Below are 124,541 nucleotides of genomic sequence, written 5' to 3'. Positions count from 1 at the left end.
TGTGGGTCCCTCTACTTGTGGTATGTGGGATGCTGCCTCAGCATGGCCTGATGAGCGGTGCCATGTCTGCGCCCAGGATCCGAACCAGTGGAACCCTGGGCCACTGAAGCAGAGCATGCGAATTTAACCATTTGGCCACGGGGCCGGCCCTGAATGGCATCTTTTTATTCCTGTGGATCCAACAGTCAGTAATCTCTCTCTGTCTCCTTCCCATCTCTTTTCCTCCCATTTTTTAGTTGCATTTGTTCTGCTTTTTCAGAACATGTAATGGTTATTATGATTTTTTGCCCAGGATCCCACCCTTGATTTAGTCTTTGCTGTACTAGTAGTTGATATGTATGACATGCTCGCTGACGGTCCTTTTGCAAACGGTCGTCTCTTGCTGGCTGAAGCTCACTCTGTAGCGGATTCCTCAGGGAGGGCACACGAGTACTGTGTTCCCTGAGCTCTTGCACATTCCAAACCGCGTTCTGTAGTTTTGCTATTTGAAGGACAGTTCGGTTCAATATAACATCCTTGGATTGCTTCTGTACTTTCTTCAGAATGCTGCTCCATTCTTCTCTTGCTTTGTGTATTTTTATTGTGTCAAAATATACAGAATATTTATCATTTTAATTATTCATGAGTGCAATTCAGTGGCCTTAAATACATTCACAATGTTGTGTAACCACCACCACCCAAAATATTTCCTATATGCAAAACATTTTCATCATCCCCAACAAAAACCCTGTATCTATCGAACAACCCCTTCTCCCCCTCCCCCAGCTCCTGGTGATCTCTATTCTATTTTCTGTCTCTATGAATTTGCCTATTCTAGGTGCCTCATATAATGTACGTTATCTTTTAAAAAGTCTGATGTCTGTCTAATTCTGTTGCCTTTATAAGTTATTCGGTATTTTTGCTTGGGGGCCCTGAGGATTTTCTATCTTTAAAGTCCAAGAGCTTTACTAGCATCTATCTTGGAGTTGATCACTCAGTGTTAATTTACATAGTACCCAGTGAGCCATTTGATGTGGAGATCCAAGTCTTCTTTTATTTCTAGAAAGTCTTCCTGGATTCCAGTTTTTTTATTATTATTATTATTTTTTTTTTGGTGCAGAAGATTGGCCCTGAGCTAACTAACACCCATTGCCAAGCTTCCTCTTTTTGCTTGAGGAAGATTGGCCCTGAGCTAACATCTGTGCCAATCCGCCTCTATTTTGTATGTGGGATGCTGCGACAGCATGGCTTGATGAGTGGTGTGTAGGTCCATACCTGGGATCCGAACCAGCGAACCCTGGGCCTCTGAAGGAGAGCAAGCAAACTTAATCACTATGCCACCAGCCCCAGACCGACATGTTGGATTTCAGTTTTAAATGTTAACTCTTTGTGTATCTTCTATTTCAGTCACTTTCTCTCTGACCATTTTTACTTCTTCATCTAATTTTCATTTTTTTTTTTATTTTGTGCTTTTCTTCAATGTCCTTTATTAAGTTTTCACTGGAATCTATTCTTCCTTAGGTGTCTTTCAGTTTAATCTCTATTTATGATACTATTTTGTTAGTTCTTATCTGCGATCAATTCTCACTTCATTTCTTTCTTTTTTCCAGTCTCTTTCTGTTATTTGTTTTTGTATTTCTGATGTGAGGTATTTGTCCACATCTCCAAGTGCTTATTTGAGGATATTTAATTAAGTTTGGAGTGTTGTGTTATAGTTTTCTTCAGCTCTATGCTTGGTTTTGGGGGAGAATTCTGATCAGTCAAAATGCTCTGATTTGCATTTCTCTTCTTTTTTCCCTGTAACGGTAGTTTTGAGTGTGTGTGTTCTGCCTTCTTCCACCCCATTCACTCAATGACAGCATTCTTCATTCGAGCACACCCGACGCTGTCCCTGATCAGCATCCTTTATGAATGGTATGTGTGTTGGAGGGGGAAGTTGGCTTTTCTTATTTCTCCTTCGTTGTTTTTTTTTTTAAAGATTTTATTTATTTTTTTCTCCCAAAGCCCCCTGGTACATAGTTGTATATTTTAGTGTGGGTCTTTCTAGTTGTGGCATGTGGGATGCCGCCTCAGCATGGCCTGATGAGCGGTGTCATGTCCGCGCCCAGGATCCGAACTGGCGAAACCCTGGGCGGCTGAAGCGGAGCGCGAACTTAACCACCTGGCCACGGGGCCGGCCCTTCTCCTTCGTTTCTTAAGATTCTTAATCCCCTTTCCTTCACTACCACATCTACAAGGAGGCCCACCCCTGCTCTGTGTGCCTGCTTCTCCCCAAGAAGCAATGCTGCCCCTTCCACTCTTTCCAGACTCTTCCCTGTTGGTGGTGCTGTTCTGCCCAAACTGTTTTCGTATTTCAGCACTTGGTGTTGGACATTGAGAAAGTGATTTTGTCTGTGGCTCATCTGAGATCACCGCGCTCTGCTCCTGTTTTTCGTGCTCTCTCTCAAACCTCCTCTCCGTCACTCTCTGCTCCCACAGGCTTGCAGCTGCAGGCAGTGGGAGCTCTGTTGGAATTTGGATTATGTCTCTACTTCAGGTAATTCGAGGTTCACAGGTGGTTTTATTTCCTCTTTTTGTTGATTTACATTCTTTTGGGGGGAAGGTGAGCAGGGAGATTAGAAATTAGGGAGCCACCATTGTCCTCCAAGCCTGGAAGTCCTGGTAAATGCATTTTAAATTCAGTAACACTGAAACTGGTCCTCACAGTGGGTGACAGTGCCCAGTTCCCTTCATCCTCACCAACGCTGAGAGTTTAGAATCTTCTCTAACCCCTCCCTCTGCAGTTCCTCAACGCCAGAGAGCCTCTGCTGAACCCTTTTGCTTTCACAAGTATTATTATTATAGGTTGCATACATTTTCCAGTCGTTCTCAAGTTGCGTCTTGCGTGCGTTTCCGTCTCAGCTGTAGGGTAAATTCCTGGAGGGCCAGGCTGGGGTTTTAATTCCCGCCTGGGGAGGGGGCATGCTTCGGGTGGGGAGGATTTATTACTAACAAGGCGGGGGAGGAGAGAGGGGCCCCAGGGCTCAGCGCAGGGAAGAGGAAGGCGCCCGCTCACTCGGTCATTGGGAAAGGGGGAGTGTCGGGAAGACAGGCCTCTGCGGGGGGCGAAAATGATGCCTCCCGTCTGCACCTTCAGCCTGTGCGCGTGCGCGCCTGTGGTCCCCGGCGCTGTCGCTGTCCTGAGCAGCCTCTCATGTCTTCCCAAGGAGCTCCTTGCTGGCAGCCTGGGCTCAGAACCCAGCTCTGCCACTGCCCCCTGTGCCCTGGGTGATAGCATACCCTCTCAGAAAATGGCTGTGAGCATTCAGAGAGCATGTGCGTAAAGCACACAGCAATAATAAAAATCTTTAAAAAAGGGCTGGCCCCGGTGGCCGAGTGGTTAAGTTCGCGTGCTCTGCTGCAGGCAGCCCAGTGTTTCGTTGGTTCGAATCCTGGGTGCGGACATGACACTGCTCATCAAACCACACTGAGGCGGCGTCCCACATGCCACAACTAGAAGGACCCACAATGAAGAATATGCAACTATGTACCGGGGGACTTTGCGGAGAAAAAGGAAAAAAAATAATAAAAGTCTTTAAAAAAAGATAAAGCACACAGCACACAGCCCAACTCACAGTAGGCATGCATATGTGGAAGCTTTTAAAAAAAAAATCCTTGTATTCATTCATTGGTAAGGGTGTGTGGAGAACATTCCAATCTGAAGGACAGGCAGCAAAAGGCTTGGGCTGTTCAAGGTGCAGAAAGGAGGCTCCAAGTGGGGAGGGGAGCTCTGGTGGGGGGCAGGCTGAGCAGGGTCCAGTGCGTGCAGTGGGGAGCTGGTGACGGGGCGTGACACAGTCTTTAAAGAGCTTGCTCTTCGGAGGACAGCAGTTGGAGGGGAAGGGGCTGAGCTGTGCAGGTGAGAGATGCTGGGGGCCATGGGCTCACGCACACCTGGGGGCAGGAAGACACCTAGTGTGAACATTCTGAGGAGCTCAAAGTGCGTCATTGTCTCAAGCACCCTCACAATCTCCCCAATATTTGTGGGTCACAACAAAGAGAAGAGAGAGCCCACTGTCCATTTTATAGCTAGAGAAACTGAGTCTAAGAGGAATGACTTACTCCTTTAAAGCAAGGCAAGAGCTCCTTGAGTGGGTGCTTACCTAGGCCACCACTCCCCCGTTAGTTAAGGCTCAGCTGGACATCTTGTCTGGTCACCCCAGCCCACAGGGCTCTTTCTCTCTGTCATTGGTGTATGTGGGGATGGTCCCCTCGATCATATATTACTCGTGGCTATCTGTCCCTCCAGCTGTCCTTCCACCCATCCATCCACTTACCCAGCCGTCACTGAGCCCACAATGTGCCTGGTCCTGTGCCAGGCACTGGGCTGCTGGGACGGTGCAGGCACCTCCATAGCCTAGAGAGCTGGAACTTCTGTGTTATGGGTTGAATTGTGTCCCCTCAAAATTCATATGTTGCAGTAGTAACCCCATTATCTCAGAATGTGACCGTATAGGGTCACTGCAGATGTGGGCCCTAATCTAATAGGACTGGTGTTCTTACACAAAGGGTGAGAATGTGGACACAGAGACAGACACGACACGGGGAGAACACCAAGTGAAGACGAAGGCAGAGCGCGGGAGTGCTTCTACAAGCCAAATAGCGCCGAAGATGGCCAGCAAGCCACCAGAAGCTAGGCAAGGGGCCTGGAACAGATTCTTCCTCACATCCCTCAGAAGGAACCAACTCTGCTGACACCTTGATCTCAGACTTCCAGCCCCCAGAACTGTGACACAATAAACTTCTGTTGTGTAAGCAAGCCCAGACTGTGGTACTTTGTTCCACAGCCCTGGCACTAACACACTCGCGTAGGAGAGGGATGCCTGTGTGAGCCCCCTAATCTGGACTGGAAGTCAGTAAGAGCTTCCTAGAGGAGGTAATGCTGAGCTGGGCATTCAAGGATGGGTAGGAGTTTTTCAGGCAGAGAAGTCAGGAAAGAGCACTCTAGGCAGAGAAAAGAACATATGCAAAACCCAGGAGGAGGCGTGAGTCTATGTCAGGGACTCTTCCTAGAACCTCTTTGAATTTCCATACTCCTGCCTGACCCCCAAACCCCTGAGCCCTGGAAACCCTCTGCCCACACCCTTTGCTCCAAGATAAGGGAAAAATTACTTTTACCGAGAGGCCGCTTGGTGACGTGCACTGCTCTCACCAGCAGGGGGTGCGCACACGAGCACATGGATGAGGGAAGATGGGCACAGGCAGAGGAACCTCCTGGCATTTGTCAGGATCCAAGGCCTCTGCTCTGGGGAGGAGGTGCAGCCAGCCCTGACAACGCTAGGGTGGGCAGCTCTGTGCTGGCCGAGGGCCCTCCCAGATCCCCACAGACACGCCACCCTTGGAGGCCACACACTCAGTCACACGGCCCTTGGTACAAGTACTTTATTACAGTTACAATAGTGCCACACCAAAACTACAGTAGCACAGAACATAATAATACAAAAAATAGATTCCCAGCTCCAAACCCACATTCATGGACCCACAGAGAAGCCAGACCTATGCCTCTGGCTCTAAGGGGAGGGGTCTCTCGGAAGGCAGCGGCCCATCCCTCAGCCTTTTCAAAGCTCTGGAAGGGTAGGGGTAGGAGTAGCGGGGGACGCTTCCTTTGCTTCCATCCCTGCTGGGCCTGCGCCTTCCTCTCCCCGCCCCCCCTCCCCCTCCCCCTCCCCCTCCTGAAGCAGCGAGTGCAGCCTCTGTGCCCTCTGGCTGGACCCTCAGCCCTAGGACGCTTGCTTCTGGCTGGGAGGTCCCAGTATGGTGCAGACCGACACTCTGGAGGCTGTGACCCTCCACGGGGAAGGAGGGTCGGGGGAGAGCAGGCCGGGCAGGGTCCAGGACTGGGAAAGCTACCTCTATGTGGCAAGGTGCGTGTGGCGGGCTCCTGCCCCTAGCTCCTTCTCCGGCTCTGGTCCTACCTTTCCTCTGAAGAGCCACTAGGCCTGCTGCTTGGGGGACCACGGCCTTATCTGGAGCCCACCTCCACTGCCCCTGCCCCAGCTCTGGGGCTGATGTGAAGGTGGGTGAGGCAGTGGCTGAGCTGTCTGCTCCTCTCTGGCAAGGAGGAGTCTGGCTTCCTGGGTGATGCAAGTGCACTGTGGCAGTGGGGGCTGGCCGGGGGTCTGGCCTGCTGAGATGGGAGCACCATGGCGGGCATGGGCTGCTCCTGCCTCAGTCACAGGTGCCTGCTTCCCCCAGAGGACCAGAGTAGGGCTACAATTAGCTCCACCTGGGGGAGCCCCTGAACTGTGACCTCAGGGAGGGGACAACATTGCTGGTCCCCTGACAGCACAGATCAGACTGACCAGGTTGGGGGAACCTTCCCCCCACAGCCTCCCAGGGCTGAAAACATCCCCCAAGAAGAAGAGCCCATCTAGCTACAAGTATTGTCTTAATGTAACCCAAGGGGCTGAGAGTGGGACGGAGGCCAGAGAAAGCTCAGGGGCTCCTCAGACTCCTGACCTGGGTGCCGCTGACCTGCAGGCCACAGCTCCTGGGCTGCTGTGAGAGGCAGCTCTGTGGGCACTGGGAGCAGGGGGTATGGCCTTTGTTACAGTCAGGACCCTTGGAGGATTCACCGAGGAGGCCAGGGAGCCCCGGGGGTGGGGGAGTGCCTCCTTGGGGTTGAGCCCAGGGCCACAGCTTCACATAAGGCACTAGAAAACGGAGGGTGAGCTGTCGCGGTCCCGGGAGCCAGGCCCAGGCCGGGGGGCGGAGGATGGAGCCCACAGGGAGGATTTGAGCTGCGTAGGGGAGCACAGCTCTTTTCTCTTTTCTCTTTCCTCTGGCGAGAGGGTCAGCAAGGGAGACCCTGACGTGGCTGGGATGGGGGGACTGCTGCAGAGGGAGCAGGCCCCCAGGATAGACATGGGGTAGCCAAAAGAAGAGGGACGGAAAGAGGACACCCCCGGCACAGCGGAGTATATCTTCGGGGGGGGTCTCAGCCTCGCAGGGCTCCCATGGTCCGGATCCAGGGTGCTCGAGAGCCCCAGACTAGGTTTGAGGACCCTGGCCTGGCCTCTCTGCCTCAGCTATCAGTCCCCAGCAGAGACTCTGGGGATCGACCTTCCTTGCTGAGGTTCCCACTTTGGACTCTGGGGACAGACGCAGGCATGCTGAGAGGGGGTTGCCAATGAGTTTGGCATCCTCGAGCTGGCCCCTTCCCCTGCCCGGCCTCCACGCCTCTCCTCTCTGCTCCAGGTGGCGGCAGAACCAGGTGACCGGGCTGAAACTGCATATCCCAAGGACTGAGGCAGCTCTCGGGGGACCCACTCAGCGGCTGGGGACCCTGCCTCAGCCCCACCTTGCAGCAAGTGAGGACGAGAGGGGCTAAGTCAGTGGGGCTTCCCTTGTCCACAGGTCATTTAGAAAAACAGAACATAATAAATATACCAATCCTTTCCTTAAAAAAAAAAAAGTGTTTTAAATGCATTATTTCCCTGAAGATTTCCAGTGTATTCCACATGTTTAAAAAATAGTTTCCCCAAAAATATATCTTTAAAGCATTTGACACAGTGGTATTTGTGGTGTATCTGGCGCTGGATGTGGGCAGGGGGCTGTGTCCCACTGCCCTTGTCAGCGGGGGGCCCAGGCCTGGCGAACAACCAGCCTGAAACCCAAATGCCCGTTAGAGGTGACGCACGTGTGCCTGGGATGACAGGGTCTTCACAGGGGATCAAACCTCGGATTATGTTGAGAACCCACATCGCAGGCTCAGTTCCAGCTGAAAACCCTCCAGTGCCGGGAAGGGGGCCCCAGGTGGCCAAGGGGGCTAGGCGATGCCCTGGACACCGGATGGAGGCGCAGCCTTGTTGGGCGCCCCCTGGGGCTTGTCCTCGGCCCCTCCCCCTCCTCCATCCTGGCTCTTGGTGCTTCGCTCCTCACCAGACTTCACACTTGTGATGGGGGTTCATAGGGGAGCCGGGCGGGCACTGAAAGTGTTCCGAGAACTCCCTGGAGTTGGAGATGGAGCCGATGACCCGGAAGCGGGAGGGGCTGTGGGGATCGGTGATGAGGCCTTCATGGGAGCTCTCGGGCGTGCGGACGGAGCACCAGACCTTTGTGAGGGCAACAAGGGAGAGGCAAGGGTCACTGTGGGGTCCTGAGGCCGCCACATAGGCCTCATCCACAGTAGCAGGGGAATGAGGCCCCACCTGGTTCTGAGACCCTAGGGTATCAGGAGGGCCTGCTAAGTGGGTAAGGAAGAAAAGGGGGCTGGTGTGTCCCCATCCTAGCATCCACTACCAGTGTTTCTAACTGCGTTCCCGCAGCCAGAGCAGTGTCCCTGTCTGTCCCAGGCATCTGGGTTAGACTTCATCTGACCGAGGGATTCAGCCCCCAAACCAGTTTGGAAACCTCAGATTGAGTCCAGATCACTCACATCCTGGGCAGAACAAACTGCCCAATGGCCTGGTAGCTCTGGGTGCCAACAGAAGGCTATAAGCTGAATGCAGCTCAAAGGACAACCTGGGGCATCTAAAAATCTTTTCTTTTCTTTTTTTGAGGAAGACTGGCCCTGAGCTAACATCCATACCCATCTTCCTCTACTTTATATGTGGGACACCTGCTACAACATGGCTTGCCAAGCAGTGTACAGGTCTGCACCCCGGATCTGAACCGGGGAACCCTGGGCCACTGAAGCGGAATATGCGCACTTAACCGCTGCACGCCCCAACCTGGAACATGCGCAATTAACCAGGCTGGCCCCAACCTGGAGCATCTTGAATCTGAGAAATTTCCAGAACTCCAGAACCAGAAGGCCATTAGCGATCACCTTGTCCTCTCATCTACCTGATGCAGGAATCCTTTTAATAGCATTCTTCACCCTTCCTTGACTCTCTCAAGTGACAGGAAGTTCACTTTCTTACAGGGTAAATGCCCTGTGGATGGTCCAATGAGCTAGGAGGCTCCTAATTTGAGGGGAACTTGCCTTTTGGCTCTCGGGGCTCCTGGAACATCAAGATGGCAGAATTTGCCTGAGTTTGGCTTTGTCCTCATGAACTCACCTGCGCAAAGCCCAGGAAGAAGAGCTGGTTATTGGTGAGACCCAGGGTGGGCAAGGTCTGCTCAGCCCCGTTCTTCTTCACCCAGTTCTGGTAGGCCTGGGAGGGGAGAAAGCAAAGCTCAGGGGTCCCATGACACAAGAGCAGGCAGGGTGGCGACGGGGGCTAGTGTGGGAGATCTCAGAATTTCCACTCTGTCGGGGCAGGGACTGGCTTCTGGGTGTATCACCCACCCCACCTAGGTACTCAGGCCCGAACCCTAAAATTTTCTTTGATTCTTCTCTTTCAGTCAAAGCAAACAACCCCAAATCTGACCATTTCTCTCATACTTCCCATTGCTCCATCCCATCTCTTGCCTGGACAACCTCACAGTAGTTTTCTAACTAGTCTCCTTGACTCAAACTCAGAGTTGACATAGCAGCTTCACTCATCGTTAGAAAGCAGGGGCTGGCGAACTTCTCTGCCAAGGGCCCGAGGGTAAGTCTTTCAGAGGTTACACGGGCTCTGCTGCAACTACTCAGCCTGACGCTGTGGTGTGAAAGCAGCCACAATCTGGAAACAAATGGCTGCGTCCCCCCCAGACCAGTATTTGAACCCACAACTGGCTCCATGACCAGTGACCCCTCCCTTGCATCTCGGGCCCCTGCTGCCTGAATGGGTGTGGCTTCCCCTGCAAAGGTAAGAACAGGCAGGTCTTTAGGTGCGGCCAGCCCGAGGTCTCCCCTGTGGCTCTCAGTCGGGCCGGACTTGAGGGTCGAATGCCTTCTCTCCACCGAGCTGTGCGAGGTGCCTTCACAGCCACCCCCTCACCCGGTCCTCACTCCACCCATCTCACGGATGAGGAAACCAGAGCTCACGGAGCGGCCGCAGCTGGCTGCCGCGTGTCTGAGGAGCCAGACGTGGGCCCGGGGCGTGTGGGGAGGGGGCCTCTCACCCGATAGGCCGCCTTGAGGCCCCCGTTGTCGGCGATGTTCTCCCCGAGCGTGTGCCGGCCGTTCACCGGCTCCCCGTTCACGCTGTAGTTGCCGTACTGCCCCACCATGCACTCGGTCTGCTGCTTGAAGGCCTCCACGGACGAGTTCTTCCACCAGGGCCGGAGGTTCCCATCCTTGTCATACTCCCTCCCTGCAGGGTCCGAGGGAAGCGTTGGGTCAAGGGGAAGAAGAGGCAGGGCCAGGGCCAGCCGCTGCTGACTCCTCCCGGGGAGACTGGATTCAGGTGGCCGTCCACCCGTCTCCCGACCGGCACTGGGGAGCTGATGCTGGTCTGAGCGTGAAGGAGCTGGATGAATGAGCCAATCCAGGTGGCGGCAGAGGAGATGGAGGAATGCGATGCACGCTGGCCAAGGGCCTCTGCCTGGAGTCCCGCAAGGGGTATACAGAGCTGGCAGCGCCAGGGTCAGGGGACGGGCCCCGGCCTCCAAGGTCTCACCTCCTCCTTCTCAGCCTTGGGGTTTCCAAGGCAGGAGGCACTGAGGATTCTGGACATTAGCTGGTGAGGGGACTAACTTCAACTCCTCTGACTGAGGTCAGACAAGAGAAGTCTCTGGAGTAGTGGAGAAATGTACACTCCCCACTGACTACAAAAAATATCCACCCCTAAGTACTGGACACCTTCCAGGAGCAGGGTGCTCTACTGTGCCCATTGTACAGACAACAAAACAGAGGCGTGGAGAAATGATGGGACTTGCTAAAGTTCACACAATCGGCAGGTGGCTGGGCCAGGATTTGAACCCAGATCCTTCTGTCTCTAAGGCTAAGACCCTTGGACGTGAAAGGAGCAAAAGCCGAAGCAGCGGGGCCAGGAAGCTGATGGGCTCTGTCTGAAGGGGATCCCGAGGATGCTGTACCTTGATCATCAAAAGCATGAGTCAGCTCATGGCCCACGACGACACCGATGCCACCAAAGTTTAAGGCCCTGGAGGGGAAGACACAGAGGGGAAGGTGATGCCTCAAGGGGAGAGACCATCACTTCCTGGGCCTAGAGACACAGCAGAGTCCCTCAGGGCTCTGTGGGGACATAGCCGCAGCCTGAGCCTCCAGACAGGCCCCTGAAGCCAGTCAGAGTCTGGGTGAGTTGGCTGGGGTCAGCCTGGGCCCCCTGCACTGTGCTAGATGCCCCACAGACCTGCGCTGTCCTCTTCGGTCATCTCAGAAGAGTGCGGCGTTATTAACCGACTCTGTAAGTGAGCCACCCAAGGCTTGGACCGGTTCAATCACTCTGCCCAGGGGCCACACAGTCAGCAAAGAGCAGACCTGGGATTCGAATCCAGGCTCGTGTGGATTTCATTTCCCGGACAGTGTGCCACCCCCCACCACCCCAGCTGTGACTGTTCTCAAACATTGTTAGAGGGGCCTCCCCCCATAGACGGCTCTTGACTCCACAACACGCCCCAAGTTCCCAGTGTGCAGAGGAAGCACAGCGAGTGAGGACGTGGTTCCCCCTGCAGCTTCTCTGCAAGTCTCAAGCCGCCTGGGCCGGTGGGGCAGAGAGCAGTCAGTGAGACTGGCTTGATCACATGTTCAGCTGTAGGCCATAGGGCTGGGCCAGGCTGGGGGGCCGCAGAGGGTGGGGAAAGGCGATGGGGCGGCAGCTCCAGGAGCATCCTACTTGGGTGAAGAGCGGGTGTAGAACGGGGCCTGCAGGATCCCGGCCGGAAACACAATCTCGTTCTTGGTGGGCGAGTAGTAAGCGTTCACCATGGGTGGGGTCATGCTCCACCTGCAAGCAACACACACGTGAAAGGTCAGGCATGGCTTGGGGAGGCGCGTGGGGCAGCGCAGCTGGAGGCTATCAAGAGCCTTAAAAATGTGACTCCCCTTGACTCTAGGCCCAAGTGCACCCACACGCAAGAAAATCCACAGCAGCACTGTCTTTGAGAGGGGAAAACTAGAAAACACTCAAATGTCTATAAAGAAGGGATCGGTGAAATCTGATGTCACACCGCACAATGGAATCCAGAGGCTCTTACAAAGAGCAAGATGGACCACATATATTGAAAAGTCTCCACCGTCTAGGCTCAAAATGTATCAATCAGCAGTTCTTAAAGTGGGTCTGTGGACACCTGGGGAGGGGGGTCCTCAATTCCCTATCAGGGGGTCTGCACGGTCTATTTTCATAATAATGTTAACATGTTATTTGTCTTTCCCACCATGTTGATGTCTGCACTGATGGTGTAAAAGCCACAGTGGGTAAAAATGGCAGAGCCTCAGCTGAATCAGCAGTGGCACCAATTATTCTTGTGGTCACCGTGTTCTTCACCAGAAAAAAAGGTGAAGTGTCCATTGTCACTTAAGGACGTCCTTGATGACGTAGCATCATTATTAATTTCATTAAATCCAGGCCCTCAAGTATGAGTCTTTTAATATTCAGTGCGACCAAATGGGAAGGACACATAAGCACTTCGGCCTTTTTCAGGGAACATCCTTTGCCCCTGAGGGGGTGACTGACAAACTATGGCATTTCGGACTGGGGTCTCTGGCAGGCATTTTCTTGAAAATGAATAAATTGAGCTCATCACCTCAAGGGAAACAACTGACACCATTGGTTGCCAATGATAAAAATTCGAGGTTTCAAGAAAATTTGAAGTTTCAAGCAAAAAGTAAAATTCTGAAAAACTGGTATCGATCACCACAAACTGAACTATACTTTCCAACACTTAAAGACTCTTCTCAGGAGGTCAGCGGTGATATTAACAAATGTGGATTTTTTTTTTTGGATATGGTCTAATGACAGGGTCATTATTTGGAAGACACGGAAAACTCAGTGAGCCACTGTTTTCCAAATGACCAAGGCATGGTGTTACAAAATCACGCACAGGTACAAGACCCATTCAAAGGGCAAGACAGATGGAGGGATTTTAAGAGAGTAGGAAAAGTTCACGGATATGGTTTCAGATTCCACAGTGCAATGAATCTTTAAGAAATTATGCCTTGTTGAGTTTTGGTGTAGTATCAGTGAAAAATGCACAAGTATCAGAAAAGACTATTAAACTATTCCTCCATGTTACAACTGCATATCTGTATAAAGATAGTTTTGCTAAGTATTTCAAAATAACACACTGCAACAGATGGAATGCAGAAGCAGGCCTGACAATCCAGCTGTCTTCTGTTAAGTCAGACATTAAAGAGATTTGCAAAAAGTAAAACAATACCTCTCTTCTCACGAAACTTTTTTTTCTTTAAAGATTGGAGCCTGAGCTAACAACTGTTGCCTCTTTTTTTTTTTTTCCTGCTTTTTCTCCCCAAAGTCCCCCAGTACATTGTTGTATATATTGTTTTTAGTTGTGGGTCCTTCTAGTTGTGGCATGTGGGATGCCGCCTCAGCGTGGCCTGGCGAGTGGTGCCATGTCCATGCCCAGGATCCGAATCAGCAAAATCCTGGGTCACTGAAGCGGAACACGTGAACTTAACCACTCAGCCATGGGGCCAGCCCCTAAACTTTTTAAAAAAATAGTTCTTTTTCATAGAATTTGCATAAAAATTGATATAACCTCCATAAACAAAAAGCTCTTTGGGGTCCAATAATTTTTTAAGAGTGTAGAAGGGACCCTGATGGTATATAGTAAGGAAACATTTGGCCTCTCAATTATTTTTCTGGTGTGGAGGGGAAGGCCAGTGAGGAGTGGACCGAGACAGAAGGGACATTTTCTCCAAGAGCCTGGACAGTCACTCTGTCTCCTCCAGGTGTGCCCCACAGAGATGTGTTAAAAGGTGCCTGAAGCCATGGGAAGATATTGAGGAATTTAAAACATCATATTTATATTCAAATAATCATGGATATATTAATAGGAGACAAAATTTAAATGAAAAACTAAAAGACTTCAGAGAAATTCAGAAGCTGTGGCAGTACCTGTGCCCTATTTTGGAGATAAAATACTGCCTTCGTGTGCGTTTAGGGGGTACTCTGGTTGAAGACAAGAAACTTAGAAGAAACAGAGATGGTCAAACCCATGTTTTCCACGAGGGGGCGCCAGAGGCAAAGAGAAGTTGCCCTCACCTTTTGGTGAGATTTATTCCCAAACCGTTCTAAGCAGAAGGGAGCTTAGTCTGAGAACTAGTACTGGGTTGACCATTCCGGAGTTTTCTGAGGAGACTGTTGAAAAAATAGGTATCAGGTCTCACTCCAGATTATTTTGATTTAAGAGGGTCTGGGCACAGGCCAGGAAGCTGCATTTAAAACAAAAATTCCGCAGAGTTCTACTGTGCAGGGAGGTTCGGGAACCACGGCTGTCAGAAGCCCACCCAGAATCTCGCCTCTGTGGGGGAACTGTGTCTGAGAACCCGCCACTCCTGTCAGTGCGGAATTACGGGAAACCAGCCGGGGGCCCCCTCCGTGCCAGACACTTCCCAGAAGTTCTCGCACTGGACTGTCACAGCCACCCACGAACCGGCTCCTCCCATCCCATCCGCAGATAAGGACGCAAAGGCTTCGGAGGTTGAATCGGCAGAGCTGGATTGATGCCAGGTCTGCTCGACTCTAGAGGCCAGACCACTCTGCCCGAGGGCTGGGTGCCGGGGCAAACAGACTCGAGCTGATCCCAGCTCCTGGCTGGGCAACACTTTCTTGGTCTTTGGTTTCCTCATCTGAAAAGTGGGATAACAACAGGACCCACTCCTCAGGGGCCCTTCTGACAGTTACATCCGGCACGTGGTCAGCGGTGCGGCGCCGGCGAGCTCAGCCCTGAGCGTCCCCACGTGCCTTCCTCGCGAGGCCCGGGACTCACTGATCTCTGTTGGGAGCTTTCCGGAGCTGGTCGGCAGTGACTCTCCAGGAGAAGTTGAAAAACCGCATGGCGTTCTCGAAGTAGAGGTCCGGAACCGCGGTGTACTGGACAAGAAAGAGCAAAGTCCAGGATCAGGGCCCGTGCAGGCGGGAGGCACCTTGGATCCTCGAGTGCAAACCCCTTCTTCTAAAACTGAGCGAACCAAGACCCCGCAGGTTAAAGGTCTGGTCCGCGGGTCAGAGGCTGGAATGGAGGGCTCGGGGCTGCAGGTTTGGCTCCTCCCTAGGTCCTCACCCTGCGGGGGCCTGGCACCCTCTCCCCTTCAAAGACATGCTAAGAGCCTCCGCCGCCCAACACCCACAGTGTCACAGGGCTGCACGGACCTCAGGCAGGAACTATCTCCAGCAGAACCTTCTGTGATGACGGACATGCTATGCCTGTGTTGTCCACTATGGTAGACACCAGCCCCATGGGGCTACTGAGTATTTCAAATGTGGATAGTGTGACTCTCAGTTTAAAGTAATTTTAATTTAGAAATTAATTAGTTAAATAGCCATCTAAGGCTTGTAGCTACCACACGGGACAGCACAGATCTCATAAATCAAGGCGGGACCTATCTCTGAAACATCCGGGGACAGGCCTCATTGCACATCACCACCCACTCCGCCCAGCCCTTTGGTTCTTCTCAGGTGCAAGGTTCTCCCTTAGATCCACTCAAGACCTTTCTGGCTTCTCGTCAGGGCTCTGGGAGAACGCTGGGCCCTCGGGGACAGGACTCTGATCCTGTGGGCTCTGCTGGGCTTCCTCCAGGAGCCCCTGGTCTACATCATGACACCCTGGGGCATCTTAAATGATTCTCAAGGAAAAAGGCTGCAGTATGTGTCCCATATTCTCAAGTAATTTTAATATTCTTAGGTTTTAAATATAACCATAATGAGAGGTTATTATAAAATGCCTGAATTCACAAATTTCTATCACAAGAAGATGTGAAACTTTACCTTTGGGGGCAGAAGCACAATCCATTTAAAACTGATTTGCCAAGAGCCCTACCCCCAGGGATGTACCAAGCACCCCTGCTGCCTAATGAAGCTGAAACTCGCATCTAGGATTCACGCCTCCTCCTCTTTTCCATCAGCATTTCGAGGTGCAAATGCGAAGGTTTCTCCGGGACGGTGAGGGAGGCGTCTGGGGGTAGGAGGCGACTCTGGGGGCTGGGAAGGAGGCGGTGGCATGAGGGGCTCTACTCTTTACTGCACCCCTGATGTTTTAGGGGCGCCAGTTCTCTCCGCACCTGCTAGGATTGGTTACCTCCATCATCTCCCACTCATAACGGAGCTGACCACTTCCAACGGGGCATGTTGCTGGTACCGACTGCCGGTGGCTCCAGGGAGGCAGAGGCCTCCAGCTGGCCCGGGAGAGGAAGGAGCAGCAAACAGCTTCCTCGTGCCTGATCCACCCCCAAACCCCACACCACAGCATCTCAAGATGTCTCGACAGTTATGGTGCCTCTGGCATCCCATCTGGTCCCAATCTGCCTTTGTCCTTTCCCAGGTGGGGACCCCCATGGGCATTGGGGAATGCAAGGGGGCAGGGTGGGAGCCACTCACGTCGTTGAACACTTTGTCAAGCTCCTTGGGGTCCATGATAAAGTTGGGATAGCCTATCATGTTGTAGATTGCATCCGCCTGGACAAAAGAGACACAGAGGACGGTGAGCACCCAGCAAGGGTGGCAGGGCTGGCCCCAGCTCTGTGCGTGCCGGGCTCAGGCTCTGCGCCAAAGGGAAACATGGCCAGGCTCCTCCCACCTCACGGCTTTCACATCTTTCTGGAAAGATTCCTCTCTTGCACTGCTTATCCTTTGGCTCCCTGCTTAAATGTCACTTCCCAAGGGAAGCCTTCTCTGGCCACCACCCCACTGGGCTGCACCAGATCCTTCGTCACGTCTCCCTGCACCTGCCCTCACACACTTAGCACGGTTTGCTTTCACACAGTCATTAACACGATCCTGTGTTCAAGGCCGTTCCTCCATCCTGCCGGACTGTCCGCCCCCTGAAGGCAGGACAGCATCCTTGCTGTGCTCACCACATATAACTAGCCTCTCCCTCATCCACCCTCCTCCATCTGTGGCTGCTGCCTCTGTGCTCAGCCACCCCCTTCAGTCCCTGGCGAGCCTCACCTTCTCCTTGGCTGACTTCCGAGTGTCTTCATCCATCCACTTCAGGGTGCTCAGGCTCTCCTCAAACGCCTTCTTGATCTCCAGGATGATCTCGCTAGCCTGAGGGGACAGAGGCTGACAGTCAGGTCGGGGCACTGGACCTGCCTAAATGCACTGGGCGCCCCGTGCAGAAAGATAACGCCAGGCCAGCGGCTGAGCTCAGGTCCTGGCTCAAAGCCTCAGGCCCCCAGGTGCAGACTAAGAAGGGGAGTCCCAGCCAGGCTCTCCCAGCCTGGTCCTCAGACCACTCACGCCCTGCAGGCCAAGCCTGGACTTCCGTAAACAGGGCTCATGGGCAAATACACTTAGGACAAGCTTTGGGAACGTCGGAAAAACCTATTCCCTGCGGCCTTTTCAGAGCCTTTATGTGTAACACGTGCTACAATTTTTTCCCAAAAGAACTAGAATACATAGCCTTTCCCAGACTTAGCGAGCCACAGAATTCCTTTTTGATGGAATGGCTTTAAAATCCAGAGAACTGGAGTTCTGAGGAGCAGTCTCCGAAATGCTCTGCTCAGGCTGGACATGAACAGCTGCTCTCAAGGGCAGTAATATCACGGCAGACCTGGAGGCCGAAGATTCGAGAGCCAGGGACGGTGGAATCACGCAGCAGAAAGAGCACAGGGGCTGGCGGCCGGCAGAACTCAACTCAGATTCTGCATCAGCCGCTAACAGGCAAGTCTCACGACAGATGTGAGTCTTGGTTTGCTAACTTCCACTGCAGATACTACGTATAGAATATTAGTAATAAACACTGTAACAATATAACAGCTACCATTTATCGGGCCCTTGTTTTGTGCCAGGCGCTCTTTATGTGTAGTATCTCATTTAATCTCCTGCTGCGGGATGGAGCTTCCACCTCTACGTTATGGGGGAGGTGAGAATATTGTCCCAAGTCACCAAACCGGGAAGTGGTTGAAGCCTGGCTGTCTCCACGGGCTTAGCATGATGTTCCTCTGCCCGTCCAGAATAAACCTGTCATCCACGGGGTAGGAAAAAATGTCACCCTCTAGGCCAGAGCTGCTCTGCCAACATGGTCTTGCCGGGTCCTTCACCTCCTTGAGGCGGAGATGGCTGAAATAACCTTGCCGGGCTGTGGTGAGGATTAAACGGGAACAGACAGAGTGCCTGGCACTCAACAGTAGCTGTTCCGAGTAACTCACGTTATCCAAGGCTTTAGAAAAACGGACCTCTGAGTTGAGGCTGGAGCCTGGCCCGGAGGAGGGAAAGTCCAGCGCAGACCAGAGTGTGGGCTGTCAAGTTCACAAGGGGCCATCGTGGGCACAAGGTCACAGCCTATGTCCACAGGGGAGGCACTTACTATGTTTTTGCTGTCCTCAGCGAAGGTGGCTTTGACAAACATGGGGCCCAGGGCAAAGCCCAGGTTGTTTTCTGTGTCACTCACGCAAAACTTCCAGCGAGGAAGACAGGTCTGGAAACAAGCGAGAGGGTTACTCAGCCCTGTCCTTCCCGACCCCTGTCAGTCTGGGAGGTGGCACCAGCTGGCGCCCGGGCTCCCTTCCAGAACTTCAGGGAGACCTTTCCTGACCCAGTGGAAGTTATTTTAGGCAGTGGACCAAGAGGCCATGGAATATCGCTCATCACCGCCATCAACTATTTCCTGAATGCCAGGCTCTGTGCACAGCACTTCACAAACAGTATCCTATGGAGCCATCACAATGAGCCTGTGAGGCCGGGATGACGGGCCCTGACAGATGAGGAAACGGGGACAGCCCGGGGAAGTCACTGGTGCAGGGGCCCAGAGTGACCAGAGCTCAGCCATGCCTGACCCCACACCCTCTGCTCCCACCCCAACCTTGTCAGGCCTCCTAGAGGAGGCTAAGAAGCCTGGTGGCAAAGAACCTTGGGAAGTTGCCTTGTCTACCCCCGAGCAACAGGAAAACCTTCAGAGGGCCAGGACCCCAACCCCATTTAAAGTCTCCTGGAAAAAGAACTACCACGGCGACACTGCGGGACTTTGCCGCCTTTGTCCGTCCCTGGTCTCACCCTCCAGCCCCTTAGCCCCTAGGACGCCTCTGTGCGAGCTGGAGACAGGCGCCCCGTGGGGCTGCAGCCTCCCAGAGGCAAGCACCCCAGCTAGTTTCAGCCCCAGACAGCTCGCCGTGGACAGTACGTGTGACCACCAGTGCAGGCCCTGCTCACGGAAATGCCTCGTGCTGCAGAGGAAGCCCAGCCCTTAACCCTGCGGAACAGGTGGTAAACCCCCTGCGGCAGAGGGCAGCCCGCTTCGCAACAGCCCTCCATGGAAACACCCAAATGCCCGTCAATGGGCAGACGGATACACAACGGGGGTTTTTTTGAGGAAGATTAGCCCTGACCTAACATCTGCTGCCAATCCTCCTCTTTTTGCTGAGGAAGACTGGCCCTGAGCTAACATCCCTGCCCATCTTCCTCTACTTTATATGTGGGATGCCTACCACAGCATGACTTGCCAAGCGGTGCCATGTCTGCACCTGGGATCCGAATCGGCGAACCCCGGGCCGCTTAAGCAGAACATGCAAACTTAACTGCTGCGCCACCGGGCCGGCCCCAAAATGGGGTATTTTTATACAACAGCACACCACTTGACAACAAAAAGGAAAGAAAGCCTGACATCCGCAACATGGATGGATTTCGCAGACATTATGTTGAGCAAGAGAAGCCTGACACAAACGAGCACATGGCGTATGATCTGTCTACTCCCATCCACACCCACCTCGGGGGGCAGGGTAGGGGCCCGGTGGGAGAGCAGCACGAGGAACCTCCCGCTCAGAGGATGCTGGGTAAATAGGGGATGGAAATGTTCTCTGTCTTGATGGGGTCGTGGTTATACGGCGATTTCATTTGTCAAATCTCACTGAACTGTGTACTTAACGTACACGTTTATCGTATGTAAACTGCACCTTAAAAACATTTCTTCCAGGCAAGAAGGCAGAAAGGGAGAAGGAAAGGCACTCAGCCTTCTCTAGCTAGTTGCTCACGTTCTTTTAAGCTTCCCACCATGTGTCCACTTGAATACCCTCCCCTTCCCCCGACCCCACCCGCCCTTCCTCAGCTGTGAAGCCTGCGGCTGGACACAGGCTGCACCGGGATCTGGAGAGGCCGACCCGGCAGAAGGTCAGGACCGGGGGATTCTAACCCCTGGGCCCCATGGCGGCTCCAGCCTGTGAGGCCGGATCATGGACCGATCCTTCTTCATTGTCTTCCCAGGAGATTCTCTGGACAAACCCATTCGTTCACACATGCGTTCATTAATTCATGAATCCAGTGCTCTGAGCAGCTCCTCTGCACCCTGACTGTGCGAGGGCTTCAGAATCTAGAGACGAATGGTACGCGGGCCTCACTCTCAAACGGCTCCGTAGGGGAAGCCCAGAACGCACAGCGGGAGAGGTGGACACGTAACAGCAATGGCAGCCATAGTGGCACATGTTTATTGAGCGTGTGATGGGCCCTCTCCCATGGAATCCTCCTGATAACCCTACGAGGCAGGGACTCTCATGCTTCTTTTTGCAGATAAAGAAACTGAGGCACTGAGCAGTTAAAGCACTTGCCCAAAGGGATCACCCAGAGAGTAAGTGGCTGAGGTGGGATCTGAACCCAGGAAGTTGGAATCCACTGTCTTCCCTCCAAAAGGCCACCCTCGCTGCCTCCAAGTCATGAAGTCCCTGCAGGGGCTACAGGACGACGAGAAAGTCCGAGCAAGAAGCAAGCATCAGGGAGCACTCCTCTCAGGGCTGAGCTATGAGCCAAGGCGGGGACAAGGAGTAGGTGGCCGGCCAGCCTCGTCCACCCTGCACTGGCCGTATTTTTCCCTCTTCTTCACTGTCACACAAGGAGCTCTAAGATCAGAGTGGGGGAGAGGGGTTTCCCAGCGGAGGCGCCGTCCTCCCCTGGGAACTCTCAAATCGTAAATGGATGGTAACTGACGACCAGTGGCTGGCGTGGCGCGCTGCAGCCCTTAGAACAGACTTTGCGGGGTCCCCTCGTGTAATCCAAGATGACCCTCCGGTAAGCAGGGCAGGGATTAGTTACCCCTTTTTACAGACGGGAAGACTGAGTCCCCTGCTCCCATTAAGTGACTTGCCCAAGGCTGGGTGCTTAGAAGAAGCATTTCAAACTCAGATCTTCTGACCCAAAATTCCATGCTGTTTCCGTAAGTTACGTTCCCTCCCTACAAGGATGGGCAACTGGATGCCCTGCTCAGCTTGACAAACTAAAAGTCTTTTCCCGAATGGAGGCCATTCCCAAAGGTCCTCTGAGATGAGGTCAGGGATGATCCTACACAACAGATGAGGACACTGAGGCTCAGAGAGGTACAAGGACTACCTACGGTCACACGGCGGGGACGAGGCTTTGAGGTGTGCTGGACACAACTGGACGGGCCTGGCCTGGGCCCAGAGGCAGCCGTGGTGGGGGTTGGGGAGGGCTGGAGAATAAGGAACGGATGAGCAGCAGCATCTGCCTCTCAGCCCTGGGGCACCCAGCGACCCCTGGCTCAGAGCGTCCTGCCTCGGGGGTCTCCCAGCTGCCCTGCCCTGTGCCCCACCAGCCCTCAGCATCTCATTAGTCAGAGCAGCACCCCACACTTGGAGCCTGGCCCCAGGGAGGAGCTCCATCGATCCATCTGCCTATTTATAATCGTGGTAAAATGTATGTAAGATTTACCATCCTAACCACTTTCAGTGTTGAGTTCAGTGGCGTTAAGTGTATTTACACTGTTGTGCAACCAATCTCCAGAACTTTCCATCTTACAAATCTGAAACTCTATATCCATTAAACAACTCCCCATTGCCCTCCGCCCCCACCGCCCCCAGGCCCTGGCGACCCCCAGGAGGCTCAGTTTTGACTTCTGGTTCCTCAGAGCAGAGGCTGAGTGGTGCAGACTTGGGGGTCTGGGCTGTGGAATCTGAGGTGCTGGGTTTGAGAGCCCACTCGCCACTGACGAGCTGTGCAACTTCGGACAAGTCCCCTCCCCTCACTGAGCCTCGGTTTCCTCATCTGTAAAATGGGACGACGAGAATAATTCCTAGCATACAGAGCTATTGTAGGAACTTGGTGAGATAATGCCTATAAAAGGCAAACATCTGATAACAATATCTTCTATTATTATCATTGTCATTAGTGAGTAGCTGAAAGGGCTGAAGAGTCCTCATCATCCAGACCTAGCTCTGAACTTGAGCTTGGCTGTTTCCTTGCCGGGTGACTTGGGAAATCCCTTTACCGCCCTGAGCCTCAGTTTGCTTATCTGGACCCCGGTGGGTGAGCAACACTGCAGGTGCACACTCCACACAGCCATCTCTCTGTGTCTGAAGAAGCAGTACTGGGGGCACCCTATGTAAAAGGGAATGATGATGGTACCCACCTCACAGTATGTGAAGATCACACGAGTTGTACAAGGAAGCATTTATCATCATCGCCACCAAGGAGGAGTCAGAAAGGAGAGAACAGAAGCTTCCTTTTGCTATAAATCAGCTAAGTCGCTAAAACTCCTCTTTAATCTCTAAGACTTGGTGTAATCACCTCTTCCTGGAAGCTTCTGTCCACCCCCCGCTGGCTGTGAGCCCAGGGACAGCTGGGCAAACCCTTTCGGCACCCTCTTCATTCTCTGCCTTTTTCTACCTCCCTCACGAGTTCCACGGCCCTGGAGGGTACGGTGGTCGCACCAGCCCCCAGCCCAGGACCTGGCACACAGTAGGTGGTCAGCACTTGAATGGGAATGCACATCACAGGCTCACCTTCTTGGTCCCGTACATGACTTCCATGAACTTCTCGTCGGCGTCCTGAAAGCGCTGATCGAGGAAGGAGCTTGTCTTCCGCACCAGGTTCCAGATCATGTAGTTGTTCAGCAAGCTGGGGGAAGAGGAGACCAGGCAGGCTCAGAGGCGCCCTGGGGCTGGAGCGTCGTAGGACATCCCCAAAAGGCCTCTAGGGGGTGCTCAGACCGGGCCTTCTGCCCCCAGACTCCCTCCCCACCTGCCCCAGTTTGGCTGGTTACTGCTCTCTAAGCACATGGGACCTTAGCTCTTCAAGGGTGGGGCTTGGGCCTTCTGTTGAAAACCCCTCAGTGGCTAGTGCAGTGACACGTACACCACAAGTGCTCAATAAATGCTGGTTGCCTTGCTGCTTTTGTCTAGAAACTGCGAAGCAGCAGCATGGAGACACACCCTGGATGGTGTGTGCTACTGAGCAAGGAGGGGGCTGGAGATGCCCAGCCAGATGGCCAGAGATTGGAGAGGGGCCCTAAGAATCAGAGGGGCAGGAAAGGAAGCCCTGGCAGCCAGGCCAAGGTCTCCAGGAAGGAGAGCCTCACTGCCCTCGCCCCCAGGGCACAGAGAACTATCTGTGGCTGTTGTCACCTTTGCACAGAAGTCATCTTAGCACAAAGAGCTGTTCACTGAAGTGAACATCTAGCCTCAAACTGGAACCAACCTAAACATCCGACAACAGGGGAAGGAGTGAGTGAACAATCATGTTTATATTCAGTAGAATACTATGTAGCCATGAAAAAGGAGCTATGCAGAGGATTTGGATGACATGGGGAAAATGCCTATGATGAAGGTCAAGGGGAGAGCAGAAAATACATGCAGTCACAATAATGGGGAAAAAAGGAACCATGTATTAGAAAATTCATCTTTTTCATATACACGCTGTCTTTCTACATATGCACACTCACCAACACACACACACGTCCCATAAGATCAACAGTAGTGTTTTGGGTAATTTTAATTTTTTTATATAGTTCTCAAAAATTTCTAGAACAAATCTTTGAAATTTGAAAAAAACCCTTAAGTATTAACTAAAAATATTAGCTAACATTTACTGAGTCCCATTCCGTGTAGGCATTATGTTAAAACACCTCACAGGGATTATTTCACTCGATTCTCACAGCAGCCCTACCCAGCAGGCGCTGTCTGATGGATCCCCATTGTACCGTGAGGAAAAGGAGTCTGAGACACGTAAGAAACTTGCCCGAGGCGACAGGCTGGCAGGTGGAGGGGCCCTGCCGCCTGTTGTAAAAGCCAGCTGCAGGGCCCACGTCCTGAGTCCGTCTGCCATCCCTCCACCAGACCCTACCCTGCCTGAGAAGAGGGCAGCAATGTGCGACCCCAAAGGCTGCCTGGGGCCCCTTACCACTTGTCGGTGGTGTTGATGAGGGTGGAGACCTGCCCAAGGTACTCCTTGTCGTAGACGACGATAGGCTCGGATTCATTGATCTCCACGGGGTGGAAGATGGAGTTGAGGAAGGGCAGCCAGTTGATGGCGGGCGCCAAGGCCTGGAAGGGAAGAGGACGGTGTGACTTGGGCGGGGATTCTCCTCAGAGCCCAGGTCTCCAGGGCCTTCCACCACTGGCCAGAGCAAAGAGCTGGGAGCTGTCCGGCGTGCACTGGCAGATGTCAAACTGAGCCGGCTGGCTTTTGTCGGAGATGCTGTAGATAGAACTCTAAGGAGCCATACACCGAACCTGAACTTGAAATAGAACTGGACGGAATAGGAGGAATGAGAGCTGGAGGAGCTATTGTTCATCAAGGCCCTCCTGGGCCAGGTGCCACCGCACGCAAGCAGACTTCACGACGAGCCTCGGCAGTAGGTACTAGTATCCCCAGTTTCCTGATGAGAAACTGAGCCTCAGATGGGCCTGTGATGAATAAGCCTCTAGAATCCGGAGCCAGACTGCCTGGGTTCACGTTCCAGCTCTCTTACTTCCCAGCTGCAGAACTTGAGTAAGCTGATAAAGCCCTCCGTGCCTCAGGATCTCATCTGAAAAGTGGGGATCATCATGACAAGAGAACCCACTTCACAGGGTTAGTGTGAGGATTAACGAGCTCATCCTGTCTGTTCTACTCAACACGTGTTTCTGTAACACGAGTTGCTTCTATATGACTGGTCTTCTATACGATTGGTAAATTCGAGAACGAGAGCCGTACGGTGTGTAAACTGCTTTGGTCCACAGGGGATTTTCTCGGGATGGAGCTGGGAAAGCAAGAGTAGGATGAGAAGCTTCAGCCAGAAAGGAAAAGCCCTCGGCTCAGCTGACGCACACACAGGAAGTGGTCAGTTCTATTTTAAGATAATTTCAAATGAGCCCCTCACTGGGGCTCCCTCCCCAAAGAGGCACATGCCAGCTTTGCATAACTCTCAGCTTCTGGCAGCTTGCCCTTGCTGTGGGACTGCCCGTAGGGTGGGCTGCCCAGAGCTCCCGTCTGTCTGTAGGGTCTCAGGTCTCCACTTCCCACGAGGCAGCCTTCAGCCATGCTGGGCAACGAAGTTGCACAACTTTTTAAAAATTATGGTAAAATACACATGAAATTTACCATCCTCACCATTTTTAAGTGCACAGTTCATTGGCGTTAAGCACATTCACATCGTTGTGCAACCATCACCCCATCCATCCACAGATTTCATCTTGTAAAACTGAAACTTTGTACCTATTAAGCAATTACTCCCCCTCAGCCTCCACCCCCGCCTCAGCCCTAGGTAACCACCCTTCTTTCTGTTTCTATGCATTCAACTGTTCTAGGAACCTTATGTAAGTGGAACATACAGTATTTGTCTTTTTGTGACTGGCTTATTTCACTTAGCATAACGGCCTCAAGCAAAGCTGAACAAATTTTGCATGGCCTGCTTTGGTCCTCGATTTCCCATATGTTCTGTTATTTTTAGTTCTGTAATTTTACAGAATGGAAGGTTTTTCGAGACTACATACACTGTGTTACAGCAAAAATGCCTGTACCTGTCAATCACTTAGAATGGCCTCTGGCATTTACCAAGCACTCAATCAACGTGAGTTGTTATAATCGCTGATTAGCTAGTATAATCATTGCTCAAGCTCTCCTAAGAGAGGTCCTGGGCCTGTCTGATTCCAAATTCTATCCTCTGTTCCCTTGAAAAAGGGCAAAATGCAAGAGAAATAAAGGAAGTGAGAGATGCATTATAAATGGCCTTCATACGGGAAGATTAATCAATAACTTAAAATCAATCTATAACCTCAGAGGAATCTATAACCTGCTGGCAAATACCTATGATGCCCTCAGGGAGAGAGGCAGCCACAGAAACCTCCCACTTGACAGATGCTGAATTTGCAGATGCGCTAAGATGACTTTCCTGATGTCACACAATTAACTGGTGACGTGCGGGTCTAAAACACGGGCGCATTAGTCTCTCTGGTTTTAACGGACAACCCAGCTGCTGGGAAAGAAGGACCTCAAAGGACAGAGGAAGGCAGGGCCTGCAGCCAGCGGTGTATTGGTAAACTTTAACAACCAGCTCGCAAGGGCAGGGGCTGATCTGTATTCCTACCATGGCCTGTTGCAAACTACCCACAGCGGTGGGAAGAGCCGGGCCCAGCAGGCTCCAGCATATCCCTGCCTGCCCAGCAGCGAGATAAGCTGGGAAGAGCCCCGTCTTGCAGTCAGAAGACCTGGATCGGAGTTCCCACCATGAATCACTTCTGGGATCTCAGGCCATTTCGTAGTCTTTCTCTAAAACGGGGACAACGATCCCCCCTCCCAGGGGTGGCTGCTCCATGCTTCGAGGGGATGGCTTGTTAATAAAGTTGGGTTTCTTTTCTCCCCAGTCTATCTGCTCTCCCTCTCTTCCTGGCGGGAGCCCCTTGGGCAGGTAACTCTGGGGCTCCCCTTAACATTTCTGTGGCTCAGAAGGTGGGGGTGTGCAGGTGAGATGGTCAAATAGGGCTCAACACTTAGAGCCAGCTGCCTGCATGACCTGCTGGCAAAGACCCCAGGGAAATTCGCCAAGTTTACAAAATGTCATTGCTGATAAGATTAACGAGAGCATCATAAACTGCAGGCGACTGGAACTCTGATCAGGGCACAGATATCAGGCGGTGATAAATCCTTGTACTTAACGCGCAGGCCTGTTCCTTTAGGGAGAGCCGGTGTTCTGTGCAGCTAAATTCCCACAACTGTGAGATAAGGTACGTGTTGAATACCAGAATTTTCATATTTTCAATCTTTATTGCTTCAGCGAATGCCTAACTTAAACACATGTGCCTAGGTCCGTCTCCATGGAGACGGCTGTTTTAACCAACAAGGACATTCCACTTGTGACTCAAATCCTTTGGGGCACAGCGATGAGCTCTATTTTCCACACCCGCAGCCAGAGTACTGCTGGTCGTGAACCAGCCAGCTCAATAGGCTTGCAAAGTGGGAGAGAAAAGAAAGATGCTATCAGGCTTTATCCCAGCTGGAGAATTGAGAGCAGAGGCTGGGGCTCACTCTCAAACAGCTTTTGGTGTGGAAGGTTCTAGAGAGGAATGGAAAGGTCCTCAGGCCCTCAGAGAAGCAATGGAACAACGTCTGATTGATGGCTCTGAATTCAGACTCTGCCGGGGTCTAGCCGGGAACCACTCTGTATTCTGGCGGGGCTAGCCTAGAACCACACTGTGAAGGCTACAGCATCTTCCCCCGAGTCACCTGGAATATGGGAATAAAATCAAATTTCCAGATACCAGGAAACAACAAGGCATTCTCTGTGCAAAGGTGGAATGGATCAAATTGGTTTAGTGCTGGAGACATGGGCTAGCATCACAATAACAATGGAACAACCCTGATAATGATCACTATACTATATTTGAATTGTGCATGTCAGTTGACAAAATGGAATCTCATCCTGTGCCTCATCTCACCCTGTCGCAACCCCATGGGCAGGGCAGCCAGGACTCCTATCTAGGACACCGGGCTTCAGGGGGCCAGGACCTCTTTAAATGTTAGACATATTTCTTTTTATATGTACCTATGCCCATTTCTTTTGGGGGACACTCCATAGTTTTCAACTTGTTCTCAAAAGACGGAAAGTTCAGACCACTGTGCCGTATGAGAGGCTGCCTCTCACGTGTCTTGTGTTCTGGAACAGAGCTGGTGTGAATGAGCAAACAGCCCCATTTACAAGGAAGGGAGCCAAGGGCTCCAGGAGAGGGCTTATGTGACTTGTCCAAGGTCACACGGCTCGGGCGGGGCTGGGCTGGAGCAGTCTTCTGACTCCAAGCCCAGAGCTCACACGCTCCCGGCGGCTGGCAGCTCTGCAGCCGGGAGGGAGGAAGTCCTTTCTTCTCTTGGAAGAACAGGGCAAAGCAATGGTGTTCAGACACCCGGGGTAGAGTCTGGAAGCCATGCTGGGGCCAGTATGCCCAGGGCTACTGTGCCTTCTCCACTTTTGTGGTAGCCAGTGGCATCATGACCACTATGGGGGGCTGAGCGACCGCTGGGGCCCCTCTCGGGCTAAGAACTGGGCATCTGGAGCAAACCAAATCATGCTGCACAAACGGCATCTCCTGTGACCTCCCGGCCTCAGAGCGGAAAAACAGCACCAGATGGTGCCCAGCACAGGCTGCTGGTCTCCATAACAACCTTCCCGGCACCACTCCGCCTGATGCCAGCTCCTCTGGGGACCTGAAGGGCAGCTGGCACCCAGAAGGAGGCTCTCGTGCCCACATCCCCAGCCTCTGCGTGGGCTGCACCTCCCTTGGGACACGGGGTCTGCCCGGCTACTGCTCACTCATTCCTTAGACTCATCTTCCCTGGCTTGGCCCACCCGGGGCCCCAGCACTCTGCATCTCTTGCCCAAAGCTCTCAGCAAGAAGTTTGGGACTGTTCCCTCGTCGGTGGCCCCAATGGCCTGGAAGCACACATCAACGGCAAGGCCCCAAGGTAGCCCCTATACACTTGTCAGAGGGAGGAACGGGGTGGGGGCTTAGATGTTCCTCCTGAAAGGAGAAGGAAACGAGCCAGCCCTAGTGGATGGGCAGGACTCAGCTGGTCAGAGGGTGGAGACGGGGGGAGGAGACATTTTGGTAGAGCCCCAGCACAAGTGGCCCAGGCATCTTCCCCAGCGGGGGAGCAAGGCCCAGCAAGCATCCCTGGGCGATGGCAGGAAACAGGAAGAGAAACCGAGGCCAGCTGCTAGTTCTTCAGCAATCCCGGGGGCCTGGGATAAGCCTGGACACCAACACCCCAAGAACTGAAAAGAAGGAACTGGCCAGCAATCAACTCGCCACCCTCAAGTCCTAAGCAGCCACCAGGACGCAGCCCGTGGCAGATGCTGACCTACAGAGGGGACGCCGGCTTCTCAGATGGGTTACCCCCAGCTACAGAGAGCATCGCAATTCTGATCCCAATTCCATTACACCTCCAGGAGGTCACAGGGCACGTGATGAAGAGCAGAGCTTCAGCAAGCGAAGCCTGAGTCCAGCGCCCAGCTTCCCCGCCACTCAGGAGCCTCGAGGCCTTGAACACGTCACCTAACCTCCCGGCTTGGAAACGGAGAAGTGACAACAGAACCCACGCCTCACATTTATTGTTGGCTGTGCACCAGGTTTGATGTGTTTGGTGCTTGAGAGACTAGAAATGCCCAGTAATGTGAGCTATTGTTATCACGACCAGAGAATCTCCCCAGGTAAATGCTGTTACAGCAAAGCAGCCCAGGGTAGGGCAAGAGATCAGCTCTGGAGTCACTAGCTGTGTGGCCTTCAGTAGGTAACTCTGCCTCTCTGAGCCTCAGTTTTTCCATCTGTGAACCGGGCATAACAACCATCCCTGTTTCATATGGTGGCTCTGAGGATCTGATGAAGTGGGTGTGAAAACCTCCAGCGCCGTGCCCTATGTCCCAAAGCCCTGAGGCTGTCCCAGCCTCCGCGCCAGCCCTCGTCCAAGGTACCTGCAGCTCGGCCGCCGTCACTTTGTGGTAGATGAGCTCCTCGTCCCGGCGCTTCTCCTGGGGGATGGTGATGTTGGCCAGAGCCGTCTCAAAGTCCAGGATCTGCTGCATCTGGGGCCGGATGTTGTCCTCGTCCCCTCCGCCCAGCAGCTTCCCCAGCTGGACCATGTAGTTCAGGTATCCCGTCAGCACCTGTGGGACCCACCGTCCCCAGTCTGTCAGTGGCTGTCACTCACTGGCCACTGGACAAGGGCAGCAGGGTGGGGCAGGGCCAGCTGCACCGAGCGTGGGGAGTGGGAGGGCTGGGCACTTCCCCCAGGAGACCTGCTGGAAACAGCTTCCAGAATGATTTCAATGCTGCACCTCTTCGCTGGCTCCCACGGCCCTCAGGATCAAGTCCACGGGCCCCTCTGTCCCAGCCCACTCCCTCCTGAACGCTCATCACATGAAAGCCAGCAACGGGGCCATCTCTCAGCTCCTGGAACGCACCTTTTCTGAACCGCCCTCCTGCACCGTGCCCCAGACCTGAATCAGGTCCTGTGCTAGGCTTTCTGAGCCTTTCTCACCCCTCACTTATCACAATTAGTCATTACGCCCCTAATGGGTGGTTAGTTAATTAACATCTGCCTCCCCTCCTAGACTCGGCCCCGCAGGGCAGGACCACGCCAGTCCCATTCACCGCTACCTCCCCAGCATCAGGCACTTCGTACACGCTTGCTCAGTACAAGTTGGTGGAAAAATGAGTGGACAGATGAGGAACCTCAGGCAAGGTCTCCCCTGGACATCACGAGAGGCAGCCTGGGGGAGTCACAGGCTTTGGAGTGAGTGGATCTGGATGTGAATCTCAGCCTCACTACTCACTGGCTGTGTGACCTTGAGCAGGTCACTCAGCATCTCTGAGCCTTATTCCCTCCTTTGGAGAAGGCAAGGTAAAAATAATACCTGGGTGACAGATGAGGTGAATGAAGTTCAGAGACGTTCAGTACTGGCAGGGTTACTGGGATGGCCAGAGGTGATGGACAGAAAAGGCCTACCATCCACAAATGGTGGTGGCTATCGCTGCTTTGATCTTGAATGGGTACAAATGACACCTGTCCCCTTCCTATTGTGCCCACGATGCCAGAATGTGAAACAGCCAGCCTGGGGGCCCCCTCACCTGGCGAGGACTGCCTATCACCCCTCAGGTAAGTGACACTTCTGTACTCCTCTAGCTTCAAAGACCTGCACAGGGGGGACACTGAGGGGACACTGAGGCTGGTGAGCCGTGGCGAGAGGTGGGCTGGGTGCAGGAGCCACTCCCCCTGAAGAGGTATACTCACCTTCTCATTTTCTGTTTTGTTCAGGTAATAGTCCCTTGAGGGTAAGCCCAGGCCGGACTGGTCCACCTGGAGAGACGGGCGGGAGTGAGAGGGAATCTCCGGTGGCACATGCACGCTGCACGGCCCTGCCTGCCCTGGGGACGGCTGGCACATGGCACAGGACCAGCTCGGGTCCCAGCAGGAGCACAAGCTGGCACCTGAGGCCACTTCTGGGACGGGCCCACTGGGGAGGCGACAGACACATGGGGGCTGCCTTCTTGCCCACACACGTGCTCAGCCCAGGGATTCTGGGCCCTTCTGAGGGGCCGGACAGAGCCACCCTCCTCTTAAACACCTCCCAGCCTTGGCAGACCACCTCTATTTCGTTCAACGCTTCCCAAGATGCCGCAGTGGTTAAGAGCCACTCACATGCTGTATAACCTTGGTCAAGGTACCAAACCTTTTTGATCTGCAGCTTCTTCATCGGGAAAATAGGTGAAATAACATCTACCCTTCAGAGCTGGAAGGACGACTCAAGGAGAGGGTGCCAGTAAAAAGCTTGCTGAGGGCAGGTAAGGGAGGGTCAATTCCTGACAGCTACACTCAGAGCCTAAGGCCACACCTGACATACTTAGAGCAGGTGTTGTTACAGTTCGTTTGATTGACAAGGAAACGGCAGCTCAGAGAGGTTTAGGCATTTGACCAAGATCACACAGTGAGTGAGTGGCAGAGACGGGTGGGAACCCAGGCTTCCTGACCCCCAGCCTGGGTTTCTCACTTCTGCGTCCGAGGGTGGGAGACCAGTGCAGAGGCTCCCTTGGGTGTGCTGACGCTCCGTCTGGGGCAGGCTCTGGCAGGAAGAGATGGACTCAAAGCCATTCCAGGATGAGCCACAAAGGCTGCAGGTGGAGGTGGAGGGACCGGAAGGCGGCTCCAGCTGTCCTGGAGCCCACAGTGACCATCAGAACCCCAAAGATTCATCTGCGCTGCTGTGGGCCCACGTCCCCAAGGACGGCAGCTCCCCCTTTCATAGCTTCTTGTCCTTAAAAATCTCACGGCTGGGAGCCTCCAGAAAGAACCTAGGCTCAGAAACCAGAAGCCCGCGCCCAGGGCAAGTCTCCCCCACCCCAGCGCGTGCTAAACTCAGGAGGCCATGAGGTCAGGGTCCTTCCTCTTCCTGGGGTCCCAGCCCAGCTCACCTGGATCACATTGCTGTTGGAATTCTTGGAGTCGGCGCTGACGTAGACGGAGAAGAAGGGTGAGGTGCGGTAGTGGGAGGTGACCACCTGCAGGGTGTCCTGGAAGTTGTCCTTGTCCCAGGGACCTGTGATGTTCCAGCCCCCGAGCTGCGGGGGGGGAGAGGGAACAGGGAGGTGAGGAGGTGGTGGGGACATCCGGGTGCGAATTCTGCTTCTGTGGCTGACTTGCTCTGTGATACTGAAGCAGGCATCTGACCTCTCTGAGCCTCAACAGCACACGAAAGGGACAGTCTTCATTAGGGGTTTCTGCACAGTGAGCAGGAGATACTGGATGGAGCAAAGACTTATCTGAGATGAGTGAGCCATGAATCTACACGGCGGCTGCTCCCTGGACGGCTGCGGACGGGGATGGGAAGGAGACTTCCCGTAGATTGTCCACTTTTTGTTTTGAGGGTTTTTTTCTCCCCGAAGCCCCAGGACATAGATGGATCCTAGTTGTAAGTCCTTCTAGTTCTTCTACGCGGGATGCCACCACAGCATGGCTTGACGAGCAGTGCCAGGTCCGCACCCAGCATCCAAACCTGTGAACCCCAAGCCAATGAAGTGGGGCGTGCGAACTTAACCACTCGGCCACGGGGCCAGCCCGTCTCTTTTTGAATACTGAAGCACATGGATGTAATTCCTAGTAAAACATAAATTCAATCATGTCTACGGAAAAAAAAGGCTCCATATTTTTCAAAAGGTTGATAAGCTATGGGCTCTAGTTTCTCTCAGAGTTGGGATTTTTTAAATCTCCTTGGTCCTCTCTGGCTCAGCATAAGCTGGCAGGTGGGGCCTGTGCCAGAGAGGACTGTACGGTCCCCAGTGCTCACAGCTCCCACTCTTGCTGCGATGCCTTCCCAGAGCCAAGCTAGGAGGCAAGGCCTCGAGGGAGCACAAGACAGTCAGAAAACATCCACGGCCACCCTTCCGTGTGCGCCAGGCAGCCTGGCCAGCCTTGAGCGGCACCCCCTCGGAGTCCATCCAAGGCCAAGTGGGAGGTGCCCAGGAAGAAAGACTCCTCCCCTGCAGGAGGAAGGGGAGGCCCCTGCTTCTGGTCCAAGACTTTCTGTTAGTCTTTCTACAACATACCCCTCCTCAAGCACAAACACGCTTTCTGAGGAAAAGGAAGCAGCAACGTAGAGAAACATTTATCCTGTAAATATGGCCCCTGTCCCACACACAGATGCACAGAGAGACACACATACATGTGACAGACATCCACAACAGATGCTGGCACACATCTCCCCACTAACACACACACAGTATCCCCACCCACGCAGAGATACGTGCATACACACACTGACAGCCCCGACAGGGTCTATAGTCTGGCTGGGCGAGGTGGCTGGAGGTGTGAGGTGGCCAGGCCCCTGTGTAGCTGAGAGCGGGGTGGGGAGCCAAGGGGCAGGCAGGTGACGTGGGCAGGAGAGCCAGCAAAGTCTGCCCGAGGAACTCACCTTCTCGATCAGCTCCATCAGGGGCTTGGCCTTGAGCTCCTCGATCCTGGTTTCATTCATGCATGCACGGTAGTAGACTTGGGCCTTCCTTTCTGCCTCGCTCACACTGGCTGTGGAGTTTTCTGGAACAACAGACAGCTGAGTTTGCAACGTGCCCCACTGGCACACCAGGGTGCCCCAGGTGGGACCTGAGAGCCTCGGTGCTCTCAGCTGTTAACGGAGCTGACACTTCTGCCCGTCAAGATGGCAGGAGGAGCTCAGTCACAGCGGGTATGTGACAGCCCCTGGGCTCGCAGACTCGCCCCTGGGTTGGCAGCACAGGCTACCCAGCAGGATGACAGTCTGCCGGTCAAGGCGTGGCCCAAACATCCTCACATGGTGCGTGGGACAGAGACCAGCTTGGTTGTCCAATCCCAGAGGACCTTTCTTGCGACAAAGACTGGAGTGGGACAGAAGCTTTAAAGGCCTTGTCCATCCTGAATTCACTGGCCGCCGCCTCCTCAGAGGGGCTGGGCATCATGTCCATCACACCGTCAGCTGACTCCAGAGGCTGTTCGCCATTGCCCTTCCCGGACCCTGGCAAACAGCCTCACAACCCCTTACAGTGGGACACCCGGGAGACTTCGTCCCCTTCTCCCTGCCCTCAGCGCCCTGGTCCGGATGCCACCTGCAGAAGGCCACGCTCCTATATGTTCACAAGCACCAGACAGGGTCCTGTCCGCACCCAGTGAAGGTGACCACTTTCTGCTGTTCAGGTCACGAAAGACCTACTATGTGCCAGGGCCCCTGTGGCGGAGCCTTCATCTCAGAGCCCTGCTCCAGACGACGCTGGGGTCCCCGTCCCCTCGATCCCCTCTGGCTCGTTCCCTCCCTGGCTCCCTCTGGCCACTTTTCCTCATTTCAAATTCGTTTCTCCCAGACCCTGAAACTCGTTCCTTGGCTTCCTTCAAAGACTCCCCCAGACCCCAGCTCCTCCACGAAGACTCTCCGGGCAGAACTTTATCCATTCATCCACTAAATGGGTCCCAGATGCTTACTACTGTGCTGGCTTTATGCAAGCTTTGGGGACACAAAAGACAACATCCCCATGAACTTCCCTGCATGCAAAGAAATGACCACGAGACATAAAAGTGCTCTGATTAATGCAAATGGCTTTAGAACCCAGAGAAAAGTCACACCCTTTCGTGGGGTGGGGTCAAGGGGGCCTGCAGAGAATGTTCTATTTGAGTTGCCTCTTAAAAATGAAAAGCTATTCACCATAGAAATGAGGGGAAAGGGCCCTGGGTTTGGGGGCCTTTGGAGAGTATGAGGAAGAGCAAGGAAACGAGGGTGTGCCGCTTGGAGAAAGAAATCCACTCGGTGCGGCCGGTTTCCAGGGGCAGGACTCATTCCTGACAGTCCAACCAGCCTTCTCAGCCCTCGCCCCGAGAGCTCCCCCGCCCCCCATTCCTCACCATGAACAGTGGCACAGTTTTCACCGGCCAGAGCATCAGCTGTCCTGCTGAAGTCAGGGTGACAGCCCTGAAGAGGGATGGGACCAGCCTGAGCTAGTCTGAAGGGAGATGTGGAGACAAAGGCCCGGGGGCCTGCGTGACGGGGGCCACGGAGGGCACTCACAACCCTGGAAACACCTGCGTGTCCCCACGTCCGGCTGGAGCAATGAGAAGGGGCCTCCCAGGGGGAGGGCAGCAGTGGGGAGGGCTGGGACTTCTCCCTGCTCCTCAGACTCAGGAAGCGGAACATCAGGGAAAGCGGAGGGGGGTTCCCCACCTGCCTCCCAGGGCCTTGTTTCCATGACAACACCTCCCAGCAACTAGGCTCTTGGAAGGGAAAGCACCAGAATCGTCATTTCTCGCCAGACCCCAGAAGCAGCGTCTCACCGTCCACATCTGGCTTGACCATGGCCCTGGAAAGCCAGGCCAGTGTCAGGGGAGGTGTGCTCCGTATGCTCTGGCCGTGAGAGGGCCTGGCATGTCCCTCCCCTGTGCCTCAAGGCCACCAAGATAAGAGGCCCAAAGAGAGGCTCCCAAGGAACAGCCTGGCTGTGCCCGTGACAGTGAGTTCCAGGTACCCCTGCAAACAATCCCCGAACCATCACTGGGAGAGGGAGCGCCCCCACAGAGGGAATGTCCCCTCCCGGCCCTGAGGGGCTGCCCCTGGTCCAAACTGCCTTCCTCCGAGCTCCACACCCTGGGTGTCACGTCCACTCATTGCCCCACAAATGTGCATGAAGCTCCTGTGGTTTGGTAGCTGCTGGGCTGGGTGTGGAGGATGCAGTGGGCAACAGAGACACGGTTCTGCCCGCGTGAGGCCCACAGCCTGGTGGGCGAGATGCAGAGCAATGCAATAATCACAGCTATGATAGTCTGATTACACAGGGGGCGAATGCTGCGAGGAGAACACCCCTGGAGACCTGGAGGGACGATAGCCCGGGAGGCCCCACGAAGCCTCGCCTCAGCCCTGGGCATGATGGACGAGTTCCACATGGTGTGGCCGTGGGGGCTGTGCTTGGGCTGCCTCGGCTGCTAGTCTGTCTTAGTCATCCCTGCTCCCCCAGCACCAGGGGCACACAGTAGCCCTCAGCAACGTTTGCTGAAAGAACGGAGCCAGTATCCCCTTCTGATGAGGAAGGATGCTGTATCCAGGGACAAGAGGGCAATGCGGCCAGTGCCTGTTGGAGACTTGCACAGGGAGAAATGAGGCAGGTGGGATGGGAAAGGACAGGGGCGTGGGCCCCATCAGGAGTTAGCGTTCACACCCCTGTATGCCCGTGCGGACGCTGCTGGGGCAGGAGCCCCGGAGAAGCTGAAGCTCCTCCACGGCTCCACCACCTCCCTCTGGCCCACGGAGCCCACGGGGACAGCGCACAGGACAGTCTCCCCCTCATCTCCTGCTTCCTCACCTACCACCCAGCTCTTCAATAAGAGCAGGAGCGAAATGACCAAGTGAGAGGCCCTGCAACAGACCAGGTGAGCGATGACGGGGGCTTGGGCCAGCTGGCAGCAGAGAAAGGACAAGAGGCAGTGGGAACAGGAGAGAAACAGGAGCGAAGAGTGCTGCCACGTCTCCTTGGCCTGAGCAAAGGGTTGTGGCTAACTGAGATGCGGAAGGCTGGAGACGGGGCAGGTTCAGGGAGCGGAATGAGTAGTTCAGTTTTAGACGGTTTAAGCTGGAGACGTCTACTGGACAGCCAAGTGGACCCCAGGCTGGTGAGTTCACAGAGCTGTTGTCTTGAACTACCATTAGTTCAAATAGGCACTGAGAATATAAATTCCTTAAAATTTGCCTATAAGGCCCTGGGGTCGGCCTGGTGGTGCAGCGGTTAAGTGCGCACATTTGGCTTCTCGGCAGCCTGGGGTTCGCTGGTTTGGATCCCGGGTGCAGACATGGCACCACTTGGCAAAAGCCATGCTGTAGTAGGCATCCCGCATATAAAGTAGAGGAAGATGGGCAAGGATGTTAGCTCAGGGCCAGTCTTCCTCAGCAAAAAGAGGAAGATTGGCAGTAGTTAGCTCAGGGCTAATCTTCCTCAAAAAAAAAAACAAAAACAAAGTTGCCTATAAGGTCCTACACCATTCATTCTCAACAGGGGCAACATTGCCCCCAAGCGGGGAGAGAATTAGTTCTTAGGGGGCAGAAACCTCTTACTCTTTTTATGCATACATACAGTACATAAACAGGTATACAGTAAACCTGTGGTATTAAAATTTTAGGAGGCGGCGATAATGAAAAAACATTGAGACGCTGCCCTGGTGATCTAGGCCCTGCCCCCTCCCAGGTCCCACCTCCCACCTCGTCTCCCGCTCTTCTCCCTCTTGCTCCCACGCTCCTGCCCCAGAGCCACCATGCTCACTGTTCCTCCTGCCTGCCACACTCTTCCCCTCACATCCATGGGGTCTGTTCTCTCACTGAATTCAAGTCTCTGCTCAAATATCCCCTCCTCTGGAAGCCCACCCCTCTTGGCCACCTCTTCTCTCTCAGGCCCCGCATCCTCCATGATTGTCTTCAGAGCCTGAACTCTTCACAACCGTATTATTGTTTATTCATTTATCTGTTCATTGTCTGTCTCCCCTGAGGGCACGTAAGTTCCACAAGAAAAGACTGTCTTATTCCTTACACAGCCCCCAGCACCTAGCGATGTCTGGCGCACAGCTGGTGTACAATATCTAATTGTTGAGTGAATGAATGAAGGAGTGTTCTGGGAGCTCCACAGAGAAAGACATCCGGCACGTCAGCCTGAGGGAGGAGGCTTGGTTTCAAAGTGAAATCAGCCACAGAGGTTTTCTCGTTAGGAAAAGCTGGCTTTCCTTTAAGACACCCCTGCCTGTGTTTACTTCCCAGAAGAAAGTTCCTTGGGAGCAGGGCAGCTTGAGGACTGAGCTGGGGGCCATATTTTGGAGATGGCGGCACTTGCAGGGCCCCCCGTGGTATGGAAATAATTTGGCAGTCCAGGGTCAGACAACAGGGCTTCCAAATGCCTGGGTACTTCCTTTCAGGGACCTGGAGTTCCAGAAATTTCCTCAGTCACTTCCCCAAAGTCCCAGAGAGGAAAGCCAGCACACCATTTAATCGGCCCGCTTCTTCCTCTGGGAGTTTTTACTGGAACACCCTTTCCCACGTCACTGCCCGGGAGGAAGCAAACGCCCAGCTGCCGGCTGCAGGGACGGCCTTCCTGGGAATTCTGCGGCCCCCTGTGCTGCATGAGACGTCTGGCCAGGAGCAGGAGGGCGCCGACTCCGCATCAGGGCAGGCCCAGCGTTTGTTTTAGATAAAACCAAGACTCAATTCAGATAGTCACAGGCCTCAGGGGCCCCTTCCTGCGAGGGGAAGCGGGGGGCTGATAAAGGAGGCGCCTTTTTCTGCAGAAGGACAAAAATCATGACACTACTGTTACCATTTACTGGGGCCTACTGTGGGCCAGGCCCCGCGCTGAGATCTTTCCATCACCACACTGACCCCCTGACATGGATACCATCACCCCATTTCACAGAGAAGGAAAATGAGGCCCAGGGAGATGAAGGAACTCGCCTAGGGAGGCTGACGTAATACACAGCACGCTGGAATTTGAACTGGGCATTCTAATTCTCCCTGAGAAAATGAACTGCTTCCTCCGTGTGTGGGTGTGGCTGTGCATGTGTGTGGTCAAAACAGTTTTCAGCAGTGGCCCTTATTAGTATCATGCCCAATTTATATGCAACAGGCTGAGTGACTTGTCCAAGGTCACACAAGCAAGTGGCTGAGGCCAGGACTGGAGCCTAAGGTCTCTCTGCTTTCCCTTCCTTTCCTTTCCTGCAGGTTGGCTTGGAAAACCAGAGCTGGACGGACCTGAAGCAGTCCAGCTGCCCTAGGAAACCCTGGACATCCCTTCCATCCTCCAATCAATTAATCAGTCAATCCATTTAGCCTTTCTCCAAACGTGAGAGAAGGGCCCACTGCTGCACACATGACACTGGACAGAAAGCATTTCAGATGCTTGACCATAGTTTCCAGGATGCATAGGAAGATGCAACTAAATCAGCCTGTAAATATTGGAAAAACAAATCAAAATAAAAATAGAAGAGATAACATGATTAATTGCTAAGTCACTGACACAGACAAATTTAACGCTATTAGAAGGATTCTGTCTGTATTTCTCAGAGACTGACGTCGGGGTAGAAGGAGTGGAGACTGCTAACTTTTCCTTTATGGAATCTGTGTTGCTCGAGTTGTTACAACAAGCAGGCATTAATTTTCGGGCATGCATTAATATTATAAAGTATAGTAAATATGGCAGGGACACAAAATATAATTGGAGCTCAAGCCCAGAGAGGCCCTCTGGTAGCCATGGAAGGCGTAACGGAGGAGGCAGGTTTGAGAAAAGTCTTGCGGGATTGGGAGGGAGACGGGCAGGTACTCTAGATGGCAGAATATTCTGTGCTGAAAGCACAGGGGGGAAAGCATAAGAGAAGGCCCAGCAGAAGGGGACAAGGTCTGGCTGCATCCTTCGCCTGATGAAGTGAGGCCACACTCCTGTCTCCTCAAAGCTGATGAGGACAGCGCCCCAGCTGGCGGCTTGGGTGGGCAGCAGAGGGTCTCTTGGGGGAGGCATCTATGTCTCACATATCTGAGGTCACCCCCCTCCAGCCAGTGGGCTGCAAGGACACGCCAGGGTGGTACTTGGCCCAGTTCAGTCCACCTGCTACAGATCTGCCTGGACTTCTTGAGGGCGTGAGAGCGGATTCTCTGTTCAGAGAAAGAAGCGGCTCGCCCAAGTCACACAGCAAGTTGGTGGCACAGATACTCTGTCCAGCCAGCTGACAATCCTCCCCGGCACTCTGAATGTTCCTTCTTCCTCCACCTAGAGAGCCCACTCCCAGGCCAGCTTGGACAGCCTGGGCACCTCCCTGCATCTTCCGATCCCCACCAGCTCCACTTCCCTCCTGAGGCCTGCTGGCCCTCCCCTTTGTCTTGGAAGCTGAAAGCAGCCTGGCCTCATGCCCAGGAATGCAGTGGCTCACGCTCCTGCATTTCTTGGTCCCCCACTCACTGCTTCCTGCCCTTCAGGGGTTTCCAGGTATCAAGGTCCACAGGGGAGGGGCTATTTCCAGACTAGCTCTCAGCTGGGGATGCCAGGAGATGCCATCTTGGAGAAGCTCCTTGTCAGTGTGACATGAGGGTGACCCCAGCTTCTATGTTCATCAGGCCTGGGCAGGTCTTGCCCAGCCTGGAGAACTCAATCAAGCAGCCACGGGGGAGAGGAGGTCGGCCAACCACCCTTCTGGGTGCTCTGTGACCTCCGTGTGCGGAATCTGACTCAGCGGAGTCCGCAGAGAAAGAATGCAGGTCTGAGGCCCTACGGTTGCAGAGCTGAACTCCAGCTCCACCATTTCCTAGGAAATACATTTTCTTTGTATGTATGAGTCTCGTTTGTACAGTGGGCAGATACAGCCTACTCCAGGCTTAAATAAAATAGTACAAGTAAACAAGTCAGCATGGTCATGGATACGCCACGGGCCTCCTTCCCTGATGACTAGGTCCACATCAGTGCTTCTAGAGAAATAAAATAAGCATTACGCTTTCTTCGACCACCCAATGACTCCTTAGAACATCCCTACTGATGCTCTGAGTTAGTTCCCACTTTGCAGGGAGGAGTTGAGGCCCTGAGACGCTGAGTGGCCTCTCTGCAGTCACACAGCTTGTTGGAGGAGTCCAGGCGGAGCGCTCCTACGACTGCTGCAAAGGGCAGCTCTCCTTTGCTGAGCACTTAGCAGGCCCCAGGCTCCGTGCTAAGTGCTCTGACCCATCGCATGCCAGCCGATACTCACAGTAACCTTGTGCATCGGGTGGTGCCGTTATTCCCATTTTACAGATAAACTAAGCTGGGGAGGAGCCGGGTCACTTGTCCGAGGCCACGGAGGTGATAAGCTAGCCCGCCGGGGCTGCCTGACTTCAAAACCCTGTAGTCCAGCCTCCTGACGCCACCAGACCCTGGCCCCGTGGTCAGGGACTTGAACACACAGTTCTAGCTGGCCCATGCCCAGCTCAGGGCAGCTCCCCACCCACCTCGTGACCCTCAGGGACAGGGTGGATGTCAGGCCAGAGCCCAGGACTGGAGGCCACTCCTTAGGGGCCTGCCTCCTGGGGGGCGGGGCAGGGGGACGGACTCAGCCTTGGCACAGCCCCGAGGTCCTCCTGATAAGAATGAGCCCCAGAAGCAGCAGGATCAGGACCCATGGGTACAACATACAAGGGCCAGTTCTGGGCTTCCCTGGGAAGTGGGAGGGCCCGTCCACCTCTCCTCCCCTGTCTCCTCTCGGTGCCCACAGCTCCCCAGCCCCTCTCCATTCCAGACTGGTGGTGTGTCCTTGACAAAGTCACTTAATTAAGTTCTCTGAGCCTCAGTTTCCTCATCGATAAAATGGGTACAACAATCCCTAAGTGCCAGGGTAGCTGCGGGGATTAAGGAGGCAGTGCATATAAAGAGCCTGGTATGGTGTGTGCTACGCAGCAGCGCTCAACAAACATCAGTCTCTCTCCCCCTTTCCTGCAGACCCTGATGCTCCGCGCTCCCTGCTGGCCTTCTCCAGCAAAGTGGGAAGGGGGTCATTCCCACGCCTGACACTGAAGGAGGCGATGTGGCACAGGGGAAAGGACATGGGACCAGAAGCCAAGCAAGTCCCAGTACTGTCACCTACTAGCTGTCTTGGGGATCTCTCTGGACTTCAGTTTTCTCATCTATCTAATGGGGAGAACAATTGCTTCCCAGCTCCCACCCCACAGGGTCAAAGGGACGACATCTACACAAGAGCTCTGTAAAGTGTTGTACAAAGCTCAATGGTGAACAGTAACAGTAACAGCTACATAAACAGCAGCCACCACAACACGCCAGGCCGAGGCAGAGCACTCTACATGGATGTTCCCATCTGATTTTCATAACCTGGAGGAGACACGGTTACCATTGTACTGATGAGAGAAGCAGCCCAGAGAGGTTATGTAACTGACCCAAGATCACACAGTAAGTGGCAGAGCCAGGATATGAACCCAGGGCCTGGTGACTGAGGCAGAGGTGCTAGCCCATCTTGTTATTCTCCCTGGAGCGCTCTCCCGCCTTGGTTGATGGTCCCTGCCAAGCCCCCAGCACTGAGGAAGGGACAACCTGGAGTTTCCAGTCTCACTGCCACAGACATAGCTGCCTTTTAAGCTTCTAGTTCTGAAGTGAAAGGCTGTGTCTGTCCCCTTTCAAAAGCACTTGGGCAGCACAAAGCAGCCAGGGGCTTTGCTGTTCCTGACATCCGGGTTCCTGCAGCCCCACCTCCACCCATACCCTGTTCTGACCCTCAGGGAGACAAGCAGGAGGCTGTGTGGCTGAGGGGCCCTGCCCAGGAGCTGCTGGGGGCCAGGGAGGAACAGTGGGTGGTTTTCACCCAGCAGCAGCCGTGCCCCCAGGGGCTGGGTGGGAAAGAAAGGAAAGGTCTCCTTACCCTGGCTTGCATAGTTCCACTTTCATCTAAAGACACAGTTGCCTTAAACCCCTAATTGTCAAATTAGAATCTTTTCCTACCTCATACGAAGGTTTCTGTCCCTTTGAGAAGATTTGTCCCCTTTTAGGTGTCTTCTTCTATTTTACCTACTTTTGAGTATCTTGAGGGTTTTTTAGAAACTTAGGAAGTATTTGTCAACTCTAAGTTCTGTCACAGATGGATTAATTGACTGGCTCTTCATGATCTAGCCTCTGCCAGCATTTAGGGTCTTAAGATGGGCAGGGGTCAGCAGGAGAGCGAGACAGCAAAGGTCCTGGCTGCTAAGGAGTTCAAGTCAGGACCTCTGTATGTGACAGCATGGGGGGTGTGATCTCACGTGGAGGAGGACCCCAGCAGGCAGATGTTAATTCAACAAACATTAATTGGAGATACAGCTGAGACAAGGCAGACGTGGAATTCTAATCTATGGATAAACCACCAACACTGAGGGGCCAGCCCTGTGGCCTACTGGTTAAATTTGGCGCGCTCTGCTTCAGTAGCCTGGGTTTGGTTCCCGGGCATGGACCTACACCACTCGTCAGTGGCCATGCTGTGGTGTTCACCCACATACAAAATAGAGGAAGACTGGCACAGATGTTAGCTTGGGGCAAATCCTCCTCAGCAAAAAAAAACGAAAACCAAAACCAAAACCAAAAACCACCAACACCGAGGTCAACTAGAGGTGCGAGAGGCCTAACAAGTGCAAAGAGAAGAACTCTGGTTAGGTGGCTCATGCCAGCCGATGACCATGAGGCTGAGGAGATTCCCGCCTCCAAAGAGTAACTCTCAGATAAACTCTGGCTTAAGTTTTATCTGCTCACAACCTTAAAATCTGATCTGGTTTCCTCAGCCTCGATTCCTTATCCTCACGCCCTGTGAAACTCACAATCAATACTAGTCAAAAACGAAGCCTCAGCCTGAAGTCACAAAGCAACAACTACAGCTACCAGTTCTGCTGCACCTACTGTACGCCACAGACACCATGCTAACACTTCACGCGTGTGCTCTCTAGTTCACAAAACTCTGCAGTTGGGGTACCATTCATTCTGTTTTACAGTTGAAGAAACTGAGGCTCAGAGACAAGCAACTCACTCAGGATCACACCTGAGCGACGGCGCAGACGGTCACACACACTCCACAGTAGGCGGCTTCACTGACTCCAGGGCCCGCGGTCCTGCCCTTCTGCCCAGCTCTTCCTCTAACTGGCCCTCGTCTGCGCCCCATTCCTTGGTCCTCCCGGGCGCTTACCGAGAAGGTGCTTGATGATGGCTTGGTTGTGCTCCCAGAGGTTGCTGAAGGTCCCCCAGCGTGAGTGGCCATCAGGCACGGGGTTGGCCTTGATCCAGCCGCCACAGGCGTAGGTGAAGAAGTCCTGGCAGGGGTCCACTGTGGGGTCCATGGAACTCAAGATGGAGCTGGTCACTGAGATGCAGGCCTCGCTCAGGCACACTGAGGGGGTTCCTGGCAGGGGTCAAGGACAAGAGGCCAGTGAAGGGCAGGTAGGCAGGAGGCTGTGGGAACACAGTGCAGGTGGCCTGGGGCCCTGGGGTGCCAGGCCCCACCCCGGCCCTGACCAAACAGATTTGGAACCGGATAGTCACTAGACCCCAAGGAGAAAGGATCTCAGTAGATTTACGATCTCCCGGCTTGTAAAATAAGACTTCTATTTAGACGCCTAAAATGTGCCCAGAATGAAGGTGTTTCTCTTAATCAGGCCTTCCTTCCACAAACAATCATTGATTTTTTTATTATCCCAATGTTCAACAAATTTGTTCACTCATTCATGTATTCATTTATTTGACAAAATAATTACTGAATACCTCCCAGGTTCTTCACTGAGTGTGTGGGGGGTGGCGGGGGATATGAAAGGCAGAGTCCTTTCCTTCAAGAGCTAACAACTCAGTTGTACATACACACACGATATGAGAAAAGTTAAAAAACAAGAGGAGGAGAAGTGCCTGTCATTTATTCGACGAATGTAACCTGAGGATATTTAGTCCACGCCAAATGGGTGATGCAGACAGTATGGCGCCAGGACTCAGGAATAAGGGAAGCTCACTAGGAACGGAGGAATTAGGAGAAACCATTCCCACTGAGCACAAGGCAGAAGAGTGACCTCACTGAACCTGCAAAGAAACAGAGGTGAAACAAACCTAAGATCACTTTTCTTAAGGTCCTTTTGTAGATGAGGAAACTGAGGCACAGAGAGGCTAAGTACCTTGTCCAAGGCCAATGGGATTTGAATCCCACCCCCTCTCCGCTGTGTGTGCTGTGGCCTGGGGGGAGCTCTCCCAGCGAGGACCGCACCACACTGCCGGGGGCAGGGCAGCCCGTCGGGTGGCGGCTGAGGAGGGACACCAGTTGGTGCAGGTGGGCTGTGGGGAAGGCTGCCAAATCCTATCAGTCCTACAAGTGCCCCCAAAACACAACGAGCGGAGAAAGCAGCTTCCCCTGAGCTGGTTCTCACAGGCTGTGGGGCAGAGGCAGTGGGGGCTGAGGACACCAGAGGCAAGGGGGGCGACCCCCGCCTCAGGGGGTCTAGGCTCAAGAAAGGAAGCAAACTGTGGACAGCCTCAGCCGCGGCCCAGCCGGAGGAAAGATGGGCCTGACTCTGTGGGAGACGGAGGCCCGATGTGCAGGCTCACCAGCAAGGACACTGGCCCAGAGAAGGGTCGGCTGACACAAGCTGCACTGGCGACAAAAGGGACCGTTTGCTGAACACGGCTCTGCCCCAGGCACGTCACACACACTCGTGACCTCACTCAGGCCTCCCTACAGGCACCAGATATGTGTGATCCCTGTTTAAAGAGGAAGAAACTGAGGCTTGGAGCGAGTGAGCGCTCTGACCCATCCCACACCTCCCTGGCTGGCTGGGGACTTCTGCTTTCGCCCACCAGCTCGGCCGGTCACGCCGGGGCGGCTGCTGCCCTTCTGGTGAGTCCGGTTTCCCCGCTGCACAGGGAGGAGTAAGGCAGGGCCGGCGATGGGCCCGGGTTCAGAGCCCAGCTCTCCACTTCTGGCTGTGGGCCTTGCGGAAGCGACCCCCTCTCTCCGAGCCTCAGTTTCCCTATCTAGAAACGAGGAAGAATGGTAGGACCAGTTCTGCAGTGTGATGAAATGACCTCATGGCTGGACACGGGGCTCAGCTCCCTGGAATCTTAGGGTCCAATGTCCCTCCAGAGCAGAAAAGGATGCAGGCGCAGTCCTCGCCTCACTCGGGGACACAATGTCGGCCGGGGCTGGGGCGGCCTGCGGGCTCATTACCATCTGTTGACAAACACAAAGTCCTACAGGCTGACAAAGGGTGCTGAGGAGCTGCACAGCAGCACAAAATCAGGGTGACTTTATTTTAAGGTAATTACTTATTTTGACTTGACTACACAGCAATTAAAAATTATTGAACCATTAAGCATGAAAATAGAGAAAGGAAATGGTAGGGGATATGGTGCCATTTAAAATATCTCAAGATCAGATCATCTCAGAGTGGCATGCCCCACTCCCCGCCCAGGGGGATGTGCCAGACTCTTTATGGGGGGTGGGAATGGGGGAAGAGAATTTCTGTGCCGTTCGAAAAAGCCTATTCACTATTATGATACAGCCTCATAATTGGAAAAGGGAAAAGAATATCCATTGTTTTTACACAACAAACTGCAGGAAGTAAAGCTTGATAAAATCTTGGCTGGTGGGAATGTCCAGAAAACAGACTGCAGACAGACTAAGAGGGCGATCCTAGGGAGTGAGACAGATGAGGATGCGTGCGTGCGTGCGTGCGTGCGTGCGTGCGTGCCTGTGTGCCTGTGTGTGCATGAGAGACATTCAGATTTTAATAGTTATCATAAGGGGACTTGGGTTTAAAAACAAAATAAGAAGCCAGTCCCAAGGAACCGGTCTGAGAGGCTGACTTCCTCACCAGGCAGCCCTCTGCCAGGCACAGGGCAAGGTCCCTAGATGGGGCTTAAGCAAAATAAATGCTTGATTATTTAACTCACTATTTAATGGTTTGTAGATCGTTTACGGACTGTTGCTGGCCCAGCAGGTGCTTAATGAATATTTGAACAATTAACAGTTTCCAGGCTGCCCTCATCTCAGATGAAGGTCAACACCTTCAGAACTCAGCTCAGACTCCAGCTCTTTCAGGAAACCTTCCCAGACCCTTGTCCCTCTCTGGGGCCCTTGCTTGGCTGCCTGGGTGCCTGCTATCCCAGGACGGACTAGGACGTGTCATGGCGGTCTCCGTGTCCACCTCCCCAACTAGAATGTGAGCTTGAGGGTGAAGCCAGCATCTTACTTGCGTTCACATTTCCTTTGCCCAGCACTGTACTTGACACCTATCAGCTGCTGCTCCATACGTGTTTGCTGAATGACTGACTGACTGAATGAATGAAACAGCTTTGTCCAGCACCTGGTCATCACCTACAGAGGCAGAAAATATTTCTTCCCCTTACGACATGCATGATCTATCAAGAAGGCAGGAAGAGGTCCCAGATCTAGTTCACAGACACTCTTCTGGACAGTGCCTGCTCGCAACACTAAGACACTTCAAATATTTTCTGGGAGAATTTATTGTTTGTTTTGCTGCCGCTGTTTGCAAAATACCTGCAAGCTTCTGGAAAGGCGGGTACAGCACAAAGGTGGATAAATATGTATTCAAGGGCCCAGACATAACTTAGAGGTAGGGCTTTCGAAATCTTCAAAGAACTTGCTTTGACTGGCCTGATGTTTCCTCAAGTGCAGCTGATGCCAGCACCTGCTGCTGGGTAATGAGGTTCCGGTCAATGTCCAGGGTGGCCGTGCTTTCCCAGGCCACAGCAGCTGATGAAGACACACGGGTTGGCTCAAAGGTCACCTGATTTCGGGCCCAGCTCCACCCTGGGTTCCTCTCAGCCAGGTCCAGGCTGGGGAAAACACTTCTGCGGCCCTGAGGGGCTGGGACAGAGGCGGAAGCAGGATTCCTCCCTGTGGGCCCCGCCTGACAATCAGAGCAGAAGGGTTTTGGGCCTAATGACTAGGAGCCAGCCCTTGGGGACTCCCTGTTGGTTTCTGGTGGAGAAACATCTTGGGAACTCCCAGGGGCAATCTCAGGGTGACACTGCCTGCTGGAGCGTCACCTGCTCCCACACACAGGGCCAAGAGCCAGGCAGATGAGGCCAGCCAGGGTCCACACTGCCCAGCAGGGTGTTCTGAACTGACGTTGATTTACAATGAAGCAAGATGGTGGCTGCAGGACAAGAGTGACCAGCAGAGAAAGGCTGTTCCCGGTTTAATCCTCCTTCTTGTTCCTTTGTCCATTCAATCATGTATTTATTCCCTTTACAAACTATTTGCATACCTACGGCATGCAGACATTATGCTAAGCACATATGGTTAAGGGCCTGGAAATAATTAATTAATCAAATATGCATTAAGCACCTGCCAGGCTAGGCACATCTGGTAAAACATCTACAAACCACTACATAGTCAGTTAAATAATCAAGCAATTATTTCTTAAGCCCCATCTAGGTCCCTGATACAGAGTACAAACATTAAATATTTGTGAAATGAATGGACGGATGGATGAGTGCCTGATGGAGGGGGGATGTAAGGATGGAAGGGATGGAGTCCTGCCCCCTCTCCAGGCCCCAATCCCCTTCCCCATCCTGGTCCAGCATGGCCACCCACGGAAGCCAGCAACTTCAAAGTGGGGAAAGCCCAGTGAAGCCTGGAGTTGATGTTCCCAGATCCCATGAAGGTTCACGATCTCTCTGATGGGATGAGGGACCAGGTGAGCAAGTCGGTGGGGTTAGACTCTGAGCAAAGCCCCCAGAGGCTGCTCAACCAGGTGGACTACTGCCATCAGAAAGCTAGATGCTGCGGCACAGCGGAGTGAGAGATGCTGGAACGGGCTGGACTCGCCATCCTCACTTTTAGCTCAGATCTGCCCTTTCCAGTTCCATAAATGCTTACTGAACCTCGACCCTGTGGGATGCTCTTGGCTGGACGCAGATCCAACCTCAGACCCCTGACAGTGGGATCGGAAAGGGGTCCAACCACACTGCTATACAAGGTAGGACAGAAATGTGAATACGGAGGCACATAAAGGGCAGCTAGATCATGGAGGAACAGCTTTCCTGGGGCTACCAACGCACACTGGGGTGCACGGTGCTAACAAAGGGAGGCAAGGCTTGGGCTCGGGCCCGCCAGCCTGTGGCTGAATTCCAGCTTCCCCCTTTCCTCCCACGCTAGCCATGAAACCTCGGGCACATCACTTAGTCCCACTGCCTCACTTTCCTCATATGGAAAATGGAGCCCAAAGTAACCTCATAGGGTTGCTGGGAGGAGGAAACGAGATTAAGTGTAAAGGAGAGGTGTGGCACATGGTACACGGAAAGCATTCAGTAAACGGAAGCCATTATCGCTGCTTTGTTGGAACTAAGGATGGCAGACAGTGCCAGCCTGTGCGTCTAACCAGGCCACATCCTAACAACACAAGTACCTGGAGCTAAGGTTGGAGAAGTCCTACGGGGCTCCAGGTTTGTGATACACATTATCTCTAATCCTCAGAGACATCCCCAAACTGGGCACTGTTTTCTCCATGTAAAGCAGAGAAGACACAGGTGCTGGGAGATTAAGTGACTTGTCCAAGGGCACAGAGATTACGGTAAGGGCCAGGCCAGGATTTGGACTCACTTCCATCTCATGCCAAAACCCTTACACCACCCATGCCACTCACCTCCCAGGTCTCAGTCTACTCAGCAACCTGAACCCTCCAGACCTAGCCCTCTCCTTGGCCTTGGAGGCCAGTTCTGGCCCGAGCAGGAAGCCCCCTTGCACAGGCAGACAGAATTAAGTGAGTTAAGCCCACGACGCAACACAGAGGCACCTACTTGTTCGGTACTGGAGGCCCAGCACTGCCAGGCAGGCCACCAGTCCTGCCGCCAGAAGTGCCACCAGCACCAGCAGCCGCTTCTCCACCTGGGTCCTCGCAGCCCAGCACTTCTGGCCACTCCGGGGGCTGTGGAAGTTCACCTGCAGAGAAGGAGGCGGTGGGGGCGGGGAAGACGTCAGAGGGTCCCCCTTCCCCAGGAGGAAGGGGCTCTGTGGCGGACCCAGGCCCCAGGGAGACATCAGGGAGGCCCTTGTGCCTCAGGGGTGGTCTACTTCCCCCGCAATCGGTCCTAATCCAGGAGAGGAACTGCCACCCTGCTCAGCAGCTCAGATTTGCTCCTAAACATCAGAGTCAAGCAGCTCAGCCCAGCCGGGCTTGTGTTTTTTGTGTCACCTGATATGGGTAGAAGAAAAAAAAGATTGGCCTTTCCCTGTTTCTCCAGTAAGGAGTTCAAAAAAGAACAGGATGTTTGGCCTCACAGGCTTCCAGTGGGCGTCCAGCTGGGCTCTCCTAGGAGCCCCCGCATCAATAGGCTGGGATGACACAACCATCGCTCACACTTCCCACGAGCACGGACATCCTTACTCATTAAGCCCCCACAATGCCACGAAGGCTGTGTCATTAGTTCTCTTTTTACGAAGGAGGAAACTGACGTCCAGAGAGGTGAGACCCTGGCCTCTCGTCACACAGCTAAACAGCAGAGCTGGGATGTCAGCTCCAGCCTGTCGATTCCAGAGCCCACTGGTGGGCCAGAGATTTGGGAGATGGCAGGGGAGATGCCATGGAGAAATGGCTCCATTCAGGCAGGTCCTCAAAGGGAGGAAAACTGTCCCCAGCCTAACAGTCTAGCTAAACAGGAAGGGAGGCACAATGAGAGGAAGTGGAGGGCGTGGCAGGGCCCTCCAGGCTGAGGAGGGACACACCAGCCAACAGCACTCACAGCCCTCGGTCCCCGGGCCAGCCTGGGGCTCCCTTCTGTTCCGAGAGGTACTTCCTGCAAGAGCCGGGACCACAGGACAGGAGGGGTCCCCTGAAGGTGGGGCTCAGTTCAGTGACATTGCAGCCGTGTGCCAACAGCTGCACACCAACTCAGGCCATGTTGGAAACACTGAAAGGAAGACAGACTCCCTTGCTTTCAGCTGCTCACAGCCCAGCAGGGAGGTTGTTAAACAGACTGGAGTGGGCATCGGTTCAGTCAAGGAAGGCTTCCTGGAGGCAGGATGCCAGGACTGGGTCTTCAAGAATAAGCAGGAATTGGCCAGGTCAATGGGGAAGGGAAGAAGAAAGTGGGGCAAGGCCTAGATCCTCAGGGTGCTGTAAACCAGTTTAAAGAACGTGGACTTCTTCCTGCGGGCTGGAGTGACCTGATCAGGTCACTTTGGAAAGGCCAAGGTGGAGGGACCAAGGCTTGGAGGGGAGGCAGGGAGACCCACAGCCTGACAGTGGCGGCGGGGGGAGCTGGCAAGGGGTGAGGAGCCCCACCATCACCTGCGAGTGTGGCTGCTTCTGGGAGCCAGGTCACAGCCTTCAGGGAGCCTCCTACTGGCACTTGGGGATCTGAGGCCGGACACCTTACAAAAGGGTCCCAAGTGGCCTCGTGGTCATTACTAGCTATTTTCTGGACAGGAAATGACTGGGAATTGCTGCACCAGACAAAAGGAGAACAAAGAACTTTTCACGGAAGAAAAATTGGGTTCTAAAACCGAGAAAAGGAACCTGGGGCCCACTCATATTTCCGGGGAGACCAAGAGGCTCGGGCATTAAAGGAGCTGCGTCAGGCGGGGGGCAGGGCGCCGCCTCCTGAAATCCTTTCAGAACCTTTTTAAAAATGTGAGAAACAAAGATTCTGGGCATGTTGCTGCCACTAAGTTAAAACTTTGGGCTGGGAGGGCGCAGTGCAGAGACAGCCAGCCTGGGACGACGCTAACACATTCACAGCACTGGAAGGTTCGTCAAGTGCTTTTCCCGAGGCATCAATTCTCTCATGTGGTTGACCTCGGACACTGGTGTTCAGAGGGGTCTGGATTTGGATTGGAAGGAGACACTGCCTTCCTGGGGGCGCCAACATTTATTCTTATTTTTCCTGCTGTCCCAGCCCTGGACTGGGCTCACCTTCTGCCTTCTCCTCTAGGCCTCTCAGTGTGCCCGTCATCACGGCGCAGCTCATGGGGGGAGGGCGGGCAGAGGCAGACAGGTGGGGAGACTCTGCTGTAAGAGGCCCCTCTGCCTGGTGCTGACTCTAGGAAGCCAGGGAGCAGGGCCGCCAGGCTTGGGGAAGCAGGAAAACCTCCCCTCCCGGGGACAGAGCAATCCCGTGGTGTGGGGAATCTGAGGAGGGGAAAGGCAGAGAAGGAAGAGATGAAAGGAAAGAGGGAAGGGAAAAAGAGTAGCAACAACAGCTAACATCTGGGTGCTTTCTATGTGCCTGGCATCGTTTTATTGCTAGATGATGCTATTCTATCTTCACAATATCCCTAAGAGTAGCTACTAGGATTAGGTCCCGAAGAAACCAGGATGGCGGGGAGGAGGGCGGGGAGAGACTGCAAGAAAACCCCTCTCTCCAGAACCCACAGCCTCCACCATTCTCCTCCCAGGAGCAAGAAAAGTCGAGCTGAGCCTCATTGTTTGATGTCAAGCAAATAGACAGTGCTCACTGTAAAACTTAAGTAGAATTAAGTCAGAATTAAATTGAAAATTCATAGTTCCAGGCAGAAATGGCGAGTGCAATTTGACAATGGGGTTTTTAACCTTTGTAATATTCTCTGCTCCACTCTTACTGCCCGTCTGAGGATGTGCTGGTTTCTGGACAAGCCTCGTCTCTGAGGGCAAAAGGAATCCCGAGGCAACCCCCTGCGGCAGAAGCCGTCACCTGGAGGCGCTGGGCCGAGAGCAAGACGCCTCTCCAGGAGAGGCTGTTCAGTTCCTGGATGCAAGCACAGGGCCGGGGCTGAGAGTGTGGGGTACTGTCTGGCTCGGCGAGTCCCTTCTCCTCTCTGAGCCTCCACCATCCCTGCCCTGCCTCCTTCAGAGGCCGCGGAGAGGATCCTGGACACAGCAAGAGGAGGATGCCAGTGGTTTCTCGCTTTCCCTTTGGAAATGAACGTGTGTCAATCACAAGAGACCAGTCTGCAGCAACTGGGAGGGTTGAAGGATTACTGGTGGGCAGCCTGCTCCGTCTTGGGAGAGGTAACTGGGAAGTGGCCATCAGCCAAGGAGCTGAGCTGATGCTTGGAAGATGGAGATGAGAATTACCGTAGATGCTCAGCTCACTGGTGGGCTTAATATCCTATTTATTGTCGTGTAAGGCAGAGAGAGAATGAGATAGAAAGCAAGGGATGCTCTCAAAAGACAGAGGTGGAGAGGGAGACAGAGAAGGAAAGAGAGAGACAGAGCCAGAGAAACAGACAGACAGAGAGAAACAGGCGAGCTATCCAGCCCGGGAGTTCCCAGGGTTTCCACAGCCAAGGGAACAAAGCCCTAATGAGGGATAAATATTTGGTTACAGAAGTGAGTCCTGGCTCACCCAGGTTTACAGCAAGAACAAGTTCTGCAGGCGAGGACGTGACACCGCCACCTGGGGCCCAGGAGACAAGCCAGCAGGAGAAGGGTGGGGAGGTCGGTTTTCAGAGGAAGCAGGGGGCCCAGTGGGAAGGCAGAAGCTCTTGCTGAGCCCCTGCCAGGTTCCCCAGCGACCTGGGCTGCATGAGCAGCAAAGAGGAGCCAGTCTAGCCAAGGGTTTGGCGTCCAGCCCACCCCCTGCGGCCCCTCCGTGAGGGCTGGCAAGGCGACCAGGCCACCTGCCTTGAAGTCAGCCTTTCAGAGCTGATGGACCATGACAGCTCAGCCCACCGTGGCACCCTGCCTCCCTGAGGGTGTTAGGTTGGGGACATTTCTTCCAGTAAAGTTTCCATATGGCGCACTTCCAGCTGAGGCCATTGGCGCCAGCCCAGAACAAAACTATAATGTCCTCTTGTCCTCCCCACCTCTTCCCCGAGCCCTACCTGCGCCCCGTCTCTCTTCCAACGACTGGCAACAGTGTAAAGCAGTACCTGTTGTGGGGGAGGGGACTCCTTGCATTTAAACAGGAATCGAAGTCTAGTATTTAGAAGAAGTACTTTCCGGTTCTCTTTGCTTCCCAGAGCAACACCCAGCGGCTGATGGCACGGGGGAACAGGCGCAAACCTGAGAAGCCAAGGGCCAGCCTTGACTTATTCAAGACCCCACCATGTGTTGCTGGGCAGCCTCTGGGCCTCAGGCTCCTATCTTTAAAATGAGGAGGTCCCAGGTCTGACCATCTCAGATTCTAGAAAAACTCTAAGGCCAAGAATTTAGGTTCCAACAGGTGGACAGAGCTGAAAGGATCTCCTGGTAAGCAGAGGGGTCTTTTAAAGTACCGAGTGGAACTGTCTCCGAAATCACTCTTGAAAGACAGCCCTGTGGAGGGCAGGGGAAAAAAAAGGAAAAAATCACCGCTAGGAATTAAACATCTCAACTTTCCTTTTTCTTGAAAAAATGCATTTTTAGGAGTAACCAGATGAGTTTCAAAGGTTTTGGTAAACAGTTGTGGCTCTCTGCTCCCCAGCTCAGGCTGCAGGTGTAACCCTAGCTGTCTCCCTTTGAGCTACTGAAATGCTGTGTGCTGCGGTGTGGGGAGGCCAGGCAACCAGTCTAAGCAGAGCAGAGGCCTCCGAGAGGAAAACTATTCTATTTAGGGCATTATTGAGACATCACGCCTGGTGAGTTTTGATCATAATCCTGATAGCAACCAAATCCACCTTTTGTGCACTACACAAAATGCTTCCACTTATATGGTCTCATCTGAATCTTTGCAGCAGCTCTGGGAGGTAGATTAATAACTTCAAGCCCATTTTACAAATGAAGCTGTTTGTGTGACTGCTTTCAGGTCCCACAGGCCATGAGAGGCAAAGCTGGGGCCCCGCATTAGGGCTACCTGGCTTCAAATTCTGCTCTCAGTCCACAGTGACTAACTTTAGTGGGTGGCAATTAACTGGTGCCTAAAATATGAGATAAAGGAAAAGCAAAACCCTTTCAGGTGAGGTGCAGGCAGAACTTTGCTCCAGCTAAATTCAACACTTTGTCAGCATATTCAGTAATAAAGGTGGCAAGTTTGGCTGAAAGAAGTTTTCATTTACAGTCACGTTCTGAGAAACGCACCCTTAGGTGATTTCGTCATCGTGCGAACATCACAGAGTGTACTTACACACACCTGGATGGGAGGGTATAGCCTACCACGCACCCAGGCTCTATGGTACTAATCTTATGGGCCCACATCGTATACGTGGTCCACCGTTGACAGAAACGTCGTTATGCAGTGCATGACTATACTAGTACTGTTGTCGATAGATTTGGAGTTCCTAGAACCAATGGGCTTCAAAGTCCTGAAAAATCAAGTAGCTTATTTATTTATTTATTTATTTATTTTTAGGAAGATTAGCCCTGAGCTAACATCTGCCACCAATCCTCCACTTTTTGCTGAGGAAGATTGGCCCTGAGCTAACATCCATGAACTTAACCACTATGCCACCAGGCTGGCCCCCTCAAGTAGCTTATTTTTAATGTTGCCAGTCAAGAGAGGAAGATTTAGGGGACTGGGTCCACTTTAAAAAGTCTAAAGGGGCCGGCCCCGTGGCCAAGTGGTTGGGTTTGTGCTCTCTGCTTTGGTGGCCCAGGGTTTCACCAGTTTGGATCCTGGACGTGGACATGGCAGTGCTCATCAGGCCATGCTGAGGCAGCGCCCCAAAGAGCATAACCAGAAGGACTTACAATATATAATTATGTACTGGGGGCTTTGGGGAGGAGAAGAAGAAGAAGAAAAAATAAATAAAAATAAATAAATAAATAAAAAGCCTAAAATTGAGGGAGCAGTTGTGTTTCTAGCAATCAGCTCATAGGAAATTATCCAAAAGGCTAAAAGACGGTCATCCACAGCTTTACAGTTACTGAGACCAGCTGTAGCAGATTGAGTAAATATATTTTTATATATTGGTACCATGAGGTGTTAAGATTTTTAATGGCAGCATGTTTTAGAAGTTTTTAACAACAGAGAAAAACGCTTATGAAGTGGCATTAAACTAAAAAAGCAGGACACAACACTGTGTACTTAGAATGAGCTCAACTATGTTGAAAAATATATACCTACCAGTGTGAAAAACTAGCAGTGGTTGTCTCTGAGGGGTGAGATTGTTGTTTCGTTTTAAATCTTTTTTTATACTTCACTCTATTTTTTTCCCACAAATGAGCATGTAAAGCTTTTATATCGGGGGAAAAAAAAAAACCCCAATGATTATAAACATAAAATAGAAAACTCTGCTTTGCAGGTTGAGGTTGATGGTTCTCAATTCTTAGAAGAACGAGCATTGGCTGGGTCACGTCTGTTTGGGGAAGTCTGGAAGCTCAAGGCAAGCCAGGCTGGGTAACCACAGAAATGCCCCCAATCCTTGGGCCAACCTTTTTGGCTTTTTGTGTGTAAAAAGTGGACAACATACCCAGTTTGGTATACGGGCACGAACACTGCACTCCAACCCACACGACAGCTCTGTGACCACAGGAATGTCCCTAACCTCTCTGAGACTCAGCTTCATCGTCTGTAACACACCCACAGGAGGCTTTATCTCACAGGTCATCAAAACAACAAGGCGGAGGCCCCGCAATGTGTATTACACCTACTTTCTCTAACTGCTCTTTTACAGATGAGGGAACTGTGGTTTAGACAGATGAAGCGGCTTGCCCGAGATCATGAGCGGAGTCAGAATTCAAACGTGGGCCCCCGGCTTCAGAGACTGGGCTGCCCCACGATGCCAGGCAGCCTCAGGCAGACGGACGGTCTCTGGGACCTGGAAAAGGCTACATGCATGTGGGCTGCTGTTATGATGATAACAACACGGCATATTATTTTGCTGTGAATTCCGAACTGCTTTTGTGCTGATATATTTAGAACTTTCTGTGGAAGATGAGACTGAAAAAGATCGCTGATTAGACTCTGTTTTGATTTGTGAAAGGAAAAATGCCTGCCACAGAAAATCTGATTTCCTGCTGAACTTAGCCTCTTAAGAAGGGTCCATAGAAAAGAAGTTCTAGACCGACTAGGCTTGATTTCTCACTCCTGGGTCTCTAGCTCTGTGACCTAAGGCGAGTTGTGTCCCCTTTCAGAGCCTCAGTTTCCTCATCTGTAAATGGGAACAGTAATCCTTACAGCTCATGGGTGGTCCCGCAGGTTAGTGGGATGATGTATATAAGGGTGCCATATCCCAGTGCGGAGGCCACTTGGGGTCATGAGTTCAGATCTCCTGGGCCTATTTAACTAGCCTGGAGGAGAGACTCCATCAATGCTGTTTCCCTTTATCAGTATTATTATCACAGCTCCCAAGAGGTGTGCCTGAGTAGGGTTGGGCCCGGCAGCCTGACTTTCCACACACCTTAAGCTTGCCTTCCAGATGAGTTTGTGATTTGGTGTCAGTTCAATAGGTGGCCCAAGACTGTCCCCAGCACCTCCCTTGGTCACCCCGGCAGAAGTCATCCTGGACTGAGATGCCCCAGCTCCTCTCTCGATGCCAGTTCTCAGGAGCCAGATCACAGGGCCCTCTTGGGCATCACTGACATTTCTAAACTGCTCCTGCCCACCTGTGTGGGGCCAAACCCCACCCGGGCTGAGGTCCTGGTCAGGACTGTCCCAGCTCAGCCCCGCAGGCAGTGAAGAGCAGAAAGCAGCCGTGCTCACCACTCTGCCACAGGACAGGGAGGCGGCAGGCACAGTTGAGGCCCATGGGGCAGACCTTGGGGAAGGGAGGAGCTGGGCTTCCTGAGGAGGCTGAAAAGGACAGATACAGAGGGGGCAGAGGATGGGTTCCTCCCCCCATGAATTCAGGTTTGGGGGGAAAATGGAAGAATGGGGTAATGCCTACCAAATAGGGTGACCAACCATCCTGGTTTGCCCAGGACTGAGGGGTTCCAGGGAGTAGGGCTTTCCAAGCTAAAACGGGGACAGTTTTAGACTTTGCCAGTAAGGGGCCGTGTGACCCTGCGAGTCCCTCAGCACTCAGAGTCTCCCCTTCTACGGAAAGAGAACTGGACCAGTTCAGCTCTGCAGGGTGCTTCAACTCTGCCACCCGGCCGGTAGCCCCATTAGCAGGTGGTGGGAGGATCTGGGGACGGGCAGAGCTGGCGAGGGGAGGCCAGCACCTCAGGGACACTTCTGCCCCAGGAAGGCTTCCTCCCCGCGGAGCCCTGAGCTGCGGCTGGGCTGGCACGGGCCCCCTCCGGGGCTGGCAGGATGCGGGCGGGGGCAGCCCCCGCGCATGCCCGGCTGGCGGGGCCGGGGGAGGGGGGGCCGGGGCTCCTACCTGCAGGCCGTTGGGGTACACGTCGCCCTCGGAGAGCGAGTCCACCAGGTCCTCCTCGTCCAGCGTGGCCCGCTTGTAGGTCGACATCTGCAAGGCCAAGTGCAGGACGGACTCCCTCAGCGCCTCCATGCTCTCGCCCGAATGGGGAGAATGGGAAAGCGGCCCGGGCGCCGCCACCGCCGCTGCGCCCCGCCCCTCCCGGGACACGGAGACCGGCCCACGGGCGGCGCGGCGGGGGAGGGGGTCCTGCCTCCCTCCGCCCCCGCCCGCCCCCCTGCGCTTATGCAACGCGCGCCTCTGCCCAGCGCCCAGGGCTCCGCATGCTGTGCCCCGCGACGCCCGCCCGGGCCCCACCGCCGCCGCGCGCCCCGCTGGCCAGGGCGGGCCAGCATCGCGCCACCTTCGCGGGCGGGGCCTGAGCGGCATGGGGCTCCCGGTTCCCTGCCTCGCCCCACGGGGACACCCCCAAGGCCCGAGAGTCCGGGGGCCACGTTGGCCGCTCGCTTTCCCAGAGGTCGGGAGAGAGGCCCCGCAGGACCAGCCCCTAGAAGGCAGGAAGGAGCCTCGCAGCAACCCCTCCTCCTAAGAAACCTGAAGTCCCCCTTCAATAAGGGGGCTCCCAGCGGCAGACACGAAGAGTCGAGGATTAGGAAGGTGCCCCTAGTTCGGCCCACAACAGTCAAGAGAGCGGTGCCTCCCACCGTTGGCCCCTAGGTGCGTCGAGGGAGTCTCCTCAATCAGAGCTAGAAAGATTAGAGGGGAAAAAAAGGTGGAATAAAAACGACAGGTTTTCTCCCCTCTCATTTCCTGCTTCCTCTAGGTCAGGGGTCTTTAAGCCAGAGCATTTCAGAAAATTCCAGAGAACTCCCCTGACCTAGAATGAAAGATGCTGTGTGTGCATTTGGGAGGCTGGAGGGGAATCCAGTGCTTGGCCCCAGGCTCACAGGTGTGACCCTCCCCCACAAACATTAGGATCCCCCGCTTCCAGGCCGCTGAAAAGGCAGGAGGGTAACCGGTCCCTCCACCTTCCTCTCAGGAGCCAAGAGCCCTAGGCAGGTGCTCCCTCCCCAGCTGCTTCCAGCCAGACCTGCAATCGCCCTGGAAGACATTTTTTCAGCTTTCCAAAGTACACTTCTGTTGATTGTCACAATCACACGTGTGTGAAGGAACAGGCTCAGAGGATTGAGGTGACTGCCCAGGGCGACAGCCACAGCTATAGCCCCTGACGGTCTCTGGGCTGCCACTCTTGCCCTCTTACAGCCTCTCAGCACCAGAGCGAGCCTTTAAAAGGAAATTCTGATCTTGCTGCTCCTTCGCTTAAAAGTCCGCAGGGCAGGCCCTTTACCAGTGCCCACAGCCTCTGCCCACCTCGTGGCATCTCGTGCCACTCCCCACCTTCCTCAGTTTCCCCTTCCCCCAAGACCTTTACAGCTACTGTTGCCTCTCCAGATCATTCTTTCCTCATCTCCTTGGCCGGCTCCTGCTTCAAATCTCAGCTGAAATGTCACCTCCTCAAACATCCCAACCACCATAAGCAGCCCCTCAAATTCTCTATCACAGCACCTCGCTTTTTCCCTTTATAGTATTGATTGCTGTCACGCTGTTGTTGTTTTAACGTCCATCTCCCTCCTCCTCCCCCGAATTGTGAGCTTTCTCGGGGCTGGGACCTCATGTGGCACAGAGACTCCCCATCACCCGGCGTACCATAGGTGCTCAACAGACAGTTAAAATAAATGCCGGAACAAGGGGAGGGGAAGTGAAAATGACTCTGGGACGGTGCCTATAAATCCTTTGCATCTAACTTTGCCACGTGCGCGGAGGATAAGGGAAACTGTCGTAGGGGCACAGGCCCCGAGGGAGGCAGGGTCTTAAATTCTGTCTTCTGCCTCACTCCCACTGGGGGGAGGAGTTCCCATCACCCACCCAAGGCTCCCAGGCCTTCCTCACTTCCCTCTGGAGTACACTCAGTGACAGGTGCCAACGGCCCCAGGAGAAGACCCTTGAAAAAGAAGGGCAATCCACCAAACATCTCCCCAGCCTGGCAGAGCAGGGGTATGAGGCACCGAGGGGTAGGAGGTATCTGTCAGTTCTTAATACCAATCATCTCATCCACGCCTCTCGCCCTCCCCCTGAAGCAGTATTATTGGACCCTCTTACAGAGCCTGAAACTGAGGCTCAGGGAAGTAACTCGCCAGGTGCAGTGAAGCAACGGCTCCTCCTCCTTCCATCTCATTTCAGAGATCACCCCTTCCAGGCCCCCCTGCCCACCCTCCCCTGACCCTGGGCAGTGTCTGGTCCCCTGCTCTGTGCCCCCACTCCTCCCCAGTCCCATGCTTCCTTCTCTAGAAGCAGACAGCGCTCTAGGGCAGAGGGCTGGGTCTCATCAGGTCCCATAGCCCCAAGGGCCTGGGCTGGGGCTGGAGCCTCCATCGGCGTTTGAGCAAAGGTGGGAGGGAGGTGGGGGAGGGAGGCTGGAAGCCCATCTCCGGGGCCAAAGCCAGGCCCCCCCTGCCGTCCATCCCACCGCAGCCCGTCTGTGGACTCGTGGTGAGGGAAGCTCACATACCTCCCGAGCAAAAATCCGCTGAGATGGAGAGCTGTTTATTTTCCAGCACACAAAAGATGAGGGGCCCTTCTCGTAAGAGCTGCCTCGGGCCCTGCAGTGAAACTGAACCCCGCTTGGCTGTGGGAAGGGCTTAGCCGGCTCTGCTCTGCTCTGTGGGGAGCATGGTAGGCCCCAGTCATCGAGTGACATTCCAAAGGCAGCCCTATCTTTGTACCCGCCCAGCAGCGGGGTGGGGCCTTCCGTTCACTGTCTGGTTGATCCCCACGCCCACCTAGAACCACCAGTAGGTATCACTTCCATTTTACAGAAGAGGGAGGGGCGGGCCTGGGCAGCCCCGACACCTGTGTGCCGCTTGACAGAACGTCTCTCTCAGACCCCGCGAGGCCCTGTGAGGTGGGAGTCATCACCTCCACTTTACAGATGAGAAGACTGACGATTAGGGAGGAGCAAGGACTTGCCACAAGTCACCTGGCTAGAGAGCGACGGAGCCAGGATGTGAGTCCTCACCTGCCTGACCTCATGAAGCTGCCTCCAGAGCAGCCCAGCCACGCGGCTTGTAGGTGGCAGAGCTGGGCTAGAACCCGGTTCCTGGACTCCTGGTCCCATGCTCTCTGCGGAACAGGGAGCTGCTTCTCCAGGTGGGGACCTCACGGAGTGCGAGGGCGCTGAGCTGGCAGGGTGGCTGGCACTTGTCCCCCCTAATTGCCTCATTTGCGGTTGTGGGTGCCATGCCTGGCCCGGCAAGCTTCAGGAAGGGGAAGAAGCCTGCTGGTTTGTGGGGTGCCTCTAGCTGATGTGCTGGTTCCGCTCCCAGCCCCGCCAAGCTGTGGAGGAGAAGGGCTTGGTGGACACCAAGAATGGAGAAGTGGGAACCACAGCCTGTCCCCAGTCCCCCAAACCCCCAGAGGAGGTCATGAGAGCCAGATGAGGGTGTGATGGTGCCCAGCTCTGGAAGCCCCACTCTGTGGGAATCAAAGGTCTGGGCTGAAGAGGAATGAGAAATGATATAAACGCTCCTGCGTTTCTGACGACAAAGGCCTCGGGCCCACTGGCACCCAGGCATGATCCCATTTGCCCCCAATGCGTCAGTCACTCAGACAGCTCTCGTAGCTGGTTTGCTCCAAGGAATCTTGGAGCGCATCAAAGGCAGGAAAGAGCAACCCAAGAGGGGAAGTCAGAGGCCAGGTCTCCCGGCCGCCTCCTCCAAGCTCCTTTCACACTGTTTCTAAGCCTCAGATCCTCCGCGATGCTGGCCTTGGCACCCAAAGGGCTCGTCAGTTCCTGCCTCTGGTGCCAGTAGTTAGCTGGGATCCCAACGTAAATCCTTACATGTCATCTGTACACACTCATGTTACATGTTAGTTAAATATTATATTATCAAGCACAATAATAGAGTGAGTAAAAGCGGTAGATCCAAACCTCAGTTCAGATCCCTACTCTGCCACTTCCCAGCTGTGTGACGTTGGGCAAGTGACTCAGCCTCTCTGTGCCGCAGTTGCTTCATCTGTAAAATTAGGATGATGATAACAGTACCTCCCTCACAGGACTGCTGTGACACTTAAATGAGTTAATACAGATAAAGTACATAGAACAGCGCTGGGCACACAGCACGTGCCCACTAAGTGTTAGCTGCCATTATTTGCATCTCTTTACTGAAATAACACAAGGCTCAAAAGCCTTCAGTTGATGCCCACCGCCTAAAGAACAAAATCCGAACTCCTTAGCTTGGCATTCAAGGACTCCCCCAACTGGCCCACACCCACCTTTCCAGGCTCACCCTCCACAGAGCCCTCAGGTGTGTGGCCGTCACCCTGACCCCTGATGTACCCCTGCAGGTGGCAACCACTCAGCAGGAGTTCTCCAACTCCAGCGTCAGGCCCTGAGCTGCCAGCTGAGGGGGCAGCCCAGAGGAGGACTTGGTGCCCCGCCTCATGGGACTTGTGGCTATGTGACATCCCCTCTCCCAAGACTGTGCCCCTTCCACCTTGACAGCTGCTCTTCCTCTCGGACCTGCCTCCTCCTCCACGAAGCCCTCCCCTCCTCCCCAGCCAGAGGAATGGCACCCTTCCCCCTGGTGTGCCCCCCGGCATAGCACCTGCATTACATTCAGGCCTTTGTGTAGCGGTCTTTGTCCCTGGGATGGAGAGGACCTGGGGGGTGGGCAACAATCATCTTATCACCCTCCATCCCCCGTGTCGAGCACAGAACCTGGTATACAGATAACTGGTTAATTTGTATCCAAGGTTTTCACTAGGGCATAGGCATCTGTGACTTTAACGAAGAAGAAACAGTAGAGTTTAGTTGTTCGATGACAAAATCCAAACAGGACAACTTTGGGGAAGGGGCAAGATAGTAAAAACATGGCCGTGACTCCTGAAGATGACACCACATAACATCTGTTACTACTATTACATTATCCATTACATTTCTCCGGGTCTTTTACATGAGAAATTTCCAGGTGATAAATTTCTTTTTAAATTCACCACCAAGTTCCTGAAGGAGTGAACTGCTTCTTTGCTTTTTGATAATAAAAATCATAGGAATCAGCCTGTATCCCTTTCTTCTTGGCTGCCAGGAAGCTCACAGCCAAATCAGAAACCCACCTGTGGGCACTCTCCTGGTTCTTTATGTCCAGCTTTTTTCCTTGTCCACATTTTCCACTCTATTTTCTCTGATCCTGATTTTCCATTTCTATTGCATATAATTTTATTGATTGTGTTTTAGTCATAACCCATCACGAATCCTTTGTGGAATAAAGTGAATTAGAGACAACCTGTATCAGGAACACCTCTTCCCTAAACCACTCTCGCGAGAATGCAGCTTCAAGGTATTTATTCAACAGCGGGACTGAGGCAGTGAAGACAGACCTGGGCCCAACCCCAGGTTCCCTGGTTCATGGGACCACGTCATTTCCAATCCAAGGCCTCAATTGCCTCATCTATAAAAAGGGTCATTGTAAAGATTAAGTGAGCTGAGACATGAACTGCCTGGCATATAGCATCCCACGCCAGAGGAAGCTGGCAGCAAGGGGACAGGCGGCAGAACCCACCTCATACCTGTTTTTCTTTATTTTCCTTCACTTTTCCCATTTGCTTTTGCCCTCGTCCATATTTTCTGGGTTCAGCCTTCATTCGGCCAACGTTTGGCATTACTCTACCCCTGCTGCTGTGCTCAGGGCAGAAATAACCGACTTCTGGGTGATCAAGGTTAACGTCCAGTATAAGTCCAGTATGACTTACCAGTGACAGTACACACTCTTGATGATGTGACGAAAATGGAACTTTTCCTCTGTGGCCTTCCTCCCAAAACACGTGACCCCAGTCTATTCACAAGGAAAACATCAGACAAATCCCAACTGAGGGACAGTCTACGGAATACCTGCCTCGTACTGCACAAAATTGTCAAGGTCACCAAAAACAAGCAAGTCTGAGAAGCTGTCACAGCCAAGAGGAGCTCGAGGAGACATGACAACTAAATGCAAAGGGGTATCCTGGACGGGATCCCAGGACAAAAAAGGACATTAGGTAAAAACCAAAGAAATCTGAATAGAGTATAGACTTTAGTTAGTAATAATGTGTCAATATCAGTTCATTAATCGAGACAAATACACCATATAAGATGTTAATAACAAGGGAAACTGGGTGTGGGGCATATCTTATCTATCTTCCCAATAATGCCGTAAATCTAAAACTGTTCTAAAATAAATGTTTACTTAAAAAAAAACTGGCTGCCCCGTAAGACAGAAAGCAGAGTCGTTGACACCGACACAGGCCCAGCACTGCCCAGTTCCAAGGCTCTTGTGTATCCTTCTCTTCTTTCTGTGTCACGATCGCCCTGTGGGATGCGCCCTGGGATTCCCATTTTACAGAGGCAGAGAGTGAGGCAGAGAAAGGAGGCAGCCTGTCCATTGGCGGCCGCGCTGGGACTCAACCCTGGATCTTCCTGACCCTCTCAGGGTCTCCTCTTCTGCTGCCACCTCCCTGGAGCCTGGCTCTCCAGCCGACCTCCTTTGGCGATGACAGGCTGCCCCATTTGGGCTGTGGGAAATAGGGAGGGATATGACTGGGGGTGGGCGAGGGAGACTCCACTCTGTGCCACCAAGGGGGTCAGATGGAGCTGGAGGCCTGAGCACGGAAAGGGGGAAGGCGAGCAGGAGTAAGGGGCAGGGAGGCCTAACAGTGAGCCTCAGGGAGAGAGACTGGAAGGCCAAGGGCACAGGGCACGCATGGGAGGTCAAGACTGCTAAGTGCCTCCTCGGAGCAGGCTGCAGCCCTGCCAGCCCATGAGTCAATCAGCCTGGTCTGGCCCAGAGTCCCAGGCTGGCCCCTAATGTGCTGGCAGCAGGAGGCTCGCCCACACACGCTGGGAGCTGGAAAACACTCCCTCACCTGGCCTGGTGTTGACTCACCTGCTTGGGGGCCCCGGGAGGCAGTGAAAGCCTTGCCTAGTGCTGCCAACCCCCTGCCTCCGTGCCTGCTGAGGAGGCCACCTCACACCCAAGCCCCAAACCTGGCCAGCAACTTCTTGCTTACTCCCTGACACAGGCCACTCACCACACCGCTATCATGCCTCTCTCCACCCCACCCGCCTGACAGCCTCCATCTGTCATCTCTGCCCCGCTCTCCAGGCCCACTTGGCTCTGCCCCCTCCTCTCTGCCCCCAGGAGCCTTCCCTGGTTAGCCCCCTGGACCCCTCGATCTCCAATTATCACTCCCACCAGGCCGTCATCTCCCAGCTGGCTCCAAGCAGAGCTTTCGAAACTAACTGACAGGATCCAGTCACTCTCCTCCTTCACACGCCGGCTGGAACTGGCAGAAGAAAGCAGGAGCCTTGGCCCGGCTTCCAACCTCCCTCTCCCACCCCCTCCCTGGGATCTGGCTCCTCTCCAGCCTGTCTCTCGGCAGTCTTCCCTCACACACTCGAACCTCAGTAAAATATGTACAGTTAGTCCTCTAAACACACATGCTTCCTGCTCCCAGGCCTTGCATAGCCACTGCCCTCTGCCTGTGAGGGCTTCCCTCTCCTTCTTGCCTGGCTAACCCCTCAGCTCAGATGCATCCTCCTCCAGGCAGCCTTCTCAGATTTCACTGGGACCTTCCTCTAGGCTCTGCGGCAGCACCCCGCACGGCCTGCTAGCATCTTATGCCAACAGAGTCACTGGGAGCCAAGTGCAGCCGTGTGACCTTGACACAGCCATTCCACTTCCTTCCTGTGCTTTGGTTTTCTTGTCGATCAAATGGAGACAATTGTGGTACCAACTCCACAGGGTCTCTATACCCGTTGAACAAATAAGCCACGTGAATTCCTCAGTCCAGGGCCTCGCAGAGGCTGCACTCGGCAAATGCCAGCATGTGTGGCAGGGGGTTTAGAAAGGGCTGGCCCTTCAAGTCACACTGAGGATGACAAAAGACGGGAAGGGAAGGCTAGACAGGACCTATGACACGCCATGCGCTGGGCCTGGTACCTGCTGGCACCTATTATCTCCTTGACTCTTCCCCGTGGCACAGCGTGAAACAAGTGTAATACAGGCCAGGCTAGGAACTTGCCCAAAGTCACACAGCAGAAAAGAACAAAGCCTGGAGTGGAACCCACGTGTATCCAGCCCCATAGCTTGAGGTTTTGCCACTTCATCAAATAAGACGGTGGCCCCAATCTGCTCTGTTCTGACCCCTTCAGCTGTCACCTCCCAGCCCGGTTAGAGGGGCTAACTGGTCCACTCGGATCTTCCCCGAGCACCAAGTCTGAGACAGACCAGAAGCCTGCAGCTGGCCCTAAGCTGTGTTGGGCGACCAGGCTGGGTAAGTCCCAAGCCAAGGAGACCCAGTGAGCCTGAACAACTTGCTGATCTCACTACGCAAAACTCAGGACCAAGTTAATCTGTCTCACTAATGCTATTTGTAACGGTGATAACTGAGCTGCCCAGTAATTAGGCTGGAGCAGGAAGCAGCTCATGGAGATGGCTGTAATTAGTATTTGTGTTACCCTGGAGGGTGGGTGAGTAGTGAAGAGGGAGGAGGGAGTGGGTGGGGCAAGAAGCTTGGGGACTCCTTGGATCTGTGAACTGAGGGTGGCCGGGGCTCCCACAGTCTGTGCCAGGCCCCATGCCCACCAATTCATGTAGATGACGCCACTTAACTTTCAGGATAGCCTCCATGATGCATGTCTGATTATCCATTTTCTAAGGTGAGGAAACAGGCTCAGAGAGGTTCATTCACTTGTCCAAGGTCACACAGCCAGTGGACAACAGAGCCAGCCTGCTCATCTCCTCCTCTAGCCCAGGAGATGTGCTGGGCAGCAGAGGGTAATGAGGGATTGGGCTGGGAGGCAAGAGACCTACATTCTGCACCCAGTTCTGATACTGCCTTACGCTGAGCCTCAGCAAGTGACTTCCCCTCTCCAGAACACAAAGAAAAGGTGTGCCTGCCAGGCTGCGGGTGGCTGAGTGTGGACTTGAGAGCTGGGCTCCTTGAGTCTAATCTTTGGGCAAGCCACTTCACCATCTGAGCCTCAGTGTCCTCATCTGTAAAACGGAAACAGGTGTTGCCCTCATGGGGTTGTGAGGGTTAAATAAGTTAAAAGACTCAGAACTGGGCCTGAATATTATCATCATTTATGGGAAAAGCTTGGGCTTTGGAGTCAGCTTTTCCATCTGTAAAATGGGAGGTAGTTCTAGATTAGAACAGTGGCGCATATATATATTTTTGTTTGTTTGTTTTTTGGTTTTTTTTGGAGGAAGACTAGCCCTGAGCTAACATCTGCTGCCAATCCTCCTCTTTTGTTTTTTGCTGAGGAAGACTGGCCCTGAGCTAACATCCATGCCCATCTTCCTCTACTTTATATGTGGGACCCTTCCCGCAGCATGGCTTGCCAAGTGGCGCCATGCCTGCACCTGGGATCCGAACCGGCGAACCCCGGGCCACCGAAGCGGAACGTGCGCACTTAACCGCTGTGCCACCTTGCCAGCCCCAAGCATATATATTTTAATCCCATAGAACCCTTTATTTTAAAAATTTCACATGGCAACCCAGAATACAAAAGAGAGATAAGTGGAACTGCCACTTACACACTCAATGACCCCAGATCCTGACCCCAAACCGGCTTCCTCGGGGGCCCACACAGTTGGCGCTGAGTGAGTGTTTGCGGCTCTTGGGTCTGAGGGAAGAAGGACTAATGGCCACCGAGCTCCCGAGGGCCCTCGTCCAGAGCTGCTGCAGCCAAAGGGGGCGAGGGGCTCTTCCCGACCCTCTCACGCACGCCGGTTCAAACGCAGAAGTCGGGATTTTTGGGCTCTTTGCTAAAGTGTGGATCTAGCTGTCCTGGGCTAACTTGGGGGCATGTCTGTCCTCTGTCCTTAAAAGGCCAACTCAATTCAACAGCTGTTTCCTGGAAGTTCTGGGATGCCTGCTGACTGAATACCTATCATATCCAGGTCCTCTCCACAGCCCTGCGCCATAGGTAGTACTGTCCCCATTTGACAGATGAGGAAACTGAGGCTCAGAGAGGTGACGTGACGACCTTAAGGCCGGGCTGCCCCTCTACAACACACAGGATCTGGAGCCAGACCCAGAGGGCTCCCTGGTATGGAGGCTGCTGGCAGGCTTGTGAGAGCCCTGGGCTACCAGCTCATCTTACTGGTGTTCTGGTGGGTGGAGACGTCCTCAGAGCGGGGAGACCCAAACAGCATGAGACCTTACTCAGGAAGCAATCTTGACCCCAGGGGAACCAGCAGCCTGAGAGGCTGAGGCCCCAAAGCTCAGCCCCATGTCACCTCCTCCAGGAGGCCCTCCTTGATCAGTCCTGCCACCTCATCCCTCCTCCAGCCCACGGCCCACAGCCCTTCGCTGTGACCAGAACGGTGCTAGGCACTCTACACACATAACTCATTTAATCCTGCCATCGGCTTTCTGGCTGGTGGTCTGTACCTCTCCGAGCCTCTCCGCTTTCTCATTGGTAAAACAGGCGATAATAAGAGTATATCTGTATCTCAAAAGTGGGTGTGAAGATCAAATTGGAAAAAAACAATAATAATGGCAAATGCTTATTTAGCACTTACTTCACGCCAGGCCCTGGCTCAGTGACTTGGGGAAACGATAAGGGCCAGAGGGGAGGGTCTGGCCTCTCTCTGCCCTTGCCCTCAGGCTTCTGGAACACTTCCCTGCCCGTGACCACAGACCCTCTTTCCCCACAACACTCTGTCCTGAGGAATGCAGCCAAATGTGGAGCAGAAAGAGTAGTGGAGGGGGAGGCAGGAGTCCAGGTCTGGGTGCTGAATGTGCCCTCCCTCTCTGGGTCTCAGTTTCCCCCCCCACCCCCCCCCCCCGTGCCCCCCATCCCAGATGGAAGGGGAGGGTGGAAATCAGCATTGTTTGCCTGCTGATCCTTATCTTCCCCTCATCACCTCCCCCAAGTGACAGGCTTGTCTGGACTAGGCACCAGGGGGTGGGGATGCCCCAGCCCCCAGCTCCCCGGGCAGCGGCAGCCTGGTCTGGCCCTGGGCCCGCTGGCTGACTCTTCTGTCGTCATCTCCCCCTCTCCCCTGCCTCCCTCGGGGGCCTGGGCTCTCCCCCTGCCAGGTTCCTGCTACTTCTGCCCTCACTTGCCCAGTGCTCCCTGACACCCTCAGGAAGCTCAGCCAGGCTTCCATCCTCCCAACGTCACCCCTGGCTGCTTTCCCAGAACTTCCTAAAGCTGAGGATCCACCAACTGACAGCCAAGGTGCCTGGACACGCAAACCGCCCGTGCCAGGGCAGTCCCAGCGGGCAGGGCCGGGCATCTCTCACTGCTTGTTCAGGGTGGTAGCCCCCTTGGGGACTGGCAAGGCTGTACCCCAAGTGGCATATGCATCCCCGGCAGCCTCACCTCCACCTCTACTCCCCAAGGGGCGTGCATGAAGTGTCAGGAGCACGGACTCAGGAACCAGACAGGGTTCCAATCCCAGCCAAGTCCTCACCCCATAACCTTAGGCAAGTCACTTAATCGCTCTCTACAGCTCAGCTTACTCATCTGTAAAACGGATTTATTAATAAACTGTTAGGAGGATTAGACGACTAATAACATGGAGCACTTAGAACAGGACCTGAAACAAAGGAACCGCCCCACAAATACGGGCTGTTGCTATTACCACCGTTCTGGCTAGCCCACGGCAGAATGCACGAACGGGCAGTCCTCGGGTCAAGTCTGGCCCACAGATGCCAAGTCTTTGGTCTGCAGGCCTGTAAACGGTTTGAAACACCAACATTTAGGAGATTTTACAAGAAAATCAGTATTTTCAGCTCTCCTTTTTTAAAAAAAGGACTTGGCAATGCTGGGGCCACATTCTCACGTGGCCACAGCCAGTTGGAGCTGAGGGGTGGCTGTCCTGTTTGGACAGGCCACAAGTCCCCGGGGCACCGTAGCACCCGCCCCATCGCCTCCCCACTGCGGCCCAGGGTCAGCTGCCACTTTTCATCACGCTGGGGCTCTGTTTCTTAACAAAGAGAACAGAGAAATATTTGTTGTACTCTTGTCTCAGTCAAAAGCGGGAAAATGAAATGGATCAAAGACTTGAAGATACGTCCTGAAACTATAAAGCTCCTGGAAGATAATATTGGTAGTACACTCTTTGACATCGAATGAAAAAGGATCTTTTCAAATACCATGTCCTCTCAGACAAGGGAAACAAAAGAAAAAATAAACACGTGGGAATTCATCAGACCCAAGAGCTTCTGCAAAGCAAAAGAAACCAGGATCAAAACAAAAAGACAACCCACCAATTGGGGGAAAATATTTTCAAATCATATATCCGACAAGGGGTTAATCTCCATAATACAAGGAACTCACACAAATGAACAACAAAAAAGCAAACAAGCCGATCAAAATGTGGGCAGAGGAGATGAACAGACATCTCTCCAAGGAAGATATCCAGATGGCCAATAAACACATGAAGAGATGTTGAACATCACTAATCATCAGGGAAATGCAAATCAAAACTACACTAAGATACCACCTTACGCCTGTTAAAATGGCTATAATCACTAAGACTAAAAATAACAAATGTTGGAGAGGGTGTGGAGAGAAGGGAACCCTCACACACTGCTGGTGGGAATGCAAACTGGTGCAGCCACTATGGAAAACAGTATGGAGATTCCTCAAAAAACTAAAAATAGAACTACCATAGACCCAGCTATCCCACTACTTGGTATTTATCCAAAGAACTTGAAATCAACAATCCAAAGTAACATATGCACCCCTATGTTCAGTGCAACACTATTCACAGTAGCCAAGACACGGAAGCAACCCAAGCGGCTATTGACTGATGATTGGATAAAGATGTGGTATACATATACCATGGAATACTACTCAGCCAGAAAAAAGACAAATTCATCCCATTTGCAATAACATGGAAGCACCTAGAGGGAATTATGCTAAGCGAAATAAGTCAGTCTGAGAAAGACAAACACCAGATGATTTCACTCATATGTGGAGTATAAACAAGTACTGGGACAAAGAAAACAGTTCAGTGGTTACCAGGGGAAGTGGGGGTGGGAGGGGCACTGGGGGTGAAGGGGAGCACTTATGTGGTGACAGTCAAGAAATAACGTACAACTGAAATCTCACGTTGATATAAACTATTATGAACTCAGTAAAAAAAATCATAGTAAAACTAAAAAGAAACAAAAAGTGGGAAAATGATTTATGTGAGGCTTAAAAAGAGGCAAAACTCATGTAGGGTGACAGACATCAGAACAGCCACTGCCTCTGAGGACGGGATTTACTGGAAGGGAGCCTGAGGGAACTTTCTGGGGGAATGGAAATATTCGATACAGTAGTCTCCCTTAAATGAAGTTTTGCTTTCCATAGTTTCAGTTATCATGGTCCAAAAATATTAAATGGAAAATTCCAGAAAGAAACATTGCATAAATTTTAAATTGCACGCTGTTCTGAGTATCGTGATGAAATCTCGAGTCATCTCACTCCATCCCACGCAGGACGTGACAGGTCCCTTTGTCCACGGTGTCCACAGTGTTAGTCTCTCAGCAGCCTTCTCAGTTATCAGATCAACTGTCGTGGCATCGCAGTGCTTGTGTTCAAGTCACCCTTAAATCACTTCATAATGGCCCCAGAGCACAAGAGTAGGGATGCTGGCAATCCGGATATGGCAAAGAGAAGCCGGAAAGTGCCTCTTTTAAGCGAAAAGGTGAAAGTTCTCGACTTAGTAAGAAAAAAGTTGTATGCTGAGATTGCTAAGATCTGCAGTAACTTTTGATGCAGTACACTGTTATAACTCTGCTATTTTATGAGTAGCAATTGTTGTTAATCTCTTACTATGCCTAATTAATAAATTAAACTTTATCATAAGTAGGCACGTACAGTCATGAGCTGCATGACGACCGTCTGGTCCATACACGATGGTGGTCCCAGAAGATCAGCATCACACAGCCTGGGGGAGCAGTGGGCTGCACCATGCAGGTGTGCGCAAGGACACTCTGGTGTTCACACGATGACAAAATCGCCTAACGATGCATTTCTCAGACGCTATCCCTGTCATTAAGCAACACAGGACTGTATAGAAAAAACCATAGCCTATATAGGGTCTGGTACTCTCTGCAGCTTCAGGTGTCCACTGCGCGTCTCGGAAAGCATCCCCCCGAGGACAAGGGGGGCCGACTGTATCTTGATTCCACTATGGTAACACTGTGGGTCTCTGTCTGTGGGAACTCATCAGAGTGCTCGCTCTGGCCTGTGCATTTTGCTCTCGGTAAGTTACACCTCAATAAGAAAAAAGAGCGAAAAATGAAAGGTCAGGAGGGTCCCAGGTTTCAAAGAAAACAGTGACTGACACCTTTGTGGGTGTGAAGAAAACAACCATGAATTTCACATACTGATAAGCGTGAAAGGAGATGTGCGTGAGGAGCTCCTGGGAAATCAACCCACTTCCCCTGCTCACGTTCGAGTGTGAGACCCACGTCTAAGGCTGTGACTGACTGACCTCAAAGACCTGGATAGACCTGCGGCGTCCAACACAGGAGCCGTTAGCCACCTGTGGCTACTGAAATTAAAACTAATAAAAATAACACTAAAACAAAAAACTGAATTCTTCATTTGCATTAGCCACATTTCAAGCGCTCAACAGCCATGCATGGTTAAGGGACAGCACAGATCCAGAACATTTCCATTATCACAGCAAGTGCTATTGGACAGCGCTGGGGGACACGCTGGTGACAAAGCGGGGCCAACTTCTGGGTCCCCGGCCAGGACAGGCACCGTGATCTCTGCTGTGCAGAGCCTGACACACAGTCGGTAGGCAGTCAGCATGAGCGGATGGAACGGAGGTAGAAGCCCACTGGGAGATCTGGCTTTGAATCCTCACTCTGACCGCCGCCAGCTGTGGGCCTCCCCGTTGGGCTTTGTACAGATGATGGCGTGGCAGTCTCTCCCTCCGTCTTAGGACTGGGCACATAAAAGACGTCCTCAGGGATGCACAGAGTACCAGGGGCCAAGAAGAGGCCTGCAGGAGAACCGATGGGCCAGCAGTGCGCCCCGAATTCTAGAACAGGAGGGAGGCACGGGAGCGATGGCAGGGACTGTTGGGGGTGTTTCTGTTTGTGAGAGTAGCTTTTGAAAATGGGGGGGGGGGGCGGGCAGGTGGTGGGAAAGATAAAGCAGGCCAGGCCCAACTCTGCGGGTTCCGAAGGGAGGGCTGCTGAGCACAGGGAAAAATCTACGTTAACCCCCATACCTGGCCACCGGAATTTGAGCTGAGAAACAGCGTCAGACACCCACAGACACTGCTGTGGTCAGGGTGGTTGGGCCGGGGAGCCACCTCGATCCCTGGAGAGACCCCTCTTTCTTGCAGGGCATGGACCCCCATCAGGGCGGGCCAGGGTGGGGCCCACCACAGGGACTGCTGGAGCAGAGTGGGCTGGCCCAAATTCATCTTCTCAGCATCCATCCTTCTCCATATCCAGCCAGACGGAGCCTCTTGGAAACTGGGAATGTCAGCACTCACCTATCTATTCATTTGTTCATTCACCAAATATTTATTAGGCACCTACCGTGTGCCAGGAAATGAGCTCTGTGCTAGACATACATCACTGGACAAGATAAAGTCCTTGCTCTCAGGAGCCTGAATTTTAATAGCAGAGAAAGACAATAAGCAACGTTGCAAACAATTACAATAATAATAGCATCTAACATTTATAAAGCGCTTCCTCTATGCCAAACACTACACTTAGTGCTTTTTAATGCATCTCTCACTTCATCCTTACAAAAATAACAACAGGTATTATTACTGACCCCATTTTAAAGGTGAGGAAACTGAGGCCCAGGGAGGTCATGGCCAAGACCACCCAGCTCTAAGTGGTGGAGTTTAGGATTTGAAGGCAGGCAATTGGACTCGAGTCCGAATCCCTAAGCAGCACCCTGACTGCCTCAGTGCAGTGTGATCGGTGCCATACAGAAAGCACGCAGGGCAGTGTGGCAGTGAACACCCGGGGAGGAGTCAAAGAAGGCCTCTGTGAGCAGGTGACATGAAAACTGAAGCCAGGATGACGAGGTGGCAGCTGTGAGACGGGCGCTTCAGGCAGAGGGAACACAAGAATGAAGCCGGGAGGCAGGACCGGGTGGAGTGTTCAGGAGCAGGACGAAGGGCAGTGTGGAGTATCTGACCCCCTTGTCTGACATCCCACCCCAGCCCATTCTACAGATGAACAAACTGAGGCCCAGAGAGAGGACGTCCCCTGAGTGAGCTGCCTCTCACAGGAAGCCAGGCCTCCGGACTCTCGGCCCAGTGCTCCTTCCAAAGCCCTGCACGTGGTGCCACCAGTGCCAAGGGCTCAGTGGTGAGGACGGAGCCAACCTGAGTTTAGGCTGACTGACGGCAGATGATGGTCCCTTGTCTCCCCGCATCCAGAACCTCCCCTCCTTCTAGGTCCAGGTGCCAGCTCCTGGACTGCTCACTGCAGGGACTCCCATCCACGTTTCCCCAGTAACGCTGGCCGCCCGAGTTATCACGCCCAACGCCAGCCCACTCTCCTTAATCTGCTTGTTGGTCTTCACAGCAACCCTGACGGGTGGCAGTCAGGAGCTCCCCATCACGGATGGGAACGGAGATTGTGAAGTCAGGCACATTCGGCTTAGCTGTTCGCTAACGGTGGCACTGAGTGAGTCACGCCACCTCTTGGAGCCTCAGTTTCCCCCTCTATACATTGAGGACAGTAGCGGCTTCCTCGTCGGGTGGTTATGAGCGTCAACAAAGACGCTGTGAGGCAAGAGCCAAGCAGTGTAAGTGTTTCATAAAAGGCAGCTTGCCCACCTCCTCACTGGGCACTGACGGGACCACCTCCTCACTGGGCACTGACGGGACCACGTCAGGAGCACGACAGCACCAGGAGACCTCCCCTTGCACCCGAGGGGCTGTCTGGTCACCGTCCCCATCAGGTCTGGCGTTCTGGTTCTAGAGCAAAGACCTTGGGGTTCTCTGAACCTCTGAGGAAACCCCCGAGGGCTGGAAGGGCAAGTTCTGCCTCGCCAGCCAAGAGACCAGACCCGCTGCGATGACCGTGGCTGCACGGGGGGCTGCTGCTCCTGGGCGCCGGGCTCCAGGCAGGAAATGGGAAGGAACAGACAGGCCTTCGTAGAAGGCAGCCAGGCACAGGCAGAGGTCAGCCCACCTGGGAGCCGGGCCCACCCTGAGCATCCTTATGGGGCCGAGATCCAGGGCAGGACAGAAGAGAGGAGCCTGGCTCACTGTTTTCCTAATACGCCAATGGGTCACATCCCTTCTGGATCCCCCAGAAGGTCCAGAACGGGCCACCTCTAGAAACCTGCCTGCCCTACTCTCGCATGGAACCGTAACCCAGCTCCTCCCACCCTCCCGGGAACTGTGCCTCCCCTAGAACACGCCTGCTTCTCTACCTCGGGACCTTCGTGCAGCCTGTTTCCTCTACCCAGAGGGCCCTGCTCCCTCCTCCACTCTCAAAGGGCTAACCTCAACCTTTCGAGGCTCAGCTGAAATGGCATCTCCTTTGCCCCAAGCTGAAGTGGCTCCTTTCTCGGAGCTTTAGCTTACCAGGCATTTATCAAGGTGCTCAAGACTGGCTGGCCTCCTCTGTCACATATCCGGCCAGGGCACAGACATGGGGCACAGTTGGAAGCCTTAGCCCCCAGCTCCTGCCCCAGAGGCCACCTGTGTAGTCCCAGGGGCTGCCAGGACCCTCCCCTGGAGGAATGGAAAAGTACTCTCTCCTTGGAGAGAGAGTGGAACCGGAACTCTATGGAACTGGAGGTAAGAAGAGGAAAGGTGTCTGTGGGAAGGACCAGGAGACCTGAGGGAGCTCTGGCGTGTGCTCCAAAAATCCCTTAGATCAGAGATGAGGCTGAAGAGGCAGGAGTGAGGCTGTCCAGAGCCCAGGAGATGGACCTAGGGATCTGGCTGTGTGACCTCAGGCAAGTCACTTGGCCTTGCTGTGCCTCAACCCCCTCACTTGCAAAATGGGGCTGGTACTCCCTACCTCTAAATGGAAGGTAAAAGCCCTTGGCACATGCGAGGCACTTGAGCCTGGGGCGAGCTGGAGCTGTGGACCGGTGCTGACGATGCTCCATTCTCATATATGCAGCTCAGACCACCTCGCCCCTTCCTGCCTGCCCAGGGCCTCCCCCGCCGGGAGCGGTTTCAAAACTCCCCAGCTTCCAGCTCGGCTGGAAGCCAGAGCTTCTTAAAGTGACTGACCTCCTGCTGAGGGCTTAGCAGGACACGGGGAGCCCGTCGTCCACTGCTTCTGGAGATCACTGCAGGGAGCAGAAACGGCACGGCAGGGCACCTGGCGGAACCTGGCCCGGCTCCTCGCAGCTCGGGCTGGAACTGGGCCAGGAGAGCACCCACTTCCTCTGAGAGAACTCACGGCCCCTCCCTCCCTGCCTTCCCCATCGCCCAAGCCACATTGGGGCTCTGGGGCCCGTCCCCACTGGGCCATGAGACATGGATTCCAAAGAAAGAGCTCTGGGCTAGGAGAGTCAGGGAGTGGTCACTCCCACTCTGTGGTTAAGAAAATAAACTCTGGGGCCGGCCCGGTGATGCAGCGGTTAAGTTCGCACGCTCTGCTTGGGCGGCCCGGGGTTCACTGGTTTGGATCCCGGGTGCGGACATGGCACCGCTTATCAAGCCATGCTGTGGTAGGCGTCCCACATATAAAGTAGAGGAAGATGGGCATGGATGTTAGCTCAGGGCCAGTCTTCCTCAAAAAAAAAAAAGAAAGAAAGAAAGAAAGAAATTCTGAAGCCAGACTGCTTGGGTTCAAACCCTGGATCTGTCACTTATCAGCTATGTGATCTTAAGCAAGTTTCTTAACCTCTCTGTGCCTCTGTTTCCTTACCTCTAAAGTGGTGAAATAATAGCACCTACCTCCTGGGGTTGTGAGGAGGATGTAATTAGTTCTTCGTAAAGTGTTCACACAGTGCCTGATACACAGGGAGTGCTGCACTGGGTATGAATGAATGGACGAGTGAATGGACAAGTCCGTGCTCTGCTCCCTGGCACGAGGCCCTTCAAGATCTGCCCCGACGTCCCCATCTGCTTCCCCCCAGGCAGGTCCCTGCCCTGCCCTTCCCACCAGCTTCCTCTGCCTGGCAAAACCTCACCACTGCTGTTTGCCCCAAGAACTCCTTCAACATGTGGTTCACACGCCGCCTCCTCTGTGAAGCCCCCTCGGTCAAGACCTGTAGGGTTGTAAGTGACAGAAACGCAGCTCTCACCGAGCTTTGCAACAAAGCAAACGCCCCAACGTGCATTGCCTGAAAGGGCGGGAGGATCAGGCATCAGGCAGGAGGGGATCCAGGAGTCCAGATGATGCTGTTGGGCTCTCTCCTCTCCCTCTCCTTCCCTTTGTGTGTTATCCTCGTTCTCATCTCCTGAGTTTAGATAACCTTCATGCCAGGAGAATGGGGCCAGGCTCACCTCCTGGCAGCTGAGAGCCCTAGAGAAGAACCCGGCTTTCTCCCCGTGTCGAATTACAGTCCCAGGGAAGATCTCTGATTAGCCAGCTGGTTGATGTGCCCTCCCTGTGCAGAGGCGGGGCCAGGTCCTGTGACTGGCACCCCACTAACACCACAAGGAGCGGGGGAGGGGCAGCTCCCAAAGGAAGGGGCAAACTGTGTCCACGCCATCACCCCAACACCCAGGCCCTGCAAATCTTCCCTCCTCTGTGCTTCCATGGCACCTGTACACCTCTCCACCAGGGCCCACCAGGCAGCCGGATGACTTGGGGACTGGGTTCATGGCTGGCCTGCCCACTGGACCATGAAGTCTTAAAGGACCAAGGCTCCGGGCACCTTGACCTCTCAGCACTCAGCGCTGACCCCCGATCATAAACTGCTTGTGACAAATGAGGAAGAAGAGGTCCAAGAAGTAGAGGGGGTCACCCAAGGGGCCAAGGAGGATGAGCATCTTAGTCGAGGCTCTTCTGACCCCACCCTGCAGCCTCCTCCCTCTACCAGCAATTGTCAAAATCATCCTTAAAAAAACTGACAAGGAGCGCCAGCCCCAGTGGCATAGTGGTTAAGCTTGATGCGCTCCGCTTCAGCAGCCCGGGTTCGGTTCCTGGGCGCAGACCTCCACGGCTCAACTATCAGTGGTCATGCTGTGGTGGTGCTCCCATACAAAACAGAGGAAAACTGGCAACAGATGTTAGCTCAGGGCAAATCCTCCTCAGCAAAAAAACAAAAACCCCACCTCTGACAAGGAGACTGCAGCCCACCCTCAGGCAGCAGGAGCTGGCCCTCAGTGCGGCCCCCGCAGGCAAAGGGCTCGGCTTTGCAGGCAGCTGGACCTGTGTTCAAAACCAGCTTCTTCCGAAGCCACCCGTCCCCATCTAAGGCAACCAGGGTGGTCGTGAGGATTAAAGGAGAGAATGCAGACAGCGTGTGCGCAGCGGGGACCTGAGGAACCGGGGCTACTGTGTCCAGAGTTGAGCCCCCTGGCCCTTTCAGGGCAACAGGTGGCGCTGGCGGCTGCCCAGACTGCACGGGCCGGAGGGTCACAACCCCATGCCTCCTGTCACCCCACTTGCAGGAATGTTCCCAACGTCCATCCACCCATTTATGAGCCCAGCAGGCCCGTCCCACATGCCACCAACAGCACAGGCTTCTGGAACGAGTAGGGGAGGGGCACGCAGCATCCCAGCTGACCAGGCACTTCTCTCCTATGTTGTCACACATGTCGCCGAGCGGCAGGACAACACAGCAGTAGGAGCGTGGTGACCCGGGACTCAGGCAGCCTGGGTTCAAATCCCAGCTCTGCCTCCTCCCACCTGTCTGACTTGGGCAAGTGACACCAGCACCTTGTGCCTCAGTTTATCAGTAAAACAGAGGAGGAGAGTGCCTCTCCTGGGTGCTATGAGAATGCAAGGAGTTAAAACATGGGAAGCACGGTGCACCTGGCCAGCCGTTGATGTGGTTTTCTCGTGCTACCACTGTCTCCCATTCTGTAGTTGATAAACTGCCGCCCAGAGAGCGGCAGCAACCTGCGGGGGCTGCAGAGCCGGGGAGTAACAGAGCCGGCCGGACGCCAGTTCTGTGTGACGATACTCTCCCCGTGTTTTCAGTCGGCCCCGCTGCCCCCGTCATTCCCTCCCGGACTGTGAAATCCTGTCTCAGCATGAAGCGCTGGTCCCCACCTGCCACAGTGCCAGGGCCTCGTGGGAGGGCAACTCCCCAAGTCCAGCCCCAGCCAATCAGGGTGGACCCTCGGCCAAACCAGATGCTACTGAGCTGGTGTGGCCTCAGTGACCAGGAATGTCCGCCTAACAAAGCCCACCCCAGGCTCAGCTTCCCATCTGGTCCCCATTATCCCCTCCCCACACACGGTCCCGCCTGCTGGGGATGGGGGCTGGGGGAGCCAGGGAGGAAACGCCTGGTGGGGAGCAGAGGCCCGACCCCTGCTGACAGTAGGGCAGCCACAGCTGTGTTGGCTCCGGAGGACACAGGCCACCCCATCTGCAGTCTTGGCCCAGAGTGGTCCCCAGGGGCAGAGCTGAGACGAGGGGGTGGACAACCAGGGACAGGGGGACACGACAAAGAAGGGAGTGGAGGGGTAACTAAAGGGAGAGAGTGCCAGGCTCAGATTCCTTGGGAACAAGCTGCTCCTCCTGTCCCGGAGTAAGAAGAGCAAAGGTTCTATAGGAGAGAGACCTGGTCTTGCATCCCTGTACTTTACTGCTGTGTGACCCTGGGCAGGCCACCTCACCTCTCTGAGCATGTTTTCAGATCTATAAAATGGGGACATGAGAACCTACTTCATAGGGCTGTGGTGAGGATTAGGGTGCTAACCCATGAAAAGGCACACAGGAATTCAAGTCCCGCCTCCTCCGAGGGGCACTGCCGAGGGTGCAGGCGGTGACGCTGGACGCTAACGTGCGGGCACAGGAATGTCCTGGCTCACGAAGAGCCAACACAGGCAACTGGAAGGACCCCAGGGTTCAACCCGAGCAAGAGCGCAGCCCAGGTCATGGAGGGACTGGTGGTGATGGTGCCGACGGTGCTGATGGTGCTGGTGCTGATAACTAAGAAGAGCGGCAGCAACACAAACCATTTCTTGAGCAATGACTTCAATCCAGCCTGTGCTAACCGCTTTACATGTATTCTCTGATTTAACCATCACAGCAGCCCCATGTGAGAGATGTGCAAGTAGAGGCCCAGAGAGGTTAAGTAACCAGTCCAAGGTCACACAGCTGGTGAGAGACTATGATTCAAACCCAGCTCTGTCAAACTCTTAGGACCCTCTGGGGCTTAGGATCCGGAGTGGAGCAGGAGTTCTGGGCAGGGAGGACCAAGCAGGCCAGACAGGCGTCCCTGCCCGGGACACTCACACAGCGGCATTCCCAAACCCCCTCCCGGGCCCCTGAACTCCTGGCTCTGTAGCCATCCAGCTCCTCCTACCCTCTCTGGGGCTTGGCTCCTCCTCAGCCCAGCTCAGGAGCCAACTTGAAATTGCACAATTAACAATTCGGAACAACTTTCTTCTCTTCCAAGGGCGAGAACAGCACCAGCCTTGGTGACAGGGACAGAGAGAGGCTCCTGCCAGAACTTATGAAGTCTGCCCCCAGTCTCCCACCAGGCTGGGAGGCCCCTTTCCTGCCCCAGCCTAGCCAGGAAATCAAGAATCAGGCAGCCCCTCTCCCTCCTGTCTTCCTTTCTCATTTAAATCCTACTCCCCCCCACCACCCCGCCTCCCCCAGGAAGCCTTCCTGACTGCCCCAGATTCTTGATTCTTTGTCTATTTAGTCAGCATCTGGTCTGCACCATCTTCACAGGGTCGTGTATCTCTAACGAATTGTAAGTAACCCACATTAGCTTTTTTTTTTTTTTCCTGCAAGCAACATGATGACATTCCTCTCAACACCAAGTCTAGGACAGGACACATAGAAATTGATTGACCCACAGTCTACTCCTTGGCTTGGAGAACTCCTATTCACTCTTCAGAACCCAGATCAAATGTCATCTCTTCCATGAAGTCTTCCTCCGTGCCCTAAGCTGCCCCATCTGTATGCGCCTGAAGTGATCCACACGTACCTCTAGAACATCCTTCTCCCCTGCACTGTCATTAGTAACGACTATCCAGGCGCTGTGTTAAGATCGTTACACCCAATCCTAAATCCATTAATGACCCTGCAAGAGAGAGTCAAGATCCCCATTTAACAGATGGGGATGATAAGGCTCAGAGAGGTTGAGAGACTTACTTAAAGTCACACAGCTAATAAGTGGCAGGCCTGGGATATGAACCCAGGTCTGCTCCCGCCACAGGCGAATGATTCTCCTGTTAGGTCCGACTGCCTCCCCCAGGATGGGTCTCTTCCACTGACGGCATCTGAATCCTGAGGCTAGCATGGGCTCGACCTTTGGAGTCCCCCGCAGACCAGCCTAGAGGTGAGATGTCACTCACCCCATACCCCATGGTGGCACTCCAGGCCAAAGGTGACCAACCAGCGGGCCCCACCTCACTCTACGAGCCTCTAGGACAACCTCGAAAGCCCCAAGCACTTGCATCCAGACAGCTAGGCATTAGACGCAGCTGCCGTTTCCCCCACCTTCCAGGCCTCTGTGAACCGGGTCCCCGTCTACAGGGCGACCTTAGGGCTAGGGCAAGAGTGCAGGCTCTGGAGCCGACTGACTGGGGTGCTGGCTGTGGGACTCTGGGAACGTGACCTGACCTCCCTGAAGCCTTAGTCGGCTCATCTGTGAAGGGGGAAGACCCTCTCCTCGCAGCAGACTGATGACGCTCGTGAACGTCGAGCACCTGACGTGTGGCCCGGCACACGTCCACTCATTCAGTCAACAGATGTTCACTGTGCACCTACTACATGCTGGCACGGTTCTCAGCACTGTTCACAGCAGCAAACAAAACAGAGTAACATTCCTGTCATGAAGGGGTTTTTAACTCTCTGAGCAGGAACCCCCAAAATTCTTGGTCAACTCTCTCAGCATAGTCCTCAGATATGGTGGGCTTATCTGATCCCACTCCTGAACATAAATGACATATATACACCTTGGAAACTCTCCTGTGGTCACAAGGAGACTTGAACAAGGAAGCACCACAGCATTGTCTGAAGAGTGAACAAGAAACAACCTAACTGGCTGTCTATAGTGGCCTGGTTAAACGGTGGCAGGCCCATGTGGTGGAATACTACACAGCACTGAAAAGGAACTGGCTAGAACTCTAACACAACATGAGAAGAGAAAAGCAGGCTGTAAAAGTAAACACAGAGGGGCTAGCCCCGTGGCCGAGTGGTTAAGTTTGCGCGCTCCGCTGCAGGCGGCCCAGTGTTTTGTTGGTTCGAATCCTGGGTGCAGACATGGAACTGCTCATCAAACCACGCTGAGGCAGCGTCCCACATGCCACAACTAGAAGGACCCACAAGGAAGAATATACAACTATGTACTGGGGGGCTTTGGGGAGAAAAAGGAAAAAATAAAATCTTTAAAAAAAAAAAAGTAAACACAGAGCCTCCTACCAATTATTTCAAGTTTTAAAACACATGAGTAATACTATGTATCATTTGGGGAGGGAGAAACATCTAGGAAAAGTATTGGGGCAGTCATGTAAGAAAGTAGTTTCTTCTGGGGCCAGCCCGGTGGTGCAGTGGTTAAGTGCATACATTCTACTTTGGCGGCCTGGGGTTCACCGGTTTAGATCCCGGGTGCGGACATGGCATCGCTTGGTAAGCCATGCTGTGGTAGGCGTCCCACATATAAAGTAGAGGAAGATGGGCACCGATGTTAGCTCAGGGCCACTCTTCCTCAGCAAAAAGAGGAGGATTGGCAGCAGTCAGCTTGGGGCTAATCTTCCTCAAAAAAAAAAAAAGTAGTTTTTTCTAAAAGAGGGGGCAGTATGGAATGGGATCAGGGCAGACACATGTTGGATTCAACTGCATTTGGAATGTTTTATTTCATAAACTGGATGGTTGGTCTGCCAATGTTCACTTTTGCTGAACTCTATGCTTTTTACATGTCTGAACTATTTTGCAACACACCAACAAAACGCAGGGGCTGGGGAGCAGATACACTCGGATTAAAGCCAGAACTGTGCTTGGCTGCAGTGGGAGCTCAGTTTTCACCTCTGGGAAGTGGGGATCATAACACCCTCCGCTAGCTCCCACAACTCTTCTAGAATCAAACAAGGTCGTGTTTGTAAAGGGCAGGCGCACAGAAGTTGGGGGGTGGGGGAGCTGGCACACAGTAGGGGGGCCTGGCGCACAGCAGCTGCTATTTTTCTTGCTGCTGTGGGAGGAGTTTCCCAAAATGGAAAGAGAAGGGCCGGTCCACAGGCCTCAGATTAAGAGGGGAAAGGGTCCACTCGTCCCAAGGCCAGGCTGGCCTTCAGCGATTCTTAACTGGTGACGCATCTGGGGCCCTGGGGATTGGCGGGCAATCTTAGCCCTTTGACCAGGACCCATAAAGTCACAAGCCTGGCCTGGCTGGACTCCCTCCACCGCCCCCCACCCCTTCTCAGCCTCTCTGTTCCTGGCCTTCTTGGGACCCCTCCCTGCTGTGAGCTGGACAGGAAAGCTGGGCTCCACACTGCCCCCCCGCCCCTGCCCCATTCTCCTCGGCCTCTCGCAAGACCCTGCTCCTTATTCTCAAGGTGGAGTCTGCACCCCCTCGTACCCAAATAAATCCTCTGGCGTGACTTTCACGGGTCCCAGGCTCTGGCAGCTGCGGCCGAGAGTGCGGAACCCAGGCGTCTGTCTCCTGGTTCAAATCCAGGCTCAGGGTGTGACCTCACTCTTCGCCACCTTCAATGGGGCCACGGCGCCTCCCTCCCAAAGCAGTGGTGAGGAACAGCTGCAGACACGCCCTGCACCAGCGAGGTGCCTCTCAGAGGCATCCGACGGCACACGCAGGTGCCCAGGCACGGGCTGCTGCTACATTGAACGATTCCTCCCAACTTTGGCTCAGCCAGGCAGCACTTCTGCTGGGCCCGCAGATGAACCAAGGGTTGGGGGGGAACGTGTGCGGAAAGAGCAGGACGAGACTGGGGGCAGACAGTGGCAGGAAGTGGGGAGCAGGGAGGGCCCTGCGTGGCTCTCAGCCACCCAGGCCAGTGAAACCACCCTGCTGACACAAGCACAGGAATTTATCGGAGTTCCGAGAGCCCAAGGGCACTTCTGGGGCACAGCTCCGCGAGGGCAGCGGAAGGGAGCAGGGGTGGCTGCGAAATCGGATTTCAGATCATGACGCATCTGGGGAACATACTGACTTCATCCCTGCCCTTTCCTACCTCTGCCCACCCCACCCCACCAACAAAGGTCAGCCAGACTAGGGGTGTCCTCCCTGGAGACCCGGGCCCCAGTTCTGCCCGGGCCACTCACTGGGAGTCTTTAGGGCAGACATTTCCCCTCTCTGGTTTTTTGTTTCTCCATCTGTGAAATGGGTGGGACGATACCTAAGGTCTTGTCAATCCACCAGACCCACTCCACAGCCTGCACAACCAGAGCCAGCAAGGTTCCCTGCCCTGGGCGAGAGAGGGGCGGAACCCCGAGCTGGTCCCACCAGGCCTCCTCAGTGCGGCCAGTCCCACACACCAGGAGGGGCCGAAGAGCAGACCAGGGAGGGCATCTGCAGCGAGAGCTACAGCTACCAGGTGACACATCTCCGCGGGAGCGAACGGGAACTAGATCCAAACAGAGCTGCATGGAAGTGTGACCTCAGCAGAGCCGGAGGCAAAGAAACACAGTCCAAGCTACGCTTTCCAAACGCACCCTCTCAGCAAATCACATGTGAGGGGTTTGGATGGGGCTGCGTCTGTACAATTTCCAGGGCTCAGTTTCCTCTTCTGCTCAGTACAAATAATAAAATAGACCCAACCGGGCTGTTGCGCGGCTGCGATAAGATGCTGTGTATAAATGACGCGGCACATCCGAGGTGCTTAACAAATGCTGGCTCTGTGCCACCCCCCCATCTGTCTACCAGGACACCCCTGGCACCAGGAGGCCCTGGCTGCTGGCTCCCCAGCTTGCCTCAGCCCCCCACCAGGCCGACGAGCAGGCCGGATGTTTACACTGGCCTGTCAGGGGCCCCCGCCTGCCTGGGACGGGCTGAATAAACACACGCGGTCACACGGCTCCTGCCTCCAGCTTCCCACAGGCCGCTCGCCTCCCAGGCTGGTCTTCATTCCACAGGGGCCTCCACCCCACTCAGATCCTCTGTTTGCAGCTTCTCCCACCGACTGTGTGGTTTGCTGCGTCCAGCTAATTCCTGGCGAGACACCCTAACACAGTTCAGGACTATCCCCAGAACAGGGGCCGAGGGAAGAGGGCCCGGCTCCGGCGTCAATGCTGTGTGGGCCTGGACAGCGCTGGCTCTCGCAGGCTTGGTATGCTCATCTGTAAAATGGGGATGACAACTAGGCCCCTTTCATGGGGGACTGTGATGCTTAAACAGGGTAACGGGAGGAAGGCACTAAGCATAGGGCCTGGCTTCGTGGAAGGTGCTGGAGACATAAGCTCTTAAAAATTTTCTATCACTGTTGTATGGGTAATTGAGGAGTGTGGCAAAGAAGTCGGTGGGCCCTGAGAGCACATCCTAAAAATACTAAGAAATTCTCAGTCAGACCGGGCCGAGCACTTTCCATGCCTTATCTCATCGCCTCCGCACAGCAATCCTGGGAGACATGGTACATCATTATCCCCCATTTCACAGGTGAGGAACCAAGGCTCAGAGAGGTCAAGTCACTTACATGGGGTCACACAGCCCCTGGTGGAGGAAACATGCGCCTGATCAGAGCCTGTGCTTTTAACCTCCACACTCACTCAAGTCCCTGTAGAGGCCTCATCTGTGTCTTCCCTCCCACCCTTCCTTCGTTCTCAGGGGGCTTTGTGAGGTCCCAGCCTCCTCCAGGCCATGGGGGGACTGGGAGCCGCCAGCAGCCTGGGCTCAGCCGTGCAGCCACCTCTGCCCATCGCCCGGGTGGTGCCTCGATCGTCTGTGATGTTCTTCCCTTGTCCTGGGTCTGAGCCTGTGGGATCCTGCTGCCGCTGGGCCTCCTGGTTTGGGGAAGGCGCTATTGCTGATCATCGTCTTCCCCGTGCCAGGCAGCATGTGACACCTTCCCACGTCATCTCCAGGACCACCCTGTGCTGGAGGTGCTATTACCCCCACTTCATAGAGGAGTAAACCGAGGTTCCCGGAGGTGAAGTCACTCACCCGGGGTCCTGCAGCCAGTGAGTGGCAGAGCTGGGGACCAGAACCCAGGCCACTCTGACTCACCAGGCCGTTCCTGTGTCCCGGCGGAGATAAGATACGACACAAAAAACCTAACACAAACCAGAAATCGTGCAAGGCCAGATAACGGGCTGGGGCCAGATAACGGGCTGGGGCCACTTACAGAAGGGGCTTGGCCTTCCTGGGGAAGTCTTGGTGTGAACGACACAAGAAAAAGTCCCCACTGCAGGAGCACGTCCTGGGGGCACCCGCAGCCGTGCCCAGAGAGGGGTCTGCCGGGGACCTAGGCCTGGGCAGGCAGGGCTGACCACAGGAAATCCCCTTCCTGTGCAGCTGTGGCCGGTCAGTGCCACCACAGATAATCAACACTTAATGAGCGCCTACTGTATACTGGGCCAGGCACCAGGCCTGGCGCGCCACACACATCCTATTCTATTTTCCTGGCAACCCTGTCACGCAGGAAGAACTCTTTCCATTTTAGAGCAGGAGAAACTGAGGCTTACAGAGGGAAGGGTGCCTCCTCAAGACTGCACTGCTTGGAAGGGGCAATGTGTCTGACCCCCAAGTCCTAACGAAACAGACTGGTGTCCCTGGGCCCTCTCGCTGGTCTGGTCTGGCCTCCCCGTGCTCTCTCTCTGAGGCTCCCGGGACAGCTTCCCCAGGCTCAGTGATCCTGCCCCCACGTGGCTCACACGGGCAGCTGGGGCAACTTCTGAGATCAGCATTATATCCCCATTTCACAGATGAGGAAACGGAGGCTCAGAAAGAAGTCACAAGGCAGCTTCCCAGTGAGATGGACTGGGGACCAGGGTGGTGCGTAGATGAAACCGGGAGACCTCATACCCCTCCTCAGCCAAGTGCTGCTCCCCTCTCGAAGGGCTGGGGACAGGTTGGTGCCGCCCACCTCTGGCCTCCTAACAGATGCCTCCTTTCCAGGACTGCGGGCACCCTTCTGTGCGAATCTGGTGGTCCTTTGCCCAGCAGAAGCCAAGGGATCCTGGCTGCATGGTTGCCATGGAAACCCAGAGGATGCTCTGAGGGCAGAAGATCAGTCAGCATTTCTCACCTGGCCAGTGCAAGGGGTAGGCCAAGGGCACAGATGGCGCTGTGCCAGGGCCCCCTCTCCCATACACCCACCCCAAGGCCCTAGGCCTGGTAACAAAAATGACAGTGCCAACTGTTGGCACAGAAGACAAGGAGGTGGTGCCATTTTGGCCCTGGGAGTGAGAAGCCGGCCTAAACGCCTAGCCAGGCGAGGACAAAAATACCTAGAGACGGAGAGGAAAGTCAGAGGAAAAAGGACAAGGGGGTTCCAAGTTCACAAGCATTTCCTGAGCCTACAAGACGTGCCTGGCATCAAGCGAGCACCTTCTTCACACTAGTTTTGTCACCTGATTCTCTAAACCACCCCATCCCACAAAAGATAAGGATGATTCCTAAGATCGAGGAGAGAAACTGAGGTTAGGCGTGCGGGGTGATGGGCCTGGCACAAGGTCACAAGCTTAGGGGTGATGGAGGGAGAAAAAAGAGGTGAGGGAAAGAGGATGCAGGCAAACACAACAAAGGTGTCTGGGTAGAGGGGACAGTGGTGGACCCAAGGCTTCAAGGCTCCTGGGGCTTTGAGCTATGGAGGCGGAAATCTTCCCTCATGTGCGGGCCAGTGGCTCCTCTTGCCAGCTGCCAGCCAATGGGCTTATCTCTGTCCTTCTAAGCATCATGTGGAATGAAAAGAGCACTGCTCTCTGAGTCCTGAGTTCAAATCCCATGCCTGATGCTACTTGCTGTGTGACCTTGAGCAAATCATCTGCCTTCTCTGGGCCTTCTCTTTAAAACAGAAGCATGAGTTCAAATCCTGGCTCTACTATTAACTAGCTTTGTTAACCTGGCCAAATCACTTAACCTCTCTGACCCTCAATTTCCTCATCTGTAAAATGGGTCTATTAAGGGTACCTGTATCCGATAAGATTAAATAAAAGTACGTAGGTTAAGCATTTAGCCCCTACCAGGCCCTCAATAACATAAGCTGGTATTAACATTACCATACTTTCCATTGTATTACCAGTGGATCTCAATCTGGGGCAGCTCTGCCCTCTAAGGAGTTTCTGTATATATGTGGGAGCATTTTTGGTTATCAAATGACGGGGGAGTACCAGCATCTAATCCCTTTGGCCGTCAGTGTGAACTTCTGGAATGCGCGGGACAGTCCTGCAAAACAATCAAAATTGCCTCTCTCAAAATGCCTACAGCAGCCACACTGATAAACACTGGCTGTCAACTTCACAGGACCCCCCCCCCCCAGTGTCCTCGATCCCCAAGTCCAATGGGAGGCAGTGCAGGCAGCGGGTCCCCGGGTCAGGTCGACCTGCTTTCAATCCATCTGTGCCACCAACAAGCTATGAGAACCTGGGAATATCACATCACCTCCCTGGGCCTCAGTTTCCTCATGTGTGAAAAGGGGACACTGATTTGTGCCTTGCACGACCGCCTGTGGCTTAAACAGGGTAACGATTACAGCAGGGCACTTGGACTGCTGGCCCTTGCTACCACAGAGCAGGACAAATGGTGCCCCAAGGGCACGTGGACAGGCGGCGGTGCTGGCAGGTTCCCGAGTTATCAGAACAGCCCTTCCACACCAGGAGCCAGTTACGGCTTCGCCCCCATAGCCCGCCGGCCCCTGCAGGACTCAGGGAGGGCAGGCCATCAGGACCCCAGCGTCTCAACCACCAGAACACGAGGTGGGTCTGGGTTGAGAGGCACAGTCGGGCACGGCCCTCCCTCCAGGGCAGAGGCTGGTGGTGGCCAGCAGGGACAGCCCTGGGCTCCTGAGAGGGAAGAGGGGAAGGACCATGAGCAAAGAGGACGGTTGAGCTGTGAACAATGGCTGGTGAATGACTCTCTTCACAGCCTGCAGCTGGGGGCGGTGACAGAGAGAGGGAGGACACCAGGCACCGATCAGGCAGCCACTTTGCTCACGCACCCTCACGGGGTCAAGTGCTCCACACCTATTTCATTTATCCACACAACCATCCTGCAAGGTGGGTGGTTCTGTCCCCACCTTACAGACGAGACTGAAGCTCAGGCAGATGAAATGACTTGTCCACAGTCACAGCCTGGACATGATCATGATTCTTCCTCTTGCCCCATCTTCTCCCTCTGCTTCCTTCCCCACCTCTCTTTCTCTACACACACACACACACACACACACACACTTTTAAACCCCATTCAGTGGCCTCCTATTGCTCCAACAATAAAGATAAAACTGCAAGCACGTCGGGCTCTGGCCACGCCACGCTGTTCAGCCTCATTTCACTACGTGCCCCTACTTTCCCTACCCCAGGCTGCAGTGACTCTGCTTTTCTTTTAGTCCTTCATGTTCCCTTAAACCACAGGGCCTTTGCACACACTGTTCCCTATGCCTATAATGCTCTTCCTTTCGCACCTAGTTAACATCACCTCTCCTTCAGATCACAGCTGGAATGTCATGTCTACAAAGAAGCCCCCTCTAACCTCCCTGACTAGGTCAAGTTCCCCTATTACAGCCACATGTAGCGCCAGGACCCTTGTCTTCGTGGCACTGGTCACTGCTCTAATTTTATGCTTGCCTGAGATTATTTGACAAAGAGCTTTCTTGCCCCCAGCTCTCCCCAGACTGATGAATGGGTACTTATCGCACACGTACTATGCACCAGGCACTGACCAAGGTCCCGCAGGGACAGTGGAAAACAAGGCAGATAAGGTCTCCACACCCAAGGAATTCACATTCTAACAGCAGGAAACAGGGGGCACAGCATATGCAAAGGGGTGGAGGCGGGAGAAAAGAGTGAGTGGCTCTGGGGGAACTAAAGTTCTGTTGGGCTGAAGCGTGGAGGACAAGGTGACAAAAAGGCCAGAAATGAGGCTGGAGAAACAGGCAAAGACTAGATCTTGAAACACCCTAGAATTCACACGGAGTCTGATTTGCCCCCAGGGTCATGGGGAGCCATGGAAGGGCTCCGAGCAAGACGGTGACAGGACCAGCCATGTGTTTCAGAAAGATGGCTGAGGCTGTGGGGAGTAGGGAGGGCTGGAGGGGCGAGGCTGAGGCAGGGAGGAGGGAGGGCTGGAGGGGCGAGGCTGAGGCAGGGAGGAGGGAGGGCTGGAGGAGCGACACTGAGGCTACGGGGAGGAGGGAAGGCTGGAGGAGCGACGCTGAGGCTGCGGGGAGGAGGGAAGGCTGGAGGAGCGACACCGAGGCTGCGGGGAGGAGGGAAGGCTGGAGGAGCGACACCGAGGCTGCGGGGAGGAGGGAAGGCTGGAGGAGCGACGCCGAGGCTGCGGGGAGGAGGGAAGGCTGGAGGAGCGACGCTGAAGCTGCAGGGAGGAGGGAAGGCTGGAGGAGCGACACCGAGGCTGCGGGGAGGAGGGAAGGCTGGAGGGGTGAGGCTGAGGCAGGGAGGAGGGAAGGCTGGAGGGGTGAGGCTGGAGGCAGGGAGGAGGGAAGGCTGGAGGGGTGAGGCTGAGGCTATGGGGAGCAGGGAAGGCTGGAGGGGCGAGGCTGAGGCAGGGAGGAGGGAAGGCTGGAGGGGCGAGGCTGAGGCAGGGAGGAGGGAAGGCTGGAGGGGCGAGGCTGAGGCAGGGAGGAGGGAAGGCTGGAGGGGCGAGGCTGAGGCAGGGAGGAGGGAAGGCTGGAGGGGTGAGGCTGAGGCTATGGGGAGCAGGGAAGGCTGGAGGGGTGAGGCTGAGGCAGGGAGGGCAAGAAGGAGACTTTGCCTTAATCCAGCAGAGAGTGGCTGACAGAGGCCAGTGCGGGTGAGGGGCGGAAAGAAGTGGAAGAGGAGGCAGAGTATTGACGGAACCTGGTCAAGGAGGTGTCCGGTGCCACCTTGAATACCACTTGGCACCTGCGCACAGCGGTGCTGCTACCCAGAGGGAAGCAGGCAGGCGGCGCCCGGGTGTGGGAGGGAGCAGGCGGGTGCAAAGGTGGCCGTCACCAGGGAAGGGCAGCATCGATCGGGGAGAGCACAGGTGCAGTCCAGGGCAGAGGAAAAGGCGACGGCCCCGGGGACCACTGCAACGTGCAGCTGACAGAGACAAAGGCATCACACAGGCCGCAGGACAAAGCCAAATTGAAGGATGTTCCAGGAAACGCCTGCCCGGGACTCCTCAAAATTCCCAAGGTCACGAAAAACAAGGGAAGTCTGAGACACTGTCACAGCCCAGAGGAGGCTGCGGAGACGGGACGACTACATGTAACGTGGCACCCTGGATGGGATTCTGGAACAGAAAAAGGGCAGCAGTGTAAAAACTGGTGAAATCTGAACAGAGAGTGGAGTTTAATTAACCAGCAGGTACCGATGGTGGCTCCTTAGTTTTGACAAATGTACCACGGTCACGTAAGGTCACTTACGAGGGGAAACTGGGCGAGGGTGCACAAGAACTCTGTATCATCTTTGCAACTTTTCTGTAGACCTAAAATTATTCCAAAGGAAAATTCTTATAAAAAAAAAAGTTGCAGGATTCCCGGTCCCGGGATGGACCTTTTAAATCTTTAAAAATTCATGCCAATTTTGCATTCTACTCCAAAACAGAACGTTTTAAGTTTACTCTAACAGTGCCCCACTATACTCCCCAGGGCAATCGCATGCACTGGTCTGAAATGCCCCAAAATAAAAATTAAGGAAATTAAAGAAGTAAGTGAAATAGGGAGCCTGTTAGATGGTGGTGAGCGCCGAGGAGAAAAGTCAAGCAGCGAGGGGACAGAAAATGGGAGACGGACGACACCCGGTAGGGTGGCCAGGAAGGCCTCTCGGAGAAGGTGACATCTGAGTGGACTCAAGGGCCAGGAGGCTGCTTCTGCAGGTGCATCTCATCTATTTTTCACAACCGTGAGTGGTAATTGTTTGCTGTTTTACAAATGAGAAAAGTGAGTCTCAAAGAGGTAAAATGATTTACTTCAGGTCACCCAGAAAATAACAGGGCAACATGGGAGAGCCGGAGACTGCAGCCTGGCCCATCCATCCCTCTCCAGCGAGGGTGACTGGGGGCACACTGCCCGCCCCCCCCAGGCCCTGGCGGACGGCACTCCCTGGCGGAATCCAGCACACGTCTCTCCCTTGTCGAAGCCCGATTTCTAAACCCTCAGAAGGGTCACTACTGGTCAATAGGAGTTTGCCACCCCCCCATACACCTTCTTAACTTGATCAGTTTAGGAGAGGAAGAAGGTAGAACGGACAAGCAGGGCCCCCCTGGGGCACTGGGTGGCCAGTGGAAGGGGGAGGGATCAGTGCTGCTCAAGGGGAAGGACCTTCTGGGCGCTCAGCCCAGCGCAGTTCCATCCAGGGTGACCCTGATCGCCATCAGAGCTGCAGTTTATTGATTTCACTGGGTCAATAACAGTCTCTCTGGAACCCCCTCCCTCGGTGGCCCGGGTGCCCTTCACAGCTGAGAAACAAGTTTGGGGCTCGCCCCATCCCAACTCCTTTCCCCCTTCTTCCCACGTGGAGAAACATTTCAGGCTTGAAGAAATGACTCATTTTCCCTAGAGAGGGTCAGGCCGCTGAGTCTGGCGGGAGGAGCCCACAGGCCCCTAACACGCCTCCCGCGCTGGCTGAGATGGCTCTGGGCCCCAGGACGGCAGGGGCCGAAGGAGGCAGAGGTGGCAGAGACAAGTGGCCAGTGAGTGTGTGTGCCTCTCCTTCCCCAACCTCGAGGGTGTCACTGGGCGTCACCCAGCACTGCTCAAATGGAACCTGATGGAGAAGAAAAATTCCTCTGGACTTTCCTGAATGAGCTTGATGGGTGAGTCACGGCCACCTGGGGGACAGCAAGGAAACTCACAGATCACCAAAGAAGGGAAAGACAGTTCCTATTAAGCAATCTCTTCGATGGAGGGATCAGAGATCACCAGAGAAACGCACTCACACTTTGTTCAAGGTTTTGTTCTTTGAAGAAACACATTACACGACAGATGGGGGTCGGAACTGGTGGTAAAGTGCGAGTTCATAATTAAATTCTCTGTCTCCGTTAGCTGACCTTCAACACATAGATATGTGTCACTAACGACAACACGAACCACAAACTGGCCCCAGGACTATCAGCGTGGCACAGGAAGCCTTGCTCTCCATCCTGACCCCCTCCCTATTTCAGCCCTGCAAGGCTGCCCTCCCTCCCCATCCCTCACTGAGCATGTGCTGCCCTCGGGGACTCCCCTCCGGGGAGAGAACTAACAGTCCCGATTACAGGGCGCCAGTGCCCTGAGGACAGGACAGTGCCAGCTTGCTTCCAGCTGCCTGACCCGTCCCCACAGGGGACCCCCTGCTCCTCTCCAGAGAGACTCTCAGCCGGGATTCCAGGGCCACCTTCTCCTCCTTTGCTGGCCTCCTCTCTCCTCGCGGCTGCTGGCTTTTCTGAGCCACAAGCACACCCACCCTCAACCCTGAAGTCACATCCTCCACTGGATCCTGCGGAAAAACAGACTCCGGAGTCAGCCAGCGTGCTGGCTCCAAGCTGTGTGGCCTCGGCTGTGCACCTCGCCTCGGCAAGCCTCGGCTTCCTCATCTGTTAAACGGGGACACACTAGGACCCGCCTCTTTAGAGCTGGCTCTAGTGAAATGAGTCAGTGCCCACGTTGCTTACCACGGGGCCTGGCTCGAAGTTAACGATTCCGAAACAGTGGTTCCGACCTCCTGCTCCAGGGAGCAGACAGGTGGGGGGGGGGGGGGACACAGAAGCGGTGCTCCCAAGAGCTACACCACTACAAGGGTAGTGGGCCTGTCCTCCCGACGGCAGCCAGAGACTCAAGGAGATGCCGGCTTCCCTGCAGAGCCACCGCTAGCTCGTTCACCAACTGACCTTATTTCCAGACCTCTGTTCATGTCCCACCAGGGCGACGATTTCCGTGACTGAGCCCCACACTGGGGGAAGGGAGCCGTCTCTGACTTGTCCAAAACTTGCCTCCTGACCCAACAGGACATCAGGGGCAGCGGGCTCATGGGTGGTGGGCAGTGTTCCTCCTGCCCCTTCTCAGCTCTCATCTTTCTGCCACTCAACGTTCTGAGCCAACACCAGCTGCTTCCCAGGCGCGGTTGTCAGCCCGCAGCCCCCATGCGGGGGAAGGGTAGCGAGGCTGCAGAGCGGGCCTCGGAGCAGGAGTTGGGGAGAGTGGCAGGAGCAAGAGGACACATCACTTGAGTGCCCACTATGTGTCAGGGTGAGAAGGGCCCAGTCCTGGGGTGGGGGGGTCATTCAGAACACGGGGAGACTGTGGTATGTTGGGGGGAGGGGATACCTGGTCTCTGTGAGAGCAGGGGACCCAGTCTCCAGAGAGAGACCAGGTCCAGGGGTGATTCCCAGGGAGAAGAAGGGTCCCAAGGAGAAAGCAGGCCCTGAATCCCAAAGGGGAAAACGGGGGCTCAGATACAGAGGGAATGAGGTTCCTGACAGGGAGCTGGGCCACCTTGGACCCCAGGAGGGGCTGGTTTAGAGCGGGGTGGGCAGCTGGGGAGAGGCCTGCAGAGCTGGAAATGCACTTAACTGGACACCTCAGAGGTCTTGTTTGCCAGACAGGGTTAACGTGGGGAAGAAAAGGAAATCTTAAATGGCGGCCAGGAGTTTCCCATTCCAGAGGTCTGGATGGGGGTGTCCCCCTACTTCTGGGGACACCCCACTGGCAGAGGCCCAAGCTGTCCCTTTCTCTCCAGGAGGGTGTCTCCTCGGATCCTCGAGGGGCCCCACCCCCACCCAGCGAGAGGCTGTTTGGGCTCAGTGGCTCCAGCCCCTGCCCTCCAGCTGCCCCTCAGCCCCACTTCTGTGCACTCCTTCAAAGCCTGGGGAGGGTCTGGGTGGGGGCAGAGGTCACAGGGAAAGAATCTGGAGGTCAGAGTGCCGTCCCTCCCCCGTTAGATGCTTCAAAGACAGAATCTGCGCCCAGAAAGCCCCCCACTGCCCTGAAGCCACCAGACTGGGGGGGGCGGGGTGGCGGGGGTGGCACAGGGAAGGGCCTGGAAGAGGGACTCTGCAAAGCGGCAGCCAGGAATCTCGGCTCCCAGTCCGGGTTTTGCCAGGAGGCCCCTGGACGGGAGGCTCCTGGCCAGCATCTGGGCGCTGCTGCTGACAAGCTGTGTGACCCTGACCCACGAGAGCCCACAGCTGGGCTCTGTTCTCACCTGTCAAAGCCACGGGCTGGACCCCCACCCCGTCCAATTACTCACTAAGCCCTGTCAACTCTACCCCAACGTCTGTGTGCTTCTCCCTCCCCACGACCCCGGCCTGGGCTAAGCCACCAGGCCGCCACCTCCAGTCCAGCCCCCTCCCCCAAGGCTATCTCCACGCAGAAGCCAGAATGAGTGTAAGGAAAGGTAAATGGGTCCCTGTCACCTCCCTGCTGGCATCCCTCTTCCAGGGCCGGGAAAGCCTCCACCTTGCTGGTTATAAATTTTTGCCTTTTCTTCCATTTTGGGCTTCAACAGGGTCTTTTGGTGTAGAAGAAAATAAAGCCTAAAGTTTACTGATTTGAAAACAAACACACACACACACCCCTGTGGCTTCCCACTCCTCTTGGGATGAAGCCCAAATCTTTCAGTGGGTCTACACGGCCCTGCAAGGCCCAGGCCCTGGCCACCCCTCATCCTCACCCTGGGTCACTCTCGCCCTTGCTTTCTACTCCAGCTACACTGAACAGGATATAGGTCATCCACCTCAGGGCCTTTGCACATGCTGCTCCCTTGGCCTAGAACCTTTTTCTCTCCATCTTTTTACCCGGTTAACAATTAACCCATCCTTCAGATCGCTTCTCAAATGCTTCTTCCTCAGAGGTGTCTGCCCTGTTCCCGTTCTCCCCCTGCCCTTTCCTGGGATGGGCTCCTCTGACATAAGCTCATGGAGCATCTGCTCATAATTAGAGATCTGTGTGAGTACCTAAGACCATGCCTATGTGCTCACCATTCTACACCCTGTGCCTAGCACGTAGTAGGTCCTCAACAAATGGTAGTTATCACCACCATTAATCTTCCCATATTTACCTTCCCACATTTACCTGGTTGGTGGAGCTGGGTTCTGTGCCTCCAAGAATCTGTGTGTGAGTGTGCAAACGAGGCAGTGTGGGGTTCTGGGAAGAACACAGGCCTTGACAGCTGAAGGATGTGGGTTCTAATCCCAGCTCTGCCACTATGAGCTGTTTGGCTTTGGGCAAGTCACCTAACCTCTCTGAGCCTCAGTTTCCTCATCTGATTAATCTGAAGACTAAATTAACGCTTTAGACATGTTGGTTACAAAGGTCCTCAACAAGACTGGTAAAAATCTCTTTCAAGACTCCTCACCTCTGTTTGCATCAATTTCCTCCACAAGCAATGTCCTGAGAGCTGACATGACAAAATACAATGCCCAGGACAGTGCTGGGCCCAGAGCGGCATGAACCGAATCAGGATTTCCAAAGTGAGGTCCGTGGCCCACCAGCAGCGGAAGCACGGAGTTGTTGGAAACGTCAGTCCCTGTCCCCGAGGGTGGAGGATCCAAACTTTCTGAATCAGGATGTATGCGATGAGGGCAGCGCAATCTGCATTTGTGACCTGCATCCCCGGTGACTGTCACGCACACCCGAGTTTGAGAAGCGCGGCAATCAATGCCGTCTTATTGTGGTTACACTAACCTGCACGCCCCGGTGCCCTGTGTACAAGCCCAGAGGTCACCTGGGAGGGGCGCGCACAGCTATCAGCAGAAAGGCACACTGCCTATCATAAACCGGTAGCCTCCGAAGGGCGTAAACACACAAGCACAGGCCTTGGGGTCAGACAAGCCAAGGGGCAAATTCCAGTCTCTTTACTTACTTGCTTAGCTGTGTGGCCTTAGACACATGGCTTAACCTCTCTGAGTGGGCTTCTGCAGGTTTCAAATGGTGAGAAACAACCTCTACCTGCCAGGGTTGTGGGATGCTCTGAGGAAGTGCCTTATGCAAAGCACATTTCAGGTGCTGGGACGGGAGGAAGTTGAAAAACAAAACAGGAAATGCTTCAGTGTCTCCCCCGGCCCCTCTGCTGCCACAGGGACCCTGGAGGTGGAATCTCTGTGTCCTTCTCAGGACACCACAAGGCCTGACCACATAGAGAGGGCACAGACCTTCCCTGCAAAGCTGGTCGCCCACCCACCATCCTTGTAGAAGGGGCAGGTAGCAGGATTTGTGAGGAGCAGAAGCAGGGGTTGGAGGAGAAATGGCTGGATAGTTGCCCAGGGTGTGCACTGAGTGGCCCGGGACCCGCAGAGTCACATCTCCCAAGGACAGGCCTTTGGGGGAAGTGGAGCCCAGCACACCATGGTAGGTAAGGACACAGAGTCTAGAACCAGACTGTCTGGGTTTAAATTCTGTCTGCCACTACTGGCTCCTTCCAGCTGGCAAACTCCTACGCATCCTTCAAGACCCAACTCAAATATCACCTCCCTGGGCCAAGTTAGTCATCCATTCCTTTGTGCCTTTGGAGGCTCCTGCCCACACACTCAAATCCTATTCAGCAATTTGCCTGTTGACTTGTCCATCTCTCCCACAGGCCTGGGAGCTCCTGGAGGGCAGAGACACTCCCAAACCTGACACAGGAGATGCACTCAGCAAACGGTGGTTCAGCCTGCTGAGTTCCCTTCCTCTCCCCACTCAACGCCTTCTATTCAAATCCCTGTTCCTCTCCCTAACACAGGCCTTTTATTTTCTAGGGTTTCATCTTCCAGATCTCTTTCTCCTAAAGGTCTGTGTTTGCTCCTCCCCAAGCTGATGCTGAGCAGAGGCCACACAGAAAGACGTAATTTTAATTCTTTCAGCTTTGCTGGCTGCGCAGGACTCCCATGGAAGGGGCAGTGCTCAGAGGCCACGAGGCAGCCTGTCACCAGGACTGTGGGGAAAGCTGGTGACAGAGGAAGCACCAGAGCGTAGCGGTGATGAACTCGGCGCTCTGGCCAAACCGCCTGGGGTTCAAATCCTGCTCTGCCACTTACTGACTGAAATGCTCTGTGACTCAGTTTCCCCTATAAAATGGGGATAATAAAAAACACCTGACAGGGTTGATGTGCGGAATACATGAATTTATAACATAAAACCTTTAGCACTGTGCCTGGCACACAGCAAACACTCAATAAACACCATTATTATTACATAACAGCTAAGCCTCGTAACTACGACTGGCAGGAAAGAACAAAAGGATTATTGAATGAAACCCCAATGTGGCCGGAAGTTAATGCTGTGTCATTTCCCCCCAGGAGTCATCAGGTGTCACCAACCCCAGAAGTCGTCTCTGAAGCAAGCTGCACAGCCCTGCGCAGGTCACTTTCCAGTTCTCCCCGAGCCACGTGGCCCAGGTTCCCCCGGGGGACCAAGAACTCAAATCACAGCCCTACGTCTGCCAGATGAACAAGTTCACAGCGTGACCCGAGTCCTTGACCGAGGCCTGGGCTTTGGTCTTTCATGGGAGGCCCATTTCACCGGTAAAGCAACTTGCCTCCGGGGCAAAGCCCTTCCAAGTCCGTCCTTTCCAGGTGCTGGGAAGACAGACACGGGCGGGCGGCAGCTCTGCTCCGGGAGACTCCACCTAGTAACACCAGTTAGCAGTTCCCAGGCACTCGCTGTATGCTGGGTGTGGGTCCTGGCCCTTCACAGGAATTGTATGGCCGGTTTAAACAACTCTATGAGTTTGATACTATTATTATTCCCATTTTTCTTTGGCAGAAACAGAATTAAGCAGTTTGCCTGAGGTTGTACAAGCAAATGGCAGAGCCGGGATTCAAACCCAGGGAAGCCTGGCCTCAGGGCTCAATACGGTCTCGACAACTTGTGTTAGTGCAGGGGGATGAGACAGAGCGGGAAATTTCGTCCAGGGTGACTTGTGCCCCGGGAGAAGGCAGTCTGGGGTCCGGAGGGAGGGGCTGGGGGAACGCATGATGGATGGGCGGGGGACGGTCAAGAAAGTTTCTGAGAACAGCTGTGGAAAGAGGACGAGGCCCAGCGGGTTTGGGACGGCAATGTCGTCATTGGTGACACCCACCTCTTCGAGTCAAGCACCCAATATGCACCACACGCTCTGAGTGTATCTTCTCTCATCTAATGTTGGCGACTAGCCCGGAAGGGCTGTTATCCCACTTGACAGATGGGAAACCCAAGGCTCAGAGAGGAAAACGTACCTGCTGAAAGGTCCTTTACAACAGGTGGTGGATCCAGGGTTCAAATTCAGGTTGATCCCACGGCCTCTGCTCTTAACCCAGAGGCCACCCTGCACACTCAGGAACCCGTGGGAGGGTGGCAGGGACCTGATGCAGAAGGTGGGGAGCCGCCCTGCCTCCCGTCCTGGGCCTGCATGTAGTGCCTGTCTGCCCCCATTCAGGCTGGAGGCAGAAGGGCTCGCGTGTGTGTGCACACGTGTGTGCATGCGTGCGCTAAGGGGCGGTGGTAATGAAGGGTCTGGTTAAAGGGTCTCCCTACTATGATGGGGAAGTAAAATAAAGCAGCAGCAGTGGGTTGGTCTGACGAGAAAGTCCTCTCCCCCGTCCCTAACTGCAGCCACCAGAACTAGGAGCAGCACGAGTAAAGGCCAGCACGCAGCTGTTCCCTCCAGTACTTCACGGGGCTGTGAAGGACAGAACCACCATAGTAATAACAGCAACGATAGCTCCCGTCTACTGGGGACCTCCCAGGCACCGTTCTACAAGCTTCACAGCTTTTCATGAATCATTTCAACCATTCTTCATACCACCACCACAAGAAAGGTGTCGCTGTCATCCCATGGACAGGACGAAGCCACAGGGGAGAACAGTGAGGCTCAGAGATGGTCACCAGCCCAAGGTCACCCAACTGAGACTAAGCAGCAGAACGCAGGTCTGTCTGGCCCCAAAAGGCACATCTTAACCAGAAAGAGCACTAGCAGCCCCGGAGATCAGGATCCGAGTCCCGCTTCTAATTTGCTGTGTGGTCTCAGGCAAGTCTCTTTCCCTTTCTGAGCCTTTGTCTCCCCTCAAGAAGGCTAGTCTAGATGTCATCTAAGTCCTGCTTCCACTCAGATCTTCTGTGACTCTGTAAACTCCCACGCCCTCTCCTCCCTCTGCCCACCCACCACACCCGGAAGCCCAGCAGGATGCCCAGGAACCACCCACTCAACACTCCGGGCCAAAGAAGTACCACCTTCTCAGGGCCACTTCCTGCCTGAGATCAGCCCGGGACAGCCAGGAACCGCAAAGCCACAGGATTCCCTTGCCGGGCCGTGGGAGCAGCTGCTCAGAGGGCACAGGGCTGGGCAACCCCTTGTGGCTATCACTTCCTCCACTCTCACTTCTCGGCAGGGTGTGCGGAAGTTGGGGAAGCAGGCTCTGGCCCTGTGTCCTTTTGGCCCCGTCTCTCTGGATGCTCAGGACTTGGGGTGGTGCGAACGTGGTCATTCTGGGAGAATCCCGAGCTCACTCTGGAAGGCTGAGTTCAAGCGGAAGTTTTAAGACAAGTCTGTCTGGCTCCAAAGGTAACTTCTGCCCACCGTGTTCTGCTGCCAGGAACGTCCTGTGGCATGTGGGATGCCCTCTCCCCCTCTCCCATCCTCTGAAGTAGCTGCTAAAAGCCCGGATCCTGGAGAAACATAAGCTCCCGGACCTCAGGGCAGGTGCATGTACTGAGGCCCCCATCACCTGTCACCCGACACTGGCTTCCCTGCCTCACTCCTGCCCCCTACAGTCCATCCTCCACATAGCAGCCAGGGCGTTTCTAAAACATCAACCAAACCAGCCATCCCCCTACTTGAGCCCTGCACTGGCTTCCCATCGCTTTTAGAACGAAACACCACCTTCCCCACCCTGCCTGACAAGACCCTGCACGCCTGCCCTTCTCTACCCCTTCCCCCTGCTCCCTCTGTGCAGCCACATTGGCCTTCTGGTCACCCAAAATGGGCCAAATCGCTTGGCCCCATCTCAGGTCCTTCACATCGGCTGCTCCTCTGCTCAGAACTCTCCCCTCCCACATCTTTGCCCAGCTTCCCCTTCCTCAGCCTTCAGGTCTCAGCTCAGACGTCACTTCCTTCCTTGCCCACCCATCTAGAGGAGCCCCTTTTCCACCTCGCAGCCACATCACTCTGCTTTATTTTCTTCCCTTCCTCTGCAGTGACCTTTCTAGTTGGTCAGTTTGCCTGGGTGGCCTCTGGCTCCCTCCCCCAGGCTGCGTCTCCTCAAGGGCAGGGATTTTGCTACCCCACCCACTTCTGTCTCCACAAAGAGGCAGGACCTCGTTTCATCATCACAATGCTGCAGATGAGGATGCTGGAGCTCAGGAAAGTGGAGTGACTTGCTCAGGGTCACAGAGCCAGGAGGTGGCAGGATTCAAACACAGGGCCACCGTCTCAGCAAAGCCTCCACGGGGCAGGGGTTAGGGATTGGCACGGCCAGGGGCTCACTCTGAGGGGCTCTCACCCAGGAAGGACTGGCTCACAGTGAGGCTCTTGAGGGTGCCAAGAATGAAGAGCTGACCCACTTCACCAAATGGTCCTTCCTCGGAGACACGAGAGAACTGGGGCTCACCAGTGGGGCAGGCACAACCTGGGAGGTGGAGGAGCAGAGCAAATGGGGGCAATGGCTCCCAGTGAGGGGAGACCACCAGAAACTGGGGAGGGTGGAAACCTTCAATCCACCTGATGTTTTGCAGAAGGGGAAACCGAGGATCAGGGAGGGGAAAGGACTTGCCTAAGGTCACATAGCCAATCAGTGGTAGAGCCTCATGGCATGGGCTCTCCAGGGCCAGGACCCTCTCCCTGCCCCGAGAAATGCCAGGTGAGACCTAAAGCCGAGGGTCCAGGCAGCGTGCCCCCAAGAGCTGTCAGACCCTGAGGGCAGGTGCAGGGCCCACAGAGTGGATCTGGAGCATTATGACCAAGAAAGGGCTCAAATTCCTTCCTTCTTTCAAAAAACATTCATCAAGAGCCTAGTCTAGGCTCAGGCCCATGGGCAAAGAGGTGAATAACACTCTGAAAACGGAGCACCGTCTTGGAGGACCGTGTGGCAGCTTCTGTGCAAGGTAAACACACATCGACCCTCTGACCCACATCCAGGGACCCGCCCAAGAGAAAGGGGCATTCAGGTCCACATACACGCGCAGGAAAGTCACAGTCGCCCAAACTGGAATCCACCCAGACGTCACCCACGGGCATCTACCCAGTGGGACAAAACGCAGCCTCAAAAGGGTTCAGAGCCTGGTGCAGGCAACAACACGGACAAACCAAACATTACTCACTGTTGACTGAGCTGAAGGAAACCAGACCCAGGAGCACAGGAATTCATGCAGATCAAGTTCAAAATCCAGGCAACACCAGAGTGACAGGGCGCAGGGCAGCGGCTGCCTGCAGGGGAGGCTGAGGGAAGGGGGCACACGGGACCTTCCTGGGAGGTGGAAATGTTCTCCATTTTGATCCAGGTGATGGTTACACAGGACTGTACATTTGTAAAGATCAAGCGGTACAAGATATATACATCTTAAGTAAATTATATTGCAACTTTTAAAAACACACAATCTTGCCCTCAAGAAGTGCACAGACTAGCAGCACCAAGACTGACACGTGGTCCAGGCTAAGAAAGAGGCTGATCGTGCCTGAGCCCCCTGTGTGTGCCAGCACTCAGCTGGGTCCTTCGGAAACAGCATCTGATAAAACTTTTCCAGTGACTGTACAAAACAGGCCCCCATACCTCCATGTTAGAGACGAGAAAAACAAAGCTCCAGAGAAGTGACATAATGCCCAAAATGACACAGCAAAAAGCGACGGAGCCGGGTTTGAACCTGGGCCCACTGGCTCCCAAGGCCCACTTCTGCTGCACGGGCGGCCCCCATCTCCCTGCCCCACCCCCACCCCGAGCTCGCCACTCCACGCCCCCTCCTCTCCCAGGCTGGAGGGAGCAGCTCCTGGGTCTCGTGGACTTGGAGTTTCTGTGAAATAACTGCTTAGGAAATACGTCCTTCCTACCCTTCCGCCTCCTCCGCCCCCCCTCACCCCTCTCACTGTCACACATCTCTGAGGTCATTTCAGCCCTGCCTCCGCCCAGTCAGAAGGAACCCCAGGGGCTGGGCAGCTGGGCGTGCATGCACATGTGTGGTATTGACCAAGGGGCTTTCTTACCAGCCCAGCCTGTGGCTCCACAGTACCAGGAGGTCCTGAGATTAGAGTCCCCACCCTTGGCTCCAGTCCCCAATATTGACGCAACCCAGTGTCTGGATTCAGAGAATCACAAAATGTTTATCTGGAATAACAACCACCACCACCACCACCACCACCACTACCTTTTTTTCAGTCCTTATCCTGCGTCAAGAGCTATGTCAGGAGTTATCTCATTAGTCTCACCACTGACCCTCCAAAAGAGGTACCATGAGGATCTCATTTTATAGAAGAAGAAACCAAAGCTCAGAGGGGTTAAGTGACTTGTCCACAGTCTCACAGTGAGGAAGTGGTGGAGCTGGGATTCAAACCCAGGTCTGCCCAACCGCCAGTCCGTGCTCTGAACCAGAGACCGATGCCTGTAATCCACATGTCATCGCTGAAAAGGCCCCTGTCTGTTCCAGCCATGTCATTTTACAGATGGGAAAACAGAGGCCCAGGAAGGGAGAGCACCTTGCTCAGGGCCACACGAAAAGCCAGTGGCAGAGCCTGGGCTGGACCCTAGGTCTCCTGCCTCAGCCTTGCTCTCAGTGACCAGCCCGGAGCCTCAGAGCAGGCCACGTGTACCTGGACAGGCAGCGCGTGGGAGGCAGGCAGGAGGCTCTGCTCCAGGCAGAGGTAAATATTGACATTTCGGGTGTTTACACCGTAACCCTACTCCTCCCGGCTGCTGCCCCACAGCCGCCCTGCCGCCTTCCCCGCCAAGGAGGCAAAGGAGCCTGCGGGGAGGAGGATGGGGAGAGGAGGCTTCTGGGCCAGGGGCCGCTCCTCATGCTCACAGGGAGCCTGGGACATCTCCAGTCAGGGGGCCACTGGAGGCCTGCTCGGGCTGCTGGGGCAATGCCTGGAGCTGGGGGTCTGGGCTGGGAGTCACAGGCCTGGGTTTAATCCTACCTCTGTCCCTGACTGGCAGTGGGACCCAAGAACAGTTGGTAAATGGGAGGAAAAGGTTTCCCTAACTGTCAAGTGCCGTGCAAAGGTGAACGATAAATAACCAACATTTCAGCCTGGCCAACATCCAGCCCCAATCAGCTTCTAACGCCCCTGGCCACTGCCCAGTAGGCCCGTCCACGGCCCCAGGCGGCTTTCCCAGGAGGGCAGAGTTTCTGCGAACTTGAGTGGCAGGTTGGGACGGCAGCCAGGATCTTGAGGAGTCAGGAGGCCGCTGCCTAGTTCCGGGCCCTAATTCCCTAAGGGACCTTCGAGCCTCAGCTTTCACAGCTCTGTAATGGGGAGAGACCTACTTCCTGGGGTTGGCGTGAAGATCAGAGAGGTTACAATTTAAGTGCCAGGCACACAGCAGACACTCATTTTGTCTTCCCACCTGTAAAAGAGGGAAGTTGAATGAGATGGTGACGAATCTTCTTTTAACACAAGCTCTCTGCGGTTTTATGCAGATTAGCAGCCAGGCTCACCTCCCTGTCTCTGGCCCTGAAGTTAGATCCTCCCTCAGCTAATTTCCTGAACATTCTCTAGAAACTTGTTCCTCTGTTTACATTCTCCCCTGAGGACCCCCCACGAGCCCTGCGGGGCGGAGGGAGCCATTCCAGGGCTTATCAGGGAGGCCTGCAGATACGTCACCACCCTAGCCGTCAGGGTCCCAGGGAAAGGGCAGAACTCCCAGGCCCCAGACTCCCAGCGCCACTCCCTGACAGTGGGGTTCAGTCAGTGCTGGTTGTTCACTAAACTCTGCCCCAAGACTATAACTCTTTAAGAACAGGAGAGCATCTCCTCATTTTCATCTTTCCAAAGCTTGGCTCCTAGAGAGCATTCCATTCCACTAACTGTTACCATAGGAAGCTCAACTGCCACCTCTTCTGGGAAGCCTTGCCTGATACACACCCACGGCCAGGGTGACTAGAGCTGCATCCTCAGGTTGGCACTTTTCACTTTCTACCTTGTTTCAGAGTCATTTGGGTACTCGACCTTTTTCCTCTATTAGGTCAAAGTTCCTTGAGGCCGGGAGCCCTGATGGCTACCCTCATGTAAGGATGAGGGGAGGTCAATGTCCACAGGGAAAGGGGCTTTGTGGGACCTCCAGGGCCACAGCCTCCTCCTCTCTTCACTGCCCATGCTGAGCAGCATGATCGGGAGTGGGGTGGGGTGGAGGGGGCAGTGACTAGCGTCCAGACCACCAACATCATTTCAAGGGCCACTCCTGCATCCTAAGTGATCACCAGCCTCTAGCCTCACCCCTCCTACCCATCTGCCACAAACTAGCCCATGTGTTCATCTCAAGAGGCAAATCTGACTATGGCACTCCCTCACTCTGAACTCCTGAGTGGCTCCCCACTGCCCTTAGGATGGAGCCCTAAATCTTTAACATGATACTCCCCGTGTGCGCCTGCCCCTGGCCACCTCCCAGGCATCGTCTTCTGAGCCTCCAGATGAATTAATTCCGGCATGCGCACGCTGCTCCCTCTGCCAGGAAGGCTCTGCCAGGTCCACTCACTCTTTAGGCCACAGCTCTAATGCCATGTCCTCAGGGAGCTTTTTCTGACCCCCCGTGACGGGTTCCCCGACCTGCTCCACAGCACCCTGGATGTCTCCTTGGTAACAGTACTTGCACTTGTAATTTCCGGCTCCAGATCTGCCTGTCCGCCAGCCTGTGGAAGAGAGACCTATGGGTCCCATGCACACTGACCACAGCCCCAACGCCTGTGTTGTGCCAGCCAGACTTGTTTGGTGAAGGAATGAATGAATGAATGAAGCCCTTTGACGACAGCAAGGGCGCTGACCTAGTTTACTGAAAAGAAAAAACTGAGACACAAAAAGTCATAAACAGCTGCTGACGGTTCCTCCCTCCCTGGAGACATCAAAGCGTGGACTTTAGCCAAGCTGGCTACGTCGTGGCTAATGCCTGTGGAATCCACCCTGCAGCCTTTCACTTCTCAAACCCTGTTCCTCCCCTCACAGGGCCTGGTCTCTCCAACTGTTTGGGAAACAATGTATTTATTCCTTAACAAAAGTCAACAACATGCCTTGTTTACCAAAGATCGCAGCCAGGCAGGGAAACACAAAACACGAGTAACTGGTTACCAGCCCAGGCACTGGCCACACCGGGAAAGGTCCTAAGGTACCTGCCACGCTCTGGGAACCCCATACACATCGGCTCAGGAGGCATGTGACTGGCCTCGCATCTTCAAATAACAACAGAACAGTTGCCCTCGAGTTCTTCACAGTTTGGGAAGCGTTTTTACATTGTATCCTAGACTGCATCCTCATGACCTCCTGAGAAGCCAGCAAACATGTCCCACTTGGTAGGAAAGGAAGTGCAGAGAGGGGCACTAGCTGCCCCCAGGTCACACAGCAAGTTGGGAATGCACCCAGTATTCAACCCTAGGTGCTGGATCCCTGTCCGCAACTCAGCCACTTCCAGTAAAGAGGACTCCCAGCCCTCTGCAATGGCTTTAAGCTCAGTCCCTAGCTTGGAATGTGAAGGAACATTCTAGAGGCACATGACAGCAGACTGGGAACGCTGGATTGGGCATCCTTCCCCCCCAGCCTGTCTGGTAACCCTTCACACATCCAGGAGGTCTGCGCCCGCCCAAGCACTCACTCGCTATGGGACCTGGGCAAGCTCCTTCATCTCTGTGCCTGCGGCTGGATGACGAGGACAGCCGGGGACAGGAGATACAAAAAGCCTCCTGGGAACCCTCATGCCCAGCCTGCACTGGGGTCAGGGGTCCACCTGAAGCCTTTAAGAACAGCGCTGAATCCCCGCCAAGGAGTTAGAGACCTGGTGGGGAGCTGGGGACCATCAGGGAGAGGCCACGAGGGCAACAGGAAACAGCCCACACCGCTCTCCAAAGGCGCCCCGTTAGGAAGCCGGGGGCCGGGGGAAACTTGGCCACGTTGGAGGCGAGGAACGCTGGATTTGTTTAAAACCCACGGAGCAGGAGATCCAAAGAATAAACAGTTCAGCCGCCATGAGTCACCCCCACCTCAGGAATGAGCACAGGGGCTAGTGTTTAGGGGAAACCAAAATGACAGGGGCGGAGGAGGCCTGACGTCAGCCCCCACCCCACCCACACGTGCAGGGTCAACCACCCTCCGCGGAGCTCCAGCTCCTCAGCCAGCCTAAGCCTTCCACTCTCTGGCCCCAGCAACGTCCCCTGCCAACTCCCTCTCCTTCCTGGGCTCTCTCACGCCAGGTGCCAGGCCTTTCCAAGAGCATTTCCTGGGTTCTCACACCTCTGCTCACAGAGGTCTCCCTACCTGGGATGTCCTTTCCAATTCAGATGCCATGAGTGAAGCGTTCTCTCATCTGTCCAGCCAGGAGGGAGCCCCCCCACCCCCACCCCGCATAATATCTCTACTTCTCCCAAAGATATGCACCTAGCCCAGGGATCCGTGTGGACCTTTAGGAAGTGGGAGAAGCTCCCTTCACACGGTGTTTACGGTGTTTTTACGGTTTAAGGCAGTGTCTTCCCCCCTAGCACAGGGCTTGGCACATAGTCAGTATAAATAAACCCTGTTGAATGAGAAACAAATGAGCGATTCTGTATCACTGTCCTCTTCTTCTCCCCACAACATGATAAACTTTAATCCTTCATCCAGACTAGCAAATAGGTTAGATGCCAGGCAGAACTTCTCAACTTGAGCTTAAGGCTGTACAAGAAAAGAAACTAAGCTGTATGGAGCAAAGCACCCTGGCGGGGTTATCTCACTGAATCTCCACGCCATCTCTGCAAGATAAGACCTACCTTCGCATTTCACAGATGGGGAAACTGATATTCAGAGGTGATGACGTGAGTCGACCCAAGTCCCTGTGGAGAAGTGGAGGAGCAGGAAACTGAACCCAAATCTGTTTGATGCCGAAGCCTGGGGTCTTCCTGGCAGGCTGGGAGCCTTCTCAGGTTCTAAGGCTCTGAAATGTGTCACCAAGGCAAGGCAACCTCTCTTTGGTGGTTTTTAAGGAGGAGAAAGTTCTCTTTCCGAGTAACTCTGGTGAGGCAAGTGGTGGTGCAGAGGGAGGCAGATACTAGTGGAGCAAGAAAAGAGGAGAGGGATGTTCTAGGGGGACCCCAGCTCTGGGCAGAGCAAGAGTTGGTCCTGGGGAGTCACTGGGGGACTCTTCAGGTCTACAGGAGGCCCCATCCTGCCCCTACCTGAGTCCCCTCAGGCTTGGCAGAAGTGGAGGGGGCAAGGGGGCACATGTCCTCCTCAGGCCCTACGTGGTGACCGGTACCCACTTCACAGCACAGAACAGGACTAGGAGAAAGAATCGGAGGGACCTGCCCACGGCGAAAGAAACCAAAGAGAAGTAGGTGGCCTCCGTGCCCCTGATGGAGAGCAGAGCACCAGGTTCAGAGAGATGATTGAAAGGTCTTGGCTTTCCTTCCAGAAAGAACTCCTCTCCCTAAAACAGCCCCAACAAGCCCTGCCTGGACAAAATGGGTTTCTCCCCGCCGCCCCCCCCCCCCCCCCCCGGGGCTTCAGAAACTCCCTCCATGAAATCCCCCTCCCCTGCGCCCTTCTGCTGCTACTGCCTATCCCAGCCGGTGCTCGGCCTCACAGACTCCCTCCTCTGAGGACCCATCGCTGGGAGACGTTGGGTAGACCAGATCGCTGGGCACAGGGTCTCCAAGTGTCCCCTGGTCTCTGGGTTGCCCAGCCTTCGCCTTCCACCCACTTTGGCGACAGCGGGATGGGCAGTCCCAGAGTGCCCCGGTCTAGCCCTCTGAATGCGCGGGCGCGGCCACCCACGACGCCCCAAGCCGAGCTCAGCCCCGGACCGACCTCGGCGTCCCGGGACACTCAGGTCCAGCTGGATCTAGCCGCTTCGGATTTGTCCCCGACTCCCGTAGGGACCCAGCCCAGATGCCCAGGGTCTCCAAGCCCAGCCAGGTCCAGGGACTTCCGGACGCCCCAGACCCGAACCGAACCAAACCAACTGTCCCCGAACCGAACCGGCCACCCCGAGCCCTCCAAATCCGGCGCGGACCAGCTGCCCAGAACCAAGCTCCGCGCCCCCGCCGGAACCGAGCGCGGCGCCGCCCGGCGAGGCGAAGCCGGCCCGCGCGGCCCCCGACTGCACGCCTCCCGAGAGCCGCAGCCGGCGCCAGGCCCCCGGCCCGCCCCCGGCCCGGCGCCGCCGCGGGGAGCCGCCGCTGGCCCGGCCGGCACTCACCATCGCTCGCGCGCTGCACCCCGGCCCCGCTGCGGGCCCGCTCCGGCTCCGGCTCCGGTCCCGGCTGCAGCCGCGCTCCCCGACCGGCGCGGCTGGCTGGCCCGGCGGCGCGCTCGGCTCCCCGCGGGCGAGCGCGGCTCGGCCCCGTCCCGGGAGGCGGGCCCGCCGGGCGGCCAATGGCGGGGCGCGGGGCCGGGGCGCAGCCAATCCCAGCCCGGCTAGGCCTCCCCGTGCCCGCCCCTTAACCCTGTGCGCGCCGGGCCGCGGCGGGCTGCGGGCGGGCCCGGGGGCGGGCGGGGACTCGGGCTGCGGGTGCGGGGTCCGCGCCTCCCCGAGACCGGCTTCGGGGCCAGGCGGAGCCCGGGGAGCGGCTCAGCTGTGTCCGGCGCGCGGCCTCGGCGACCTTTGTCTCCTGCTGGCGCCTGCACGGGAGTGTGACCCAGGGCACTGCAGCTGCGCTCGAGTTTATGGGGGGCGGGGGGGGCTGTGTGCGCGTGTGTGTGTGTGTGTGTGTGTGTGTGTGTGTGTGTGTAAGCGGGGAGGAGAGAAGGAGACAGGAAAAGCAGGGAGCGATGGGTGCCGCGTGCCTGTGTGTTTATGTGTGACGGAAAGACCTAGACTGACTATATTTGGAGCCTGTTACTGCGCGCTTCCGTGTGTGTGTTTGTGTGCGTGAGAGTGAGAGAGGGGCGAGGGAAGCAGAGAGAAGGAATGATGCCCCCCACCCCGTGCCTGTGCGTTTGTGTCCGGGAGAGAAACTGTCTCTACGCGTATGTTGCAGAAGTGCGTGAGTGAAGGAGGAGGAACAGAAATAGATGTGTGTCCGTGTATTTGTATGGTGTGTCATCTGTACATTCCGGGGCCTGTGGTACAGGCATGTTGGTGTGGTAGGAAGATACTTTGTGTCCCTCTTGTAAACAAGTGGAGACCAAATCTCTGCGTCTGTGTGGTGTAGTGTGTGCATGTGTATGTGCACACACAAGAGGGGCGGGGCTGTGATTTGGTATAACTGTGTATGTAGCCCAGTTTGAGAGAGAGTGTGGTGAAAGTGTGTGTGTGTGTATCTGTGTGACTTTGCGATATTTATGTTGTGTTGAGAAAGAGGAACTAGTGTGTAGGGGCGTAGTGAGTGTATGTTCAGGAAAGACAAAGACATCCCGGAGGAGGTGGGGTTTTGGGGCTTTGAAGTATGTATAAGAGTTCTTGAAGCCAGAAAGAAAGACCTGGGGAACCTTGCCTAACAGCCAAGGTTGGGATGGGGTGGTGGGGAGGGAGTTGAATCCACTGGGGATAGAGGTGGATTCTGGGAGAGAGGGCACCTGCTGTGGGGAGGGACTGTAGGAGCCCCTGGCAGCAACTCCAGTTCGGGGGCTGGCTCAGAGTGACTCTGGGCATGCATGGGAGAGAAGGTCCAGGACCCAGTGCCAGGTTCCAAAGGGGACTGTCTGCTCCTGGGCAGTGTGTGTGGCAACCTGGAGGACGGGGAGGGGGCTCTGTAGATACAGCTGTCTCCCCACTTCCATTCGAAGGTGCCCTGGATTCTTCAGTGGGGCACTTGTCAAAATTCACAAAGCGTGTTGAGTGCAGCAGGACACCTGGTGGGGAGGGGATGGTGGGCTATGCCCTAAAGGTGACCAATCTCTGGGCCTGGAGACCTGGATCCTCCCTCCATGCTGGAGGACTGGTGACTTATACCATTGGCTGCCCAGCCCTGGGCTCACTGCAGATTCCCGACCATTCCTCAAGTGTCTTCCTGGGGATTGCAACCTGGTGCCTGGAAGGAGGTTCGGAGATCCAGGGAGTCATGAAAATGGAACCCAGTTATCCTGGCTCTCCACTTGCCAGCAGTGTGATTCTGGAGGATTCCCTTCTCTCTGAGCCCCGGTTTTCTCCTCTGTAAAGCGGGGTTTGTAATTCCTGCCTACCTCACCGTGCTGATGTGAAGATTTAACGCGTTAATGTACACGTGGGCCCTTTGTAAGCAACAAACCACTGGAAAATGTTAAGCATTGATCCATTTATGTGAAATTCAAAAATAAGCAAAACTAATCTACGTTGGCAGAGGTCAGGATAGTGTTGCCTTCGGGGAGGGATCACTGGAAAGGGGGCTCAGGGGGCTTTCTGGGTGCTGGCGAGCTGGTTTGGGGATACAGGGGCTGGGTACATGGTGTGCTCAGTTTGTGAAGGCTCCTTAGGATCTTTGTTCGGCTGTGTGTATTCTACTCCAACAACATGTTCCAAAGAGGAAAATGGAAGGTTATGTATCCTGACCACGTTTCTTCCCTCACACAAGGAGCATTCTGAAAAGCTCTATCAGCGAGGCGGGAACCAGGCTGAGGCTTGGGGAGACACAGTGAACAAGATGTGATCCTGGCTTGTGAAGAAAACGGAGGAGGGGTCGTGGCTTTGTGGTGTCTGAAAGGGGCATGTTGGCGGGGGGAGGAGCTTGCCCCAAACCACTCCTTGGGCCAGCAGCAGAAGCAGGACAAGAACGAGAACTGAAGCCTCCCCATGTGGTGGCTGTGTCTCTTCCATTGTACCAGGCTGCCCCCCGAGGCTGTCCCTGGGCCTATGCTGCCCGGGGCAAAACAGGTAAAAAGGTTTGCTGCCAGCTCTGACCCTAACCCCCACTCCTTCGGATCCTTAGAGCTCACCTCCTCTAACAGCCTTCTGGGAACAAGTGTATGCAGTAGGTGCTGTGATTGCCACCTGCCCCCTATTGCAGGTGAGAAAAATTAGTGTGCAGAGAAGGAAAGTGACTTCCCTAAGGAGGCATAGCTCATCTGAGGGGATTCACTCCTTCACTGGCATCAGGCTGCTCCTGTTGGCATCTGTGGGCTAAGTGTGTGCTGTGAGGGAGACATGGTGGTTGTGTGGCAGGAGAACGTGTTTCCCTTGTCAGATTCCTATAGACCAGGTGGTGAGGGGTGCTTCCTCCAGCGATTGCTCAGTCAGGGCATCTGACCTCAAAGGGGCAGAAAACCCGACTTAAACTGGAAAGTACAGAGGTAGAGCTAGCTGTAGGCATGGCTGCATCAAGGAGCTCAGATGAAGTCAGCAGGATTCAATGTCAGTCTTTCCATCTTCAAAACTGTTTCCCTCTGGCATTCTCTGGCAGGCTCTCTCCTCACAATCACAAGATCGCTGCCAGCAACACCAGGCAGGCATCCTAGTGTCTCGGCAACTCCAACAGAAATAGGGACTCTTTTCTCAACAGTTTCAATAACATTCCCCAAACTGAGTCTCATTGGCTCTTATTCAGACATGTGTCTGTTCTTCAGCCAATCACTGTGGCCAAGAGTTCTGACTGACCACACCACAGAAAAGAAGGGCCTCAGAGGTCCCTGGTATGTGAGTCTAGGTGTGGTTTCCAGCCATCCCAGCCTCAGGATTCACTAGGTCTCCAAGGTGAATCTCAGGATTCATCAAGGTCCGAGAAGAATCCCCTGGAATTTGTGGAGGGGCTTGCATTTCACAGGCCTTCAATAAATGGCAATGGTTATTGTTGGTATTCTGCGTCCTCTGCGTTGCCTCTGTCATCATCTTGTGTGGAAGAGACATTGGGTAATGTCTAGGGCACAAGGAGAGGCCCGAAGAATCCTTAGTGGTTGACCGATTGTTTTGGAGGAAACTGATGCCATGTACGATGTCAGACAGAGTCTGGACAAACTGGGCAGCCCACCGGCGTGCAGACAGAATGAGACACTATAAGAGCCATTTAATTTTTAATTTTGTTTTCATCTTCCAGAGCTGAACTGAAACTACAGTCTAGAGCTCCTGGGGGGATCACCAAACTCTCCAGGAACAAACTGCCCCCCCGACGCACCAGCCTGTCGGAGAGGATGTCCTCAGGAAGGCATCGGAAGGAGCCCATGAGGAGGCAGGTGGAGAGGGTGCAGGCAGAGCTCATCAGACCCTATTAAACTGTTTCTTGACCCACCCAACCCTGCAGAGAGGTTGCCTGGGCTGGGGTCTGCCTGGGGATGTCCCAGCCTGACCCCCTTCCCTTTGGGGCACTAACTACTCTGATTCAACTGGACGATTTGAGTTTCTGTGAGCGATCAGAGTCCATTAAGTCCTGACCAACAAGAGCCGCCATTTGTGAAGTGTGTGCCGGGCCCCAGACTGGGCACTCTACCTGCTTTAAATACAGGACCAATGGCATATATTTTGGATACTAACATCCCTGCTTTCGCTTGACTTTTTCTACTATTTTCTCCCTTCGCCCTGATCTCCTTACCTAATGTCAAAATAAAATAAAATAAATCTGTTTTTTTCTGATTTCAAATATAATGAATACACACTCACTCAAAATAATGTAAACAATACATAAATGAATACAATAGAAAAAAGTCCCCCATAGTCCCAATCCTCAGATGTTAACCACTGCTCACTCCTTGACGTGATTCGCATGGAGCTGTATGAACAGCTGTGCGTCTGTTTTGTGAGAAGAGATGCCTCTGAGGAAGGAAACTAGTTCAGGCAGCTTCTGCCTGACTTTACCCGAGCATCTGAGTACCAGGTGCAGGGAGGGGAAAGGCACCAGCCAGGAGAGAAAGGACAGAGGTTGCTGGGGTGGGAAAAGATGGAGACAGGCTGGAGCAGGGGGCCACGGGGGTGCGAGCCAGCGCCGGCCGAGCTTTGAGCGTGCATGGGAGGGACCCAGCACAGACTTGGGGGCTGCTGAGCTGTGTGCAGAGGGTGGGAGGGAAGGCCAGAAACAGAAACGGACAGTGAGAGGACAGGGATGTCAGGAAGTTTTATTGAGGTTATGAATGAAATCTGCTTTAGCATTTTCAAAAGAATAAATATTTAGGGACTGGCCCCATGGTCGAGTTGTTAAGTTCACGTCCTCCTCTTCAGCGCCCCAGGTTTTGCCAGTTTGGATCCTTGGGCGCAGACCTGACATCGCTCATCAGGCCACGCTGAGGCGGCGTCCCACATAGAAGAACTAGACGGACCTACAACTAGAATACACAGCTATGTACTTTGGGGCTTTGGGGGGAAAAAAAAGAGAGGAAGATTGGCAACAGATGTTAGCTCAGGGCCAATCTTCCTTGCCAAAAAAAAAAAAAAAAGAATAAATATTTAAATTGCTTTTCATTGGTGTTTTGAGGGGAGGAGGAACTGGTGTTCCTTTTTAATTCAATAGGGAGCTGAGATTGGCTTCAAAGTGGCTCAGCTTTATCCAGATTTTTTTTGAAAAACAAAAAATGGGATTACATAATAGTAAATAATAATAAATAAATAAACAAAAATAAATATTTCCTAATAAATAAAAATTAATAATTAATTACATGAATAATAAATTACATAATAAATAAATAAATGGTATTGCCTACTTGCTACATGCCAGGCACTGTGCTAAGTACTCTTCCATATTAACTGATTTAATTCTACAATAGCCCCCTGGAGGTAGGTGCTACTATTATCTCATTTCACACAAGGGGAAGCCGAGGCTCAGAGAGGTGAAGCAACTTGCCCAAGGTCACACAGTTAGCCAGTGGGGGAGCGGGATGAGATAATTTGTCTATTATTTTAATCTTCCAGTAAATGTAGTTGTTTAGCTTTCTTTGTTTTTTTGTAAGCAGCTTCCAATCCCTTTCTGTTTGTGATCAGGTAGGAATATACATAAAGAAAAGTCAGGCACGCAGCATCATTGAACCCACCCCACAACTCCTGGTGGTGAGTATCACCACCGTGTTCTCCATTAAGAAGCTGAAGGTGAGTGGGACACGGTCAGTAATCCAGAGAAACGCAGCTTTTGAGTTGTGTCGTGAGATCTGAACTCAGCTGTATTTTTTCTGGAGGACCATACGGGAGCCGGAGTTGTGGTGGGCATCTGCGTTGCATCTCAATTACCCGGACACAAATTCACGGACCCCAGGGCTGGACCTGAACGAGATGTGACAGGTTACCTAGTGCAGCCCCTTTTCCAGCTTATGCACCTCCTCTGCAGTTTCCCCCACGGAAGTCACTGGCCCAAGTTTGAACACCTCTGCTGTTGGGATGCCCGCTCCCTTTGCAGAGCCCCGAGCTAGGGAAACACTGCTGAGAAAGTAGGCCAGTCCGGAGCATCGAAGCAGAAAACGCGCCTGAGAATCAGCTGAGATGAGCACAGGGAGAGTGCCAGAGGGGACAAGAGTGCAGAGATTGTGGAAAGCCATTTCCTCAAAGGCCTTCCCTGCCAACAGCAGCTCTTTAATATATAACCCCTCTCAACTGAGGGAGTAAGGATGCGTTTGTTCAACGTCACCCCAGAACCAGACGACTATAAGCTGGTGTACTCCCCTTTTTGCTTTGGCTGCTAGGAAGCTCTTAGGTAAGTTACATATTCAACCTCTTTGACTAATTCAGTCCTGATGCCTGAGAGATTTCTCCCTATCTCTTTCTAGTGGCTTTTAATCTCTTTTTTTAAATTGATGTTTGTAATGTTTGCTTTAACACTGAGCAGCTGCCTGGTTGCATTTTTGTAAATGGAGGAGATATTGATTATAAATAAAAACACTTTATAATGTGGATTTGTTGGTTGACAGCCAGAAAGAACCAGATTGTGAAGGACAGAGGGCAGAGGACTGGACCAAGGCAGGGGAAGGGGAGTCAGGTAGAAGCAAGAGGATGTCAAGACCAAGTTAGCCACAGTGATTGGCCACATGGGGAAGAAGTGCTTGGTGCTGGAGATACTCTCCGTGGAGGGGAGGTCGGAGCGCTAAAGAGGGAGTAGCTGAGTGTGAAGGATGCTGTTGTGCAGGGCGAGAGAGAAGGGAAGAGTGCTCCAGGCAGTAGGAACAACCTGTGCAAAGATCCAGACACGGGAAGGGAGCAGGAGGACAGGGAGAAGGTTCCAGCGGCTGGAGTGCCTAGCGCAGTAAGGACAGTGGGTGAGCTGGGGCTGGGGGTGGCAGAGCCAGGCCAGGCCTTGTCAGTCGGGGAAGCGGCTTTTATCCTGAAGCCTGAATACTCATGTTCAGGAGCTTTCCTGGGGAGTTGGCCTCAGGGCTGAGGCTAGGCCCGGCACTCCCAGGCCAGGGGCTGTTTTCCACCCCTGGGTGTCTGATTGATGCAGCTACAGCCCTCGGGCTGGGCTGGGGGTGAGGGCAGGAGAAAGGCATTGAGCAGGCACAGAACAGGGCTGGTCAGCCCCACTGACTCACGTGGGAGCTCCCCAGGGGCCGCCCAGCCATTCAGAGCCAAGGATGAAAACTCGGGGCTTCGACCGGGCCAGTGGGTGGGCCAGGACCCCCAGAAAGGCTGCATCTGGCTAGGGCTGGGGACCACAGGGGAGCATCCAGCCTGGAGTCAGACTCCTTGAGTGGATTCTGGCCTCGGCTGAGTGAGCCTGGGCAAGGCTCTTTACTTCTCTGAACTGCATCTCTAAAACGGGAGTGATGCTACCTGTCCGAAGGGGTATTTGGAAGATTGGGTGAGTTAACAAAAGCGAAAGATTTAGCATAAAGTAGTTATTCCCTAAATGCTCATTCCCCAAACCCAGAGCACCGGCAAAGAGTCCCTTGATGGAGCCATTCCTGTACCCCACACCTTGCCACATCTCCTGTCCAATTAGGATTCCCGCATCTGTGCTCCCACAGCCGCTGTATCATTGCCAACCTTGCACCTCCCACTCTGTTTCCCCTGGCTGACTCCAGCTCTGTAGCCCCAGAAACAGGGGCCAGCCTGTAGTTGGTGCTCAGTAAATGTCCCTCAAACCGCGTGGAAGGTCTCTTCCAGGGGATGCGACCTGTTTAGTGAGCACCTCCTCCCTGCATACACCATCTCGTTGAGCCTTCACATCACCCCTATTTTTACAGATGAAGATCCTGAGGGTCAGAGAGGTGAAGTGACTTGCCCCTGGTCACACGGCCTGTAAGTGGTGACCCAGGATGGAGCTCCCCCCCGCCCCCACTGCCCAGCTATCCAATTTCAAAGCTCTTGCTCTTAACTGTGACCTTATATGTCCTCACAGGAGTTCTTTCCCTCAGAAGGGAGCATTCAGACTCAGCTGCAGCTGCAAATGACTGGGGGACCTTGGGCATGGGTACAGTCGCTCAGAATCTCTGGGCTTCAGTCTCCTCATCTATAAAATGAAGGGGTCGGATCCTTCATTCTCCACCCTGGCAGGCTATTCAAATCGTCTGGGGAGCCCTTCAAATGCACTAGTGCCAGGGCCCCTCCTCAGGTCCATTAAACCCAAATCTCTGAGGGTGGGTCCCAAACTCCCCCGGTGGTTAGGATGCACAGTCAGGGCTGAGAACACCGAACTAGCCCCTCAGTGAGACCCAGCGCAAGAAGCCACTGAATCTGACACGGTGGAAAGACCAGGCCTTTGGCACCAAGTGGACGTGGGTTCTAATCCCAGATCTGCTCTTCCCCATACACTGCGTCCTCATCCAGCATGGAGGAGAGCAGGCGCAGTGAAGTCCAAGGTCGCACAGCTAGGAAGTGGCGTCGTGGGTCTTCCCCATCGTGAATCCAGGTCTGCCCTGGGAGAACACTAGGAGGGGTTCTCACAGGGAGAGGAGGCAGGTCCCCTGGCCTCCTGTGGCTCCCCGGGCACCCAGAGCTCCTGAGCCGGGGCGGGGCGCAGCAGGGGCTCCAGCAGCATCCCCGCCCAGTGACTCACAGTTTGGGCAGCAGGTGTTGGGGCAGCATGAGGTCACCCACACCTCAGCTGTCTCCTCACCTAGCATGTGCCCAGGCACCTCCACTGCCCGCGGTGCCCCCAGCCCTGGGCAGCAACATGCCGGTATCGACACGCTGGCGTCTCGGACGTGACCAGGGGTATTGGCATTGGCTGCAAGAACACGCTGGCAGGGAGGCTGACGCCAGCTTAGGGCACAAGCAGACCGTGTTTTAAACACCTGCCCTGTCACTCACACACTGCGGGGTCTTGGCAGGTCACCGCACCTCTTTGAAACACTACAAAATGTGTGCAAAAGTAGCTTTGACCATGCCGGTCCCTCACCCGGCGTGCCTGCCCCATCTGTCTTCCTCGTAGGTCTCAGTCCAGATGTCACCTCTTCACATAGGCCTTTCCCCCGCTACCCTCTCTAAGGAGGTCCTCTTCTTATCTTTCCATCCCCCCACCCACTCTGCTGCCTTCATTCTATTTGTCAGAATTTGTAATTCTATACTTAGTTGCTCGATTAGTTACCTATTGTTTCTCTCCTCGGGTAGATTATAACCCACAAATGTAAGGACTGTGTCTTTTTGTTTTGTCGTCTCTCTCTTTTTTTTTTTAAAGATTGGCACCTGAGCTAACATCTGTTGCCAATCTCCTTTTTTTCTTCTTCTTCTCCTCAAAGCCCCCCAGCACATAGTTGTATATTCTTGTTGTGGGTCCTTCTGGTTCTTCTATGTGGGACACCGTCTCAGCATGGCTTGATGAGCGGTGCTGGGTCCACGCCCAGGATCTGAACCAGCAAAGCCCTGGGCCACCAAAGCAGAGCATGTGAGCTTAACCACTCGGCCAGGGGGCCAGCCCTGTCATGTCTCTTTATGAGGTATAACTTACATGCCACAAAATTGACCAATTTTAAGTGTATAATTCAATGATTTTTAGTAAATTCACAGCATCGCACGACCATCACCACAATCCAGTTTTAGAATTTTCATCGCCTCAAAAAGATCCCTCATCCCCATTTGCTGTTAATCCCTTTCACCCTCATCCCCAGGCAGTCACTGATCTGCTTTCTCACTCTCTGGTTTTGCTCTTTCTAGAAATTTCATTGGAATGGGATCATACATATGTGATCTGTGTCTGACTTCTTCCGCTGAGCATAAAGTCTCTGACCTTCCTCCCTGTGGTTGTGTGTATCAGGGGTTTCTTTCTTCTTATTGCTGAGTAGTATTCCACAGCAAGGATGGACCACACTTATTTGTCCGCTCACCTTTTCGGTTTCTGGATTGTGTGCAGTTTTTGTCTATAGAACATCGCTGCTGTGAGCACTCGCCTACGAGTCCTCGTGTGGACACACATTTTCATTTTGCTAGGGCAGGTGGAATTGCTGGGTGGTGCGGTAAGTGTATGTTCAACTGCTCAAGAAAGCGGCTGCATCCTTGCACGTTCCCACCAGCCATGTGGGAGGCGGCTCCATGTCCTTTATTTACCAAAATATCCCCAAGAGTTGGCCTGAATCCCTGGCATAGAGGAATTACTCAATAAAATGAGTAAAGGGACACTGGCTGAATTGGCCTGTGGTTAAGCTGCCCCTGGGAGCCTAACACGGTGATAATGACAGCACTCAGGAGGCTGGGCAAGGCACCCGCTGGCTGTCCTCCTCTGGGGCTGACGTTAAAACAGCAAAATACTTATACCCAGGCTACACTGGTGGGATGCCCCCCCCCCCCCAAGGAGGACCCTTACCAAATGATGCCTTAATAGTTTTCCCTGGGCTTTCCTGGAAGGTGATGGAGGAATGAACCCCATATGTAGTGCAGCAACTCTGTATTGTCTGCAAAAGTCTTCTAAAGAGATTGTCCAAAATGTAGGTCCACAGGGCAGCTCTTGTGTGACAAATCCTTCTTGTACTTTAACACTAGGGTAAAGGGTCTCTACCAGCTGATATGGCCTTTATCTTTAATCGTGAGTCAGGATAATACGTCATGTTTCCCTTTTTGCTTTGGCTGAGAAGATGCTCAGAAGAGCATTTGGTGGATTGTGAATCCAAGAGGGCAGAGACCGGGGCCCGTTTGCCTCTGGTTCCCTGAGGCCTAGCACAGCTCCTGTCCCAGAGAGCTTGCTCAACAAATGTCGGATGGGTGGAATGAAATGGAAATGCAGTAAATCCATCGACTCAAAATATTTTCATAAAACATTTTCCAGTGTTCCACATCCATATTTTTAACAGTCTGTATGTGTAGCTTACTGTGGATGTTGTAAATGTTACTTGGGGTATATAAATTATGAAAGAATAACAATGAATAAAATAGAGTTCCTGGTATGAAAACATTTACATCTGGAGGGAAAGATAAATCACCCACAAAAATGGAAATGAGAAAGTGGCGCATGCAGTGTGAGTTATTATGGGCTGTAGGAGTCCGTAGCCCAGAATTTGGCTGAGAGAGCAGGAGGAGGGGCAGGAGGGGTGAGGGTATAAGGACAGGTAAGATTTCCAGAGGCACATGCTCGTAAGGAGGTAAGGGACCACATTTGGGGAAGCGGGCTCTCCTGCCCTGTGGCAGGTGGGAGCTGGTGGAAGGAGCAGCTGGTTCAAGAAGGCTCAGGGCAGTTGGTCTTGAAAACACAAGTCCCTTTTAATCCACAAGTTCTACCTTACGGAGTTTCTCCTACAGAAATAATTAAAGATAGGCACAAAAATATAGCTACAAAGATATTCCCTCACAGAGCAGATTTTAATAGAAACTAATTATGCCTATCATAATCATGATGAGAAATTTGGGGCAGAATCTCTATAGCCATTAAAAATATGTTGATGTGGGATTCTGTTGGAAACATTCACAATTTGCGCTTGAATTAAGCAAAAGGAAGGTTATAATACTGCAGGTACCTGAAACTCAGCAATTCTGTCTGGGGTATGTATCCCAGAGAAATTCGTGTTCTCGTACACAAGAAGACTCATGCCAGAATGTTCTGTGGCACAATTGGCAAAAGCAATCATCCGTGGACCAGGTAAAGAAGCTGTGTTCTGTTCACTCCCTGAAATCGTGAAGGCAATAAGAATCAACAAACCAGGGAGACACGGATCAACATGAACGCGTCTCCAGAGCATAGTTAATGTTAAACCCAAAAAGCAAGCTGCAGAAGGATATATCCGGAAACACGCTATTCGTTTGTAGTTTAACAAGACCCAAAGCAAGAATGGAAATGATAAGCTCCAAACTTGTGAGGGAGACTGACTCCGGGGGTGGGGGTACAAGAGAGGAATAACAAAGGAGCACTGGGGGCTTCAACTGTATCTGTTAGGTTTTATTTTTTTAAAAAAAGAGCTGTAGCAAATGTGCTAAAAATGTTAAGATTTGTCAAAACTCGGTTTGCGTATGAGCATATGTTATGGTATTCATAGTTTTATTTGCTTACAATGCTTCACTTGAAAATGACACTCCTTGCATTTTTTTTTTTAAGATTGGCACCTGAGCTAACATCTCTTGCCAATCTTCCTTTTTTCTTCTTTTTCTTCTTCTTCTTCTCCCCAAGCCCCCTAGTACATAGTTGTATATTCTGGGTCCTTCTGGCTCTGCTGTGTGGGACGCCACCTCAGCATGGCCTGATGAGCGGTGCTAGGTCAGCATCCAGGATCTGAACCAGTGAAACCCTGGGCCGCCGAAGCGGAGCATGCAACCTTAACCACTCAGCCACAGGGACGGCCCCTTGTTACATTTTGTTAATACAAATACATGCATGGGGAAAACCGAAATTTAAAGAGTATGTATATATAGCAAATAATCAGTTAATTACGATTATTTCTGTGTGACAAGCTCACTGATTATTTTTATTTTCCTATGTCTGATTTTTATATAGTGAACGTGGATTACTTGTGCAATGTTTTCAAACCTTAAAAAATAAATAGATAAAAAAGCCTAAAAAACTGGAGAGAGGGCATTCCAGGCACAGACAACTGTGGGGCCAAGGCCAGCTGTGGAGAAGCTCCTGGCACATTTGGGTACTGGATACAGGAGTGATGGGAAGAAAAATCTCTGGAAAGGGAGGCTAGCCACACAAGGTGCAGGATTTGAGTACCAGGCCAGGGAGCTGCAACTTGACCTGGAAGGCCCTGGGGCCTCAAACTGGGATCTCTGGCCTCTGAGGAGCCTCAGGCATGTTCCCAGGAATCTGGCTTCACTAGGATTTTCATAATTTGGGGCTTTCGTTTTGAAAACAATGGATATAAGCATACTCTGACTCCTCTGAGTGACCCAGGCCTCCTAACGCGGAGCCGCCAAACCCACTTTAGTGCCCATGTTGGTCTGTGCTTGGGGTCAGGTTGGCGCCGACTGCTCCACTTTAATTGTCTCGGGGCTGGTGAGGAAAGACAGGCGCAGACCTCAGCTCGGCTGGTTTATTTTCCAGCGCTGCGAGCTCAGCCCCTGGGCTGGGAAAATTCCAAGGGCCCAGACCTGAAAAAAGAATTTTAATGACTCTAAAGTAACAAACGACAACAACTAAAATAACACACCCCCCCCAACCCTATTCATTGAAGTAACTTTGATTACTGAATTACAAAAATAATTTCCTTTTTAGCCAAAAAACTAAATTTGATATGGGGTGTGGGTACATTTTAATATATTTGACAAGGGGTGAGACGGGGCTTCCCAAGGTGAGGATGCAGGGGGGCTGTGAAGGTCCTGAGAACAGTCCTGGGCTTAAAACAGAGAGGGATGGACGTGCACACAGCAAGGGAGGCCGAATGACGAGCGTGTGTGCCCACCGTACAAGAGGTTTCCCCTCGCCCACATGGAAAAAGAAGGGAGCAGACTGAGTCAGCCTCACAGCAGTGCAGGAGCTCCAAAGTAAAAACAAAAAACAAACAAACAACGAGGCGCTGGCTCAGCCAGGAAGACCTTCGTGTTGCAAGAGGTGATTTTGACTCCGCAAAACAACATTATCCGGCACATTCCATGAACGGTGTTCATCTGAACGTCATTGGGTTTGTAGCTGTGTTTGTATTTCATTTGTAACTTGGTTTTATGGTTGTGTAGGAGCCCAGGGAGTTTGCACCCAGCTCTATGTCTTAAGGAGCAGCAGCATAAAAACAATTCCAGGGGCTGGCCCCGTGCCTGAGTGGTTAAAGTTCTGGGCGCTCCGCTTTGGTGGCCTGGGTTCGTGGGTTCGGATCCACTCATCTCCACGCTGTGGCGGCACCCCACATACGAAATAGAGGAAGATTGCGCAGACCTAGCTCAGGGCAAATCTTCCTCACCAAACACACACACACAGATACACACAAATAAATTCCAATGACCAAGATCTGACCGAGAGAATCTTCTTCCTTTTGGAGAGCCTATTTCTGTACTACTCAAGTTTGGGAGACGCTGGAGGGGCACAGGGTCCTACTGAAGGGCTCCGAGTAGGGGGCGAGCTGGTGGGAGCACGGCTTTGGGCAGACGAATTGGGCAGCATGTTCTGGTTGACCAGCGGCAGTTAGAGCAGGGCTGGAATGAGGCTTGAACTCCTAAGGGCAAGAATGAGGGTCTTCTTTTGGGCCCCTCACAGTGCCAAGGGTAGGACCAAGGATGCCGCAGAAGCTTAACAAAGCCTGGCCACCACCCTGCAATTTCCTGTGCGGGGAGAGTCCTGGGTCTCCAGGCTGAAGGCAGGAGCTGTGTCTGTCCTGGTCTCCGTGGATGGTCAAACCAGGACACTGAGGCCTCACTGCATATTTGCTCACTGAGAGGGGCCAGAAGGGAGAAGATGCCTCTCTGTCTTCATCCCTCACATCCAATCTACCAGTGCACCGTTTTGCTCTACCTCCGAAGTATGTCCAGCCCAGCCCCTCCACTCCCAGCCTCCACTGTCCTTCGCCTGGACGGTGTTGTGGCATCCTCACCAGTCTCCCTGCTCTGCCCATGTCTCCAACCGCGTCTTACCCACACACAGAAAGAGGGAGCTTGTCAGAGTGCAAATCCCCCGCTCTCAGCACTTTAGTGGCTTCTCGCTGAGCTCAGAACAAAATTCAGACTCTTCCTGGTAGCCTTCAGAGGCCTGAGTCACGTGCCTCCTGCTGCCTTGCCACCTCCTCTCTTCCCTCTCTCCTTTGCTCACTCAGCTCCAGCCACACTGTTCTCCAGGATGTTCCTAGAAAGCGCCAAACTCCTCAGGCTGCGGGCTCTTTGCTCCTGCTGCTCCCTGTGCCTGAGATGCTCATCCTCCAGCGCTGGGTGGGGTGGCTCCTCCTTACCTGTTAAGTATCATTGCAAATGTCACCTTCCCAGAGGGGCCCTTTCCCCTGGCCCCTGGAAGGCGCAGCTCCACCACGACTGCCCCTCTCCTGCCATCCATTACTCTGTTTCGAGTCTTCACAGCACGTACCGCTTCCTGAACTTGTTTCGTCAATGTATTCGTTACACCTTTAACATCTAAATCGATAGCAGATCCTGAGCCCCTAGGAGGCAGGGCCATCTGTGTCCTGTTTACCAAACCTCCGGCACGTAGAATAGGGCCCGGCACAGAGTAGGTGCTCAGTAAACATTTACTGAGTGAACGGTGAGACAACACCTCA

The 124,541-nt window shown here is 54.0% G+C and overlaps 1 protein-coding gene across 4 annotated transcripts; it reads right to left on the bottom strand.

The window, feature by feature from the left end:
• Positions 1–5,382: 5,382 nt before the first annotated feature.
• Positions 5,383–109,521, bottom strand: ECE1 (endothelin converting enzyme 1). 4 transcript variants are annotated; one of them, XM_070599853.1, is made up of 20 exons: positions 109,366–109,473; positions 107,939–108,216; positions 57,849–57,935; positions 49,487–49,628; positions 43,872–44,084; positions 33,625–33,746; positions 32,129–32,275; positions 30,951–31,016; positions 29,632–29,823; positions 24,090–24,232; positions 22,694–22,808; positions 18,280–18,390; positions 16,920–17,018; positions 16,350–16,427; positions 14,743–14,846; positions 11,628–11,738; positions 10,867–10,934; positions 9,952–10,142; positions 9,021–9,116; positions 5,383–8,072 (listed from the first exon to the last, which is right to left on the bottom strand). In XM_070599853.1, the coding sequence occupies exons 3-20, from the start codon at positions 57,933–57,935 to the stop codon at positions 7,896–7,898; spliced, it is 2,262 nt and encodes a 753-aa protein (XP_070455954.1). In that variant the 5' UTR covers positions 107,939–108,216; positions 109,366–109,473; the 3' UTR covers positions 5,383–7,895. The 4 variants fall into 4 exon arrangements, with proteins under 4 accessions (XP_070455954.1, XP_070455965.1, XP_070455960.1 ...); XM_070599864.1 differs by lacking the exon at positions 107,939–108,216 and having other exon boundaries at positions 109,366–109,521; XM_070599859.1 differs by lacking the exons at positions 107,939–108,216; positions 109,366–109,473 and adding an exon at positions 76,124–76,232.
• Between the last annotated feature and the right edge of the window lie 15,020 nt (positions 109,522–124,541).

Source organism: Equus przewalskii, chromosome 2 (assembly GCF_037783145.1).
Source record: "Equus przewalskii isolate Varuska chromosome 2, EquPr2, whole genome shotgun sequence".
Taxonomy (NCBI): Eukaryota; Metazoa; Chordata; class Mammalia; order Perissodactyla; family Equidae; genus Equus; species Equus przewalskii.
Note: the sequence above shows the minus strand (reverse complement) of the source record. Positions and strands in the feature narration are given on the sequence as shown.

Coding starts and splice junctions, on each gene's coding strand:
- ECE1 (XM_070599845.1), bottom strand. CDS start 60,603: ATGTCACTCGATGACTGGGGCCTACCATGCTCCCCACAGAGCAGAGCA. Junction 29,824..30,950: donor ACAAAACAGAAAATGAGAAG/GTGAGTATACCT, acceptor TGGGTCCCACAG/GTGCTGACGGGATACCTGAA. Junction 17,019..18,279: donor CTGAGGACAGCAAAAACATA/GTAAGTGCCTCC, acceptor CTGTCCCCTCAG/GCTAGCGAGATCATCCTGGA.